The sequence below is a fragment of the Chiloscyllium punctatum genome, chromosome 37 (genome assembly GCF_047496795.1).
Source record: "Chiloscyllium punctatum isolate Juve2018m chromosome 37, sChiPun1.3, whole genome shotgun sequence".
Taxonomy (NCBI): Eukaryota; Metazoa; Chordata; class Chondrichthyes; order Orectolobiformes; family Hemiscylliidae; genus Chiloscyllium; species Chiloscyllium punctatum.
The window spans coordinates 68,120,159-68,259,093 of NC_092775.1; the positions used below are offsets into that span (position 1 = coordinate 68,120,159).

Sequence of the window (138,935 nt, forward strand, 5' to 3'; positions counted from 1 at the left end):
ATACGTTTTACAACAGAAATACATGACAGAAATATATAGCAGAAATACACAACAAGGAAAGTGAGTCAAGTATTGCTCACAGAGACAGTTGTTAAATCAAAAGAGGAAGGCTTATAACGTTGCCAAAAGGTAGAAAATCTGAGGATTAAGAGCATTTTAGAATTCAAAAAAGGAGGATAAAGTAATTGATAAAGTATGTTTCTGTGAATATAAATGCAAGGTGACAAGAAACATAAAACCAGGCTCTAAAAGCTTCTATAGGTATGTTAAAAAAAAGATGAGCAACAATGACCATGGATCCATTAAAGACAAGAAAGGAAGATCAATAACACAAAACGGCTAAATGATGCAGGAGCCAAACAATTACTTTATGTCTGAGTTTCTGGAGGAAAATACAATAACTTTTCCAGAAATTATAAAAGATTCAAGGAACTATTGAGAATGAGGAACTAAAAGAAATTAGTATGACATAAACTGTAGCTTTGGAGAAATTAACAGAATTAAAACTTTTCCATGAACTGTTGGTTTACATGGCAAAGTGTTGAACGAAATGGCTCTATAGATTATGGTGTATTGGTGATCATCTTTCAAAGCACTATGTATTCGGAATGGTGCCTGCTGATTGGGAGATTTCAAATGTTATCACATTATTTAGGAAAGGATAGAGAGACAAAACAACGAACCACAAATATGTAACCTGACAATTGTCATAGGAAAAACATATCTGTGAAAGAGAATGTGATCACTGGACACTTTAAAAATAATTGGACAAGGGTAACATGGTTTTATGAGGGTGAAACCATTTTTGGAAAACTGTTTGGAGTTTCCCATGGATATTACTAACAAAGTAAATGATGGGGGAATATGGATGTGGACTTAGAGTTTCAGAAGACTTTCACTTAGGCCTCACACAAGTGAACAAAATTAGAGCACGTGAGGTTCTGGGTAATATATTGGCATGAATTGACGAGTGGTCAAGGATGGATATTCTTGCCAGTGAAGGATTGAAACACAGGCTCACCAGACTAATTCCTAGAATAGTAGAACTGTCCTAAGGGGAGAGATGGAGGAGACTGGGCCTACATTCTCTAGACTTTATAAGAATGAGATGTGAACTCAATGAAATTTACAAACTTCTTCAAACGCCAGATGGAGTGGACACAATTTGAATGTTTCACTTGTGCCAGGAGGTCGAGAGCCAGGAGCACAGTCTCAAAGCGGGGAGTAATTCCTTCCTTCAGTGTGTTATGGGTTTTTGAAAGTCTGTACGGTAGACAGCTGAGGACGCTCAGTTATCGCGGATGTTTCATATAAAGACTGATAGATTTCTAGATACTAATGTCACAAAGGAATATGGAAATAATGCAGGAAAATGAAATCCAGGGTGGATGATCAGCCATGATTTAGAATAGAGCACGTTTGTAGGGCTGAATAGTCTACTGCCCGTATGTTCCTATGTTCATCGGCTCTGTTTTAGATTCAGTTGATGTTCAGTTGTTTGGTTTAATTTTCTTCATTCCTTCATGGCATGACTGGCAAGGGCGGCATTTTGTTGCCTATCCCTAGTTGCCCTTGCACTGGTTGGACTTCCGGACAATTTCAGAAGCAGTTGAGAACAAGGAATAGTGTTGTGGTTTTGGAGTCACATGTCAGCCAGACCATGGAGTATTTCCCTCCCTAATGGACATTACTGTTTCTGCTGATTTGCCATGCAACTTAGCCACAATTAACTTCATTTGAAATGTGTTGGCTATCACTGTTAGAGAAGGTACAGTACTTTGCAAACTTGTGCAGTTTTAAGTGTACCATTATGTATAAATTATGGTTAGGTGCCATACAATATTGTCATATGATTAATTTGCTTCCATCACCATTTGATATGAAATGGAATTAAAATAGCTACTGCTGTCAGAACAAGATACCTGAATTGCTTCATTGAGACTAAATATCAGGTACCGTGTATAACAAACAGCCAATATGATTCCCAATGTCAGGACCATGCACAACTCTTAAGCCCATGCTTACTGTTAAGGTGTCTGTCAGTGAAACTTTATATGAACCCCATTTCTAATCACTGTCCAATTGAAAATGATGGGCTTGTTCCCGAGATCCTCTCAGAGGGCTGGAAACACTGCACGTCCAGCAGTGCTAACAGGAGAGGTGGGCATTGCTGGGACAGAAGATAAGCACATGGTGGCTCAGTGGTTAGCACTGTTGTCTCACAGCGCCAAGGACCCAGACCTGATTCCTGCGTTAGGCGACTGTCTGTGTGGAGTTTGCACATTCTTCCTATGTCTGTGTGGGTTTCCTCTGAATGCTCTGGTCCATAGATGTGCAGGTTAAGTAGAGTAGTCATGTTAAAATTGTCCTGTAGTGTCCAAGAATTTGTTGTTTAGGTGGATTAGCAATGGGAAGTACACGGTTATGGGGATAGGGCAGGGGTTTGTGTCTGGCTAGGATGCTATTAAGAGATCAATGTGAACTCGAAGGGTCGAATGGCCTGCTTCCACACTGTAGGGATCTATGATCTAATGAAAACATCTCACTGTTGAGGAGCATTGGTTAGCTATTTAAAACAATTGCTGAAATGAGAGAAAGCAGGAAATTGTTAGAGTAAATATATCAAGGGATAGCTCCCACAGATGATTGGTTTTAGATGTGGCTTTGGCGTTTTTATCTTTGCAGTTCATTCCATCATTAGGTCATCCTGTGGTTGCTGTGCCAGATTTTGGACACAGCACAGGGCGACAATGATACCAGTAAATGACCAATAGTGTCTGAATATAGCCCTTAAGGTACAACCTTAATTGACCCATGACCTCCTTGGAGGAGATCAATGCCCATAACCTACCTGTGGGAACCTTAACCAGAGCTGGAGCTCCATTGAGGAGATATCCTGGCAGGGATACCTGCCAATTTCTCAGTCTTCCATCAAGTCTCTCAAAGCTCATCTCATCGGAGCCAGGAAACTCTATCCTAACCCTAATACATCCAAAGCTCCAACCATAGCAATCACTAGTTCTGTCTGTGAGGTTTTCTTGAGCTCAGCAAGGTAATGCATTTATTTTTTCTGCTGATACAAACTCTACACCTAATCTCCTGACCCTTCCACAAATGTTCCATGCCAGTGAGATTCATTATTTTGACTGATATTCAACATTCCAACGGCAGGGAATACAATTCCCCTTCTCATGGGGAAGGACAATGAATTTGGGCTTAATGGTAAAAATAGATTTACCCACCTGGATAGATCTCCTGTTCCTGACCAGATGTATCCAAGAACCCTGCAAGAGGCAAGAGAAGAAATTGCAGGGATCCTGGCTGATATATTTGCATCATTGTTAGCTACAGTGAAGTCCCAGAAGACTGGAGGATAGTGAATGTTGTGCCCTTATTCAAGAAGGGCTGCAAAGAAAAACCTGGGAACTATAGACCAGTAAGCCTACCATGAATGGTAGGTTAGTTATTTGAGAAGATTCTGAGGGATAAGATGTACAGGCATTTGGAAAGATTAGGAGGGCAGGGTGGTAGATGTAGTCTAAATGGATTTCAGTAAGGCCTTTGATAAGGTTCCATATGGTGGGCTGCTTTGGAAGGTTAGATCGCATGGAATCCAGGGTGAGCTGGCAAATTGGATATACAATTAGCTTGATGATAGGAAGCAGAGGGTAATAGTGGAACAATGCTTGTCAGACAGGAGGCCTGTGACTAGTGGTGTGCTTTAGGGGTCAGTGCTGGGGCCATTGCTGTTTGTTATAGAACATAGAACATAGAACAATACAGCACAGAACAGGCCCTTCGGCCCACGATGTTGTGCCGAACTTCTATCCTAGATTAAGCACCCATCCATGTACCTATCCAAATGCCGCTTAAAGGTCGCCAATGAATCTGACTCTACCACTCCCTCGGGCAGCGCATTCCATGCCCCCACCACTCTCTGGGTGAAGAACCCACCCCTGACATCTCCCCTATACCTTCCACCCTTCACCTTAAATTTATGTCCCCTTGTAACACTCTGTTGTACCCGGGGAAAAAGTTTCTGACTGTCTACTCTATCTATTCCTCTGATCATCTTATAAACCTCTATCAAGTCACCCCTCATCCTTCGCCGTTCCAACGAGAAAAGGCCGAGAACTCTCAACCTATCCTCGTACGACCTACTCTCCATTCCAGGCAACATCCTGGTAAATCTTCTCTGCACCCTCTCCAAAGCTTCCACATCTTTCCTAAAGTGAGGCGACCAGAACTGCACACAGTACTCCAAATGTGGCCTAACCAAAGTCCTGTACAGCTGCAACATCACCTCACGACTCTTGAATTCAATCCCTCTGCTAATGAACGATAATACTCCATAGGCCTTCTTACAAACTCTATCCACCTGAGTGGCAACCTTCAAAGATCTATGTACATAGACCCCAAGATCCCTCTGTTCCTCCACCTGACCAAGAACCCTACCATTAACCCTGTATTCCGCATTCTTATTTGTTCTTCCAAAATGGACAACTTCACACTTGGCAGGGTTGAACTCCATCTGCCACTCCTCAGCCCAGCTCTGCATCATATCTAAGTCCCTCTGCAGCCGACAACAGCCCTCCTCACTGTCCACAACTCCACCTATCTTTGTATCATCTGCAAATTTACTGACCCACCCTTCGACTCCCTCATCTAAGTCATTAATAAAAATTACAAACAGCAGAGGACCCAGAACTGATCCCTGCGGAACTCCACTTGTAACTGGACTCCATGCTGAATATTTACCATCTACTACCACTCTCTGACTTCGACCGGTTAGCCAGTTTTCTATCCAATTGGCCAAATTTCCCTCTATCCCATGCCTCCTGACTTTCCGCATAAGCCTACCATGGGGAACCTTATCAAATGCCTTACTAAAATCCATGTACACTACATCCACTGCTCTACCCTCATCCACATGCTTGGTCACCTCCTCGAAGAATTCAATAAGACTTGTAAGGCAAGACCTACCCTTCACAAATCCGTGCTGGCTGTCCCTAATCAAGCAGTGCCGTTCCAGATACTCGTAAATCCTATCCCTCAGTACCCTTTCCATTACTTTGCCTACCACAGAAGTAAGACTAACTGGCCTGTAATTCCCGGGGTTATCCCTATTCCCTTTTTTGAACAGGGGCACAACATTCGCTAGTCTCCAGTCCCCTGGTACCACCCCCGTTGCCAGTGAAGACGAGAAGATCATTGCCAACGGTACTGCAATTTCCTCTCTTGCTTCCCACATAATCCTAGGATATATCCCGTCAGGCCCGGGGGACTTGTCTATCCTCAAGTTGTTCAAAATGTCCAACACATCTTCCTTCCTAACAGATATCTCTTCTAGCTTATCAGTCCGTTTCACACTCTCCTCTTCAACAATACAGTCCCTCTCGTTCGTAAATACTGAAGAGAAGTACTTGTTCAAGACCTCTCCTATCTCTTCCGACTCAATACACAGTCTCCCACCACTGTCCTTGATCGGACCTACCCTCGTTCTCGTCATTCTCAGGTTTCTCACATACGCATAGAATGCCTTGGGGTTATCCTTGATCCTATCCGCCAGGGATTTTTCATGCCCTCTCTTAGCTCTCCTAATCCCTTTCTTCAGGTCCCTTCTGGCTATCCTGTATCCCTCCACTGCTCTGTCTGAACCTTGTTTCCTCAACCTTATGTAAGCCTCCTTCTTCCTCTTTACTAGACATTCAACCTCCCTCGTCAACCAAGGCTCCCTCACACGACCATTTCTTTCCTGCCTGATCGGTACATACATATCAAGGACACGTCGTATCTGCTCCTTGAAAAAGTCCCACATTTCCACCACATCCTTCCCTGACAGCCTATGCTCCCAACGTATGCTCCTCAAATCCTGTCTTACAGCATCGTAATTTCCCTTCCCCCAATTGTAGAAACTTCCTTGTTGTGCGCACCTATCTCTCTCCATAACCAAGGTGAAAGTCACAGAATTGTGGTTGCCATCACCAAAATGTTCACCCACTAACAAGCCCACCACTTGTCCCGGTTCGTTACCGAGTACCAAATCCAATATGGCCTCCCCTCTGGTTGGACAATCTACATACTGCGTTAGAAAAGCTTCCTGGACACACTGCACAAACACCGCCCCATCCAATCTACTTGATCTAAAGAGCTTCCAATCAATATTTGGGAAGTTGAAGTCGCCCATGACTACGACCCTGTGGCTTCTGCACCTTTCCAAAATCTGTTTCCCAATCTGTTTCTCCACATCTCTGCTGCTATTGGGGGGCCTATAATAAACACCCAACAAGGTGACTGCACCTTTCCTATTTCTGACTTCAGCCCATACTACCTCCAGAGGCAGATCCCCCTCAAACTTCCTTTCTGCAGCCGTTATACCATTTCTAATTAGCAATGCCACCCCCCCTCCTTTTTTACCACCCTCCCTAATCTTACTGAAACATCTGTACCCAGGAACCTCCAACAGCCATTCCTGTCCCTCATCTATCCATGTTTCCGTGATGGCTACAACATCGTAGTCCCAGGTACCGATCCATGCCTTAAGTTCACCCACCTTATTTCTGATACTCCTTGCATTGAAGTATACGCACTTGAGCCCATCTCTGTGTCTGTAAGTAGTCCCTGTCAGTGCTACCTTCTCCACAGCCTCCCTACAGTCTTGGACATCCTGACACACAGCTAGCTTACTTGCTGGACTACAAGTCCGGATCCCATCCCCCTGCCAAATTAGTTTAAACCCCCCCGAAGAGTGCTAGCAAACCTACCCCCCAGGATATTGGTGCCCTTCTGGTTCAGGTGCAACCCGTCCTGTTTATACAGGTCCCACCTTCCCCAGAATGCAGTCCAATTGTCCAAATATCTGAAGCCCTCCCTCCTACACCATCCTTGCAGCCACGTGTTCAACTGCACTCTCTCCCTATTCTTTGCCTCTCTGTCACGTGGCACCGGCAACAACCCAGAGATGACGACTCTGTCTGTCCTAGCTTTTAGCTTCCAGCCTAACTCCTTGAGCTCTTGAATGACCTCCCCGCCCCTCTTCCTACCTATGTCGTTGGTGCCAATGTGTACCACGACTTCTGGCTGCACACCCTCCCCCTTAAGGATTCTGAAGACACGGTCCGAGATGTCTCGGACCCTAGCACCCGGGAGGCAACAAACCATCCGAGAGTCTCGCCCATGTCCACAGAACCGCCTGTCCGTCCCTCTAACTAGAGAGTCCCCTATAACTAGCGCTCTCTTCTTCTCCCCCTTTCCCTTCTGAATCTCAGAGCCACAGACCCCTTCACTGCAGCTTACACCTGCAAGGCTGTCCCCCCCAACAGTTTCCAAAGCTGCATACTTATTTTTTAGGGGAATGACTACAGGGGAACCCTGCACTGCCTGTTTCTTCCCCTTCCCACCTCTAACTGTTACCTCTGTTCTCTGGCGTAACTATGTCCCTGTAGCTTCTATCGATCACCCTCTCAGCCTCTCGAATAATCCTCAGCTCATCCAGTTCCAGTTCCAGTTCCCTAACTCGTTCGGTGAGGATCAGGATCTGACTGCATTTCCTGCACACGAAGTCGGCAGGAGTATCGGTGGTCACCCCTACCTCAAACATCCTGCAGGAGGAACATTCCACCGCCTGTGCTGCCATGACTGTACACTGTCTCCAAAAACAAGAACACTGAGTCAATGACCTGGGGTCTAGAACACACCCACTCAAATACTAATCACTTGCCTTCCCGCCCAGCTATGCGCTCCAACCTCACTTCCGCTGCCCGCTACAGGTAAGTAATTTTGAAACAAACTGTCTTACCTTAGCTGTAGTCTCCCGGGTTCGTTTTTCCTCGGCCGCTGCTCCCACTCAAATTATCTATATCAATGTTTTGGATGAGAATGTACAAGGCATAATTAGTAAGTTTGCAGATAATTCTAAAATATCCGGCATCGTGAACAGTGAGGAATGTTGTCAGAAATTGCAGCAGGATCTTGATCAACTGGGGAAGTGGGCCAATTCATGGCAAATGGAGTTTAGTATAGATAAGTGTAAGGTATTGCATTTTGAAAAGTCAAATCAAGTTAGGTGTTTCACTGTGAATGGTAGGGCCTTAAGGAGTGTAATGGAACAGAGGGATCTTGGAGTTCAGGGGCACAGTTCTCTAAAAGCGGAGTCAAAGGTAGACAGGGCAGTGAAGGCAGCTTTTGGCACACTGGCCTTCATCAGTCAGGGCACTGAGTACAGAAGTTGGGAAGTTATGTTGCAGTTGTACAGGATGTTGGTGAGGCAACACTTGGAGTATTGTGTTCAGTTATGGTCATCTTGCTATAGGTAGAATTTTATTAAACTGTAAAGAGTGCAGAAGAAATTTACAAGGATGTTGACAGGACTCAATGGTCAGAGTTATAAGGAGAGGTTGGACAAGCTAGGATTTTTTCTTCATAGCATAGGAGACTGGGGGGGGGGAGGGGGGGAGGTATCTTACAGAAATGTATAAGACCATGAGAGGCATGGATAGGATGAATGCACTCAATCTGTTTTCCATTGTTGAGGAATCAAGGTCTGGAGGGCATTAGTTATAAGGTAAGAGGGAAAAGAATAAAAAGGAACCTGAGAGGCAACGTTTTTACACAGAGGGTGGTACGTAGATGGAATGAGCTGCCAGTGGAAGTAGTTGAGTTGGGTACATTAACAACATTTAAAAGGCATTTGGACAAACACATGGATAGCAAAGAGTTAGAAGGATATAGGCCAAGTGCAGGGAAATGGGGTTAGCGTGGATGGACATTTTGGTTGGCATGTCCAGTTTGGGCCAAAGGGCCTGTCTCCATGCTGTAGTACTCTATGACTTTATAACCTGATGAATGATAACTTTTCCAAACTTTGTAAAGGCATTACATCAAACATTGATTTCCTGGCACATTAACATATTCCAAAAAGTGCAGATCACTTTATTTATAAGTATTGTTGTTAATGATATGCCATTACCCATTTGTCTTCTCCACCTTGCTAGCTTTTTTGCCATTAAAGGTCTTATGGCAGTCATTATGCCCAATATCTTATATCATAGATTTTTCAGCCCTTCCATTTTTCCTGTGAAGACAGTCTCCCTTGGCCTGTAAACTGTTTGATTAGGGCTTAATCTCATGGAAAATACTGCATGCGGTTCCAAAAGTGATAATAAGCCGCCTGTAATAGGGCTGAAATTACATAGATAAATACGGATTTAACTGACAATTGTAATATTGTTTAATCTTTTCTAATTAAGCTATTAAATCTGAAGTGCTTGTAAATGCATGTATTGATTTCGAGGAACATCAAATGAACACCATGTAACAAATTCTTTGCAAAGTATCATAATTCGCACATGCACTTCCACTGGGGACCACATTGTGTGCCATTTTAGTGAAATCGTTGATGAGTGTTAGGAACGTGCATTGAAAATATGCAGAACATGCCATCAGTTAGCATTGAAGCTGATTAGAAGCTAACACTGTGACTGCATAGAGTTGACTCCACAAACACCAGCAGAATAAAGCTAGGTGTCCCAGAAGTTGAGTTCTTATTGAATGGCATTGCATTGGTACCTGTTGCACTGGAAGGTGAGGAGGAAAATCATAAAATAATCCATAGACTATTTTGATTGGAACAGTTCCTCAGTAAAGCAGGGAGTGAAGAGGAAGATGGATGTGGTGATAAATATGGAAATGGTAGCAGATGAATGTAATGCATGTTGGGATGGAAGGCGGGGTCAAAGGGGAATCTGGTCATAGTTGAGAGGTTGAGAAGGTGCCAACAGAAGCATAAGGAATGGGGTGGTCTAGTTTAAAGGTTTTATTGACTACCAATCAAGACCTAGGAAAAGTGAAGACAGTTCAGAATGTTTAGTTCAGAGGAAGTGGGAAATATGACAGAGATGGCGAAACTGTAAGGCAAAGATGAAGATGACAGCAAAGAGGCTGAGAGAGTTAATATGTTGATAAAAGGTGTCTGTAAAAAGAAATGGCAGAAATAGACAAAAGAAAATGCAAGCAAAATGCTGTGAATATTTTAAACCTTAAATAAAATAGGAAGTGCTTGACAAACATCATCTCTGGCAGATATAAGCAAAAGCTTTCAGGAGAGGAAGGGAAGACTCAGAATTGATCATATGAAGATATCAAATGAATGAACAGTGGAAACATAAACAATGACAAGAAAACACTATTCTGGAATCATCCTGAAAGTTAAGCACAAACCCAAAATTTCTTCTCAAAATTAAATTCTTCCTTTAGCCTTTTTCTCATCCGATCCACCCTTACATCTAATGGTAAGTGTGATGTGTTTATGGAGTTTTTATGTGTTTTTGATGCTATTCTTGCAGCTCCATGTCTTCCTGACTGATCCCTAATTGCCCTCAACTGCTATCACCTACTTATTTGCCATGATAGACTTTCGCAGTCCTTTTAAAACTTGCCTTTTCCATGAAGATCTAATCACTGCTCCTTCAATTGCTGTTTCTCATCTAACTTTATTCCATTTCCAACATTATAAAAAGTTCTATTTGCACTTCCCCATCAATGTCATTGATCTGTGTCTTTTTTGCCATTTTCCCTCCATTTAGTTATTATAATTTAGTCTCAATTACGTCATCATTATTAGCTAATTGCAAATTTTTTTTCTCAACTCTTGAAGAGCTAGTTACAGTCACAACTGTGTTCAATATATTGTCATGGTTTGAAAACAGTTTGGAAAGCTACCATCATCTCTGAGGAAGGGTCACTGAACCCAAAAGGTTAAATCTGATTTCTCTCCACAGATGTTGCCAAGCCTGTTGAGCTTTTCTAGCAATCTCTATCTTTGAATCTGATTTCCAGCATCTGCAGTTCTTTTGAAGTTTGTTTAGTATTTAACTCACTACCACATCTCATGCACACATGGCCACCTTGAAGGGGTTCTGCCCCTCTCTCCAACAGGATTTCCATTCCAATCATTAATTTTGTTGGCATTCCTGGTGTTTGACAAGGTATTTGTTAAATCTTGTTTCCACAGCCACTACACATTCCTCAGCGTTTGCCCCCAGCTCACTCTCATTTTATGTGGACTCCAACTAAGTATCATCTTGTGTGTTTTGAATCCACCCAGGATCACAGGTATCTCCATGCTGTTCAATGCTCCACAGACAGTTGCTCTCGCAATATCTTGAGGTCCACGTTCTGTGCTATTCGTTGCCGTATGCACACTCTTGACCTCTCTCTCCAACAGCATCACTCCACTCTGGCTCAGGACTCCACTACCCCCCAGTTCTACTTCATCCTCAGGCCCATTTGCCACACTAACAAGAAACCTTGTCTTTTTCTTTCAGGCATCAAGGAATACAAGATACAAAAACTCAGAGATACCCATCACCCACTGGAATCTTCCTCCCCTCCCCTTCCCTCTGACTCCATCCCCTCCTCCAACCCCACCTCCCGTCATGTATTTACTACCATCTGACCTTCTGCTCTCTGAGGCTGAATGTTCTGTCCACACCTTCCACCCCGACCTCAAATTCACCTGGACCGTCTCAGACTCCTCCCTCCCCTTCCTAGATCTTTCCATTTCTATCTCGGGCGACCGAATCAACACGGACATTTACTATAAACCGACCGACTCCCACAGCTACCTAGACTACACCTCCTCCCACCCTGCCTCCTGTAAAAACGCCATCCCATATTCCCAATTCCTTCGTCTCCGCCACATCTGCTCCCAGGAGGACCAGTTCCAAAACTGTACAACCCAGATGGCCTCCTTCTTCAAGGACCGCAATTTCCCCCCAGACGTGGTCGATGATGCCCTCCACCGCATCTCCTCCACTTCCCGCTCCTCTGCCCTTGAGCCCCGCCCCTCCAACCACCACCAGGACAGAACCCCACTGGTCCTCACCTACCACCCCACCAACCTCCATGTACAGCGTATCATCCGCCGTCATTTCCGCCACCTCCAAACGGACCCCACCACCAGGGATATATTTCCCTTCCCTCCCCTATCAGTGTTCCGAAAAGACCACTCCCTCCGTGACTTCCTCGTCAGGTCCACACCCTCCACCAACCCAACCCCCACTCCCAGCACCTTCCCCTGCAACCGCAAGAAATGCAAAACTTGCGCCCACACCTCCCCCCTTACTTCCCTCCAAGGCGCCAAGGGATACTTCCATATCTGCCACAAATTCACCTGCACCTCCACACACATCATCTATTGCATCCGCTGCACCCGATGTGGCTTCCTCTATATTGGGGATACAGGCCGCCTACTTGCGGAATGTTTCAGAGAACTTGGGACACCCAGACCAACCAACCCAACCACCCTGTAGCTCAACACTTCAACTCCCCCTCCCACTCCTTCAAGGATATGCAGGTCCTTGGACTCCTCCATCGCCAGACCATAGCAACACGATGGTTGGAGGAAGAGCGCCTCATCTTCCGCCTAGGAACCCTCCAACCACAAGGGATGAACTCAGCTTTCTCCAGTTTCCTCATTTCCCCTCCCCCCACCTTGTCTCAGTCAAATCCCTCGAACTCAGCACCTTCTTAACCTGCAATCTTCTTCCTGACCTCTCCGCCCCCACCCCACTCCGGCCTATCACCCTCACCTTGACCTCCTTCCACCTATCACATTTCCAACGCCCCTCCCCCAAGTCCCTCCTCCCTACCTTTTATTTTAGCCTGCTGGACACAATTTCCTCATTCCTGAAGAAAGGCTTATGCCCGAAACGTCGATTCTCCTGTTCCTTGGATGCTGCCTGACCTGCTGCGCTTTTCCAGCAACACATTTCTCAGAGTTGTATTTGGCTCCATGGGACTTAATTGGCCAGGACCTGCTGGAGGTGTAAAACAATATGCTTGTGTCAGGTAGAGTGAGTGAATCCATGAGGAAAGATATCATTGCCCTCATCTACAATTGAAATGGGGAGAGGGAGGAAATTAGGATTTGGCAACCAATCTAACTGCTGAATGCAGATTACAAAATCCTGTCTCACGCTCCTCAGGCATATAATCAACTACATGCTGGAAGTGGATGGATGACTGCCTCATCAGCCTGGATCAGGAGAAGGTCTTTGACACGATTTCGCACATGTAATTGGGCTCTGGGGAGGGAATTTGCAACTGGGTCCGACTGCTCTATACCAATATTGTTAGCGCAGTCTCAATCAATGGGTGGGAATCAGAGAACTTCCTGACCAGATGCAGAGTCAGGCGGGGCTGCTCACTCTCTCTTGCCCTGTTTGTGTGTTGCGCAGAGCCTTTTGCTGAATCCGTTAGGAAGGAGTTGAGCCTGATAGGGGTGACTGTGGAGGCCTCTCTGTACATGGATGACATTACTGTTTTCTGCGTGGACCCACTGTCAGTGTACTGACTAATGAGCATCTTTTTTTTAGATTAGATTAGATTAGATTAGATTACTTACAGTGTGGAAACAGGCCCTTCGGCCCAACAAGTCCTCACCGCCCCGCCGAAGCGTAACCCACCCATACCCCTACATCTACATCTACCTCTACCCCTTACCTAACACTACGGGCAATTTAGCATGGCCAATTCACCTGACCTGCACATCTTTGGACTGTGGGAGGAAACCGGAGCACCCAGAGGAAACCCACACACAGACACAGGGAGAACGTGCAAACTCCACACAGTCAGTCGCCTGAGGCGGGAATTGAACCCGGGTCTCTGGCGCTGTGAGGCAGCAGTGCTAACCACTGTGCCACCGTGCCACCCACAGTGACCAGTTCAAACTGACCTCGGGAGCCAAGGTAAATTGAGGCAAGAGTGTGGCCATGTTCTTTGGGAACTGGGCTGACTGATCTTTTATCCCCTTTATCATCAGGAAAGTATGCCTGAAGGTGCTGGGAATAGGGTTTGGAGGGCACACCGCGTGTCCTTTATGGAGAAGTTTGCAAAGAAAACCACATTTGACCACAAATCCATCAGGAAGTGGTCAGCATGTAGAGCTCTTGAGACTCACAGGAAAAGCAGAGGGTGGTTTCTATCGGGCTGCTCCCTGAGTAGACTGTAAAAGTCATTTGGCAGAATGTCTCATCACCAGAACTTTCTAATAAGCACCAAGATATCGCTTGGCTGGTGGCGAGAAGGGCACTGCCTGTGAGATCCTTCATGTATGCCTGATCTGACTGCGCCACCGCACGCTGCCCTCGAAGCAGCTGCAGGAGAGAGGAGACCGTCACACATCTCCTTCTGGAATGTGCCTTTGCAAGGAAGTCTGGAGAAAGATGCAGTGGTTTTTGTCGAGGTTTATCCCAAGCAGCTCCATGACACAGGACTCTGTGCTCTACAGTCTGTTCCCTGGGATACACTGGAAGAAAGTGAGGACTGCAGATGCTGGTGATCTGAGTCAAAAAGTGTTTGGCTGGAAAAGCACAGCTGGTCAGGCAGCATCCAAGGTGCAGAAGAGTCGATGTTTCAGGCCTAAGCTCGATGAAGGGCTTATGCTCGAAACATCAACTGTCCTGCTCCTTGGATGCTGCCTGACCGGCTGTGTTTTTCCAGCACCACACATTTTGACTCCCCGGGATACACACCGAGACAAGGATCAACTGTGCCTGGAGGACCATGAACCTGGTATATGTTGTTTGGTCTGCCCAAAATGTGTTGGTGTTCCAGAACAATGAGTTGACCTTGACTGGCAGAGACTGGCACATTCCAAGGTACAGCATTACGTGCTGAGGGACACACTAAAGCTTGGGGCAATTGCTGGAAGGCACAGTGGGGAAAGACCACTGTCTGAGGAAAGACCACTCTCAGGCCTTCCTGCTGAAGCTAAATGGGGGTTTGTTTAGTTATTGAACCTTCATAGTATCTCAAATGCATGTAAATACAGTCTGGTTCAAGTTAAAAAGGCCTTTGGTTTGTTTGGATAGGTTCAAACTCCAATGTTTGTGTATTTCAGAACTGTATAGAACTAAACTGTGTTTGTGACTACGTATAAATATAAAGATATTTTTTATCAATAAAGTTTTGAAACAAGAAAGTATCATTGCACATGTCTGCACTCTTACATTCAGTAAGGACATGATTGAAATGCAGAAGGAGAGAAGTTGTAATAAAAAAAAAGTGCACTCACATTTTGATTAAAGACAAATCTGGAAAACCACTTTACACTAAAACTGTTAAGATGTGCTTTTGGACTCTGGTATCTATCTCAGTAGTTTGGTTTGGCCATTCTTCTGAAGTGAAGATTTGACTAACTTATTTCAGCTAGAAGCTCATGTTTCAGTACGCTCATGCATATTTTCCTTCCAATTTGGTTTTGGGCGTTGTTTCTTATCAAACATATCTACAGAACACAATAGTCATACATCCTGTAAAACCAGACCTGCAACTTTATTAACAAGTAAATTATTCATATTAAAGTCTCAGAAAAAGGTGTTGGCTGAAACCAGCCTGATCCAAAAATATGCACATCACATTTTAGAATGTATAATGCTAATTTAGCAATGTCCCAAGGCTTCAGCTTATGTCAGCAGTAATATTTGTCAGTTTATTGATTTAAATACCATTCCTCATTTTCTTTTAAGTTTTCACATGAATTACGTTAGTTTATTTTTCTGTGAAAGGAATATCTACCTGTTTCGACCAACAAAGAATTCAACAAAGATTGAACCTATTCTTTTCATGTGTGTGAACATGCCAGCCTTGCCTTGGATATCTGGGAAATAAGATTGCTTTTGGAACATCTCTGTATTCATTAACTATCTGTTAAAGTAAGGTCTGGTCACCTGCATAGTGGACAGAGTATGTAGGTACCCAATGGATGAACTCAGCTCACCTCAAAAACACTGCATGGTAGCCTCTTCCTTCTTCCCAGCTACTTCTTCTTACCAGGGTTCCTATCAGAATATAGTAATATAGTTCTTCACAGAAGAAGAAAAACAACTAGGACAAAGTCTCTGCAGAAGCTAAGCACTACGAGAAGTTAAATAGCCACACGCTTGCCTCAATATGTCAGGTTTGATGGGCAGAAATTTAACTTACACCCTCATCTATGAGTGGTGAGCTATGTATCAGAACCTCAGGAGTTTCAGCAGCACAATTGCTGGTGGCATTTTATTCGAACTACTGCATCTACCTTCCAGATAGTCACACCATTAAGAGCACGTAAGTATGATGGTGATCGACATCCACCTGTTTTAGCTCAAATATTTAGCAGAACCCTGCAAGGTACAAATTTCCACAACGGTCAGAAATTTCACAGATGAAATGTCAAAGTGGACAAGTAATGTCCTTAATCTCAGATTATTCTGGACATTTTGTTGCAGAGTATACAGGCCTGCAATGTGAGCCTGATCCCTAAACATGGTAGGAGAAAGCCATCCATGGGAATAAGCAATCGCCTGGATCATGCAAGGATTTCTGCAGCTGAAGTGTGATGCCTTATTCCAGAATATAGTGGCGCCAGATGTTTAATCACCAAATCAGGACAGGAAAGGTAAATCACTACTTGCTGCAGAGGTCAAGTACCTACTTTTTGAATTTGTAGTCTGCTAGGAATAGACAGTGGGAGTGAGACCCGAGTTTGGCGATGAGCGGGTAAGGTCGTGCAATCAGTTCTTGGATTACTCTCTTTACTTGATACAATTCAAAATAGCAAGAGAATTCAGCTTTGTGGAACGCTCCTCCTGCAACATGTAGGAACTCAGAGACATTTCCAATGTCGACGGTGTCTATCTATGCAGGAAGTGTGTTCCACTGCTGTTCCTGATTTGCCTCATGGAACAGCTGAAGCTGCAGATGCACTCACTAGGGAGCATCCATGATGTTGAGAATGTTGTGGGCAGCACAGTTAGTGAGCTGGTCACACCAACAGGTAAGAGTTACACAGACAGATAAGACACGGGTGACTACCAGGAAGATGAGTAAGCATGGGCAGGCTGTCCACTGTGGTCATTCCCCTCTCAAACAGGTAAAACTGTGTGGATATTGTTGGGGGCTGGGAGTTAGAGTTAGCTCTCAGCAAAAAGCAGCAGCAGCAGTCAGGTCCTTGGCACCACGACAAGCACTGTCATACAGCAGGGAGGGTCAAAACACAGGCAAAAAGTGGTGACAGGGGACTCTATAGTTAAGGCCACAGATAGATTTTACTGTGGCTCTAGGATGATGTATTACTTCCCTGGTCTCTGAGTGGACACAGGATATTCTTAGGGGAGGTTGAGCGATCAGAGGTTGTGGTCCATATTGGTACTAATGACATAGGCAGAAAGCGAGACGAGGTCCTGCAAAGTGAGTTCAGGGAATTTAGGAAATTTGAAAAGCAGGACTTCTAGGATCGTCATCTCAGGATTACTTCCTTTGCCACATGCCAGTGCGGTTAAGAATAGGAAGATAGTACAGTTACATGCATGGCTAAAGAACAGGTGTGGGAGGGAGGGCTTCAGATATGCAGGTCATTCAGGTGTTTTCCTTAGCAGGTGGGATCTGTACAAAAGAGATGGGCTGCACCTAAACTGGAGGGGCATGAATAATCTGGCAGGGAGGTTTACCAGGGCCTTGGGAGGGTTTAAACTAGGGGGCCCAGGAACCAGAACAGTAGATCAACAAGTCACATGACTGAGGAGGAGTCAGACACTAAAGCCAGTGAGACTAAAAGAAAGAGCAGACAGAGAATGATTACTAAATGCAACAGGACTGATGATCTGAACTGTATATGTTTTAATGCAAGGTGTTTTTCAGGGAAGGTAGATAAATTTAACAGGTTGGATTATTACATATAGCTATGATGTTGTAGCTATTACATAAACTTGGTTGAGAGAGGGACAAAACTAGCATGTTAATGTTCCAGGATTTAGCTGTTTCAGGTTTGATAGAGAGGGATGTAAAAGAGGTGGGGGGTTGTATTACTGATTAGGAAGAATATCACAGCTGTCCTGAGAGAAGTTACCTTGGGGAACCCATTCAGTGAGGTCTTATGTGTACACCTCAGGAACAGGAAGCAAACAATCACTTTGATGGGATTGTACTACAAGCCAGCACATAATATAGAAGCAGATATGTGGATATATTATGGAAAATTATTTTAAAAACAGTGTTGTTGAAGGTAGGTGATTTTAATTTTCCCAATATTGACCGGGACTCGCTTAGTGCCAGGTACTTGGGTGGGGAAGAGTTGGTTGGGTGTATTTAGGATGATTTTTAAAACAATATATAAATAATCCAAGAGGCCAGATTAGACCTGGTCTTGGGGAATGAACCCAGTCAGTTGATCAAAGTTTCAGTGGGGGAGCATTTCGGGAACAGTGACCAAAAGTCTATAAGTTTTAAGTTATTTATGGATAAGGACAAGAATAGTCCTCAAGTGAAAGTATAAATTGGGAAAAGGCTAGAGAAGGTGGTGGAGATGGATCCAACAGCAACGTGATGTGGCACGGTGGCTCAGAAGTTAACACTGCTGCCTCACCGCACCAGGGACCCAGGTTTGATTCCAGCCTTGGGTGACTGTGTGGAGTTTGCACATTCTCCCATGCCTGTGCGGGTTTCCACTGAGTGCTCCGGTTTCCTCCCACAGTCCAAAGATGTACAGGTCAGGTGAATTGGCCATTCTAAATTGCCCACAATGTTAGGTGCTTTAGTCAGGGGGAAATGGGTTTCTCTTCGGAGGGTCAGTGTGGACTTGTTGGGCCAAAGGGCCTGTTTCCTCACTGTAGGGAATCTAATCTTGACAAATATCTGAATAAGCAGGGAATAGGGAGATATGGACAACATAGAGGCAAAAGTGTTTTAGTTTAGAGAGGCATCATGTGTCAGTGTAGTCTTGGTAGGCTAGAGGGCCTGTTCCTGTGCTATTCCAGGTTCATTGTTCTTTGTTCTATTCACTCAAATCAAATTGCAGGTAAGGGAAGAAACCTCCACCAACTGTTCTGCAAAACTTCCAACTTCTGATGATACTGATAGTTTGGTTTGGAAAACATACTATCATCAAAATCTAGATGTAGAAAAATAGAGTAGAATTAGTGAGTACATCTTTGTGAAAATACTGTCCCTCTTGTCATTTGTTGTTTTGAAAGGTTCCGATGCCAACTGAAGTTGTTTCATACAACGGTGTCAATAGTTTTTGTGACAATTTTGTATGAGTAACACTTGGTTTATTATTTCTAAACATTAGTTACTGTCTATAATTAGCCATAGTCATTTCTGTAATATGACTCAAGAATGAACTATGCAAATTTTGAAAACTACCCTTAATAACATATAACATGCATAACATGTTTAGCATATATTCATCAAGCCTTTAATGTTTTCTGCATTTTCACAGTGAAAAGGTTTGCATATTCTTTTGGAAAACATACTGGGAAAGACAAATGTGCATTAGCTTCAGAAAGGCTGGAAAAAGGCAGTTTGCAATATATCAAGGTCACTTAAGATCTATTTCTCCAGTAATGAAATCAAAACTGGCTGAGCATGTTCAATGGGATAATTACTTTTACACACCCAGATACTGGCAGGGATTTCATAGAACTGGGAATCTTGTGTATCTCTCAAAGAAAGACAGAGCATGCTGGAGAAAATCAGCAGATCGAGCTGCCTCTCTGGAAAGACAAAAACAGAATTAATATTTTGGGTCCTGGATGACCCTCACTGCTGTTCTTATTTGAACAGCAATGCAGACAGATATTTCAGGCATATATTCTTTTCCCCTTTCAAACTTTCCAGTGATTCAATCTTCATGATCTTATCTATATTGACCAGAATAAAAGACTCTGCTTCAAAAAGAGATCACTACCTCCCAAAGCACTATGCTTCACATTTTCATTTTCATCCAATAGTGAAATAAACTTTCCCTACCTATTCTATGTAATACTATAATACATGCACAATATAGCAACAGAGAATGATAGAGTGTAGATGGAGCCAAATTGTTTCATCAAATAAGTGCTGGATCTTTGGCAGATTAGTTTCACTATCTTGCTTTATCCTCCAAAGCCTGTAATATAATTTTTATCAGGTGAAGGAATTATCAAATTCTCTTTTGTTTGTTACTATTCAGTCTGCTTCTGCCAGTTTTTCCAGGCAATGCATTCAATAATGAATCACCTTGCTGAGAAAAGCCATGTTGGTTCATGTTGCATCTGGTACTGAGCCAGTCACCGAAAATATCAATCCCTGGCTACCAGTTATTCTGCCACTGGGAACAGTTAGGAGGGGGACACTTTGGGAGCAGTGATCATAATTCTATTAGTTAGATTCCTTACAGTGTGGAAACAGGCCCTTCAGCCCAACAAGTCCACACAGATCCTCTGCAAGAGTACCCCACCCAGACCCATTCCTCCTGAATGATGCACCTAACACTATGGGCAATTTAGCACAGCCAATTCACCTAACCTGCACATCTTTCAGAATGTGGGAGGAAACCTACACAGAGAGAATGTGCAAACTCCACACAGACAGTCACCCAAGGCGGAAATTGAACCTGGGTCCCTGATGTTGTGAGGCAGTGCTAACCACTACGCCATCGTGCCACCCTAGCTTTGTAACAGTTATGGAAAAGGATAACCCTTCCATAAAAGTTAAAGTTCTTAATTGGAGTAAGTCAAATTTTAGTGATATGAGACAAGAACTTTCAAAAGTTGATTGGAGTAGACTATTCACTGGAAAAGGGACAACTGACAAGTCAAAGGCTTTCAAAAGTGAGATAACTAAAGTTCAAAGGAATGATGCTTCTGTTAGAGTGAAAGGTAAAGCTGATGGGATTAGGGAACACAAACTGAATAAAGGTATTGGGGTTCTAATCAAGAAGAAAGAAGAATCATATATTAGATATATAGACAACTGGAATCAAATGAATTTCCTGAAGAATATAAATAATGTAGAGACATTCTTAAAAGGTAAATGAGGAGGGCAAGGTAGGGATATGAGATAGGTTGGCAGATAAAGTTAAGGATAATCCAAAAAGATTCTTCAAGTATTTTAAGAACAAAAGAGTAACTAGAGAGACAATAGGGCTCCTTAGTATCAATAAGATTGTCTATGTGTTGAACCCCAGGTGCTGGTTGAGATACTAAATAATATTTTGCATCAGTTTTTACTGTGGGAAAGAAGTGAAGGCTAGAGAACTCAGGGAAATGAAAACTGATGTTTTGAAAACATTTCACATAACAGAAGAGGAAGTGGTAAAGGTCTTAGAAAACTAAAGCTGGATAAATCTCCAGGACCTGATCAATTATCACAGCATGTTCAGAGAGGTTAGGGAAGAAAATATGAGGCCCCTAGCAGAACCGTTTGTCATCTATCACCATGGGGAAGGTCCAGAGGACTGGATGGTGTCTCATGTATTGCCTTTATTTAAGAAAGGCTGTAAGGAAAAGCCTGGGAACTAGAGATCTATGAGTCTGATATCAGTGGCAAGTAAATTGTTGGAGGCGATTCTGCAAGTTAAGATTTAAGCATTTAGAGAGGCAAGGACTGATTAAGGATACTCAGCACAATTTTGTGCATGGAAAATCATGTCTCACAAACTTAATTGAGTTTTTTAAGGAAATGATTAAAAGATTGATGAGGGCAGAGCAGTAGACATTGGTAACTTGGACTTTATTTAAGTCTTTGACAAGGTTTTGCACGGTAGACTAATTAGTAAAGTTAGGTTACATGGGATTCATGGTGAGTTTGCTAATTGGATATAATATTAGCTTTATGGTGTGAGACAGAGGTTGCTGGAGGAGGGTTGTTTTTTAGACTGGAGACATGTGACTAGGGATCGATACTGGGTCTAGTTTTGTTTGTCATTTATATAAACATTGTAGATGAAAATACAGGAGGCACCGTTAGTAAGTTTGCAGAAAATTGGTGGTATAGTGGACAGTGCAGAAAACTATCTTGATCAATTGGGTCAATAAGCTGAGGAGTAGCAGATGGAATTTAATTTAGATAAATAAGTAAAATAAACAAGGGCAGGACTAACATTATAAATAGTCACACCCTGGATAGTGTTGTAGAACAAAGAGACCTAAGAGCTTAGGTATGTAATACTTTGACATTTGCATCACAGGTAGACAGGGTAGTTAAGAAGATGTTTAACACACTTGCCTTCATTGCTCATGCCTTTGAGCAGAGGCATTGGAATGTCATGTTGAAGTTGCACAGGACATTGGTAAGGCTGCTTCTGGAGAACTGTATGCAGTTCTGGTAGCCCTGCTAGAGGAAGGATACTATTAAATTGGAGAGAGTTTAAAAACGATTTATCAGGATGTTGCTAGAAATGAAGGGTTTGAGTTATAAAAATAGGCTGGATAGGCTGAGACTTTTTTCACTTGAGTATTGGAGGTTGAAGGGTTTATAAAATTATGAAGGGCACAGGTAAGGTGACAAGCAAGAGCTTTTTTTCCCCTCGCACGGGGAGTTCAAAACTAGGAGGCATACTTTTAAGGTATGAGGAGAAAGTTTTAAAAAGGACGTGATGGGAAACTTTTTTACACAGAGTAGTTCATGTGTGAAATGGGCTGACAGAAGAAGTGGTGGATGCAGGTAAGGTTACAACATTTAAAAGACATTTGGTTAAGTACATGAATCGGAAAGGTTCGGTGGGATATCAGCCAAATGCAGGCAAGTGGGACCAACTTAGTTTGGGAACATGGTTGACATGGACTGTTGAACTGTTTCCATGCTGTTTGATTCTACAACTCCATGACAGCGTAACTATAAAAGCCATTCATGACTTTGAACAACTGTTTTAATTAGATGAGGAGTGTGTCTTTAATTTGCTCATTCAATGTAAGCATAGCTGACAAAATTAGCACTTATTTACCATTCATAATTGAAAAGGTGGTGATGAGTTCATTTCTGGAGCTCCTGCGCATTGCCAGGTGAAGGTAAGCTGCCCTCCTACCTATCTCCAGTGCTTTTAGAGAGGGATTTCTAGGCTTTTGATCTACATTTTCAGGCACTTGCCAGTGATGTAGCTATACTGGAATAGCTTGCCTAGAAACTTTGGAAAATTCAAAACTAGAAGTACTACAGATGCTGTAAATCAGAAACAAAAACAGAAATTTCTGGAAAAGTTCAGCAGGTCTGGCAGCTTCTGAGGAAGGGTGATTCAACTGAAAGATTAACTCTGATTCATCTCCGTAGATGCTGCCAGACCTGCAATGCTTTTCTAGCAATTTCTGTTTTGTGTCAGTTTTGGGCAATTTGAGGGATTCTTAAATTTCTTCTTAGGGGCTACCTCCGGATTTTCAGGAGCTCTTTTTTTCTCATTCTCATGAACTCCTTCATTATATGATGCAGCCATGTAGCATCATTAACTTCTATATTTGTGTTAACCTCTTGATAGAGTCTCATTTCAGGTGGTGGTGTTCCCTTGTATCTGCTCCCTTCATCCTTCTAGTTGGATTGTGACAGTGATGTCTCAGGAGCTTTAGTGGATTTCTGAACTGCATCTAATAGGTAGTAGACACTGCTGCTACTGAGTATCCTGATGAAGGGAGTGAATGCTTGTCAAAACCTATAAACATGACAGAAACTAAACTGTACAAAGAAGACATACAAGGAAATGAGAATCTATGTTTGTATGAATGTCAACCATGCAACTGCTGAGCTGTCAAATTTTCAACTCATCCCAGTGTACACACTTAAGTCTTTAGCCACTGCACGCTGATCTCCTGCCACATAAATCTGCACACTTGGTAGCTGCAAGTGTAAATTGGAAAATAGCCAGCTATACACTGAAGTAACCAGTTTGCACCCCATTGCTTTGTGTGTATTCATTGTATGCAAATGTAGTACAAGTAAGAATCATGCAAAATGGTGCGAGTTCTGACCCACAATGCTGTCTTCATATTTCATTCTGATCCCATAGTTGTAATTTGTATACTTTAGCTCGCGCCTGATTAATTCAGCCTCTTGCAGTTCAGAATCACACACCAACAGCATGGTGCAGTCCCTGTACTAGCTGAGGTTATCATGAAGATCCCAACTTCTCAACCCTACCCTTAGCCTAGGCATGGTGACCCTGATGTTCAGCGACCACCAGTCATGTCTCTCTCTCTCTCGCTCTCTAATGAGGGAGCAGGATAATGGTGACTTTATTTTTATACTTTCTTTATCTAATTAACTAATATATTGCTGCTTCTTAAGAAACTCAATAAATTATCAAAAATTTACTACAAATCATTGACTGTCTATATTACATGATCATGAACCTAAAAAATTAACACTGTCCCAAATGTTAACCCCTTCAAGCCCTTCTATTACAGGTCCTGCTGCAAGCTGCTGCAGGCACTTGTCAGTGAAATGGTGCATGTCAGTCCAAAGGACATGTGACATTTTTGTGTTTACTAGCTAGTATCTGATGTAATTGTTCATGGTTGGAACCTTAATATAACGCCTGTGAGCATGCTTGAAGTGGGGCCTTGGGAACCCGACTGGAAGAAGGTGCCAAACAAAGTGGGGGCTCAGATACAGCATTCTCAACTAAAAAGGGTTTTACACCATTTTGCACTCCAAAACTATCAGCGTGGAGCCATCAAACTGCACAACGTCAGTGAATGTTATCTTGAAAGGAGTGGATAACACAGAAGAGTTTGTTAGACAGACAATCTTTTCTTCCCCAAAATATTGGAAGGCTCTGCAATGCTGATGAGATTGAGGGCCTTAGCAACATCCATGAAATCACTGCAGTGGGGTTTTCTCCATTTCTCCACTTGTCGTGAAGCTGGTATATGGAGAAGGCCATGTACACAGGAGACCTGCTAACAGAGAAGTCACACCACATTTCTGGATACATTTAGTTTGCAAAGATAGAGATTTTTAAATGTAAATTCAGCAAAAGCTTTCCACGTGATACCAAGGACTGTAACAATCTCCCTAGTCATTTTTGTTGTTATATAATGTGATGATTTTGATCTGACACATTTCCTGTACAATGGAGCAGAGAAAGAAAAGGTAATAATGGTGTGGCTTTCTGTGGCTTAGGTCTGATTTCCTCCTTTTTTAGATATCCATGACCTCTACCATCAGAAGTATTTAATGCAGCAGAGAAATGGAAACGCTACTATTTGTAAGTTCCCATCCTGACTTGAGTCTGTATCAGCATTCCTTCACCGTTACTGGGGAAAAATCCTGGAATTCCATCCTGAAAAACACCTATGGATGTACTTCAGTTCAAGATGATTGTTCACCACCACCTTCCAAGGGCAATGGGAGACAAACAATGCTGGCCTAGCCAGTGATACCCACATCCTGTGAAAAATGAAAACAAAATTTATCTTGTCATCTTGCCAGGTCAACAAAAAGTCATCGTGCTAGTTCTATTGATGCAAAAGTAGCCAATACCAACAGCTCAATAGTGATATCCCAAATAGATTCAACTCAAAAAGTAAACTTTATATTAAACAGAAACGTTATTATACCCAGAAATCATTTATATTGTGAAATCCCTTATAATGTGGGAACTCATTTATATTGCAAGGATTTCTTGGCTCCCAAGAGAGGAAAATGTTTATTTAAAATTTTAATTGCTAATATAGAAAGGAATCTAATTTCCAACTTTAATGCAATTTCAGTTACTGTTATAGCAAACTTCTATGGTCATTACAAAGTTCGTACAAATTTGCAATTATTACTCAACTGCACTTTGCCTTCACCTTCTCCAATATTACATGAGGTATTGTGCATCCAATGCATAATATATATCATCAAATCTAATCTTTCAGCTCTTCATTTTGAATATTAATAAATGAATTACTTTGTTTACATGAACTTTAGCGCTTTACCATTCCTCTTCAACATTCTAAGTGAAGTATGCGCTTTCTTCATAGAATCATAGAGATGTACAGCATGAAAACAGACCCTTTGGTCCAACTCAGCCATGCTGACTAGATATGTCACTGTGTGCTGTACAGGACATTGGTTAGGCCATGTTTGGAAAACTGCATGCATTTCTGGTTTCCCTGCTATAGGAAGGATGTTGTTAAACTTTGAAAGGGTGCTGAAAAGATTTACAAGGATGTTACCAGGGTTGGAGGGTTTGAGTGAAAGGGAGAAGCTGAATAGACTGGGGCTGTTTTGCCCAGAACATCAGAGGTTGAGGGCTGACCTTATAGAAGTTTATAAAATCATGAGGGGCACGGATAGGGTAAATAGACAAGTTCTTTTCCCCAGCGTAGCTGAGCCCAAAACTCAAGGGCATAGATTTAAGGTGAGGGGAAAGTTATAAAGGGGACCTAAGTGGCAACTTTTTCACACCAAGGGTGGTGCATGTATGGAATGAGCTGCCAGAGGAAGTAGTGGAGGCTGGTACAATTATAACATTTAAAATAATTTGGATGAGTATATGAATAGAAAGGGTTTAGAAGGTTATGGGCCAAATGCTGGCAAATGGGACTAGATTTCTATAACATTTCTAGTCGGCATGGACGAGTTGGATTGAAGAGTCTGTTTCCAAGCTGCATATCTCTATGACTCTATGATTGTTTGGCTTTTCCTTACCACCTTTCTTAAATAATGGCACCATGTTTCCACTCTCCAGTCTTCCAACACCTCATCTGTCGCTCTCAATGATACAAATACCTGAGAAAGGGTCCCAGCAATCACTTCCCTAGCTTCCCAAAACGTTCTGTGATGCACCTGATAAGGTCCCTGAGGTTTATGCACCATTATGCACTTTAAGATGTCCAGTACCTCCTCCTTTGTAATATGGACACTTGTCAACATATCACTATTTCTCCAAGTTCTCGAGCTTTAATATCCTTCTCCACAGAAAATACTGAGGTGATATACTTATTTAGTATCTCACCCATCTTCAACACATCAACAGCCTTGTTGATCTTTAATGGGCAGTATTCTTTCCCTTGTTATTTCTTTGCCCTTAATATATTTGTAGAATCTCTGAATTCTCCTTAACCTTTCTTGCCAAAGCTGTCTCATATCCCCTTTTTGCCCTTCTGATTTCCCTCTTGTGTATACTGCTACAGCATTTAAACTCACCTAGGGATTCACTCAATCCCTGCTGTTTACACCTGACACATGTCTCCAATTTTTTTCTTGACCAGAGCCTCAATTTCTCTAGTCATCCAGCATTCCTACATCTAACAGTCTTGCCCTTCACACTAATAGGAATATACTGCCTCTGGACTCTCATTATCTCATTTTTAAAGGCCTCCCACTTTCCAACTGCCTCTTTACCTGCTAATAGCCTCCATTGATCAGTTTTTGAAAGTTCTTGCTAAAGACCATCAGAATTGACCGTCCTCCAATTTAGAACTCGAACTTTTCGATAAGGTCAATCTTTTCCCAAAACTATTTTAAAACTAATAGAATTATGATCTCTGGCCCCAAAGTCTTCCCCACTGACACCTCCGTCACTTGCACTGCCTTATTTCCCAAGAAAAGGTCAGGTTTTGCACCTTCTCTAGTATGTTCACCCACGTACAGAATAAGAACATTTTTCTTGTATACACTTAACATATTTCTCTCCATCCAAGTCCTTAACACTAAGGCAGTCCCAGTCTATGTTTGGAAAGTTAAATCCCCTACCATTACAATTCTATTATTTTTACAGATAACTGAGACCTCCTTACAGATTTGCTTCTCAATTTCCTGTTGACTGTTGGGGGGCCCTATTGCTCAATTCCAATAAGGTGATCATTCTTTTCTTATTCCTCTGTTCCACCCATATAAGTTGACTACTCCCAGGACTATCCTCCCTAAGTACATCCGTAATGTAATCCCAAACAAAAAAATGCCACTTTCCCTCCTTTCTTGCCCTCCCTTCTATCCTTCCTTTAGCATCTATAGCCTGCAGCATTAAGCTGCCAGACCTGCCCGACCCTGAAGCACATTTCTAAAATAGCTATGATATCCCAGTCCCATGTTCCTAACCATGCCTTGAGTCATCTGCCTTACCTGCCAGGCCTCCTGCATTGAAATAAATGCAGTTTGTCAGTCTTAACTTGTTCTCTGCCATGCTCTTGCCTGCCTTCACTGTTTGACTTACTCATCTTCTCAACTGTACCAACCTCAGACTTACCTGTTTGTTTACTATTACTTTGTGCGCCAGCCCATCCCAGTGCCTGCCCCCACCATCCCCCTTACTCATTGACAGCCTCACGAGTATCACTAGTAAATCTCTCCACCAGGAAATTGGTCCCCTTTCAATTCAGATGCAAACTGTCTATCTCATACAGGTCTCTTCTACCCCTGAAGAGATTCCAATGATCCAAAAATGCAAATCCCTGCCCCCTGCACTAGCTCCTCAGCCACACATTAATCTGTTCTATCCTCCTGTTCCTACTCTTACTTGGTCCTGGGCACTGGGAATAATCCAGATATTGCTGCCCTGAGGACCTGGTTTTTAACCTTCTGCCTAGTTTCCTGTATTCTCCATTCAGAGCCTTGTCCCTTTCTCTTTCTATATCATTGGTAGCAATGTGTACAATGACCATCTGCTGGTCAATCTCCCCTTTGAGAATATTCTGCACCGTCTCCAAACCATGTAAACAAGTTCAGGAGGATTAGACTAGACTACACTGGATCTTCATAGCTACTTGGATCTGCATGTTTATCATATTCTATGTAACAGAAGATACCATCAGCTTGAATTTCCTTCTCCAAAATATCAGCATGTACATGGTAATATCAACCCCATTGTGATCTAGAAATGATTTCCTGGGGTGTGAGGGGGGGAAAGGGGAGTGGAGGAGAATGGAAGGATTGGGGGTGCAGGGAGAGATTTCCCAGATTTTGTCTCACCCCTGATTTGATCAGGATTTGAAATTTGATTTTTTTTTCTCTGCTTTCCCCCTTCCTGCTGGAGCATGGAGTGCTTTTGCTGTTTGACACAAGGTATCACAATTCCATAGGATAGGAGAGAGGTTACTTGCTTGCTCGATCTTTCTTTTTGTAACAATTGTCAGGAAGAATTCTGTGTCTGCTCAAGGAGATATATAGAACTCTATAGTGCAGAACCTTCCACATTGAGGACTGGGTTTCGTCTCTTAATCAAAAAGGTGCTAAAAACAGATCAAAACTGAATCTTGAAAAGTCAACAAGCCCAGAAAACTGTTCCAGAAGACAGAACAAAAGGCTTTAGTGGAGTTAAAGCAACAAACCCTGGAAACACACTGCAGTTTGGCCCACTAGAGTTAACATGTGAGATCAAAATGACTTTCTGATGAACATGCAGCTTGACCTGACATGTTTATTCGATTTCTTCAATGGATGCTGCATGACTTACTGAGCATTTCCAACATTTCCTTTTTTGTTGTTTTTATTTCAGGTTTCTACAAGCACACTCTTTCTGCTTTTGAATATGTTATAATCTAATCATCAAGACTGAAACTTGCATTCACACAAATTTGTTTGTGACGGGAGCAGAGCCTGAGCAGAAGAATCAACAGAACAACAGGAAATTATGCTGATCATCCCAAAAAAATATTCAAATGATCTTTAGCCACTCTCCACCAGTGTTGCTGCTTCCTGAATGTGAGCAGATAATTTCCAAATCAATGTGGCACTACAATGAGAAGAGCAATAACCACAGGAAATTGGTTCAGCAGGCACCTAGCTCCAACAAAAGCCACAAGTTCTGCAATTTTAAGACTGACTTGAAACTAGTTCTCATATCAAACTGCAATTGTGCAAATACTGTAACTCATGTTCTTGTGGTTCTCTGCATGCCAGCACACATAATCTGTATGACAGACTGTTGAGTTTCTTCCAAAACAGATGTTGAAACTATTTATGTGCACCAATATGAGATCTCAGACTTACATTTCCAGTCTGGCTTATACGCTTACATCACTGACTGGCTGACTAACAGATTGACTAACTGTCTGTTTGTTCATAGGCCAACTGCTGACTGAATGGTCAGAAAGTAAGATATAGACCTTTTATACTACAGCATCACATATCATGTTAACATCTAGTTGTCTTAAACGCATTGTGTCTTTCTGTGATCTGTGCAATAATATAACAGTAAAGGCAAAGATGACCTTTCAAAATGTCCTTGCTCTCTGAGGACGAGATCAAAATGGGGGAAAATGTGACACTGAAAGGAGCATTTAGCATTAAGGGCCAAGTATATCTATGGTTTTTAGCACCTAACGATCAAGGCCACAATAATTTCTGAAGCATTGAGTGTGATCATGTCCAATAGTGTTCTACAGCTCTAAAGTTGCTGAAGTTTGCAACAAGAATGAGAGAATATTTGATTGCATGCTCAGGGAGGCATAACTAAACCATCAGCCACATCTTTGACACAAACCTGCAATATCATCCCAGAAATTAAAGTTATTTACTTCACAGAGGAAACCATTCATTCCTTCATTCTTATAATGGCTAACAAGGAGTCACCCAGTCTAATCCCACTTCCTAGCTTTTTTTGTCTTTAACCTTGTGGATTACAATATTTCAAATGTGTATCAAAATATTTCTAAAATGTTATAAGAGTTTCTACCTCTACTATACTTTCAGGCAATGAGTTCTGGATCCTCATCATCGCCTGGAGGAAAAATCTTCTTGAATGTTGACTAAACATCATGTCTCTTACCCTAAATCTATGCCCCTACGGTATGGCCTTCCCTTCTTAGTAACACTATCTGGACTTAACACAATATTATGCACTTCAGTTAGGTATCCTTTCTTTCTCCAGTCCTGCGGAAAGCCATTCCAGCCTGTTCAGTCTATTCTCATAACTGAAAGTTACCGTCAAAGGGGAATTCTCATTAGTTGTCTCTGTACCATTTTTAACACAAGCACATTTTCCTGTTGTACAGTAATCCAGAACTTCATGCAGTACTCCAGCTGTTGTATTTTATACAGTTGCAGCATAATCTTCCCTATCACAGCAATATATAGCCAAATATCCTTTATATCTTCTTGATCACCTTATCTACTTGTTCAGCCCCACACTTTCAAGGCTGAAGTCCAGGTCCCTGTTCTTGTGTACTTTTGAGAGTCCTAGCATTTATAGCATATTTCACTGTCTTGTTTGATCTCCCCATTTGCAATGCCTCACACTTCTTGGATTTGAACTTTGTTTGCCGCTGTTCAACTCACTCAGCCAGTCCATTAATATCTATGTGCAGTGTACACCTTTCTTCTTCATTACCAACCATGCTACCCATTTTTTAATCAAAATCCCACCGTTTCAGATCATTGATGCATATCACATAGTATTGAGCCCATTGTGGAACCCACTGGCAATAGTCTTCCCTTTACAAAATTACCCATCAATTATTACCTTTTGTTTCCTCTCGCTGAGCAAATTTTCAATTCGGCTTGCCAGTTTGTATTGCATTCCATGGGCCTTTATTTTCATGGCCTGTCTGCCATGCTGGATCTTATCGAAATCCCAGCTAAAATCCATCAATACCATATGAAATGCTGTACCCTCATCAATACCACTTGTTATCCCCTCATACACCATAATCATAATGGTGAGACACAACAAATCCATGTTGTTTGTCTCAGAATAATCTGTGTCATTCTAAATGACGATTTATCCTGTTCGTCAAAGTAATTTTCAATTGTTTCCTCCTTCTAACTCCCTCCTCAATGACTTTGTGTATCTGCCTGTATCAAATGAACTGTACAGTTCAAGGCCAACTAAGGATGAGCAATAAATGCTGACCCAATCCCATGGATGAATAAAAAACAATTTTGTGACCCTTGATCTGGAAAAAGTTAACATTTGAGAAATATGTGGCTATCAAATAAAGAAGCTCCTGCAATTAAAAAAAAAGGAGAGTTAAAACAGGGAGGACAATATAGAAGACATATTTACATATGCATATGTAATACAATTAAACAGGACAAAAAAGATAATGGTTGAAGCAGAAATTGTATATTTGACAATTTGCAGCTACGGTTTAGTTTTGCAGAGCCAACTAGACTGTTTAATGAGGTTTATTAAATAAGTCAAGTAAAGGAGTGTCTGGGGAATCTGCCATTAAGACTCTCTGGAACTGACCTGTTAATGTTGAACAAGGATGTGTTGTTTGCATGACAATTATCTCCTGTTGTTTCAGGTGGATTGGAGCAGGTGACTCAAGAGCCAATTCTATAGACTAAGAAAATGAGTTCCACATTTCAGCGACTGAGTTGGAACAAGTGTGAGATCATACATGATGCAACATTTGAGCACAGAGTGATTTCAATGCTTGCAATCTCAAAATAGCCTTTGTTGTATCTGCTATACCACATGTAATTTATAGCACATATTGACCATAATTTGCCTGTTAATACATATTCACTTAATGCAAATGTTGATTCGTGTTAAAGTAAAAGCTGCAAAAAGTGCAATCTTGTTGGTAATTTATTTTAGGGACCATCAATAAAGTTCATACTTCTGATGATGAATTCCAACTGGTCTATCTAGACCAACATTGTGGAAACACAGTGAATATGCCTGCACCACATGGATCACAGCAGTTCATAGAATTCCTACAGTGTGGAAACAGGCCCTTTGACACAATAAGTCCCCACCAGCCCTCCAAAGAGTAACCCACCCAGACCCATTCCCCCTACCCTATATTTACCCGGAATACTATGGGCAATTTAGTATAGCCAATTCACCTAAGCTGCACATCTTTGGACTGTGGGAGGAAACCGGAGCACCCGGAGGAAACCCTCGCAGACATGGGGAATATGTGCAAACTCCATAGTGTGAGGCAGCAGTGCTAACCACTGAGCCGCCCAGTTCAAGAAGGCAGTTCAATATCATGCTTTAATGGACAATTAGGTTTGGGCAATAAATGCTGGCTTTGTTAGCAATGTGCGAAATCCATTGAAGAATTTTTTAAAATCTTTTCATCGAGACTTAAGGTAAAATTATATAAATGCACTTCAGTAAGTTTTGTAAATTCTTGGCATACTCACTGTGATTCTTTAACATAAGCATTGTGTCACATTCATACCTGGTAATAATTCAAGAATTTCTTTTCAAAATTGAAAATCTTTTTCAATACCAGCTTCCAACTCATCTGAACTCCATCAATATTAATCAAATAAAAACAAAGTGATCACACCAAGAGGATCCAAAAATATAGACTAATATTCAAGTGGGTTGAACTAATGAGGTTGCTTAAATTCTTGAACGTGTTTTACGGAGTTGTGTCAATATCCTGCCTCAAGAGCTGAATCAACCAAATATTTAAATTCTCTAACAACCTCTAGTAATCCAAAAAAAATGCAGATAGAATTAGGCTGGATTTCATGATTCCAGATGAAGGGCTTATGCCCAAAGTGTCGATTCTCCTGCTCCTCGGATGCTGCCTGACCTGGTGTGCATTTCCAGCAACACATACTCAACTCTGATCTCCAGCATCTGCAGTCCTCACTTTATCTGAGGGGATTTCATGATTATAACTATCAGTGAGGCAAACAACACAATGTGTAAGTCAGAAAGCAGCTTTCAACAGTAAGACCACTGGTGGGACTGGCACAGTAGAGCAGTGGTAGGAGATTATATCCTTCTTAGAGAAGGCAACAGCTTTGTGCTTGTTGCAGCCCCTGTCACTCTAATAGGATTGTGCTTGAGCTACCTGTTGAAAGATAGATTGTTTGATTGGTGTGAGAACCTTCAAATGCTTTTGAGCTTCAACGTCCACAGCCATCATTATAGCAATCTGAGTGCTGGTGGTTGCAAGTTGAGTACACAAAATGATAGCTTGCACTGCAGCACTCTATAACCAGGCAATCATAATTCCATACAATACTCCAGAGCAGGCCTCATCAACGTCCTGTACAACCTCAACATGATGTACCAACTCCTATACTCAAAGTTCAGAACAATTAAAGCAAGAATGCTAAATGCCTTCTTAACCACTCTGTCTGTCAAGATGCAAAGTTCAAAGAATTATATGCCTGAACCCCAGGTCTCTTTGTTCTATAACACCATTCAGGGCCCTACCATTAATTGTATAAGTCCTGTTCAACACCTCACATACGATCTCATTGAATTATGGAGTAGTCTCAATGGGCTGAACTTTTGCTCCTTATGGTTTTATATTCCAGGTACCTGCCTAATTATTAATGGTTCCTGTATACCAATTTTTTTGCAATTTATGTGCAAGGACACTCCAGTGTCCCCAAATAAAACCTGCCAACCATTTCCAATTAAACTATATCCTGTTTCTTTTTAGTGTGGCTTCAAATGTAACAAGTTCCATAACTCTTCTGTAAAATGTTTTCAGAAAGATGCTTTGCAGCCTGACTCAAATGAATAAAATCTCCTGTTCCTGCTTCAAATCTTTTTTTATTCTCCATTAACATATCATCTTCATAATCAAACCGAATGCAGTGAATGCAGTCAGAAGATATTGTGATAGGCCATGAATAGGATGAAACAGTTAGCCCATTATCCCTTTAGGGATGGCAATATTTTTGATTTATTTTTAAAATAAGAGCTTCAATTGCCATAATGGCTTGCTCTGAGGATTGGAAGTGTGATATATAACATTGGTATGACGGAAACCTTCTTAAATGTTCCTGATCCTCTTTTAATCTGACACATGCTGTGCCAGCTACCTTCTGATAATGTCATAATTAGGAATGGTAGACTTCCTTTTGAGAACTACCCAGGTAAGGAATGAGGATGAAAATCTGCCATTGTCTGACACTGTCAGAAACAGTAAGGTGCAAGTCTAGTTGTGTGCAAGTAGTACAACAAAATATCACTGTTTAAAATGCTTCTCAGCTGCAGAAATTACTGATGAAGGTTTTCACATCTTCCAGTTCAAAAATTCCTCGGTCTTTCTCAATTTGATTCTGGTTGAGGTTGCATTGCTGACGATTTAAACTACCCACAATGCATTGTAAGCATAGGTGATGTGAGGCCTCATAATAATGAGAGCACTCAGGAGTTGGTGGGCAAACTGATTAAAGTCTAAAAATGCAAGGGAATTTAGTATCCCCCTCCAACACCAAAATATTCAATTCCTTCATCACCAAGGCTGCAGTACGTGCCATATATAAATTGTAGCAATCAAAAAGTCTTTGACATCACCAAAATTTACATTCTCTACCATTTAATAGGATAAGGGCAGCAAGGATATGACGTCCAGTTCCCGTTACAGGTAATCCTGACTTAATGTATCATTACAACTAGGTCAAAATCCTGGAACTCTCTTGCTAACAAGTCTGTAGGTGTATATTCATGACGTGGACTTTAGTGGTTCAAGAAAGCAGCTAGCCACAATATTCTCAAGAGATTGGCAAGAAACGCTGGCCACCAACTTCTGTTTCCCATTAATGGATCAAGGTAAATGCACTGGTGAAGATTACTCCTTCCATTGTTATGACCAAGATTTTGGAAGTATGAAAATTGGAGAGAGAAACTAAATGTGAAAGCTGATCTCTTGAGGTGGAAGATGTACCAGAGCTTTAATGTTACATGAAAGAGTTTTGAACCAATAACTGACAAACTAAACATTGAATTATAATATTTTGGGAAGAGCCCAATATTGCAACAGCTCCATTCCTCTCATTTGTAGAGTCATTGAGATATACTGCATGGAAACAGACCCTTTGGTCCAACCCGTCCATGCTGACCAGATATCCCAACCCAATCTAGTCCCACCTGCCAGCACCCTCCAAACCCTTCCTATTCATATACTCATCCAAATGCCTTTTAAATGTTGCAATTGTACCAGCCTCCACCACTTCCTCTGGCAACTCATTCCATACACGAACCAGCATCTGTGTGAAAAAGTTGCCTCTTAGGTCTCTTTTATATCTTTCCCCTCTCACCCTAAACCTATGCCATCTAGTTCTGGACTCCCCGACCCCAGGGAAAAGACTTTGTCTATTTATCCTATCCATGCCCCTCATACTTTTGTAAACCTCTATAAGGTCACCCCTCAGTCTCCGATGCTCCAGGGAAAACAGCCCCAGCCTGTTCAGCCTCGCCCTGTAGCTCAGATCCTTCAACCCTGGCAACATCCTTGTAAATCTTTTCTGAACCCTTTCAAGTTTCATAACATCTTTCCGATAGGAAGGAGACCAGAATTGCACGCAATATTCCAACAGTGGCCTAACCAATGTCCTGTACAGCTGCAACATGACCTCCCAACTCCTGTACTCAATACTCTGACCAATAAAGGAAAGCATACCAAACGCCTTCTTCACTATCCTATCTACCTGCGACTCCACTTTCAAGGAGCTATGAACCTGCACTCCAAGGTGTCTTTGTTCAGCAACACTCCCTAAGACCTTACCATTAAGTGTATATGTCCTGCTCAGATTTGCTTTCCCAAAATGCAGCGCCTCGCATTTATCTGAATTAAACTCTATCTGCCACTTCTCAGCCCATTGGCCCATCTGGTCCAGATCCTGTTGTAATCTGGGGTAACCCTCTTCGCTGTCCACTACACCTCCAATTTTGGTGTCATCTGCAAACTTACTAACTGTACCTCCTATGCTCGCATCCAAATCATTTATGTACATGACAAAAAGTAGACGGCCCAGCACCGATCCTTGTGGCACTCCACTGGTCACAGGCCTCCAGTCTGATAAACAACTCTCCACCACCACCCTCTGTCTTCCACCTTTGACCCTGTTCTGTAACCAAATGGCTAGTTCTCCCTGTATTCCTAATCGGTTCCCCCATGGAAACCTTGTCGAACACCTTACTGAAGACCATATAGATCACATCTACTGCTCTGCCCTCATTAATCTTCTTTGTTACTTCTTCAAAAAACTCAATCAAGTTTGTGAGACATGATTTCCCACACACAAAGCCATGTTGACTATCCCTAATCAGTCCTTGCCTTTCCAAATACATGTACATCCTGTCCCTCAGGATTCCCTCCAACAACTTGCCCACATCTGAGGTCAGGCTCACCGGTCTATAGTTCCCTGGCTTGTCTTTACCTCCCTTTTTAAACAGTGGCACGTTTGCCAACCTCCAGTCTTCGGGCACCTCACCTGTGACTATCGATGATACAAATATCTCAGCAAAAGGCCCAGCAATCACTTCTCTAGCTTCCCACAGAGTTCTCAGGTACACCTGATCAGGTCCTGGGGATTTATCCACCCTTAACCATTTAAAGACATCCAGCACTTCCTCCTCTGTAATCTGGACATTCTGCAAGATGTCACCATCTATTTCCCTACAGTCTATATCTTCCATATCCTTTTCCTCAGTAAATACTGATCCAAAATATTCATTTAGTATCTCCCCCATTTTCTGTGGCTCCACACCAAGGCAGCCTTGCTGGTCTTTGAGGGGCCCTATTCTCTCCCTAGTTACCCTTTTGTCCTTAATATATTTGTAAAAACCCTTTGGATTCTCCTTAATTCTATTTGCCAAAGCTATCTTATGTCCCCGTTTTGCCCTCCTGATTTCCCTCTTAAGTATACTCCTACTTTCTTTATACTCTTCACTCGATCTATCCTGTCTATACCTGGCATATGCTTCCTTCTTTTTCTTAACCAAGCCCTCAATTTCTTTAGTCATCCAGCATTCGCTATACCGACCAGCCTTCCCTTTCACCCTGACAGGAATATACTTTCTCTGGATTCTTGTTATCTCATTGCTGAAGACTTCCCATTTTCCAGCCGTCCCTTTACCTGCAAACATCTGCCTCCAATCAGCTTTCGAAAGTTCTTGCCTAATGTCGTCAAAATTGGTCTTTCTCCAATTTAGAACTTCAACTTTTAGATCTGGTCTATCCTTTTCCATCATTATTTTAAAACGAATAGAATTATGGTCGCTGGCCCCAAAGTGCTCCACCACTGACACCTCAGTCACCTGCCCTGCCTTATTTCCCAAGAGTAGGTCAAGTTTTGCACCTTCTCTAGTAGGTACATCCACATACTGAATCAGAAAGTTGTCTTGTACACACTTAAGAAATTCCTCTCCATCTAAACCTTTAACATTATGGCAGTCCCAGTCGATGTTTGGAAAATTAAAATCCCCTACCATAACAACCCATTATTCTTACAGATAGCTGAGATCTCCTTACAAGTTTGTTTCTCAATTTCCCTCTGACTATTGGGGGATCTGTAATACAATCCCAATAAGGTGTCATCCCTTTCTTATTTCTCAGTTCAACCCAAATAACTTCCCTGGATGTATTTCTGGGAATATCCTCCTGAAGTACAGCTGTAATGCTATCCCTTATCAAAAATGCCACTCCCCCTTCTTCTCTTGCCTCCCTTTCTATCCTTCCTGTAGCATTTCTATCCTGGAACATCAAGCTGCCAGTCCTGCCCATCCCTGAGCCATGTTTCCATAATTGCTAGGATATCCCAGTCCCATGTTCCTAATCATGCCCTGAGTTCATCCACCTTCCCTTTTAGGCCCCTTGCATTGAAATAAATGCAGTTTTCTTTATTAGTCCTACCTTGTCCCTGCCTGCCCTGACTGTTTGACTCACTTCTGTTCTCAGCTGTACCCATCTCTTTCCTCACTATCTCCCTGGGTCCCACCCACCACCCCCTCCCACGCAGTTCTAACAAATTTCCCTGCTAGTATATTAGTCCCTTTCCATTTTAGGTGCAATCTGTCCTTCTTGTACAGGTCACCTCTACCCCAAAAGAGATTCCATTGATCCAAAAATGTGAATCCTTCTCCCATACACCAGCTCCTCAGCCATGCATTCATCTGCTCTATCCTGCTATTCCTGCCCTCACTAGCTCGTAGCACTGGGAGTAATCTAGATATTACTACCCTTGAGGACCTCCTTTTTTAAATTTCTGCCTAACTCTCTGTAATCTCCCTTCAGAATCTCAACCTTTTCCCTTCCTATGTTGTTCATTCCAATGTGGACAATGACCTCCTGCTGGCCCCTCTCCCACATGAGTACATTCTGCACCATCTCTGAGACATCCTTGATCCTGGCACCAGGGAAACAACACACCATTCTGCTTTTTCTCTGCTGGCCACAGAAACATCTGCACCTCTGACTATAGAATCCCCTAACACAATTGATCTCTTGGAAGCCAACGTACCCCTTGTTGCATTAGAGCCAGTCTCAATACCAGAAACTTGGCTGTTCGTGCTACGTTCACCTGAGAATCCATCACCCCCTACATTTTCCAAAACAGCGTAGCTGTTTGAAATGGGTATATCCACAATAGACTCCTGCACTAGCTCCCTACCTCTATTACCCTTCCTGGAGTTAACCCATCTATGTGACTATATCTGAGACTTTCCCCCCTTCCTATAACTGCCATCCATCACATACTGTTGCTGTTGCAAATTCCTCATCACTTCTATCTGTCTCTCCAACCGATCCACTCGATCTGATAAAATTCGTATCCAACAGCATTTATGGCAGATATAATCCACAGTAACCCTTAAACTCTCTTTAAACTCCCACATCTGACAAGAAGTACATATCACTACAAAGGCTATTTTTGCTCCTTCACAATCTACAGACCCAGAAAATAACACCGTCTTATTCCTACAAATGCTGCCCCAGGTTAAATTAATCGCTATGTTTTATATTTTAAGTTTAATCAAGAGACTTATCTTCAAAAACATATAATCAAGAAAGAATCCACTATACTCACTACTGCAGCCTTTCTCTTGGACAGACTTAAAACAACAATTAACTTATCTGATTCTGTGCTGTGAACTTCGCCCAACAGTTCCTCCAAGATTAGTTGTGAATTTCACTGTTTATTAATTTTCCCAGATGCATTCCGATGTCCAGCGATACACGAACTCAAACAGCAAAGGTGGTAACTGTGCAGGTTCTCTCTCTCTCTCTCTCTCTCTCTCTCTCTCTCCTGCACTGTCCTCACCATGTGCTTCCTTTGTCTGCTCTTCTCCCTTTTAAACTGCTGTTGTTTTGACTTTTTTTTTCCCAAAGCTCCAGAACAATGCAACAGCATATAAAACAGTAATTGCTGCTCCTGGGATTCAAGGAAATTACCTCCAGCACCTAAAATACCTCAAAAAAGGGAGCAGCTCTTATAGCCAGAAATTTAGGTAACATAAAGATAATTCTTTCTCCAAATGCAAAGACTAAAGCAATTAAATATTCCTCAACAATGATATCTGTGAAGATTCTTCCAATCTTTCACCAAAACTTTAATGGACATCCAGCAAAACTGTGGAGAAATTATGTGAACAGCCAATTGTGCCGCTACCCTAGGGTTTCCAACTAACTTCCACTTGAATGGCCGAACTCCTCACACCTCATTCATTAATGCCACCCATCTCTATAAATACATGACCAGTTTGTTCATTTTAAAATTTGGAGGAAATGTTCCACAAAATTTAATGTGCAATTGATGAAATATTCAAATGAAGCATTCATGTTGCATTCACTCACAATCTGTTGCTGGACGGAATCCTCCAGGGGCCTGAATGATGTTGGTTATGGCAAAAAATGTGGCCGAATCATGCAGGATGTCCAGCAAAGCCTATCTTAACTTTGGGAACAACTCATTGCATCTTTTAACTAAGTTCCCGGCATTGAGGCAAGATTCGAGGCAATGGGTGAGTTGCCTATTAATGGGGACTTGTTCACAGCACATTTATCCTCATTGACATGCAGTTTCCAATCATGCCACCTGCCACAAGAAAGCTTAGCATCGAGAATTTAACATGGAGGTCAAAGCATGACCTGGCCTCTTCAGCAACCTCTCCCTCTTCCCCCCCCCCACCCCAACCCCTCACCCATCCCTGGCTGTGAAGGACCTCCATGATGGACATCACACACAGTGTTTCATGGCACATTCCCATGCACTCCACATCCATGGACATTGGCAACTGATGTGTGCCAGCTTCTAAAAGCCCTCATGGCACATCTTATATCCAGCTGCAGTATACTTCTGTACTTCAATGCTGCCTTGGGTACAACAGCAATCATCTTTGCAATGTTGTAGAATGGGCACTTAGGAACATGCGCTAGCTCATGGACTAGACCAGGGTGCACCTCTGAGCTGTTTGGTTGCTCTCTTAGCACTGTGCACCTACCTGGATGCTCACGGCATCCCTGCCTTGCTTTGCCTTACCTTTTTGCACCTTGCAAAGAACCTTCTCTATGGTTGTCAGCAGATCTCCGTAAAGTCAAAGTAAGTGGCTTTTAGCTATCTCAGCACAGTAAGTTAAGTGCAGCGTATGTTTCCAGGCCAAGGTTTTGGACATGGTCAATCAGCCACAGCAGGGAAGGGAGGTGGCGGTGAGGTGGTGGGGGAAGGGGGAGGGGGAAGGGGGTTCTGAGTCAGGAGCCTGTCCTCCAAATGAGTGAGGAGCCAAAAGTTAACAACTTCTTTCTATCCTTTTCTGTGCTGTTTTGCACCTGGAATGAGAGAAACGAAGGTATTATGGGACATGAGTGTGGGTGGCACAGCAATTATTGTTGGTGCAGTTGGGAAGGTGTCCTGAACAAATGAGTAGGCAGTGCAGAGGGCATTGCAGGATTCGTGTTGTCAGGTGTTGGGGTGGATGACGGTGAGTGGGAAAGATCTTCCATGCAATAGTGTGAGTGGCAGAATATGAGCCTTGGTGGGCAATGGTACAGTAGCAGAAATAAAATGAATCTGAGGCATCACAGAGAGGCTAATGCCACTGCTACTGGTGAAGTGGAGAAGAACACTGGCCTTCCTTCCACATGGCTCTGCAATTCTCCAGATGATTGAGACTGCACTGACTCAGGTGGCAATCTTGGACCACGTTGGCATGGTCTGATGATGTGGCTTTCTGTGGTGGTCCTTGGAGAAGATGACATTCGGTATCCACACTACCCTATCCAGCAGGTCCTCTGTGTACCTGCCTATTCAGTGATGCACCATTTTCCTTGTCTGGTATAACCAGACAAACCTGAAAATGTGTTGCTGGAAAAGCGCCGCAGGTCAGGCAGCATCCAAGGAACAGGAGAATCGACGTTTCAGGCATAAGCCCTTCTTCAGGAATGAGGAAAGCAGGCTAAGATAAAAGGTAGGGAGGAGGGACTTGGGGGAGGGGCGTTGGAAATGCGATAGGTGGAAGGAGGTCAAGGTGAGGGTGATAGGCCGGAGTGGGGTGGGGGCGGAGAGGTCAGGAAGAAGATTGCAGGTTAGGAAGGCGGCTAACCAGACAAACGTCAAAAATGGTGTCGGGCAGCCCCAGATTCCATGTGCTCCTCCTAGTGCACACCAGTCATTTGAAGATGGTTCTAGCACTAGGAATGTGGTCCACTCGGCATATATTGGCAGCAGAGAGTAGTGCTGGTTGTGGTGAGTGGTAGGATGGGTCTGGAATCAGATGAGAGGAGGGTCATGGGGTGGGAGAAGTGGGTAATGAGGCACATTTGGTAAGATGCATCAAGAGAACACGCAAGGCCTTGCAGAGAGAATCTCTACACAAAATTCAGTGAAACTGACACATCCAAAAAAGACTCAGTCCAATGAATGGAATCTAAGAATTACAGATAAACAGAGCTCAACCAATGTCTGGTTTAATTTTACAAAATCAATGTTAGCCAGAAACCAGAAGCATAGCAATCAAAAAGCCTTGGTGCATTTAACTAGCACTTCGAAATGATTTACAGTTTTATCATTAGGTCGATTTCATTATTTCTGCAAAGATGTTGCAAAACTAAAAGCAAAGTCACATTCAATATCGATATATATTCTACTTCTGATCCAGTGAAAGAAAAGCAATTGTCATAAATGCTTGAATTAAAATGCTATAATATTCTGCAATGATGAAAAATAGTTTTTTGAAGGATCAAGCTGGATAGGATGCTACTCAGCTCCCTGGTGAACCATGAACCATTACTAGCAAAAGAAGTCAGTGATATATAAGACCAATTAACTGGTAAAATATCAGTGCTGGATCTGGGCTCTGGATAAAGGTCAAAAGCACAGGAACAATTGTGCTCAACTTAACATTCAGATTCATGAAGTCTGCAGAGCGCATTAAAAACATCAAAAGAAAAAGATCCATTGAAAGAATAGACAACCAAGTGACTTCAGTCCACAATGTAGGAGCAAATTACTCTAGATTCAAAACATTAGTTTACTCTCTCTCCATGGATGCTGGCTGACCCATTGTGATCTCCAGCATTTGTTGTTTTCAGGACTTCACTCTGCACTGATATTTAGAACAATCTACTCAATTTAAAAATCAAGGACAGAAAACGCATTCACTAAACCGCTATCTAGTCCCTACACATTACTTTGCATCATACATTTTTAATCTAGAATCTAAATTGGATCAGCTGCCAGGTATGATGGAGTCTTTCTGTTGTCATTTGTGATACCTTGGCTGTCTAAAGAAAGAATCTGTAATAAAATCTTATCAACAATATAGGAAATAATTTTACCATGTGACTGCACCATACAATAAGAGAGTTAGTGAGAATGAAAAAGGACCTAAAAATCAAAAAGCAGCTCTAGATAACATCTCAGAATTAGCCATCAAAAAGAAAAGAACATTTTGATCTTTAAACTACAGAACTTGTCATGAATTGACAAAAAGAACAAAATTACAGATATGCAAAGTTATATAAGAGTGCATGCTAATAGATATGTTTTATAACTGGGGGTTCCAAGATCTTTTTGGATCATTTTTCTCTGTCTTGAACGTCAATGTTTGTGTATCCTTTCACATCCTTCAAATTATCACTGTCAAAATCCACAGTTAATTTCTTCAACCCGATTTTCTTGGGAATAATTGAAATCACCTTTGTAACCACTTCTCCAGGATTTAATGTCCCAATCCTACAGAAAAGAAAGAATTGCATCTAAATAGCATTGTTCATGATCTCAGGACATTTCCAAACACTTTCCTGTCAATGGGACAATAAGGAAGCATAGTCAGTGATGTACAAAAATAAACAAGGCAGATTGTTTGCACAAAGCAAATACCTTCAAACAATATCATCATGACCAGATATTCAGAATTAAAATAAAACAAAGAAGCAGCTGTACAGGACATTGGTTAGGCCACTTCTGGAATACTGCATACTATTCTGGTCACCCTCCTATAGCAAGCTTGTTGTGAAACTTGAAAGGGTTCAGAAAAGGTTTACAAAGCTGCTGTCAGGGTTGGAAGGTTTGAGCTATAGGGAGAGGCCGAATAGGCTGTGGCTATTTTCCCTGAAGCATCGGAGGCTGAGGGATGACTTTATAGAGGTTTATAAAATCATGAGGGGCATGGATAGGGTGAATAGCCAAGGTCTTTTCCCCTGGGTCGGGGAGTCCAAAACTTGAGACCACAGGTTTAGGGTGAAAGGAGGGATGATTTAAAAGGAAACCAAGGGGCAATTTTTTCATGCAGAGGATGGTGCATATGCATGGAATGAGCTGCCAAAGGAAGTGGTGGAGGCTGGTACAATAACAACATTTAAAAGGCATCTGGATGGGTATTTGAAGAGGAAGGGTTTAGAAGGATATGGGCCAAATGCTGGCAAATGGGATAAGAGTGACTTAGGATATCTGGTTGCATTGACGAGTGGGACAGAAGGGTCTGTTTCTCTGCTGTATAACTCAATGAGTCTATGAGTCTATAACTGCAGAAGGTGAAGGTGCAATCAGATTTGCAGATCTTAAATATTGTGATAAACATTAACCAGCCCACTGAAGATAACGCAATAGCTCATTTTCTGAACATTGTAGTGGCATGGGATCTTTTACATTCACCTGAGAGTGTGACTGATGCCTCGGTTTAACAGTTTAGCTCAAGAATGGTACCTTTGACAGTGCAGCACTTATACAGCTCTGGTGTGTCCTCTTTGATTTGTGAGCTCAAATCCCAAAGGGAATCTTGAACTCACAACTCTGTGACACATTGATATTATTTCTACCAACTCAGCCTAAGTTGACAGGTGATTAAATAAGAACAGAGTATTTACAGCACCTTTAAATAATACTAAAAGTTTCCAAATTTCTTTCTAATATTACTTTCGAAAGATTACTCCTGAAATCTTCATTACAGCACAATCATGATTTGGACCATACTCAGTCATTTGTTTTCTTAGTTTTAATCTGTGCACCATATCATTAATTGTATTATTGAATTGAACAGAAATTAGGACAACTGTATCTTTCTGGGCCCACAGATGGTAAATATTAAAGCTAATTAATTATTTGTCCCAATTTGCTCCATGTTTCAGAGTTTCTATAATATATCTAATTCAAACATTGTTATTATCCCAGCTTATCCTATTATTGGACCAAAATAAATGGTGGGATAGTAAATAGTGAGGGCCGTAGCCTTAAAATATGGGACGATTATAGGTAGGCTGGTCGGATGAGCTGATTAGTGGCATTCAATCTGAATAAATGTGGGGTAATTGAACTTGGTCATAATGAACAAGGCAAGGGAATACATAGAATCATAGAATCCCTACAGTGCAGAAGCAGGCCATTCAGTCCTATAATTCTGCACTGACCTTTCAAAGAGATCCCACCCAGACCAAACACTTACCCCATCCCTGTAACCTTACATTTCCATGGCTAGTTCACCTAATCTACACCATGGGCAATTTAACATGGCCAATAATCCAGTTTCCTTCCATATGTTTGGACTGTGGAAGTAAACTGGAGTATCTGGAAGAAACCCACACAAGCAAAGAGAGAATATGCAAAATCTACTCCAAAGTTGAAATCAAACCAGGATCCCTAGCAATGGACACCAGGACCCTGAGAAGTACTGAGGATCAAAGGGACTTTTGCATGCATGTACTCAAGTTCCTTAAGGCATCAGGACAGGTGGCTAACATGGTAAAGAAGGCATGTAGTATACTTATCTTTATTAGTTGAGGCATAGATGTTAAGAGGAGGGAGACAATGCAGAACCATAAGAGAGATTTACCAGGATGTTGTCGGGTTAGAGAGTTTCAGTTATGAAGAAAGATTGGACAGACTGGGGTTATCTCCCTTACAGCAAAATGAACAAAATTAAAATATATAAAACTTTATAGGGTATAAATAGGAAGAAGCTGTTTGCCTTGTTGAAGGAATAAATGACCAAGAGCACAGATTTAAGGTATGAGGCAGAAGGGTTTAGAGGAGATAGAGTCAAGGAGTCATAGAAATGTACAACAATGAAAGAGACCCAACTTATCCACAATGACCAGTTATCCTAAATTAATCTAGAATGTGAGGAAAAACCCTTTCACCCAGAGGCTGATGGGAATCTGGACCTCACTGCTTATAAAGGTGTTAGAGGCAGAAACCTTCATGACATTCAAGAAGTACTTAAATGTGAAATTGCAATGTCAAGGTTATAAGACAATGGGCCAATGGGAAAAATGAGATTAGAACAATTAAGTAGTTGCTTTTTTGAAAGCATGACTCACTGGGCCAAAGGGCCTTTTTCTATGTTGTAGACCTATGTGATTCTATGGCTAAATCAGACCCTAGATTAAAATCAGGCTTTTTCTTTAGATTCCTTCTGATTTATTTTAAAACCCACATGTCAGTAGTTCAAATTCCAAACTCGAAATGAAATGATATTTTTATAACACATCTTACATCATAATATGTTGGTCATAAAGGATAGACCACTATATATTTTTAGGGTTTTAACTTACCATTCTTCCAGCTGACCATCAATCAAACCTGCACCCTCAAGTGTGAAGACACAATTGGTCAGCCCCACAGGCAAGATATTCTCAAAACTGATTTCTATTATCACCTTTTGGGAGAGAACAGGAACATCTCGGACCTGAGAAAACAAGTCAATCATCCATATATTCAAAATGTTAGTTTGTTACCTAAAACTCTACATTCCTCAGGCACAGGAATGCCCATAGATCATTAGGGCTGTGATGTAGGGTTAAATGAATCAATTCTATAACAGTCATAACAACACGTGTCTAGTTATGAGGTGAGGTGATAGGAAGTCTCGAGTATGAAACTCATTCATCTCATCCATGAAGAAAATGTGTATTCCTGATTTTGGCTTCCTCTGTTTGCTACCCATGTAAACATACTTTGATTAGATATATTTTATTTTGCTATTACGTTCTCTATCTTTCACACATTCCCTTAATGATTTTTCCACACCTTATTTATTTGTTTATTCAAATTATTTTGTTTTATTGCATTTCTACTTCTTTCTCAAGTCATTCTAATGTGATTTTTTATCCTTGTCTCCACTTCCTGCTCCTGGTCCCTTCAGTGTTTATTTTTCATTGGAAATTCAAAAAGTAGTGTCCCAGCCTCTATCCCTGGGCGGTATTACATTTGCCTAGCCAATGTAACATAACATATCGAGTATTTGGATCGAGTGTTGCTAATGGAATTAAATATCAGATAGGATATCTAACAGGCAACCAATGTAATATCACCTATTTTGCATTTGCACCAGCTCCAATTTGGCTCCACTGAGATCTGCTTTCTTCTATATTTATTACATTTCCTCTCCTTTCAAATCAATCTCGTCAGTAAACAGAACAGTGAATGTCTCAAGAATTTAGGAAACAACTGGTGTATTAGTCAATTTATTTACTTCCTGTGTGATAGCTAGTCTCAAATAATGTTGCTCTTGCTAACGTTGATCTCTCTTGCATGCCTTGTGCAATGTTACTTGTATGCCTCTGCCTAGATCTTTTGTTGTGTATATCCTCGCTTATTATGACCTGCCTGTACTGCTCATAAGCAAAGCTTTTCATTGTACTTCGGTACATGTGACAATAAATAAGTCAATCAAATCAATCAAACCTAAGGGTGTAGTGACTGTAACAAAGTCAGCTAGGTGAATCTCATCTTACGAGTTCCGTGATTGGAGTCTTAACCTGGACTAATCAGGGACACCTCACTGACAGATATAAACAGGAGTGTCTTCAGGGAGAGGTGGGCACTGCAGGGAGTGGAGTGCATTATTTCCCTCTCTAACTCTAATTTGATTTAGTCCCTACCCTCCCCTTCACTGTTTGATCACACAGCATTGCCCTTTGATGTGAAGGGCACTGCTTGTCACTGGCCACTTGGGTGTTTTCCTATCTTCCTGGTGGTGGAAATTGAATAAAGATTCGTGCACCTCGTGTCTTTCACTGTGTCTCACACCTGCACACACACACCATGGGTGCTGGGGAAAAAATAAGCACTTCCGAAAAAAAAAGAAAAAAAAATAAACAGGAGTGTCAGAGGTTTTCTGTTCACTTGGAGAATAGGCTCTGAGGAAGCCAGACTAGTGTCAAGTACTATACACATATAAATAATAAGTGACTAGATGATAGGATATGAGTTTCCATGGAGTTATTTCAAAGGACTTGACATGGGGGTCACAATTCAATTATACCATGCTTAGTTGGGTTACACTGTAGCACATTTAAAAATTACTGGAAATATCCTCTCAAACCAAAGAGAAATCTAATGCTCTCCTAGCTTTCAACTGCAAAGGTTATAAAGAAGAGAAACAAAGTGCAGATATAATAGATATATCAAGAGAATTAATACTAACTTCCAAACAGGAGGTGTACATGTTCTTTTATTACCTGAATTGTGATATTAGGATTGATCAAAGCGATGTCCTTGAGTGTGAATGCACTTTCATTTGTCTCTGCATCAACTACAAATGCTGTCAACCTGATTAGATTATACTTGTCCAGGAGCTCACCATACTCATGATAAGACATTTCCATCTCTACTGTTTTATCTGGAATATTAATTCATACAAAAGAACAGGTAATCAGATTGACTTAGGTTTCTAAAAGAAATAGCCTTCAGCCATTGCACATTGCAGAAGCAAAGGATTAGTGAATTCCTACTAAATATTGAATAAAAAAACTACATAACAGATGGAAGCTTTCAATGTTCATTGTCAAGCCTATAACAATAGAATATAATACATTGTTTAATAATTTAAGCCACCCACACGTTGTCATTTTTCTGATAAAAAGGAATTGAAAGCCCTGTACAATATTTCCACAACTAAGTTGAGATAACTGATTCATAAGTACTGCAAAATTTTATTTCAACAGGTTATTTCATTACTTTATTTAGTATACCTATAAGCAAAATGGGATCACACTGATACACTGAGGATAGAATCTACTTAGCCCCTGAAGTATGTGGAAAAATATGGTGAGATCAGAAGAAATTAGATTCCCAATGTTGAAAAGTATGAAGTCCAATTCTGCAACCAGATTTTGAACATGGATGTGAGAATCTCACAAGTGAATGGTGAGAGGCCTATTTGCATGCCATTAGTGATTAGTCTAATTTCATTGGTACACATTTTTATATTCTCCTACATGATGAATAGAAACCAGATGGTGACATATCTCAACATGAAAGTCAGTGTGGGTACCTGGTGACTCCAGCTCACCACTTACTCATTCTGGCCTCCATCTTGAAATAATAATCTGCAGTATTTCAGATAATGCTCGATAGGGTGCCCACATTGCCCTTCCATGCAGGTTAATACCAATCAAATACCAGTCTCAGTGCCTCATGATGGCCCTTCTCCAATCCAGTTCTCCATCTTAATTCTGCACCTAAGATTGTAATGTGGTTGCCAGAACATTGTGAGATGGGACATGGATACCATTGTGTGGACCAGGGTACACCTCGGCTCCCTGCTTACTCTCCTTGTGCTCATTCACTTTGCACCTACTTGAATGGTCACATCAAGTCTGCCTTTCCTTGTCTTGTCTTGCCTTTTTACATTTTGCTGCCTCATCTCTGTGCTGCTTTGCCATTTAGTGCAGACACAAAACGAGGCAGCTTGTCAGTAGTGATCAGTTGGTGGGGGGTGAATATATTGCTGGATATCATTGCGTTACATCAATGGCAAGCTACCCCATGTGCCAGCAGCTTGCTGGGCACACGTACTGCATGTCCTTCTGATAAATGTCTCCAAACCTAAAGGTCAAGCCAGTTTGCTCAGTCATAAGCTGAGCCCCATGCAAATGTTCTTTGCTCCACCAATGAGGGGAGGCAGAGATAAAGCTTTGACCCCTGTTTCTGTTTTGTAAACAATATATCTCAAAAGCAAATGGACACATTTTGAGTACACAAGTTAGGAAATGGACTATGGAAGTTAGTTTTTATCAAATATGCTGATCTGGATGCAGATTGGAAATTGAAATTTTTAAAGGATCTGTTAACATTATGACATAAGGTAAAATTAAATTATTTTTAGAATGTGGTGGGTTATTTTATTTGGGTGTTATTGATTGTTTTAGAATGCTGTGTCTGCATTGGCTGCTGGGGTAAAATCTGTTACAGCTGTCAAAGTATGAGCAGAGTTTTCAATGTGGATTGGCCTGAGGCTTCCTTAATGAAATGCAGTCTCTTAATAGAAGATATTTCTTTTCTCAGCTTTGTAGTTAGAGCAACCAGTATCGAGAGTGTGTGTTGGTGGGGTGCACAGGGTCAGGTGTTGTCCAAGAGGCGGGAGAGTTGACATTTCGGGCATAAGCCCTTGATTCCTGACGGAGGGCTTGTGCTCGAGGTGTCGATTCTCCTGGTCCTCAGATGCTGCCTGGCCTGCTGTGCTTTTCCAGCACTACACTCTCGACTTTATCTCCAGCATCTGCAGTCCTCACCTCCTCCTAGTTAAAGCAACTAGCAGGGTAAAGTCTCAAGGAAGATTCAGACTCCTGCATAATTGTAATAACATTGTTTTATCCCAGTGTTGTGGAGGGATATGCTCTACAAAGTGCCTTCTCCACTTGTTGTAGATCTTATTCTCCAATAAGGCTGTTTTGTAGTTACAGAGCATATTTTATAATTTTGCCTTTTTCATGAATGAAGTGGGTTTTTAGAGATTTACTAATGAACAAATGAATTATGAGCTGTTGTAGGTTATTCGAGGAATGTTTAAATTCACAACTGATCTGGGAAGAACCTGTTTGGGAGAGGTCACAGCACAGAAACAGTTAAGTGAATAGTTTTAAGTATAGCCTTGCTGTAAATCTACAGTAGTGAGTCGAGTAGTTTCGTTCTTGATTATATGTTTTTTATTGGGATCTGTCTATTGATTAGATTTTAAAAATATAAGTATAAGTATTAAGTTAGTCTGGAGCAGTATTTTGTAGACCAATAACAAAGTGCTATTTTCTGGGTCTGTAGATTGGAAGGAGAAAAATGGCCTTTAGTAGAGTGATATGCTCTTCTTGTGAGATGTGTGAGTTTTGGGAGAGTTTAAAGGTTACTGGGGATTATATCTGCAATAAATGTTGTTGGTCGCAAATCCTGTCAGATCGAATGGACCAGTTGGAGCAACAGTTCGAGGCAATGAGGAATTTACAAGAGCTAGGGGGTGTGCTGGATGGCAGTTATAGGAAGGGAGAAAAGCCGCAGATACAGTCAAGTAGTCAACTTCAAGAAAGGTAGGAGAGGTAGACGGGTAGAACAGGCATCTTCCGTGGCTATCCCCATTTCAAACAAGTACGCTGTTTTGGAAAATGTAGAGGGTGAGGGACTTTCAGGGAAATGTAATACAAACAACTATGTTTCTGGTGTCAAGATTGGCTCTAATGTAATGAGGGGTTCATTGGGTTCCAAGCAATTGATTGGTTTAGGAGACTCTCTAGTCAGGGGCACAACAGACATATCTGTGGCCAGCAGCAAGAAATCAGAATGGTGTGTTGCCTCCTTGGTGTCAGTATTAAGTATGTCTCAGAGAGGGTGCTGAATGTTCTCAAAGTGGAGAGGGATCAGCAGGAGGTCATTGTACACATTGGAACCAATGAAATAGGAAGAGAAAAGGATGAGATTCTGAAGGGTGAATTATAGAAATTTAGACAGGAATTTAAAAAAGAGGTCCTCAAGAGTAGTAATATCTGGATTACTCCCAGTGCTACGAGCTAATGAGGGTAGGAACAGGAGGATAGAATGCGTGGATGAAGAGCTAATGTGTGGGAGAAGGATTCACGTTTTTGGATCATTGGAATCTCTTCTGGGGTAGAAGTGATCTGTACAGAAAGGGTGGATTGCACCTGAATTGGAAGGGGACTAAAATACTGGCAGGGAGATTTGCTAGAGCTGCTCAGGAGGATTTAAGGAGAGATATATATATATATATCTCAGGGAGATACTGAGGAAAGAGATCAATCTGAGACTGGTACAGTTGAGAAAAGAAGTGAGTCAGTCAGGGCAGGCAGGGACAAAGCAGAGGACAAAGTAGGACTGATAAACTGCATTTATTTCAATGCAAGAGGCATAACAGGGAAGGCAGATGAATGCAGGGCATGGTTAGGAATATGGGACTGGGATTTCATAGCAGTTACAGAAACATGGCTCCGGGATTGACAGCACTGGTAGCTTAATCTTCCAGGATACAAATGCTACAGGAAGGATAGAAAGTGAGGCAAGAGAGGAGGGGGAATAGCATTTTTGATAAGGGATAGCATTACAGCAGTACTTTGGGAGGATATTCCCAGAAATACATCCAGGGAAGTTATTTGGATGGAACTGAGAACTAAGAAAGGGATGATCACCTTCTTGGGATTGTACTATATACCCCCCAATAGTCAGCAGGAAATTGAGAAAAAAATTTGTAAGGAGATTTCAGTTATCTGTAAGAATAATAAGGTGTTATTTTTGGGGATTTTAATTTTCCAAACATCGACTGGGACTGCCATAGTGTTAAAGGTTTAGATGGAGAGGAATTTCTTAAGTGTGTACAAGAAAGCTTTCTGATTCAGTATGTGGATGTACCTACTAGAGAAGGTGCAAAACTTGACCTACTCTTGGGAAATAAGGCAGGGCAGGTGACTGAGGTGTCAGTGGGGGAGCACTTTGGGGCCAGCGACCATAATGCAATTGGCTTTAAAATAGTGATGGAAAAGGATAGACCAGGTCAAAAAGTTGAAGTTCTAAATTAGAGGAAGATGAATTTTGACAGTATTACAAGAACTTTCAAAAGTTGATGTTCGCAGATAAAGAGACAGCTAGAAAATGGGAAGCCTTCAGAAATGAGATAACAAGAATCCAGAGACAGTATATTCTGGTTGAGGTGAAAGGAAAGGCAGGTAGGTGTGGGGAATGCTGGATAACTGGAAAATTTGAGGGTTTGGTTAAGAAAAAAAAGGAAGCATATGTCAGGTATAGACAGAATAGATCGAGTGAATCCTTAGAAGAGTATAAAGGCAGTAGGAGTATACTTAAGAGGGAAATCAGGAGGGCAAAAAGGGGACATGAGATAGCTTTGGAAAATAGAGTTAAGGAGAATTCAAAGGCTTTTTACAAAAGCAATAAGGACAAAAGGGTAACTAGGGAGAAAATAGGGAGAAAAGATCGGCAAGGCGGCCTTTGTGTGGAGCCACAGAAAATGGGGGAGATACTAAACGAGTATTTTGCATCAGTGTTTACTGTGAAAAAGGATATGGAAGATATAAAATGTGGGGAAATAGATGGTGATACCTTGCAAAATGTCCAGATTACAGAGGAGGAAGTGAAGGATGTCTTGAAACGCATAAAAGTGGATAAATCCCCAAGACCTGATCAGGTGTACCCAAGAACTCTGTGGGAAGCTAGAGAAGTGATTGCTGGGCCTCTTGCTGAGATATTTGTATCACCGATAGTCACAGGTGAGGTGCCGGAAGACTGGAGGTTGGCTAACGTGGTGTCACTGTTTAAGAAGGGTGGTAAGGACAAGCCAGGGAATTATAGACCAGTGAGCCTGACGTCAGTGGTGGGCAAGTTGTTGGAGGGAATCCTGAGGGACAGGATGTACATGTATTTGGAAAGGCAAGGACTGCTTAGGGATAGTCAACATGGCTTTGTGTGTGAGAAATCATGTCTCACAAACTTGATTGAGTCTTTTTAAGAAGTAACAGTGAGGATTGTCGAGGGTAGAGCAGTGGACATGATCTATATGGACATCAGTAAGGCATTCAACAAGGTTCCCCATGGGAGACTGGTTAGCAAGGTTAGATCTCATGGAATACAAGGAGAACTAGCCATTTGGATTCAGAACTGGCAGGAAGGTAGTCGGTATTGGTGAAGGGTTGTTTTTCCAGACTGGAAGCCATGGACCAGTGGAATGAACATAGAAGGTATAGTTAGTAAGTTTGCAGATAACACCAAAATTGGAGGTGTACTGGACAGCAAAGTAGGTTATATCAGATTACAACGGGATTTTGATCAGATGGGCCAATGGGCTGAGGAGTGGCAGATGGAGTTTAATTTAGGTAAATGTGAGGTATTGCATTTTGGAAAAGCAAATCTTAGCAAGACTTATACGCTTAATGGTAAGATCCTAATGACCTTGAACATGGTCAGTACAACTTAGACTGGAGTTTCGCAGGATGTCATTTGGGAAGCTGCACACAGGTGTTTGATCACACAGTAGTCGGGTCAGCCCTTTCAATTCAGTCAGGGTGGGAGGAGGCGGACATAGTGGGCCACAGACATAGCTGGGGACTGCTCAAAGAAAATCATAAGGGGGCACTGCTGTGGTAGGAAAGCTGGAGAAGACATGCTGGGATGCAGCAGGGATAATAGGTATTCATGGAGACAACTCAACATATAAAGTTGGGGAATGGTACTGCACTGGAGGACACGGAGTATTATGGGAGTGATGTCTGGACAGTCACAACAAAACTGTTTTGATGGGGATGACAGTGTAGCATGATGATTGGTCAGGTCAGGTCTCAGTTGTAATGTTGCCGAGAGGAAAACATAAATCAAAGTGTTAAGTTAGAAAGTGTGAAACCTCAAAATGGATGTGTTGGAGAGGGACTGTCAGAAAGAAAGGAACATAGTGGATCAAGATGGGGGACCCTTGCTTTCCTGACTGAACCTGTGACTCACTCTGCTGAGCATGACCTGTACTTCCTTCTGAGTCCTCATGCAAATCATGAATGCACAATGGAAATGGAAAATAGCTATGACCACACCCAGAGTTGGGAGTTGTTTTTTGTCTCTGAGCTCACAGGATCTACCTGTCAGATGTGAAGCCCTTCAAAGGTAATTGTATTAATTAAGCATTTTAGCAGTACAGGTTGAAGACATTGGTAGTCACAGTACCTTATATATGAAACACATGCAGCATTCAACTATGTGGGAAACAAATCCTGGTCATGAAGCAATCTTATCCTTGACATTGCAGATTGGTCATAGTCATCTATGTGAGGCAGAAGTGCTCACCAGTGAAGTTGGAAGTCTCACCTGCTGGCCTTAATTCATTAACACAATCAAACATCCCATCAGTGTTACAAGGACAAGGAGCTGATATCCTCTCACTTTGCGCTGTAAATATTCATCAACATGCTGTTGTATACCATGCTGACCTTCTTGGCTGTTGCAGGATGTTGGGTTGGGAGAACAGGTTTGCAGTTATCCTTCTGTGCTTATAATCTCTTGTTTGTGTGGCATGATTTATGGTGCATACATCAAGAGTCTATGTAGTTGCCCTGCATAGACTTCCATGTCAGGTTCCTCCACGTTCCATTGCATCAAGGACAATGAGAAACTGCTGTTTGTGAGTGATGCTGGTTGCTCAAATTACTAAGCCCTGTTCTGATCTGGTATTTCCCACACATGACCCATGGATCCAGCCACAGCAGAGTTCATTGTCCATGGTGCAACAATCATTCATTGACTTCAAATTTGTCATAGCTTGAAAGGCAAGCAATCCCCATCCATTCACAACAGCAAAGGCCACTTTTGTTTTGTTTCTTTTTTTCATTTGTACTATTGTTCAATAAAACTGAACATTTTCAATCATTTGAAGGTGTTCCAGTATGTGATGTTCCACATTGCACAATGAGAAGGTTATGCGTTATACATGCTGGGGAAAGAATAGCAGTCTCTTCAACAAGGCTTAGAGATGGTAAGGGGCTAATAGCAGGTAACGTGTAGGTGGTAGCTTAGTTCTTGCAGCTATAGATATAATGACAATGGATCTAACAGGTAATGATGTAAAAAAGCAATCCATTTATAAATGTGAGCTTGTATTTACATTGAAGAGTCACCAATAGTCACTATGTGCCTTCAGCTGCTTTTCTTTTGCAATCCCATCCCATTCCATGCTGCTGGCTGGCAGCAATTGACTAGGCACATGGTTAGGATTTATAAGTAGTGCTGGTGTCAGGAATTTTGGGAGGTCCTGGTATCCATGTGTACCTCTGGCATTGCTAAGCGGAAGGTAGCATGAGCAGCATGCAACAGAAGCATGGTGCACAGCTAATGAGGGGAACTGCAGAAAATAATGCGAGGAAATGAAACCCTCCATGAAACTCACCAAAATTGACAGTTCCTGGTAAAAACAGGCTTTCAGTCTTAATGCAAATATAACCAAAGCTTAGAAATGATATCTCGCAATAGTAAGTCAAAACTGGCTCGATACAAAACTAACCTCTGCTCTCTTACCTTTACGGCCTGCAACATGTATCTCTTCCTGATACTTCTTTATACATTTCCCGTTTGATGAGCTATTGTATTTCTTCTTCATGGCATTAATTTTAATGGTGCAGTTTCTTTTTGTTGAATCCTTGTTTGAAATGACTGCAGACACTTTAACAGTGGTTCCATTATAAACTGGTTCATTGGTCTTCAAACTCAATTGAAGTTGTTTTTCTGGCTTCAACGGGACTTTTCTCTTTTCAGCCAACTGGAAAATTCTTCTCTCTTCTTCAGAGCCTTGAATATAAATGGATAAAAGCTGTTATAGTAGAAAAAAATGATTAATTTTCCTGGTAGATGGGGCACACATCAGGGTTCACCAGAAATCAGAGGCAATGATTTGTTTACTAGTGATTCATTGGAAAAGGAAAGGAATAAAAAAAGACTAGCACTTCAACACACACTATGGTAATTCACCAAAAGGCTTCAAGCATCAGACCGCAGCAAAACCTAAACAAAAAACGACAAATCAGCTGAAACTTATTGGGAATATTGAAGTAAATGCAAAGGGCTTGGGGCTCTATTGTGGTGCAGTGACAGTGTCCCTGCCCCTAGACCAGGAGGCCTGTGTCAAATTCCAGATATGTGTAATAATATGTCTAATAAGATTGATTAGAAAAATAGATTAAATTACCCCTTTTCTTAAAATTAAATGCCAAGGGCTTTTGGCTCTTGTGCAGAGGTAGTATCCTACCTGTGAACCAAGAGGCCTGAGTTCAAGTCTCACATGTTCCTCAATATCTAAATTCAAGTGTCTATATATTGAAATAATATAGGGACAAATTATATGTATAGTACTTGTCTTCTTTTTTTCTAGACTGTTCTGACTGGTTGGTGATTTAGTTTTTGGTGAAGCCTGGTACAGGTAGAGGCACATGATCTACATGAGGCTATCAATAATTGATGGCAGCTGTACCAGTGACAAAAACAGTAAAAGGTAAGGGTGACACCTGAGACAATTAATGATTCTCTATTACAATTTCAGGATATAGAATCCCTACAGTGTGGAAACAGGCCCTTCAGCCCAACAAGTCCACACTGACCCTCTGAATAGTATCCCACCCAGACCCATCCCTCTATCATATTACTTTACATTTCCCATGACTGATGTACCTAAGCTACACATGTCTGAACACTACGGATAATTTAGTTTGGCAAATTCACCTAACCTGCACATCTTTGGACTGTGGGAGGAAACCGGAGCACCCAGAGGAAACCTGATCAGGCATGGGAGAATGTGCAAACTCCACGCAGACAGTCACAGAGATTGGGATTGAACACAGGTCCCGGGCGCTGTGAGGCAGCAGTGCTAACCATTGAGCCACCATGTCCGTGGTATATTCTCTCTAGACCAATTCAACATGCTGTAAAAATGTAATATTGCATATGATACACAAAATGCAAAAGGTTTCAATACTGCTTTTTGATAGTTAAACCAATTTAAGCCACTCCATTACTTGTAGAATTAATGAGAGACCTATAAAAACGAGACAAATTGGCCTGAGGGTCACTGTACCTAAGGTGAGGAGAAAAATGAGAAGGACAGTTCTTCACAGTAACCTCAGCCGATGAAGGACTTAAATCCACACTGTTAGTGTCACTCCGCCTGGCACCCTCCAATCACACGACATCAACATTGGTTTCACCAGTTTACTCATCTCCTCAACTCCCACCCCAGCCCTGATCCAGTCCTCCAACTTGGCATTGCCCTCTTGAACTGCCCTACCTATCCATCTTCCTTCCCATCTATCCCCTCCACCCTCCCCACTGACCTATCACCATCACCCCCACCTGCATCTACCTAGAGCCTTCCCAGCTACCTTCCCTCCAACCCCACCCTCACACTCCTATTTATCTCTCAGCCTCCTTCCCCCACCTCCCCACATTTCTGATGAAGGCTTATGCCTGAAACTCGATTTTCCTGGTCCTCGAATGCTGCCTGACCAGCTTTACCAGTGCCACACTTTTCAACTCTGATCTCCAGCTTCTGCAATTCTCACTTTCTCCTTGTCACTTTGCGTGACAAACCTGCTGTCCGGCCAACTAAGCTAGCCAACCACCCTACATTCACCTGTAGCTTCGCCATATTTAACCAACATTTTGAGAGGACAAAACTTATAATTGTACTCTTGGCTTTCATTATTCAAGTGAATAATCCTTCAAATGTCAATTCTCAGCTGTGATGAATTATGATGACAAACACTTTGATGCTGTGGTATTGTGATATTGTATTCAAACTCATAGTCCAAAAGCCTGGGCTATTGCTGCAAGGACTTAGTTCAAATGTCACCATGGTGGCTGGTTGCATTTAAATTTAATTAATAGAGATTTAAAGTTAAGAGCTAGGTTAATAAAAGTTAACCAAATCAATTTTGTTCACTAGTGTTTATTCAGAAATCTGCAATCCTTATGACTACAGATTCACATTAATGGATTGATTCTTAACTATCCTTTGAAATGATACAGAAAGCCACTTAGGTCAAAGCCACTGAGCTGGACAACTAATACAGTCTTTGGTACCAGTGCCAAGCATCCATGCATGTATTTTTTTTTAAAACTTGCATGAAACATTATAGCCATCACATGTTTTGATTTGTGGTTATCCTGGCTGGAGGAGATGTAAAGTACTGGTTGGGAATTGTATTGGTAGGAGGGCATAGCATGGGAAAAATGACATTACAGGCGTGAACAAGATGATGAAATTTGTTAATGGGTCAAAATTGTGGGGACAAATAATAATGATCTACCCTGGATCCCGAGACAGTGTCAACTGGTTCTAGAGTCCCCAACCTGAGAAACCAGCCACCTGGTATCTATCTGTCTCGCCCTATTAAAATTTTAAATGTTTCATTCAGATTCTTTCTCAACCTATTAAACTCTAATGAATACAGGCTAATCTAACCAATCTCTCCTCATACAGTTGTCCTGTCATCCTTGATTTCAGCCCACTGCACTCCCTCCATAGAAAGTATATCCTTAGGTAAAGACTCCAAAACTGCGTACAATACTCCAGGTGTATTCTCACCAAGATCCTATATAACTGTAATAAAATGACACTATGCCTCACTGGTTAGCAAGGTGTCACAGTGGTTAGCACTGCTGCCTCACAGCACCAGGGACCTGGGCTCGATTCCAACCTCAGGTGACTACCTGTGTGGAGTTCATATGTTCTCCCAATGCATGGGTTTGCTCTGGTTTCCATTCACAGTCTCAATGATGTGCAGGCTAGATGGATTAGCCATGGAAAATACTGGGATAAAGTGTGATCCTCTTTGTGCGGTTGGTGTGGACTTGATGGGCTGAATGGCCAGCTTTCACACTGTAGAGATTCTATAATTCTCCACTTCCCAGCTCAAATCCTCTTGCAATGAAGACCAATACTCCATTTGTCTTTCTTGCTGCATTTGCCTGACTACTTTCATTGACTGGTGTACATCCATACTTCCCAGTGTATCACCACTTAAGTAATACCATCCCTTTATATTTTTCACACTGAAGTGTATAACTTCATATTTAGTACCACATATGCCATTTTTCTGCCCACTCACTTGACTTGTCTAAATCACCTTGAAGCTTCCCTGCACCCTCTTCACAACTCTCATTCCCATCCAGTTTTGTACTGTCAGTTAATGAAACACAGACTCGAAATGTTAGCTTGCTCTCTGTCCATGGATGTTGTCTGACCTGCTGTGATCTCCAGCATCTGTTGCTTTCAGTAACGTCCCGGTAGATCTTCTTTGCATCTTCTGCAATGCTATCATATCCTTCCTGTAATGTTGTGCAGAACTGCACACAATACTCCAGAGTGCAGCCTGACCAATGTTTTATACAGTTCCAGAATAACCTTCCTACTCTTAAACTCTATGCCTCAACTAATAAAGGCATAGACACAGAGGTGACCATTCACTGAGATTTGGATGTTTCCATGCCAATTGTTGGGTTGAATTTTTCTTTCTGATATTGGTAAAAGGACAATTATAAATCTGATATGCAATAACTCTTTTCAGGTTTTCATTTGTGTAATAAACTGTAATGCTCTTTTCTTAAAACTGTATTGCAGCCTTTTGCGACTAGGTTCAATGACTAACCTCCAGGTAAGCAAAAAGAGAAAAAAAATAAACACATGGTCTATCAAGCCAGGTCTCATTCGGACTTGTCCAGTAGAACCATCAGCTGGGTTCATAACAATTGTCTAATTCCAATGGACAGGTCACTGCCCAAACCCTAGACTGAAGGAAGAAACAGATATTATGTTACTATGAAACTTGAATCCTAACCAAAAAATTATTATGGAAGATATTGCTTAGTCCTTGGTTAATATTGATCTCTTCATATCCAAAACATGTCTTTTTAATTCAGGAGGACAAAGATACTAATTGTATTTCAATTCCTATGACTAATATTAAGATAAGATCAGATTTTTGACATTGTATTTATACTCCTAGCCCATGTGGACAACGCTATATAGATTTCTCTATATTGAGGTGGTTTGATTTTGTCAAAGATTTAATGAAAATAACTTACAAACTCTGGATTTAAAGAATAACTACTGCAGTAAAGAGATGAATTACACCACAAATGTTTTGCTTTTCTCTGCCAGAACTTACATAATGATTAGAATTGAACCAGGTGGAGGACAGGTTCAAACATATAGAGTCATAGAGACAATCCAACTTGCCCATACCAACCAAATGTCCTATAATAATCTAGTCCCATTTTTGCCAGCATTTGGCCCATTTCCCTCTCAACCTTTCCTATTCATGTATCCATCCAGATGCCTTTTAAATGTAGTTGTACCAACATCCACCAGTTCATTTGGCAGCTCATTCCATACATGCACTACCCTCTGGTAAAATAGTTGCTCCTTAGGTCCCTTTTATATATTTGTCCTCTAACCTTAAACCTAAGTCCTCTTGTTTTAGACTCCCCTGTTCTTGAAAAAAAGACCTTGACTATTCAACCTTTCCATGCCCTTCTTGATTTTATGAACCTCTATAAGGTCACCCCTCAGCCTCTGGTGTTCCAGAGAAAATAGCCTCAGCTCATTCAACCTCTCCCAAGAGCTCAAACCCTCCAAATCGAGCAACATCCTTTTAATCTCTTCTGCTCCTTTTCAAGTTTCAGAACTTCTTTCCCATGAGTGGTTGTAGGTTTATCCAAACTGTAATCAATCATTTAGGAGCAGCAAGTTACGAAGCAAACAAAATACAAAGCTATATTAGAACATAATGTAGTCCTCTCCTTCATCTGGTTCAATCGTAATAGTTATGTAACTTTGAGATGATCATCCTTAAAGATGGAGAGTACTCTGAACATTCTGCACATGGAATAATGCATTCAGTTCTCGTCATCAAGAGATAAGATAAAAGCCTTGGAAGCTTTGCCTAGAAGATAACAAGGTTGACCCAACACATCAGAGAAATTAATTATGAAGATTAATAAAATTAATGTTATTCAGCCTTATGAAATGTGACTGATGTGAAATATAAATGTAAAAGACACTTATACGGGAAGTATAAAGGATTGATTCTGAAGCCTTTTTAAGCTAAACCAGGATTACTGGAAAAAGGTTCAAATTGGCACACTGAGAAAAGATATGCTCAGAACAGTAAGGAGGTATATCTGGGAGGTATATCTTCACAAAATGCCAAAAACCAGAAATTGTTTATGAATAGACAAGTAAAAGCAATGTCACAAGTTGCTCACTGAGCAGTTAATTGCAGTATGGTAGGGAATAATTTGATGGTGGGGACTGGGGGGAAGATGAAAGCATAATTATAGGTTTATTTTTATTTCCTCATGTACACTGTGCAACATTTCTGATCAATGAAGGACTTTAACCAAGAATTATTGCAGTGACTCCTAACTTGCATGATATCAATTACACAGCAATGAAAATTCCACTAAGATGTTTTAAATTCAATTGACAGCCTTAGGATTTTCCCACACTTCAAAATGCCAAGCACAATCAGGGAGGCATGAGAGCATAGTTGAGTGGATCTTAGGGTCAAAACTAGATGATATAGGTTTAAGGTGAGAGGGGAACAATTTAAAAGGGATGTAAGGGGCAACTTTTTCACACAGAGGGTAACGTATGTATAGATTGAGTTGCCAGAGGAAGTGGTGGAGGCTGCTACAATTACAATATTAAAAAGGCATCTAGATGGGTATATGAATAGGAAGGGTTTAAAGGGATATGGCCAAATACTGGCAAATGGGACTAGATTTATTGAGGATATCTGGTCAGCATGGACGAGTTGAACTGAAGGGTCTGATTCTATGCTGCGCATCTCTATGACTCTAATTACATGCAGATTTCAACAAAACTTCTATTTCACTTATTTAACAATGAGCTTTATTTTATTACCTTCAGGGTATTTGTAATTTCCTGTGATATCCTCACGACCGTCACTGCCGACACACTTGGTGCTGATGCGCTGGCCAACAAATCTTGTGTTAGAATCAATTTTGAACTTTTTCCCCTTATCAGAATAGACCCAAGTCTCACAGTCTGCATTGACTTCAGCAAATATGAAAGGAACGTCATAGTATATGTCTGTCTCCCCCTCTTTGATGGCTTTCACTGGGGCTGGCCCACAGCAGTAGATACCTGGTGAACAAAAATGATCCTGAATAAATTTTACTATAATTAGGCGACTGGTATTGCTCTATTTCAATGTTACATTTTATCTGTAAACTGTTCTTATTCTAAATCGCACAGAAATTAATAGTGTGAATATAACTTTGCACTGAGGTTTTACTTCATGACAGTGTAACATGAATACTTCTTATGTTGTTAGAAATCTAAACACTTATTAGGGGACGCAATGGCCTCTTAGTCCAGACACCCAGGTAACGTTCTGGGGGCCCAGGTAACGTTCTGGGGGCCCAGGTAACGTTCTGGGGACCCAGGTAACGTTCTGGGGGCCCAGGTAACGTTCTGGGGGCCCAGGTTGAAATCTTGTCACGGCAGATGATGAAATTTAAATTCAATTTTTAAAAAACCTGGAATTAAGACCATAATGATGACAATATAACCATTGATGATTGTCAGAAAAATCCAGCTGCTTTACTCATGTCTGTTAGGGAGGGAAACTGCAATCTTTACTTGGTCTAGCTTACACGTGACTACGGACCCATAGCAATGTGGTTGACTCTTAACTGTCCCCTCGGCAATTAGGGATGGGCAATAAATGCTGCTTAACCAGCAACATCCACATCCCATGAATGATGAATAAAAAATTGACAACTATTGACAACACTTTTTTTCACAGTCCTAAAGTTAAAATTACCCATCACTTATTCAGCTATTATCTGTACCACACTATTTGTACTTATTTTCACTGTGTGTTTTTTAACTTTTTAACATTATGATACAACTGAGTGGCTTGATAGGCTAGTTCAAAGAGCAATTAAAAGTCAACCAAATTGTTGTGAGTGTGGACTCACATATAGTCCAGACCAGGTAAGGATGGCAGATTTCCTTCCCTTAAGAACCAGATGGATTTTTTTTACAACTGTGACAATGTTAAACCATAACCATTAGGCCAACATTTTTTTTATCATGCCATTAAGATTGTAATCATCTATTGGTTATTTGTATCTGGACCTTCACTTTTTTCCTGCGGCGTTGGGTCAAGTGCTTGCCATCCATCATTGCCAGGCCTCAAGTCGTACCTTGCCATCCAAGATTCTACCCAAACATGGAAATTCCTGAAATACAACAATATACAGCAAGCTTCAAGCAGAGAAGTCAAATTTCCACAGAAAAAAATAAACAATTGAACAATTAAGCTTCATATTGTTATTTGTTAAACAACTGGAAACCTGACTAATGATTTTCTTGCCAATTACAATTTCAGTTTGGATGAAATTTTCAGCCTGGAAAAATATTGTAACAAGAGTTGGTTCCTCAGAATCACAAAATTTTGAAGTTGTAATACAGTTACAGTTTTAACTCACCATATACTATCCTCTGATTCTTCCAATGCCATTCCTTCTTCATCATACTCACTCTCAATGATTAAGTTTCCATTGGTGTCATGAGCAGATTCAAAATTTGTAACAACACGGGTTGGAATTCCTAAGCACCTCAGAACTAAAGGAAGGAAAAGGGATTAATTTAATTTAGATGCTATTCCACTTTCACGACAGTGGCAGAATACGAATCTCATGAAATTCAATTTAGTCCATAATTTTTAAATTGTAATTTGAGATGCTGTTTGCTGTCGCATTTCCATGATTTAGGAATATGTTTTTCATGTTCAGAAACAGAGAGTGATCAAAATTTACTCTTGGAAAGCTGATTTCATTTACACAGAATGTCAGATGGAATTGACTGACACGGAGAGTTTGAAGCAAACAGAATTGACATCTTTTGAGGGAAACTTCAGACAAACATGTAGGGGAAGAGATATGAGATCAGGTGGGAAATAGTTGTTGGAGTGGGAGGATATGCTTTATAGACATGAATAGTCGAATCGTGGAAATATTGTGCTGCTAGTTCTATATAATTAAATAAAATGAGTCATTTTCAACCAAAAAAAACAAATTGCACAAGGCAGGGAGGGAAAGGTATTTAAGTGAAATACTCCTTGATTCTAATGACAATATTGTATTGATTTGTTCCATAATTATATGGGTGTATTTGAACCCTTTAACATAGAATCTATAAAAATGTAGATTGAAATTATTCACAGTTATATATATTTGCATGAAAATATACTTAACATGTACATGAGAATATTATATGCGCACTCTTTTTAGTTTCAATGTCATTCACATGTGAAAACCCAATTGTGCCTACCTGTGCAGGCTACTGCTGCAAACACCCAACATTGCCCATAGCAAACTGGCTGACAGCCACTGTGGTTCCACTGACGAAGAATGGCAACACTTCCATTCCATTTCCCTGGATATACTCCGTCAGAATATGGAGCATCCCATTTGCCAAATAGTATTCCATTATCATCATTACAATTTACCTGAAAGGGTAAGACAATATTTTGTTATGGAGTTGCAACATTATTGAAGAAGAAACATATATCAATGGATCAATGCGATTTTTTACAGCCATTTATTGAACTACCTAAACCATCTGTCTTTTGCTGGTTAACAAAATATTTTTAGCATTTTGCAATAAATTATAAGATCATCATTCCTCTCAGTATAACCTTAACAAAATGTCAAAGCTTGAGGTGACAATCAATGTAGTTCAAATTATTAAATAGAATCTGTGACATTGATAGCCATTGTGCATGATGATGAACTCCAAGGTGTAATCGTTCAGGTAATTCACAAATAGCAAATGAAAAACAAATGAAAAAGAATGTAACACTATTCAAAACATTGGGTGGAATCTATTAGAGGCCTGAATGATGTGGGCTATGGCATGAAATGTGGCAGAATCGCATGAGAAGTCCAGCAAGATCTATCTCAATGTCAAGAGCAACTCATTCAATCGAAATATCTAGGTAAAGATTCCACTACAGAGTGAAGAGTTGCCTATTTAAGGAGATTATTGCTTACGAATGACCTTATTAGCTTCACATCCCACTTCACATCCCACCTCAATAATATGTAGCTTCCCATTCTACCACCTACCACAAGCAAACTAGATGCTGAACCCCTTAAAATGGAACCTATGTTAAGTGGTTCAACATTGTTGAACATTCTCAACATGGAAGTCACAGTGGGTATCCAGTTCACCAGTTGTGTTTCTCAGGAAAAACAGCATATCAGGGTAATATCCATGGACACCAGCCAAATACATCCTTCATCCAAGGACAGTGGTACCTCTCCAAAGCACAGATGTGTCTTGCAAAATGGACAAGCAACTAGTATTGAAAAGCCACTTTGCCTCAGGTTCACAAGGACTGGCACCCAGTTCACAGATTGGATCATGCTGCAACTTAAGGCAGCTTGCTTTCTGGGCGGCACGGTGGCACAGTGGTTAGCACTGCTGCCTCACAGCGCCAGAGACTCGGGTTCAACTCCCCCCTCAGGCGACTGACTGTGTGGAGTTTGCACATTCTCCCCGTGTCTGCGTGGGCTTCCTCCAGGTGCTCCGGTTTCCTCCCACAGTCCAAAGATGTGCAGGTCAGGTGAATTGGCCATGTTAAATTGCCCGTAGTGTTAGGTGCATGGGTATTTGTAGGGGAGTGGGTCTGGGTCGGTGCACTTCAGCAGGTCAGTGGGGACTTGCTGGGCCAAGGGGCCTGTTTCCACACTGTAATCTAACCTATTAATTCAAAGTTTGTGAGAAGATTTGTAGCTCAGGTGCTCATTTTTGTGGTTCTGTTCGCCGAGCTGGGAATTTGTGATGGAGACGTTTCATCCCCTGTCTAGGTGACATCCTCAGTGCTTGGGAGCCTCCTGTGAAGCGCTTCTGTGATGTTTCCTCCAGCATTTATAGAAAGCAACCACCCCAAGACACACACAAAAGAAGTTGCATCAAGACACTATTCAAAAGGGTCACAACACACTGCAGTACACCAGAACTGCAAAAAGAGGAAGAAGAACACCTATACAATGTATTCGCCAAAAACGGATACCCGCGCAACTTCATCAACAGATGCCTAAGGGAAAGACAACGGAACGAGGACATGCCGCAACCCAAAGGACTAGCCACACTACCATACATCAAGAGCATTTCCAAACTGACAGCCAGACTACTGTGACCACTAGCACTCATAACAGCACACAAACCAACAGCCACTCTCAGACAACAACTCACCAGAATGAAGGACCTGATACCCAACATGAGCAAAACCAATGTAGTGTACAAAATCTCATGCAAGGACCGCACAAAATACTACATAGGACAAACAGGAAGACAGCTAACGATCCGCATCCATGAACACCAACTAGCCATGAAACGACACGACCAGCTATCCTTAGTAGCCACACACGCAGATGACAAGCAACATGAATTCGACTGGGACAACACTACCATTATAGGACAAGCCAAACAGAGAACAGCCAGGGAATTACTAGAGGCATGGTACTCATCCACAGATTCAATCAATAAACACATCGACCTGGACTCTATATACCGACCACTGCAACGGACAGCTGGAACTGACAACCGGAAGCGGCAGATTCAAACCACTATAAATGCCGGAGGAAACATCACAGAAGTGCTTCACAGGAGGCTCCCAAGCACTGAGGATGTCACCTAGACAGGGGATGAAACATCTGCAACCAGCTCGGTGAACTAACCTATTAATGCTTGCTCACAAAGTGCCTATCTGCATGCTTGTAGCGTGCATGCTTTGCCTTACCGCATCTTGCTATGCTGTGCCATGTCAGTTACCAGGTTGGCGCTTCAGCCAGAGCCTAAAGGCTATCTGTATTGCCTGTCACATGTCAGTGGGTGGGAAGTTGATGGGAGGGGCACACTGAGTTGTCAATCTAACACCTACAGCATGTGCCAGCTGCCTACACAGTAAACACATTGCACACTCATTCAACTAAATGGCCATGCTGGAAATTCCTAGACAGTCCAATCAATGGGGGAGAGTGTCTTCCATTACCACCTGACTCAATAAATATTTTCACAAATTCCTCCCTCTCTTTAGACTCTTGGTTCCCTAGCATTTCTGGGAAATTATGTGTGCCCTCTTTTGTGAAGGCAGAACTGAATATGTTCAATTCTTTTGCCAATTATTTGTTTCCTGATATAATTTCTCCACTGATTGCAAGGGACTTATGTTAATATGTAATGTCAGGGCTCAGAGGCAGAGATGATAGTTGGAGGCAAAATTCAATTGGCAAGCCTCCATATCACGGAAATGGGTGGAAATGGGTTTTCAGGGTAGTGAGAGTTAAACAGGAACATGTAGCTAAGGAAAGATAAATTGTATAGCCTGATGGTTAAACAGTAACTAAGGTGAGGGGGGTGGGGGGGGTGGTTGTGTGGTGTCAGAGCATTGAGGGGGAAGAATGTCAGCCATGCCTGATATATTTCACAAGCAACACAGCGTTATAGCTGTGATGCCATTATGTTGCTGGTCAGGGCAATGCCAGATTGCTAATATTGCCTGGCAGCACACTCCCTTTTAAAAATTATACCAAGGATGCTGGTCTTTCACCAAATACCCAGTAAGTAGCAAACGTTAGCGGGAACACAGCAAAGTAAGATGAATGATGGGCTAGAATCAGCAAGGGGTGGGGAGAGCGTGGTGCGCAACATAGGGGCAGGACAGGTCGTTAACATGATGAGTTTAGTAAGATACAGTGCGAATCTCACTGGGCACTATAGGAAGAAACCCTTCAAAAGACTCAACGAATCTGACTTGACCAAAAATTATAAGATTCAGTCCAAGTAATCTAAGCGCACAAAAACATGAGCAGTCAGCAATAACATACTTAGCCTTTTGGAATGCATTAGCAGATCATGATTTAAAACGTTATACTGTTGTTCATTAACACTACTAACATAACAGTCCTGTTCTTACCATAGCAGACACTATTCTACAGATGTAAACAGGTGAACTTCTGCGTGCGTAATCTTTTGCTGGATTTTTCAGATGTTTGCGACTGTTGTCTAGTAACTTAAGGCAGATGTCTAAAATATCTTCTTCGAACTAGAAAACAGATTAAAAATTTGTTTTGTGTCATGAACACTGCTTAAAAGAATTAGTTTTAATGATATGTAATAGTGATGAATAATTATTCGGAAAACAGTAGGGTGAGTAAACAACTAGGAGATAAGGAAATAGGAACAATTGGAGCTTCATTGGTAAAGACAACTTAATAATGAGTTTTCTCAGTTTTTACAAAGACCTGTCCATAGTTCCATGGCAAATCTTGAATGTATTCAGAGGAACCCGTGAAGATAATTCCTTGCTCATTTAGCACATACTCGTTTAGCTGCCCATCATCACTCATAAAGACTTCATCCTCTACAAGAAAAGGAGAGCACAAGCATTACAAAAGCTGTGATTTGTGAGCTGTAGAAAATTTGAGCAAGATCTCCCTAATGCTAGAGATCTTCATTGCTGGTTAAGTCCTTCCATTCATCATCCATCTTAAGGCTCAACAATTGAAGGAGCTTGCAAGTCATTGTTAATATTCAGATCAGTAAATCATTTTATGGATTCACTGCTTCTATGAAGAAAGTACTTGATTGTCTACTTCATATATGATTAACAAAAATAAAAGTCATGCTTTTCTCAAGTTGAAAATTATGTTCCAGAGTTGAAATCATAAGAGGCATAATGGTGCACTATGTGTGGAATTTACTTATTGTTTACAATGCCACATTCTTGGTGTTAAATGACTGGAGTGGGGCCTGAAATTGGTTAGTCCCTGCCCTTTCTCCCTGTTTGCAAGCAAATGAAAAAAAAAATAACAAGGGAAACCTTTGTATACTGAGTACAACTGGGGCAGTGAAGGCATTTAAACCTTAAAAATCTAGAGGTTGTGTAATGCTATCGATTGTATACGTATCTGTTGATATGTTAGAATTTGGAAAATGATTCACACAACAGCAATGATAATTATACAACATATATTGTAATCTCTGAAAGGCAAACTAATAATGAAATTCAAATCACCATGGCTGTGTAGGTTGTTTTTCATACAATAGTCTTCTAAAAGATTCACTACTTAGGAGAACAAGGGCAGCAGATAAAGGGAAACACAACCAACTGCAAGTTCAGTTTCAAGTCACGTATACTCCTGAGTTGAACCTATATTGTCCCTTCTTCCCTGTCACAGGATTACATTCCTGGAAGTCTCTCCCTAATGGCACTTTTGGCATACCTGCCCCATGTAGTACATCTATTCAAGGAGGCAGCTCACCATCACTTCCTCCAGAGCTATCAGTAATGAGCAGTAAATGCTGACCTCGACAATGCTGACCCAGACAATGCTGACCCAGACAATGCTGACCTAGACAATGCTGACCCAGACAATGCTGACCCAGACAATGCTGACCTAGACAATGCTGACCCAGACAATGCTGACCCAGACAATGCTGACCCAGACAATGCTGACCTAGACAATGCTGACCCAGACAATGCTGACCCAGACAATGCTGACCCAGACAATGCTGACCTAGACAATGCTGACCCAGACAATGCTGACCCAGACAATGCTGACCCAGACAATGCTGACCCAGACAATGCTGACCCAGACAATGCTGACCTCGACAATGCTGACCCAGACAATGCTGACCCAGACAATGCTGACCTAGACAATGCTGACCCAGACAATGCTGACCCAGACAATGCTGACCCAGACAATGCTGACCTAGACAATGCTGACCCAGACAATGCTGACCCAGACAATGCTGACCTAGACAATGCTGACCCAGACAATGCTGACCTAGACAATGCTGACCCAGACAATGCTGACCTAGACAATGCTGACCTAGACAATGCTGACCCAGACAATGCTGACCCAGACAATGCTGACCCAGACAATGCTGACCTAGACAATGCTGACCCAGACAATGCTGACCCAGACAATGCTGACCCAGACAATGCTGACCTAGACAATGCTGACCCAGACAATGCTGACCCAGACAATGCTGACCCAGACAATGCTGACCCAGACAATGCTGACCCAGACAATGCTGACCCAGACAATGCTGACTGGAGATGATGAGGACTGCAGATGCTTGAGATTGGAGTGCATAAAGAGTGGAGCTGGAAAAAGCACAGCAGGTCAAGCAGCAACAGAGGAGGAGGGGAGTTAATGTTTCAGGTCGGAACCTTTCATCAGGACTGAGGGAGATGAGGGGACTGTGAAAAAAATAGAGGAAGGGGAGTGGGGCTGGGATAAAGGTGGGTGAGATGGCGATAGCTGATACAGGTAGGAAGAGGCTGTGATTGGTCCGTGGGAAGGATGAAGGGAATAGGTGAGAAGGAAGATGAACAGGTTGGGTCAGGTCAAAGGGTCAGGGTGAGGAGGGAGGTCTGGGTCTGGGATGAGGTGGGGGAATGGGGAGATGTGAAAGTTGATGAATTCTACATTAAGGCCGTATGGTTGTAAACTCCCAAGGCGGAAGATGAGGTGTTCTTCCTCCAGATTGCATGTGGTCTTATGTTGACGAGGGAGGAGGCCCAGGATGGACATGTCTTCGGGGGAATGGGAGGGGGAATTAAAATGGATGGCGAGTTTGTGCTCAGTCTCTCTGATGTAGGGAAGAGCACATCAGGTGCAACAGATGCAATAAATCAGGTTAGAGGAAATGCACATGAATCTTTGCCAGATCTGGAATGATGCTTTGGGGCCTTGGACAGAGGCGAGGGAGGAGGTGTGGGGGGCACAGCTGCCCACATACCATGAATGAATTTTTAAATTCCTTTCAATGTCAATGGACCAGGTCTTGCAGTAAACACAATGTGTTGATGACACACACACACACACACCCCAATTAAGAAAATCATCAGTAAATTCAGGGTATTATGAGATAGGGTGTGAGTGCCAAATCTTCATAACTTGCTGGTGGCGCAATGCCACTTGCTTTGCACGAAAGACAGCTCACCTTTCACCTGTGTATGTTTTTAAAGAACATGCTGTATTCCCACATTAATTGCCCATTGTACAGCCTGTTGAAAGTTATGTTTGGTAAGTAAGTATCTTTTAACAGTGTATCACTGCCAATGCGCTGCCAATTAACCTCTTGAGTTTAGAAATTGGAAAAATGCAGAAGTCACATGACACCAGGTTATGGTTCAACAGATTTATTTGAAATCACAAACTTTCAGAGCACAGCTCCTTCATTAAGTTTGTACTTTACCTGACGAAGGAGCTACGCTCTGAAAGTTTGTGATTTCAAATTAACCTGTTGGACTGTAACTTGGTGCCTTGTGACTTCAGACTTTGTCTATCCCATTCCAATACCAGTATCTCCACGTGATGGAGTTTCCTTAACCTCAGGTGATAAATTGGTAGAAGCAATATTAAAAATGCAAATAAGACAATAAGTAGTTAAGATCCACGAGTAGAAGTTGGCCATTCAGTCCATTGAGTCTACTCTGCGACTCAGTGAAATCATTTAGCTCAGTTGGCTGGATTGTTGGTTTGCAGAGCAGTGTGATGCCAACAGCATAAGTTCAAGTCCAATTTCTGGTTTGAGGTTACCATGAAGGACTTTCCTTCTCAATATCTTCCCTTGCCTGAGGTCTGGTGGCCCTCAGGTTAAATCACCACCAGTTGCTTCTCTCTAATGAGAGAGCAGCCCCAATTGTCTGGTAAGACTATGGTGAAACAACAGCTGCCCTAATAATCCTCAACTCCACTTTCCTGCCATTTCCACACAACCCTTGATTCACTTATTGGTTAAAAATGTATCGGTCAACCTTCAAAACAATAAATAACCCAGCCTTACTAAACATCTCTGATAAAGAATTCCATATATCTACTACATTGAGAGAAAAATAATTCCCCTCGTCTCTGTCTTAAATAGCCAAACTTGTTCTGAAATTATGCCCTCTGGTCCTGGACTCTCCTGCAAGGGGGAAAAAACTGTCAAACCCCCTAAGAATCTTAAAAGTTTCAATAAGGTCCCCCCTCATTCTTCTAAATTCCAATGAATACAGGCCTAACTTACTCAACCTCTCCTCATAAGACAGTCCTTTCACATCTGGTTACAGCCTAGTGAACCTTTTCTGGACTGCCTCCAATGCCAAGGCATGTTTCCTGAGACAAGGAGACCAAATCTGTTCACAGAATTTCAGATTGACTAGTATCTTGTATAGTTTTAGCAAGACTCCACAATTGTTATACTCCTTTCCTATGAAATAAGTGCCAACATTCCATTTGCCCTCCCTATTGAACTTGGATGCTAGCTTTTTGTGATTCATTCAGAAGAACCTTCAAATCCCTCTCTTCTGCAGCTTTCTGCAATCTTCCTCCATTTAAATAATTTGCAGCTTTTCTACACTTCTGAATAAACTGCATAACCTCACATTCTCACACATTATACTCCATCTCCGAAGTTTCTGCCTATCCATTTCACCTGTGTCCTTCTGGAGAGTCCTTAGCAGAATCTTTTAGAGGCTTGAATGATGAGAGCAATTGCAAGAAATGTGGGAGAATTGCATGAGAACTTGGATGAGGTCTTCCTCTACACCAGGAGCAATTTGTTGCATTTTCCACCAGTTCTATGACTCTTTATGACTCTATTTCTAGGCATTGCAACAACATTCGCAAGAGTATTGCGATTCCTATTAACCCGCAGACACTCCTTGTTGTGTGCCTCAATAACTGAAATCTGCACAATTAATATGCAGCTTCCCACAAATTTTTGGAGTACTGCTCCTTCATCAGGTGACTTCACCTTCACATCATATCTTACCACCTGCATCAAAGAAACAAGATGTTGACAATTCCAGACTTCAAATTTAGAGCAGGTACCAGACAACTCCACCTTTTCTCTCGCTCCTCTGGGCTGCCATCTTGGACACCAGGCACCAACATCTCAGGGCATGTGCCAGGACAATTATCACACCCTCCCTCACCTCCACCTCCCCACCACCCCCACCCCACATCTACCTCCTATACCAATCCACATGATGACATCTGACACCCGTCAGCCTCTCAGGATCCTCATGGTACCTCTCCAATCAACCTACGGCACACTTCAGCTCTTTATAGCTGTACATTGGGTTACACTGGCAATTGGCATGACAGTGCTGCTGCAAGGTGATTTTCCACAAGGGGTAGATATCCAGCTCTTGGATTAGACCAGTCTACATCACAAGAATGCTTGTTTAATCTCTGCGTGCTAACTAACTGTGAATCTACCTTGAGACTACCTCAATGGTCATGCCATCCAAGCTATGCTTATTCTTGTCTTTTTGCATTTAGCAACACTCCCTCTCCAATCCCTGCATCACCACAGCCAGAAAGCACTACCATTCTCATATTATTTCTGCCTTGCTTTGTCTTGCTGTTTTGAGCACACACAAGGCCAGGATGCTTGTAATGATTGTCTGCAGTCCTCAGTCAAGTGTGAGAAGACAGTGGTCAATTAGGAGGCCCTGGCACAATAAGTCAAGGGCAATCTTTGATAATAATTCCGAGACTTGCACACAGTCAGTCCTTCACTTGGGACAGTCTGGGTCAGGATCCTCTCCCCACAGGGGGTGAGGAGCTGAATGTTGGGCAGCCCACCGCCCACTTTACCTCTTTCGGCCCTCTTGCTGCTGGAATGAGAGAAAGAATGAGAGATTGAGCCAGATGAAAGTGGCTAGCCAGGCTGTTTGTGCTGAAGGTGCAGGGGAACAGACACTGAGGTATTCTGAAGTGAGTGAGCAGGTAGCAGTGAGGCTATGTAGGATGAGGAGGCAGCTGGTTTTGGATGGGTGAGAGCAAGAGAGGGTAAACATTCCAAGTAATACTGAGAGGGATAGAACATGAGCCTTGGTGGGAGGTGGGTGCAGGAGCAGAGGTAGAGTGAGTGTGAGGTAGCAATGTGGTGGTGTTTAACCTTGCCAAATGGATGAGGTCATTAACCTTCTTCCTTTATTGCTGCACATTCCTCCAGACAGCTGAGATCTCAATAATTCAGATTGGAACCTCAGACCCAGCTGACAGTGTCTGATAGCAAGGCATCCTCTGCTGGCACTAAGGGGTGAGGTCATTCCTATCAGTGCATCCCTATCCACCAGGGCATTCATGTACCTATCTACAGAGTGGGGTGTGAATTTCCTCTCTTCTGCCACATCTAGACTAAATGTCAGAGCCATGCAGGACAGACAACGGTGTTTATTCAGGTACACAACAGCATATTAAAGCTGCACCAGAAATACCAGCCTATTCCCGGATATCCTTCTGGAGATGAACTCTTCTAGGTACAGCAAGGTGGTAGAATCCAGCTAGCATTGGGCAAGAGAGGCACTATAGAGGCATGGTAGATAGTGAGTGAGGTGGGCTTAGTATAATACAGGAAGAAATCTCATGAAAAACTTTATGTGAAACATGATGAAATTGACACTTAGCGAAGATATTGTAAGATTTAGGTGTTTGTGTCATCCTCACTACTGCCTTCCCCACAATTTTTGTATCTGCAAACTTGGCTATCATATATTAAATTCACTCATTCAAGTCATTAATATATATTATAAATAATGGTGGCCTTAGCAGTGATCCCTTTGGCACTCAACTAATTACAGGGTGTGATCCTGAAAATATCCCTTTTAACCCAACTGTCTGCCTTCCATTAGTTAAGCGATCCTCTATTCATGCTATTATACTAAGTCCAACAATTGAAAAAATGTTGTGAAACTTGAAAGGGTTCAGAAATGATTTACAAGGATATTACCAAATTTAGAGGATTTGAGCTATGGGGAGAGGCTGAAAAGGCTGGGGCTGTTTTCCTTGGAGCGTCGGAGGCTGAGGGGTCACCTTATAGAGGTTTACAAAAGTATGAGGGTATGGATAGGATAAAAAGACAAAGTATTTTCCTTGAGGTTGGGGAGTCCGGAGCTAGAGTGCATAGGTTTAGGGAGAGAGGGGAAAGATATAAAAGAGACCTAAGAGGCAACTTTTTCACACAGAGGGTGGTACGTGTATGGAATGAGCTGCCAGAGGAAGTGGTGGAGGCTGGTACAATTGCAACATTTAAACGGCATTTGGATGAGTATATGAATAGGAAGGGTTTGGAGGGATATGGGCCAGGTGCTGGCAGGTGGGACTAGATTTGGTGGGATATCTGGTTGGCATGGACGAGTTAGACCAAAGGGTCTATTTCCATGCTGTACGTCTCTATGACTCTAAGTAGCATTATGTGTGGTGTCTTAAGAAATGCCTTTTAGAAATCCAAGTATATTACATCTGCTGGTTCACCTTTATCTAATCTGCATGTTGCCTTCTCAAAGAAGTCTGGTAAATTTGTCAGGGATTATTTCCTCTTTATGAGGCCATTTTGTCTCTACTTCATTATATTATGTCTTTCTAAGTATTGTCCAATTACATCCTTTGTAGCAATATAACATTCTCCCCATAACAAATGACAAGCTAACCGGTCTATGGTTACCTTTCTTTCTCTATCTCTGCTCTTAAATAATGGTATTACATTGGCAGTTTTCTAAGCCTCTGAAACTTCTCCAGAATTGAATAATTCTTGAACATTCGCGACTAGGGTATTTGCTGTCTCCACAATAATTGCCTCTAATACTCTAGCTAAAAATCACACAACACCAGGTTATAGTCCAACAGGTTTAATTGGAAGCACTAACTTTCGGAACACTGTTCCTTCATCAGGTGGTTGAGGAGTACACAATTGCAAGGCACAGAATTTATAGCAAAAATTTATAATGTGATGTAATTGAAATTATACATTGAAAAAGACCTGGATTGTTTGTTAAGTCTCTCATCTGTTAAAATGGCCATGTTAGTTTCACTTCTTTCATATGTAAATCATAAAACTTTTTTTAAAAGTTACATTCTCAGGTTAACTTTTCAAAAAAAATTTTGTGATTTACATATGAAAGAAGTGAAACTAACATGGCCATTCTAACAGATGAGAGACTTAACAAACAATCCAGGTCTTAATCAATGTATAATTTCAGTTACATCACACTGTAAACTTTTGCTATAAATTCTGTGTCTTACAATTGTGTACTCCTCAACCACCTGATGAAGGAACAGTGTTCCGAAAGTTAGTGCTTCCAGTTAAACCTGTTGGACTATAACCTGGTGTTGTGTGATTTTTAACTTTGTCCACCCCAGTCCAACATCGGCATTTCCAAACCATGTCTAATATTCTAGGGTGTAATCTATCAGGTCCAATGGACTTATCGGCCTTCATCCCCATTATTTTCCCTCGTACGTTTTTCACTGGGGCCAGATATTATATCTACTTTCTTCCTAACTTTTTCCCCTCAATTTACCATTTATTAGTGTCCTCTACTGTGAAGACTGATGCAAAGTATTTATTCATCCTTTCTGCCATTTCCTGGTTCTCCATAACCATTTCTTCAGGCTCATTCTCTGATAGGCCTATATTCACTGTGTTCACTTTCTTCCTTCCAACACACTAAAAGAAGCTCTTGCCATCTGTTTTGATATTACTTGTTAGTTTTCCTTTATTATTTATTTTCTCCCTCTTTTTATCTCCCTCTTTCTCACAGTCCTCTGGCTTACTACTAATCTTTGTTACATTCTCTGTGTGTGTGTGTGTGTGTGTGTGTGTGTGTTTTCAATTTACTACTATCCTTAACTTTCTTGGTTGACCATAGCTGGTTTGTCCATTTCTAAAATCCATCTTGCTCAGCGGGCTATATCTTTATTGGGAGTCATGAACTATTTCCTGAAACATCTGTCATTGATCATCAACAGTATGTTTTGCTGAATTCCCTTCCCACGTAACTCTAGCTAACTTCCCTCATTTTCTTTTTTGTAATTGTCATTATTTAAGTTCAGCGCAGTTGTTTAGAAGATAGCGTTTTTCTTACTTTATCTTTCACTGTTTTTATCCCACAGTTCACCTAATCTTCCTTTACTTTACTTTGTTTGTCTTTCTGCACCAAATTTGGCTCTGATTTACATTCCTCAATGGTCATCTGTTTATTTCTTATCCTACAATATCATTGCTGAATATGATATAATATAATTAATCCCATTGGTTACTGAGATCTAAAATAGCCTGTTACCCTGCTCACTACTGGTAATTAAAGCCCAGACACTTTTTGAGTGAGGGATAAAGGAGAAGCTAACAAACTAGAAATGTCAGATGACATCCGCTTCAATAAGAATTGGACCCATGTATTTATCTTTTCAATGCAAGTAATGACAGTCTTTTTATTATATGAAATCCCACTCTCTGCAATACTGAATTAATCTAATTTAGCACAAACCAAGAGTAAATGTCATGGAGGAGATGATATAATGTTCCTTTCATGTGGTTTAAAAATCAAGACAGCAGTAAGGAAGTTAGGAAAGATCTAAATGGCCAACTGCACTGTGACCATGATCCCCAACTGTAATATAGTGTCACAGAGTCATAGAGTCATTGAGATATACAGCACAGAAATAGACCCATCGGTCAAACTCATCCACACCAACCTAATCTAGTCCAATTTGCCAGCACTTGGCCCATATCTCTCTGAACCCTTCCTATTCATGCCTTTTAAATGTGATAATTGTACCAGCCTCCACCACTTCCTCTGGCAGCTCATTCCATATACGCACCACCCTCTGCATGATAAAGTTGCCCTTAGGCCTCTTTTAAATCTTTCCCCTTTCACCCTAAACCTATGCCCTCTAGTTCTCTACTCCCCCCACCCCAAGGAAAAGACCTTGTCTATTTATCCTATCCATGCCCCTCATGATTTTTAAAATCTCTATAAGGTCACCCCTCAGCCTCTGACGCTCCAAGGAAAACAGCCTCAGCCTATTCAGCCTCTCCCTTTTGCTCAAATCCGCCAACCCTGGCAATATCCTTGTAAATCCTTTCTGAATCCTTTCAAGTTTCACAACATCCTTCTGATAAGAGCGAGACCAGAATTGCACACAGTATTCCAAAAGTGGCTGAATTTTGTAGTTTTTGCAACTTGCCTGTGTTGCTTTGTGACTCCAACATATATTTTAAAAATGCTTTATATTTAGGAGTATTCTACTAGCCCAGAGAAAATGGCCCCAATATCTATTGGAGCTGGCTTCCACATGAGGGATGCAGTTCAGCCAGAAAATCTGGCTAGCTAGCATTAAAACAGAAGGAAAGACAAGATCTGAGTTAAAACTAAAGTAAACAAAGAGCTGCAGATGTTGAAGATTTGAAACAATGAAAGAAATTGATGCAGGTCTGGCAGACATCTGTGGAGAGAAAGCAGAGTTAACATTTCGAGTCCAGTGATGCTGCTTCACAACTCAGTCATATAGCCTCATTAAAACATTTAAAGAAATGATAGGTTTCTTAGGAGCAAATGCAATACCCAGTAACTATACCCACTCCTTGTACAGTCTCACTTAAACCCTCCTGAATATCAAAGCTGATTTATTGCCAATCAGTGGTAACCAGCTCCAAGCTCTTCAACAGCATTAACTTGCCTGCATGTTATGATGGCATGGACTCTTTTCAGCCGGACTGTTCAGTGGAAACTGGACAATGTTAATGAGCATAGTTATTCCATCATAATCTCAGAAGGAAAGAACTAGGACAAGAAAACACGTAATACTTGGAAAAGAATGCAGTGGAGCTCCACATAAGTTAAGTCATAACAGTATGTGCCATGCACCAGATTTACTGGTTTTTCCTTCTGAAACATATTTACTGACAATCAGTCAAGTACAAGGTACAAAGGTGCCATATGGATTCATGGCATCATGATCACAAACTTATCAGACATCAATCTCAAATTTACATTTCTTTAGACTTCCATATCAAATTTTAAAAAGCAAGTTCAAATAAGAACTTCATGCACCAGTAAATTAACTGCCCTGAGAACATATAACATTTATCCTTGCATTTTCATATTGTACCTGTACAATCTAGAATCTAGAATATCCAGAATGAATTATTCTTGACTATTTTAAATAAAGCAACATTTCATTCAAGTTGTATTTCTGGAAGACAATGTCACAAAGCCCTATAACTATCTTCAAAGCTTTAAGGAGAGTACATTAAAAAGTAATAATCTTCTGTTTAATCTGTAGTATGGCTCTAACTGAGTAAATACAGGAAATCATTTTAACTAAATTTTAGAAGCAACAGTACCTGAGCACCATGGATTGAAAAGTACCACAAACTCCCCGAGTGGATAGATGAGAGTTTGGTCCACAGCTATTTTCTGTAGGGCTAAGTTGTGATGACCAATCTTAGCATTTGGTGCTGTGCTTATAATTAAGGACAAACTGCTCTTGGACGAGGAGACAGCAACTGTACTCCATCTCTTTTTGTTTATTGCGTCTGATGGAGGAAACAGGACTTTAGTTCCTGATGTTTCTGAAGGGTTAGTCCCTAAAGTAAAGGAACAGAAATTAAGTAATCAATTCTACAGCCATTTAAACTGATTTTTAAACAATAATAAAAATTAGTGACTTTAATGGAAACGGTATTTCTAAAGCAAACGTATATTACTTGACTATCTTTCTCTCAGAAAATCAATTAAAAATTAGCTATAAGGTGGAAATGATAGTTCCCTTACTTAGAATGAGCCAAAATGCGGCCGGGGAGAACTACAAAGAGGTATGGATGTTGAATATGTATTGTGCTTTTAAGGGACTTCACCTTTAAGGAAGCCATTTGCTATGTACATATAACGTTGTGACTCTGCTTGTCGATTGGTCTGCTTTGGATTTGCAAGTTGCATACACAGAAATCAGTTGTCTTGCTATAATATCTGGCTTATGACTCATGCATTTACTGATTTAAACATACTAAGTTACAGGTCAATCAATCAATGCCTTCTTAAATTATTATTATTAACATGAGATTGGCCCTTATATACATGATCACCATAAGGATCAGAACCTTTGAAAGTGTGCTTTCATTGTTTGGATTGGTCTATCACACTTAGGTGGAGCCTAGTCTTCACAACTGCAAGTGGAGTGGCATGGTGGCTTAGTCACTAGCATTGCGGCTTCACAACACCAGGGACCTGGGTTTGATTCCACCTTCAGATGACTGTCTGTGTAGAGTTTGCACGTTCTCCCTAAGAATCTCTGCTTATTGATCTTTGGATCTTCTGTGTGCTCAAATCCTATTTGGTACATTAATTATTTCCATCAGCACCATGCTCACCAAATTATATTTTCTTATTATGTGCCTGAGGAAATCCACCATGCATTAGTAGCAGTTTTTTTCATCCCTTACTGTGGTCTCTATGATATGTGGAGTTAGTGGCCACAATGAATGCATGTATAGTTGCATGGTCTGAATGGGTATATGATGAGGGGGATGGGGTAGTCTCGATGGTCCTTAATATATTTTTGCTATCTTCTTTTCTCATGTTTAGCTTTTAATTTGATGATAATGCCCTTTTGGAAAAGCTATTCTTTTCATTCCATAGTGTGCTTTTTTTCACCCTTGAAAGAGTAGTTTCAATTTACAAAAGAGGTCAGGTGACCCTTACATGGCCATCTTTTGAAACATTTCATATCCAGTTTTTAAAATATACAAGTTAAAATTCAGAATATACTGAAGCAGAGTACAGATTTTTGTTTGTTGGAAATTTTGTGTATTGGCTAAAAGAGTTAAAAACATTTGTTAACTGAGATTTTGAAAATTGCACTGATGTCCTGGTTCAGCTGAAACATAGAGAGAGAGAGAATGAATACATTTAAGAAGTTAGAGATGCCTGTGTTGAAGGCAATATTAGGGTGGTTGGAGGTGACATGAAGAGATAATATTGCCAGAAGTGTGCAGAGAGCTAAAGTTAACAGTTCTATGAATCTTTGAAGCAGGACTCAGACCAAACAATTAATATTCCAATGTTGACAAATATGTGACTTAAGTTTTGAGGTGTATATCTAATACATGTAGAAGCAAATGTGTATGAAAGACTTTGGCTTGGATTACAAGCAATGATTACAAGCAACTGAGTCCATGACACCTTTAATATCTTTAAGGTACCTAACAATTTAACACTGTGTGTAGTTAGTAGCATTCATGTTCCTTAATGTTCATGCGGTAAAAAAGCTTTGATTTCAGCTGTGAAACTCCAGGTTTCCTTCTTTTAGTAAATGTTTGGTTTTCAGATTCTAAAACGAAAGATGCTGCAGGTCTCTACTGAGATCATAACATAATATTCACTTGAATAGAAGATTAGCTAATTAAGGGGAAACAGACTCATGATAAACAGTTTCATGTTGACAATCTGTAACCAATGGAGTGCCATAGGGTGTCAATCATTCATGTCTATATTAATAATCTGCATGAAGGCATCATCAACACTGGAACCAGATTTGTTGATGACACAAAGATGGTAGGAAAGCAAGTTGTGAGGAGTGTAGAAACCACCGGCAAGTATTTCTAGACAGGTTTTCCAAATTAACACAAAAAGTTAGCATGGTTCTAAATGAAGTGACTAGGAAAGCAGGACAAATGTTTGTGTTTATTGCAAAGGCAACGTATCATAATGATAGAAAACTTGCTACAAGAATCCCATCATTGATGGGTTGTAGATATCACTAACCAGGCCAACATTTTATTGCCCATCTCTAATTGCCTAGAGATGAGTTAAGTGTCAACCACATTGTCATCGGTCTGGAGTTACATGTAGGCCAGAACAGGTAAGGACTGTAGTTTCCTTCCCTTAAAGGACATTAGTAAAGCAGATGGTTTTTCCCACAATGGTTCATAATCACCATTTGACTCCTAATTCTGGATATTTAATAGGGTGGTTACTGAATACATGTTCCTTCTCATGTGGCAAGGCAAGGGGCAGAGTGGGGGGGCGTAGTCTAAAAATATGGTCTCCCATTTAAGATGGAGATGAGGAGGAATTTCTTCTCTTACGTGTTGTTAAACTTTAGAATTTTTTTCTACCAAAAGCAATATAAGCAATATATTCAAGACTAAGTAAGATTTTTGATTGGCAAGGGAGCCAAGAATTAGGGACAACAGACAAAGAAGTGGAGATAAAGCCAAATCCAGATCAATCATGATCTTAATAAATTATGGAAGATATTCAATAGGCTGAATGGCCTACTCCTGTTCCTATTTCATACAATCCAGTGTCCAAATCATGAATAGAGTACATAGAACATAGGACATTACAGCGCAGTACAGCCCTTTGGCTGTTGATGTTGTGCTGACCTGTGGAACCAACCTGAAGCCTATCTATCCTACACTATTCCATTTTCATGCATATGTTTATCTAATGACCTTTTATATGCCCTTACATTTGGCGAGTCTACTACTGTTGCTGGCAGTGCATTCCACGTTCCTACTACTCTCTGAGTAAAGAAACTACCAATGATATATTTCTTATATCTATCACTCCTCAATGTAAAGCTATGCCCCCTCATACTAGCCTTCACCATCCGAGGAAAAAGGCTCTCACTGTCCACCCTATCTAACCCTCTGATTACCTCATATGTCTCAATTAAGTCACCTCTCAACCTTCTTCTCTCTAACGTCAACAGCCTCAAATCCCTCAGCCTTCCCTCATAAGACCTTCCCTCCATATCAGGCAGCATCCTAGTAAATCTCATCTGAGCCCTTTCCAAAGCTTTCACATCCTTCCTATAAAGGGCTATCCGGAACTGTGCACTATCCTCCAAGAGCAGCTGCACCACAGTTTTGTACAGCTGCAGTATGACCTTGTGGCTCCAAAACTTAATCCCTCAATCCCTCTTCAATAAAAGCTAACACACTGTATGCCTTCTTAACAACCCTATCAACTTGGGTGGCAACTTTCAGGGATCTATGTACATGGACACCAAGATCTCTCTGCTCATCTACATTACCAAGAATCTTACCATTAGCCCAGTACTCTTTATTCCTGTTGCTCCTTCCAAAGTGAATCACTTCACACTTTTGCACATTAACCCCTTTTGCCACCTCGCAGTCCAGCTTTGCAGCTTACCAAGTCCCTTTGTGACTTGCAATATCCTTCAGCACTCTCCACACTTCCACCAATCTTAGTATCATCTGCAAATTTAGTAACCTATCCTTCCACACCCTCATATATGTCATTTATAAAAATGACAAACAGAAGTAGCCCCAAAATAGATCCTTGCAGTAAACCACTAGTAACTGACTTCCAGGATGAACATTTCCCATCAAGCACTGGCCTCTGGCTTCTTTCAGCTAGCCAATTCCTGATCCACACAATGAAATCACTCTCAATCCCATGCTGCTGTATTTTGTGCAATAGCCTAATCAAACATCTTATTAAACACCTTACTGAAATCCATATACACCACAACAGCCATCTTATCCTCATCCACCTGCTTGGTCACTATCTCAAAGAACTCAATAAAGTTTGTGAGGCACAACCTACCCTTCACAAAACCATGATGACTAATCAACTCATTCATTTCTAGATGATTATAAATCCTATCTCTTATAACGTTTTCCAACTCTTTACCCACAACCAGAGTAAGGTTCACTGGTCTATAATTACCAGGGTTGTCTCTACTCCCCTTCTTGAACAAGGGGACAACATTTGCTATCCTCCAGTCTTCTGGCACTATTCCTGTTGACAATATGGCATAAAGTTCAAAGGCTCTGTAATTTCCTCCCTGGCTTTCCAAAGAATCCTAGGATAAATTCTATCCGGCCCCCTATTCTCACACTTTCCAGAATTGCTAACACCTCCTCCTTGTGAACCTCAATTCCGTCTAGTCAAGTTGCCTGTATCTCAGTATTCTCCTTTCCAGTGTGAATACTAATGAAAAAATATTCATTTAGCGCTTTCCCTATCTCCTCAGACTCAACGCACAACTTCCCACTACTGTCCTTGATTTGCCCTAATCTTCTCTAGCCATTCTTTTATTCCTGATATACCTATAGAAATCTTTAGTGTTTTCCTTGATCCGATCTACCAAAGACTTCTAATGTCCCCTCTTAGCTCTTCTTAGCTCTCTCTTTAGGTCCTCCTTGGCTAACTTGTAACTCTCAAGCGCCCTAAATGAGCCTTCACCTCTCATCCTTCTTCTTCCTCTTGACAAGAGATTCAACTTTAGTAAACCACTGTTCCCTCACTCCACAACTTCCTCCCTGCCTGACAGGTATATACTTATCAAGGACATGCAGTAGCTGTTCCCTGAATAAACTCTACATTTCAATTGTGCCCATCCCCTGCATCCTCATTCTATGCATCCTAAATCTGGCCTAATCACATCATAATTGCTTTTTCCCCAGCAACAATTCTTGACCAGTGGCACATACCTGTTCCTTTCCATCGCTAAAGTAAACATAACCGAATGGTGGTTATTATCACCACAGTGCTCACCGACCTCCAAATCTAACACCTGGCTGGGTTCATTACCCAGTACCAAATCTAATGTGGCATTAGCCTTTGACCTGTTTACATACTGTGTCAGGAAACTATCCTGCACACATTGGACAAAAACTGACCCATCTAAAGTACTTGAACAATGGTATTTCCAGTCAATATTTGGAAAGTTAAAGGCCTCATAACAACTACCTGGCTACTCTCACTCTACTCAGAATTATCTTTGCTATCCTTTCCCCTACATCTTTGGAACCATTTGGAGGGCTATAGAAAACTCTCAACAGGGTGACTGCTCCTGTTTCTAACCTCAGTCCATACTCCCTCAGTAGACGAGTCCTCAAATGTTCTTTCTGCCACCGTAATACCGTCCTTGGCTAATAATGCCACACCTTCCCCTCTTTTACCATCTTCTCTGTTCTTACTGAAACATCTAAATCCTGGAACCTCCAAGAACCATTTCTATCCCTGCTCTACCTTTGTTCTGAAATGGCCACACCATCGAAGTCCCAGGTACCAACCCATGCTGCAAGTTCACCCACCTTATTCCAGATGCTCCTGGCATTGAAGGAGACACACTTCAAACCATATTCCTGCTTGCCAGTAAACTCTTGTGACCCTGAAACCTCATTTCTGACCTCACTACTCTCAACCTCCTAGACACTGGAACTGCACTTTAGGTTCCCATCCCACTGCTGAGTTGCTTAAACTCTCCCAAAGAGCATTCGCAAGTAACTCCCCCGGGATATTGGTACCCCTCTGGTTCAGGTGTAGAGGTCTCACTTACCACAGAATGAGCCCCAATTATCCAGGTATCTGAACCCTCCCTCCTGCACCATCCCTGTAGCCACATATTCAATTCTTCTCTCTCCATATTCCTCACCTCGCTAACACAAGGCATAGGCAACAAACCAGAGATAACAACTCTGTTTGGTCTAGCACTAAGCTTCCACCCTGGCTTCCTGAATTTCTACCTTAAATCCCCATCCTTTTTCCTATTTATGTCATTAGTGCATATGACTTGGGGCTGCTCCCCTCTCCATAAACACTCTTGCTAATGTTTGCTTAAATGTCAATGCATTTGAATCAGAACACTCAACTGTCAGGAAATAATTGCAAGCAAGCAACTAAACCACAAAATCTGTAAACATTCTACTCAGACCAGATGTTGCAAAAGCGAATGGCCATAATGTTGAAAATAAGAGAAAAATACTTTTTTTTATCTCAATTTTGTGGCCACTTGCAACATCCTGCCTCCTATTTCCTGTGTGGGCCAATGGTGGTTGTGCAAACTTCAAAAAAGCATGTGAACCTTTCAAAATGAAAACCGCATACAGAATCACATCAACTTGTGTGATTCATTAATCACGCAAACCAATCAAAAAGATTGGCAGTACAAACACACACTAAAATCAGTTATTAATGAAGAAAAAGAACAATGTCATTTATAAAATACTTGGTAAAGTTCCCTACATCATTGCAAAGTGATTACCTGTTTGAGCAATCAGCTTAAATCTGTCATTGTCGGGATCGTATTGATTTCTGTTAAATTGCACTGTGATCTCAAAGGGCTGTCCGCGCCTGACTATCAGTCGTTTGGTGCTGATCTCAGCAGTTCGGTGATCTCGGTTATTCTTCGCATAATGCCAATCAACATAACTCACATGTTGCACGACACAGTCTGCAGCTTCGGTAAAGGGAAGATGTGTTAGGTTTTGAGATTTTGCATCAGTCAGGCCTCCCCCAGTGAGACAGTAACTAAATTTCTATCTTGTTAGAATAGCAAAGCAAACTCATTCAAACATATCATGTTTTTATTCAACAATATAATTTCACCCACAGGGGCTTTTATCTCATTTTGGTTTTATGCGAAATGATGGCTGATGTTAGTACATCTGAAGCTATCCTTCAGAATTGATGGCACATCATCAATTAAACACTGGACTTACAGAGTGACATTTCAATGCAAAATTACAGGGATTGTAACAAAGTCAGCCAGATGGACTTCAAAGGATAGCAGTTCCCTAATTGGGGCAGTTAACCTATCCAATCAGGGGCCCCTGGTTGACATGTAAAAAAAATGTCTGACATTCTGAGAGAGCTGGACCAGTATCAAGGAATTCCCATGTATAAGTAAAGGGTGCCTTGGTGACAGGATATTGGCCTCGAGAGTACAGCATGTTCTTGAAGAAACTCAATAACAACAGTCATCTTAGAATTAGAGTAGTCATTTCTGGCATCATGCCATTATTTGGGAAGCTTGGCTCGTTCGATCCTGCCATTGAGAGACTGGGGCCAGTATGTGGAACGAAGGTGCTTTTTTTTCAGGCCAGTGACATTGGGCCAGATGAAAAGCAATGAGTAATTCTTCTGATAGCTTGTGGACCGCAGCTTTTCAGTTATTGGGAGCCTAACTTTCCCTGAGGCACCAGATACTAAAACCTTGTAAGAGTTGACAGGTTTAGTTAAGGAATATTATGAGCCCAGGCTTCCTCTAATCCTGAGACGCTAGCGTTTTTACTTGGCAATTCAAGAAACAGGGGAATGTGCATCAGATTTTTTGGTGAGGTTAAGATGACTGGCAGAGGCATGTGAGTTTGGTTTAACCCTTAATGAGATGCAGAGAGACTAGTTGGTATGTGGGAATAATGATGCAACTATGCAAAAACATCTATTGCTGAAGCCCAACTAGAATTCAAACAGGCACTACAACTGGCTTTATCACTGGAAAATGTACAAATGGAACTTATGAGTTTCAGATGTTCCAAAAGACAATAAGACATAAGAGCAGACATGTGACCATTCAGCCCATCGAGTCTGCTCAACCATTTAATCATAGCTCATCTGTTTCGCATCTCCATTTTCTCACCTTTTTCCTGTAACCCTTGATCGACTTGACAATCAAGAACTATCTATCTCAGTCTTAAATACACTTAATGACCTGGCCTTCACAGTATTCTGTGGCAGTGAATTCTATAGATTCCCCATTCTCTGGCTGAAGAAGTTTCTCCTTATCTCCATTCTAAAAGGTCTTTCCTTTACTCTACGGCTGTGCCTTTGAGTTCTAGACTCTCGTACCTAGTCTCTTTGCACTTGAGACGTCTGAAGTTTCTTCCCATTTAGAAAATAGTCCATACCTCTATTCTTCCTACCAAAGTGCATGACCTCACACTTTCCCACATTGTACTCCATCTGCCACTTCTTTGCCAACTCTCCTAACCTGTCCAAATCCTTCTGCTGCCTCCCTGCCTTCGTAATGCTACCTGTCTCTCTACCTATCTTTGTATCATCTGCAAGTTTAGCCAGAATGCTCTCAGATCCTTCATCTAGATCGCTAATGTATAAAGTGAGAAGTTGTAATCCCAACACTGAGCCTTGTGGAACACCACTCGTCACCTGCTGCCACCCTGAGAAGGACCCTTTTATCCCCACTCTCTGCTGTCTGCCAGACAGCCAAACTTCTATCTATGCTCACACCTTGCCTCTAACACCATGGGCACCTATCATACTCAAGTAGCCTCCTGTGCAGTACCCTGTCAAAGGCCTTCTTGAAGTCCAGATAGATAGCATCCATTGCCTCTCCCTCATTACCTTCTCAAAGAATTCTAGCAGATTTGCCAGGCATAACTTCCCCTTGATGAAACCATGCCAATTTTGTCCTATTTGAGCATACACTTCTAAGTATTCAGAAATCTCATAATGGATGCTGGGATCTTATCCATGATCACCGTTAGGCTAATTGGTCTATAATTTTCTGTCTTCTGACTTACTCCCTTTTTAAACACGGATGTCACATTAGCGATTTCCAGTCCTCTGAGACTCTCCTTGATTCTAGTGATTCCTGAAAGATCATCACTAATGCCTCCACTATCTTTAGCTATTACCCTTAGAAATCTGGGGTGTAGTCCATTTGATCCAGGTTATTTATCAACCCTCAGGCCATTCAGTTTTTCCAGCAGCTTCTCTTTGGTGATGGTCACCATACTCAGCTTTGACCCTTCACTCTCTTGAAATTTTTGGGAAATTGCTCGTGGCTTCTACAGTGAAGACTGACACAAAGTATTTGTTTAGTTCCTCAGCCATTTCCTTGTTCCCCATTTCTATTTCTCCAGTGTCATTTTCCAATGGCCCAATGTCCACTTTTGCCTTTCTTTTGCCCTTTACACATCTCAAGAAACTCTTACAGTCTTCCTTTATATTATTGGCCAGCTTACCCACATATTTAATCTTCTTCCTTCTTATCTCTTTTATTGTTGTCCTCTGTCAGTCTTTGCAAGCTTCCTAACCTTCTGGTTTCCCACTGCCCTTCACCACATTATATGCTTTTTCTTTTGCTTTTAAGCTATCCCTGACTTCCCTGGTCAGCCATGGTTACAACATCCTCCCTGTATCATGCTTCTTTTACCTCGGGATAAATTTCTGCTACATCTCCTGAATTACTCCCAGAAACTCGTGCCATTGCTCTTCCACTGTCTTTCCTGCCAGGTTCCTCTCCTAGTCAATTCTACCCAGGTCCTCCTTCATGCCTCTGCAATTGCCTTTATTCAGCTGTAATACTGTTACTTCTGATTCTCTCCACTCCTTTTCAAATTGCAGAGTAAATTCAGTCATGTTGATGTTGAGTCATGTTCAGTCAGATCACTGTCTCCTCAGGGTTCCTTCACCTTCAGCTCCCTTATCATGTTTGCCTCATTACACAACACTAAATGCAGCATTGTCTGTTCACTAGTGAGCTCCACCACAAGCTACTCCAAAAAGCCATCCTGTAGACATTTCACAAATTCATTTTATAGAGTCATAGAGTCATAGAGATGTACAGCACGGAAACAGACCCTTCGGTCCAACCTGTCCATGCCGACCAGTTATCCAACCAACTCTAGTCCCACCTGCCAGCACCTGGCCCATATCCCTCCAAATCCTTCTTATTCATATATCCAATCAGATGCCTTTTAAATGTTGCAATTGTACTAGCCTCCACCACTTCCTCTGGCAGCTCATTCCATCCACGTACCACCCTCTGAGTGAAAAAGTTGCGCCTTTGGTCTCTTTTATATCTTTCCCCTCTCACCCTAAACCTCTAGTTCTGGACTCCCCAATCCCAGGAAAAAGACTTTGTCTATTTATCTAATCCATCCCCCTCATGATTTTATTAATCTCTATCAGGTCACCCCTCAGCCTCTGATGCTCCAGGGAAAACAGCCCCAGCCTATTCAGCCTCTCCCTATAGCTCAAATCCTCCAACCCTGGCAACATTCTTGTAAATCTTTTCTGAACCCTTTCAAGTTTCACAACATCTTTCTGATAGGAAGAAGACCAGAATTGCATGCAATATTCCAACTGTGGCCTAACCAATGTTCTGTACAGCTGCAACATGACCTCCCAACTCCTGTACTCAATACTCTGATGCATAAAGGAAAGCATACCAAACGCCTTCTTCACTATCCTATCTACCTGCGACTCTACTTTCAAGGAGCTATGAACCTGCACTCCAAGGTCTCTTTGTTCAGCAACACTCCCTAGGACCTTACCATTAAGTGTATAAGTCCTGCTAAGATTTGCTTTCCCAAAATCTTACAATCCACTACCAACCTGATTTTCCCAGTCCACCTACATATTGAAATCCCCCACAATCACTGTAAGTTTTCCTTTCCTACACACGTTTTGTATGTCATGGCATATCTTGAGTTCCAGTTCCTGACTACTGTTTGGAGGAGTGTACATGATTCCAACTATGGTTTTTTTACCTTTGCAGTTCCTCATTTCTACCGACACAGATTCTACACCATCTGACACTACTTCATTTCTTACTATTCATTTAGTTTCATTTCTTACTAATAAGGCAACCCACCCCCTCTGCCCACCTGCCCATCTTTTCAATAGGATGTATATCCTTGAAGATTCAGCTCCTAATCCTGATCCTCTTGCAGTCACATCTCCATAATGCCACCACGTCATACCTGCCAATTTCAATTTGTGCCACCAGCTAATTTACCTTCCTCCTTATACTGCCTGATTCAGATATAACCTTCAGTCCTGTATCAACCGTCTGTCTTCTCACTGTCATTCATTTGTCCAGTATGCTGGAAGTTTGAGTGCTAACCCTTTCATATACTCTATCCTATTTGTGTCGTGCTAGAGATCCTAATAACCTGTCCTGAGTTCTGCACACTTGCTTTAATTCCAATTTTTAAATTTTTCCTATAACTGAAGTCAGCCCACTGCTCCCGCCCCCATTTAGTTTAAAGCCCTGTCTACAGCCTTAGTTACGTGATTCACTAGGGACCTGTTCTGATGGGATGGTCTTCATCTGAACCGTGCTGGGACCAATGTCCCATGAATTCAAATCTATTTCTCCCACACCAATCCTTCAGCCACGCATTTACCTGCTTAATCTTATTAACTTGTGGCTCACATAGTAATCCTGAGATTATTACCTTTTTGGTTATGGTTCTTAATTCTTGTTCATACTCCTCTAAGCAGAATCACTGCCCTAGTTTTATCGATGTGGTTGGTACCTACGTGGACCACGACCACTGGATATTTACCCTCCCACTCCAAGTTCCTTTGTAGCCCAGAACCCAAGCACCAGGCAGGCAACACAGCCTTCGGGACTCTCAGTCTTGGTTACAAAGAACAGTGTCTATGCGTCTAACTATATTATCCCCAATTACAACAACATTTCTCTTCTCTCCCCCACTCTTGAATAGCTCCCTCCAGAATCTGGTTTCCAGCATTTACAGTCATTGTTTTTACCTAACAGCTCCCTGCAGCCCAGTGCTACAGACACTGGGATCATCCTCCCTGCAGTCCCCATTCCCATCCACACAGGGAGCACCTGTTGGATAAGGACAGGGGCTGAGGTTACTGTAACTCTCCCTCCTGGATGCCTCTATCTGCTTCACTTGCAACCACACCCTCCTGTCCCTGACCACTGGCCGAATTTAAGTTAATTAATCTAAGGGATGTCACTGTCTCCTGAAACACAACATCCAGGTAACTCTTCCCCTCCCTGATGCATCGCGACGTTTGAAGCTTAGACTCTAGCTCATTGATTTTGAGCCAGAGTTCCTCCAGCAACCAACACTCACTATACATGGTCACTTGGAACCACAGTGGGGTCCACCAGCTCCCAAATCATGCAAAAATAACATATCACCTGACCTCTGTCCTTATTTTATTTAACTAGTTTTGAATTTATATTTTTTAACTGATTTTGTTTCTGCTTATGCAAGTTGCACCCAATAAATAAGTTGTGTCCAATAACTTAACAAAATTCAATTTAACACAGATTCGAATTGAGCTTCTGAGGCTGCTACAGTTATAACATTTGAAAGGAATCTGGATGGGTACATGAATAGGAAGGGTTTAGAGGGATATGGGCCAAGTGCTGGAAAATGGGACCCAATTAATTTAGGGTATCTGGCCAGCATGGATGAGATGGATCAAAGAGTCTGTTTCTGTGCAGTACATCTCTATGACTTAATTCCTGAACAATGGAACTCTAGGTCATCCCACAGCAAAACCCCAAAGCAAAGTCAGGCCTTGGCCAAAATGCTAAAATTTTCTTCAGGGTTCAGGCTGGCAAGCCATTGTAGTTGCTGCCAATATGTGAACTAAAGACAACAAAAGAGTCCAACTGGACTTAAATTGAGTAAGAGGCTGGTATTCATGACAGTGCACACTCTGGAAGGTCCACCTACATCTGGTTTGGAACAGATAAGTTCCTTAGCAACAACCAAATCAGAACCAATCAAAATAAACATCTGGTTAAATGGTTATCAGATCTAATGGAGGTCAACACTAGCTTAGCTGTTTCAGTGATCACAGAACCAGTCTTTAATGAAATTCGCTCTGGACGCCAACCCTTAAGTTTGTGCAAGACCTCAGCTAGAATGAGAACCTCTGCTGGGGAACCTTTACAGATTGAGATTACACTTTGGTTCAGTTACCACTAACTGGTAGAAAAGGCTTGGGCCCAAGCTTGGTGGAGCAAAATTATTTTTGAGAATGATTCACATTGATTGGCTCATAATGTTTCAATTAGAAAGTGTCTGCCTGAGTAAAGTCCTAATTAAATATCCAGAAGTTCTTTAGCAAAGTCTAGGCACTATCAAAAGTATCAAGGCCATCTTGTATGTTGGCCAGGACATAATTCCATGAGCTGCAAGGCCTGCCCAATGCCATTTGTATTATTGACATAAGTCGAGGCAGAAATCAGAAAGCTGGAAAGTGAAGGAATCAATGCAGTTTATGGAATGAGAAGTGCCCTTCACACTGATTATGAAGTCCAATGGGTTGGTTCACCTTTGTGGGGAGTTTAAACAAATGGTAAAGCACTGTTCACAGCTGGATAATTACCCAATCCCCTGCATGGAAGAACTTTTGTGCAAGGCTGGCGGTGGAGGTGGGGGGCTGTCCTTCACAAAGCTGGGCAGCAGCCATGTGTACTCGCAGTCACAGTTAGATGATCATCCATAAATTTGTGCTACAATTAATAACCTTAACGGCTGATACCAATATAAGAGACTGCCATCTAGGGTTTCTTCAGCGGAGACCAATATAGCCCAGAGTGCCAATTAGGACAAAAATTAATGACAGCAGCTCTGCCACATTCGTGGAAATGGCTGGGTAAATCCTGAATTCGGTTACAAGTCAACTATGTAGGTCCTTTCATGGGCTCAATATTCCTCGGCATTGGAGACACCCACTCAAAGTATGTGCATAGAGGTCATTGACAAACACAGGAATAACAACTGAAAAACTGCACACATCTTTTGCAATACACAGAATCCTAGATGAGTTGGTCACAGATAATATCGTTTACCAGCAGGGGATTTGAGTATTTCCTAATGTCGAATGGGATTGAACACAAAAGGACAGTTCCATCCCATCCATCAACCTAGCAGACAAAACAGTCCAAATTTTGAAGGCAGGTTTGAAAAAAAACAGCCAACGGCTTCACTAAATATCAAACTGTCCCAGTTCCTGTTTGATTATAGGATCACTCCTCATGCAACCAAAGGGGCAGCTCCAGCAGAGTTACTCATGAGCGAAGATTCTGCATCAGGTTAAATCTGATCTTCTTAAACCTCGGGGGAGGTGGAGGGAAGGGTAAAACAGCACCAGGAACACCAATGCCAGACACAGTTTGGCATAGGAACCATGGAAATAGCTCTGCTTGATTAATTTGAGGTCAGGACCAGTGACATATAACGTGCAGGTTGGAGCGACAGTCCCGAATTAGCTCATGGGCCACACGAAACCCACAAATTAGCAAACAGTGAAGGAGCAAAATGTGCCTTGCTCCTCAGAACAGACAGAAAGATTGTCAGAAACCATGAGTTCTTCTTCTCCATCAAGCATTGAAGATACCTCAGAATTTGAGATGGACACTGCTGGTTTCACTGCATAAATACCTTTGACACCAGAAGAAGAGAGTGAATTTCTCCTGAGGAGCTCTGAGTGCAAGAGGCGAGCCCCTGTGCATTACACAGTGTCCGGATCCGACACAGGTTTGGAGGAACCTGACCCAGTGCTAAACACCCCAGGAGGAACTATAAGAAAATGGACTGGCCTATATCTTTGCTCTCAGAGGGGGAGGGATGTACTAATTGGAACAAGGTCAGCCAGGTGGATCTCATGAAATATGAGTTCCCTGTTTGGGGCTGTTATCCACATCTAATCAGGGAGCCCTGGCTGACAGTTATGAACAGGAGTGTCAGGCATCCTGTTCATTCTGAGAGCTGGCTGTGAGGGAGCTGGATTAGTGTCAAGGATCCTCCACATGCAAATATAGGGTGACCTGATGATGGGATACCCGCCTGTTTGAATTATTTCAAGGACATTGTAGGGAAGTGTTCCACAATGAGGGAAGAGAAACAACTTATAAACATCATTGGAAGGAAAGGAGAATGGAAAGGCCTGGGTAGGAAAGCAAAAGCACAGAAAAGAGAATTCCAAGGAAAGACATGGCATTATAAGGTACATGAGCTAGATAATTCTGAAAGGTAAGAACACAATGGCTGAACAAGCAACTATCAATGCTATATGGCATGGAATGAGATACAATCAGCAACCTGGAAGGGCAGGCAGTCTCAGTTGTATAACATCAAAAGACACCACTACATTGGGGAGAAGTGGGTTTCTTTAAAATTTTCAGAAAATGTTTAAGTTTTTGGAATAATCAGAAGTTTGTTTTTATTAGATATGATATGGTGCATCAATGAACAAGGCCGTTATTTATTTCTTGCCCTGACTTCTCGTAAACCAAATGGCTGACGTTTCAGATGAAATAAGTGTCACCATATAAATGTACATCTAGTATCACATGTAGGTCAGACTGGGTATGGATTGAGATGGATTGGTTCTTGAGTATCAAGGTGATCAAGGGTTATGGGGAGAAAGCAGTAATGGGGTTGAGAAACTTATTAGCCATGATTGAATGGTGGAGCAGATGTGATGGGCTGAATGGCCTAATGTCTGCTCCTATGTCTTATGGTCTTATGGAGGTTATATTCTCTGAAAAGGCCTACACTCTAAAAATTACAGCGGAGCATATGTTAACAGAAAAGGTTCAGCAAGTGAGAACACACAACTGAATGGAAATGAGGAATTCATTCTAATATATTTTGCACATATCACAGCTCCCAGCCAGTCTAAATGAAAATTGTTAAAATGCCTGTAGCAAACAGATTTAAATATATGAAGGAACAAATTACTGCAGAATCTGGAATCTGTACTGAAAAGAACAAATGTTGGAGATCCCAACGAGTCAGACAGCATCCATCTGACACTTCATCAAAGCGTGCCTCAGCTTCAGTGGTGACTTCAGCCTATGATTTCTTTTGATACTTTGCTTTTCTGCCCATCATGGAAATGGAGATACATTGGCCAATGTTGGGTCCATTATGTCAGAGATAGCACTTTTGAATTATTCTCCGTATAGAAAATTTTGTATTCCAAAATAGTTTAGAATTTGTGACACTGTGCTCTTGGAACTTTTATGTGCGCAACTGTTGGAACAAAACTATCTTTTCTCTGAACTCAGTTGCTAACACAAATATGGTAAATTTAAAACACCAGCAGTCCATTTAAATTCCAGAAATGCTTCCAGTGAATAACTTGCAGTGAACCCAGAATGGCAGGAAAATAGCTGCACCTCTAACATTTTTCAGCCTCGATTTCAAATCATTTCAGCAATATACATTGAAACATGAAGCCAGTTCCCAATGTGAAAGGCTAGGAATCAAACTAAACTTTAAAAAAAGTGAGAACTTCAACTTCACCTTTTGACTTCATAAAAGAAATGGTTATACTATCCTTTCACAAATTAGAAGAATATTAATCTTGAAAACCTACAGGGCCAACAGAACAGGGAGAGCTCATTTAATTTCACAATTAAATCTACTCATTCAATGAGATCCTGTTTGAACTGAAATGTAACACCAGATGTTTACCCTTGCCCTATCTCTCTTATTACCACCACTAACAAAAATCTATCAGAGTTTTTTAAATTAACAATTAATCAATCATCACTTGCCATTGTGTAGATGCGTTATTTTTAATTGACTGGAAGATCTAATTTTTAATTTGTGCTAAAGCTCACAATGGTATAAATGTAATTTTTCAGTTTTGCTTTTGCTTTTCGTCCTGGTCTAACTGTGTAGTATTTTAAACCTTTTGCCTTCTTACTTGTTTTTATGAGTTCCTAAGTTCAATGCATCAAAACAAACAGCAAACAAACAAAAGAACTCGATTCATAACAGGTTGACCACCGCCTAACACCACTCTTTAGCTTTGTTGAAATCTGAGTAAATTAGAAAGATTAAACACAGTTAATACATGAAAAAGGGAATCCAAACTAATAATCCTGCATGTTCACTTACTGTTCGCCATGGTTTGTGACTGTGAATATATTCTCTCTAGCTCTCTGTCTTTCTCTTTCGCACTCACTTCTCTGTGCAATTTTTTTTAATTTTCACAGCGTAATAACTGACGCACAGTAACGGGCTGCATATATTTACCACGATTTAAACTCTACATCACAATGCAGGCACAGAATGCATGCTATTAAAGGTGCACTGTCATTTTAGACAGCTCAGAAATTTATACTCACAAATGTACAAGGAAATTGTTACATTTTTGCCAGTGTAATTGTATTGTAACTTTTTAAATACTTTGTCATAATGATTAAAATGACAAATATTAATTTTGGTGCTACCGGAAGGGACAGATTTGTCACAACACATTTTCAGTGAAAAGCAATGCCACCTTAAGTACAGACCACCACTTCCTGTTCTGTGAGCTACTTTAAGAAAAACACACTACAGGATACCACATAAAACATTTGCAAACGTAGTACAGGGTACTCAAATTCAACAGCATTTCCATTATAGGTAGGTGTTTACAAAAAGACTCAGAAGTCTTCTTGCTAAAAACAACTTTAATGCAGTGAATTAACTTTTACTTGATTAGAACACAATTGCCAAAAGATAACATTTTGTAACATGTTATAACATGAAGATTCTGGAATAACATCGTCAGATTGTTGGCTTGAAGTTAAAAAATTTGAATGCCAGTTTGGTTCAGAACAGTTCTAACCTAATCTCTTACCCAGAATTATAGGAATAATCAAGCAAATATTAAACCCATATAAGTATTTGACCCTGTAATAGGAGTACATAGGTCTAATCATGTCCTTTCATTAAAAAAAGGCAATAAACTCTGCTAGTTGGTAAACTTTGAAGCTAAAATCACCTCCATTGAAATTGCATCCTTGAATATCAGTTTACTAACATTGAACATCTTGTTAAACAGGTTAAAATTGAAATGACCTAGAAACAAACGTTTAGCCTTCATACAGTAATAATGAAAGAGCTTTATTTCAAGATAAAATGTGAAGTGATTCATTTTGGAAGATCGAATTTGAATGCTGAATACAGGGTTAAAGACAGAATTCTTGGCAGTGTAGAGGAACAGTGTAATTTTGGGGTCCACGTGGATAGATCCCTCAAAGGTGCCACCCAAGTTGATAGGGTTGTTAAGATAGGGTGTATAGTGTTTTGGCTTTCATTAACAAGGGGATTGACTTTAAGAACCACAAGGCTTTGCTGCAGCTATATAAAATCCTGGTTAGACTGTAATTGGAATATTGTGTCCAGTTCTGGTTGCCTCATTATAAGAAGGATGTAGATGCTTGAGAGAGGGTTCAGAGGATATATACCAGGATGCTGCCTGGATTGGAGGGCTCGTTTTATGAAGAGAGGTTGAGTGAGCTAGGGCTTTACACACTGGAGAGAAGGAAGAGAGGTGACTTGATAGAAGTGTACAAGTTAATGAGAGACATGGATAGAGTAGATAGCCAGAGACTTTTCCCCAGGGCAGAAACGGCTCTCATGACATGTCACAATTTTAAGGTGATTGAAGGAAGGTATAAGGGAGATTTCAGAGAAAGGTTCTTTACATATAGAGTGGTGAGTGCATGAAAAGCAGAGTCAGAGACATGGGGATATTTAAGTAACTGCTGGACAAGCATATGGATGGCAGCAAATTGGGGGGGGGGGGTGGGAGTTGTAGGTTCGGTTGATCTTAGATTAAGATAAATGCTTGGCACAGCATTGTGGGTCAAAGGGCTTGTACTGTGCTGAACTGTTCTATGTTCTATGTCTATAAAGGACATGAATGCATTTGAGCATTATTGCACAATAGATGTTGTTCAGGAATGGTTTCCACATTTGAATAAAGTCAGTCATGTGGAAACAGATATGAAAATCATCCCACATGTTCTTTCAGGTGCTGTTTGCAAGAATTAGGAACCCAGCACATTACAGTGTTTTTTTTTGTTCGCTTGTGGGATGTGGGTGTTGCTGGCTGGGCCAGCATTTATTGCCTATCCTTAGTTACCCTTGAGAAGGTGATGGTGAGCTGACCTTTGAATCGCTGCAGTCCGCGATTTACCTGTACCCATGACAACGTGCATGAGTTTATTTCTTTGGCAAACGCAAATCACTATAGACAGGCAATAGTTGCTGAGCTCAGTGTGATTAATTTGCTATTTAGTCTGGAGAGTGGATTCTCCTCTTAATGGACAGCATTGGTTGTGTCTCTCCATAAGTGTCTAATGGGCTTGTACAGAAGACGAGTGATGGAGATTAATTGTGTAGGGCCCTGGCCTGTCTTGGATATGCATAGCAAGGATAATGGCAATCCAAAGACTGCTATCCAACAGTTAGGGATTTGTCATTAGGAATCTTCTGTGAACCATTTTGTGCTTTTCTTCCTTGATCCATAAAGGAAGTGGCAATAACACATTCCTGTTGACCAGAATCTCCTTTCTATAAAGGTCTGAACTCAAGCACAAATTCCTGTATGAATGCATTGCCAGTGCTTTGGACAATTTGTCCTCCAATCTCCAGAGGGGATTTGTTAATTAGCTGCATGGGAAAGTACTTAACCTATCCACTGTGACCTGGAGGTGTTTTGAGTAAGGAGGAGTTATATGGTAAAAAATGCATGAATCCCTCACCCCCCAACCCCACCCCCTACTGATCTGCTAGGAACGTTTCAATGCTGGCATTTTCTATGGTTTCTGAGTAACCAATTGTGAGGACCCAAGTCTGACATTATAATATTTAATTGATGCTTCTTTCATGAGATTTTAGCAGCAATTTGAAATTAATACCAAAGTCTACCAGGGCACTTGGAAAACATCTCATGAAAGGGAAGGGAGATTGAGTTGCATTTAAGATCAGGGCAGAGCTTTCCAAGACCATTGAAGATCTGGAATTAGCAAGGAGGCAACATCCAAGAAATCAATGTTAGGTCAGGACTTCAATGTTGAAGCACAATCTTCCAGCTTACTCTGAGAAGCACCATTCAAACTTACCAGGAAACATCCTTGAATTTGTTTGATAGGTAATTTTTGAAGTTGTGAAGAAAATAAAAATAAGCTGCTTCAATCCTGAATCCTGTATTTCCCAGCCAACTTTTCAGAAACTCACCACTGTCGCCAAGGGCACAATGGGAAGTGTTTCTTCAATGAAACTGACAAGGTGGAAAGGCTTTCATTCTCTACACTGAAGAGCTCCTCAGCCCTGACCATTGAAAATCTGTTGTTTAAAGCTGCTCTTTCACCGATCACTATCACTGATGGTTAGGGGATTGATAACTTCCGTTGGAAAGCACTTCACCAGTGCAGCATTTCATTTGTCTATTCCATCTCTGCTGAGGGGCAAGAGCAGAGGCAACAACCATCACCACCAGCAGCTCCAGCAGCAACAGGGCTAACTTCAGCAGCAATTCCAGCAGGCTTCTTTTCAACCTTGTGCCCCCTCCATCAGGAAAAGGGAATGGACATGGAAACTCAGCTCGTACGATATGAAAACCACAAACCAGAGTCGACAGGAAGAGGATCAGCTCTTTCAATCAGAGCCTGAGGATGCTCAGGATTTCCGAGCAGCTCGTTGCTGACATATTCTACAAGCAGCTTCCTCCCAATGGAGCAGGTAGACATGCTTTGCCCAAGGTGGTCTATGTGTCTGACCCTGGAAGACCTCCCTCAGAATCCCTGCCTCTTGCCAAGTCATGTTCTCTCTTCTCCCGCAGAGAAAAGTCATAAGGTGAGAGTGTTGGTAATCTTTGATGTATGAAGGGGGGGAAGGAACAGCATTTGTGGAGGGTGCCAGTGAGACCAATAGGCTAAGTATGAGAGTTGAATGCTCAAGTGGGGATGTGAGATGCCTACAGAGGGAGGAATGAGTAGAGCAGCTATGTGTATTGTTCTTTTTTTCTGCAGGATACTGTGCTAGAGAATGCTGAGCAAATCAGTCTAGAGACTGAAAGTGTTCCTCACACTAAAGTCTTGCATCCTGTTGCCATACTGTCCATAATATGGAGGGATCACACTCCTACTGCTGACTTCCTGGACCTTCTCAACTCTCCAGTGGAGAAGAGTATGAGGAAGAGGAGGTAGATGAAGATACATAAGCTAGATGAACCAAACACATTACTGCCCTAGATGATACCTTATCTGAAAGATTCAGTTAGTCACCCACACTGAGCTAAAGTAATTGTCAAGCCCCAGATTCCACTGTTTGCCACGCCATACTGGAACAAAGCAGTCCTGGAGTTAACCAAGCCCCATTGCAGTTAGAGAAATTGGTCTCAGACAATTTATATCTGATTTGAAAATTTGAGTAGTCTCTTGACAGGTGAGACTGGTGAGAAAGTGATGCAGTTTAATACAATGGAATTGGTATAATCCTAATTTTCTGATACTTTGACTACTGCTGGAGGCCAGGCATCTGCTCAACACCATACAGGAGACATGCCCTTGTATGAGTCCATAACAACATGGTCATCCTGCAGGGCAGACAGGTGAGCATCAGGCATCAGTCATCAGTGTCAGGGGACCTCGGTAGACTGGAGTGAAATGTGGAGCAGGCCGTCCATCTTCTTCTTAGTACTGTGCCTCTGGATGTGAATGCTTGGCCACCTCCAGGGAAACCTTGGTGGCAGCCTTGGAGAGTGAAGTCCAGCAAGACTCCCAGAAGCTTCCGGATATGTATTCAGACCTACACTCTATTGCTCTAATTACGGGTGCTCAGCATCAATGATAAAGTAAGAGGGAGTCAAAACAGACAGACTCTCATGGGCACAGAGTGATTTCAGCTGGCATCTACAAATTTAATCCACCTAACCTGCACATCTTTGGACTGTGGGAGGAAACCAAAGCATTGGGTGGAAACCCACGCAGACAAAGGGATTAGTAACATAAAGGCACCCAGGAACTTCATCTCCAGACACTCCAGAGGTGTCCAACACTTCCAACCTCCCTCAGCTATTGCCTGCAGCAGCTGAGGCCAAAAAGGATGCATCTACAACAGTGTAGGAAACTTGCAGCAGGCCCAGATAGTAGATGCTAAAGTCTTCAAAGTCATCAAGGTATCCCAGTCAGCAGAATCCATCCAGGCCAGCTGGGGACGATGAGGCAGCACTTAGACATGGTGGGGTGGAGAGGAAAAAAATCACTCAGGGCACTGTGGCACAGGCTTCCACTCAATATATAAACTCTGCATTTCTGTAAACATATACTCACCTGCACTGTTCTGTCTTGTTGTATTCTTGTTGTACTACTGGGAGCTGAAGCTATGAAGTTAAAGTGTGGAATATCTAAAACACCCAAAATGCTTTTAATTGCCTTGGTACCTATGTCATAATCAGTAAAGTGAGCAATGGGAGATGCCTCGTCTTTCAAAAAAGCACACCTATTGGTTGTGGATTACAATACCCACACTCCAAATTACTCCCAGGGGCACTGATGGTCATATTAAGGGGAGAAACCATGACCAGGGATGTCCAGCTGTTGTATCCTGCACATGAACATTCTGGCCATGATGGGAAGACTGTCCTGAATTTACAGTTTCTAAGAAGGGAAGAATTCTGTCTCAAATGTATTGTCAAATGGAAAGGTAAACTGATGTTCTCAAAACCATGCGAGATAAATCAAACACCATGAAGGTGGCAATGGTCAAATCACGTCAGTCTCTCACAACTATGGAGCTGAATGGCAGGAACAGCTCTAAACTTCATAATACTAATAGTGGAAGTATCATCATTGAAGATGGTCAGGAATTGCAAGGCCACTGTGAAGGCTCATTGCATTCTGCAGAGGTAATAAAGGAATAAGGCACATAAGGAGCAGTCTCAGGATGTGGAACAACTCAGTAACATTCAGGCCTGGAGTAGAATTTCTAATGTGACTCATATGTCTTTGATGTAAGACCATTTTAGAGCAAACATTCAGGAGCATGAGATCACTGAAGGGCTCACTGTGTTACAGCTGATAAAGCTCTATGGTCACAGAGTTGATCTCACACCTGGTCAAGACCCCTGTCAGCATGCTGGAGGACAGCCATTTGACACCAAGATCAAAGGAGCTTGGAGCCATCCAATCCAACTGGTTTACCTTTCCATTTGACAATACCTACTTCTGTAAAGGAAGTGAGCAACTTAATGAGGACATCCAAGTGTTAATAGTAAAACACTAAAACTAAAATGTACTCCATATGCAGCATTTGAATGGGTGCCAAGAAACTGGAAACAAAACATTATAGAGAAGTGTGGGACTTCCAGGAAACTTGGTAGCATAGCGTGTGGAATATAGCCATACATCTGTAGGGTAAATTGCAAAACACAAGTATTCATAAAAGAGTTAATTCTAAAGAAACAGTAAGATTGTTTTTGAGGATATGCAATCAGTAGTGAATGCCTCTCTCTCTCAATCTTCTCTCTGCCACAAAGGCAAACTGCAGCTCTTAAAACACAATGTAATTAGATACACAAAAAAAGAAGCCAAATGAGTTCTAAGATGCTTCCCCTTTTGAAGGTTGAGCCAAGAACATTCTAAAGAAATTATTCTGGATTATAAGTAAAGCTTTATTTACTTTTTTTTGAGTATCTAAGGTGGATTGAAAGTACAGGTATATGTGTAACTTTACTGTGGAATAGTCATTTTATAACTACCTTGGATTCTCTATGATTAAGGATTCATTCCTCTAACATTATTTAAAATTAATTCTCACAATGGATATTCATAAGCAATTATAAAAATATTGTAATCTCATTAAACCAGATCTAGACAACAATTCTAAGTTTTGATTCGAAGGGCTCATATTGATAAACTTTAAGAGTTATTTCTGCTACAAAATACCTGAAGATATATTCTATCCTGAGATAATTTTGCTGTTTTGAAAACTCCTAGATCCATTACCAGACCCAGTCTACAGTTGATAAAGTTGACTAAGTTCCTTTACTGGTCTGAAATTTCTCTTAGTTGAGGTTTTCAGATGACCATAAGTCTAATTGATTGGTTTACCATGTCAGGGGGATAAAGAAAGTAAAATCACTAATCATGCAGAAGAATCAGCTTCGAGAGTGTGGTGCTGGAAAAGCCCAGCAGGTCAGGCAGCATCCGAGGAGCAGGAGAATTGATGTTTGGGGTATAAGCCCTTCATCATGAAATGAGCCCTGATGAAGGGCTCATGCCCGAAACATCAATCCTCCTGTTCCTCGGATGCTGCCCACCTACTGTGCTTTTCCAGCTTCACACTCTCGACTCTGATCTCCAGCATCTTCAGTCCTCACTTTCTCCTCCATAATAATCAGCTTGACTTAATTTAATTTGTCTCAAAAATTGTCATTGCTGCCTTGGAATGAAGCATTTGTAACGAATCCTCCATCCCTACTTCAAACCTCTAACCTTGCAATAACAAACCTTGCTTAATACCTTTCAGCTTGTGAGTGAGCCAGAATGTCATAACATGCAGTCTTATTGTATGTCATCATCAGTGAGGTAGATGAGATGTTGAATGAATGTATCTTCCTGTATTGATTCTTGAAGACCTGAAATGTCACAAAATGTCAATCAGGCCACAACATTCTTTCACGCAATACTTCATGAGTTCAGATCACAACCGGATGACGTGATCTATTTTTTTCTTAAACTATTGAACACAATCAAACAAAACTGAATAAAACTAAAGAGGTGCTAGCATAATAAAAAATAAATTAAAATGACATTTCAAGTAGAGGTGACAAACTGCAACTCGTGCCAAGCCCTTGGTTGAAATGCACCAGTGGACACTGCCTGATCCCCTTCAAAGACATCCAGGCACACATGTAACTACAAAAAAGGAACATCATGTCAGATGTAAAAAAAACCCCTCAACTGCCTGATGCCTGGCTCTGTTTATAGTAACTCCAAGCAACTCCAGCAGTTACCAATGTGAGTTTCTTTCTCTCTCTCTCTCTCTCTCCTGCACTGATCTCACAATGTACTGCCTTTGTCTGTTCCTCTCCCTTTTAAATTTGCCATTGTTTTGACTTTTGTTTTCTCCCAAGTTCCTAAACAATGCAACAGCATGTAAAACAGTAATTGTTGCTCCTGGAATTCTAAGAAATCACCTCCTACACCTAAAACACTTCAAAAAAGGAGCAGCCTGTTACAGCCAGAAGGTTTTCCCGTTTTCCATCTTGGATTACCCAGATTGTAACAGTCCCGAACCTTTTCAGTGTGGTAGTGAATGGACATGTAACTAAATGTGCAAGTAACTGGATCAACGTATAAGTAGGTAAGGGTGGCAGCCCATGGGAATGATTTGATTGGTCTGGATTGGATCATGAAGGGGAGTTGGTTTGGTTTTGGAGGCATTGCCAGGTCAAGAGTTAGTCACACTAAGTAGGTTGGGGAGAAGGTTGGGAGCAGGTGTGGAGGGGAGTGGGGGATACAGTAGACAGAATGACAGAGGGTAGCTGGATGGTGGATGCCAGTAACAGAGGGTTGAGTGTGGAGTCATTCGAGACTGTGGACTTATCTATCATTTCAGAACCAATCAATCAACAGAGGAAGCAAGGCATTTGCAAACATAAGAGATTCCTTGTAAGAAGTAAGAAGAGTTTTAAAGATATTTAATGCTCTCACCATGGAACTTTGAAGTTTCTGTCTTTCAATTTCCACTGTTCTGAGGTGCTGATATATCACTTAAGCCTTGTTTCCTGTGGTTTGAGCTGTCTCCATGGTTTGAGGTGCTGCCTCTAAGGTTCTGCCCTCATGAATTTGGTCGACCATGAAGTGTACGCCTATGCTCTGTACTGCACTCCATGCGGCTGCTGTAATTAACCAAACTGTCTCTACTCTGATTCAACTACATTTATGGATCTATCTTATCTAATGGTGTCTATAGATTAGATTGGATTCCCTACAGTGTGGAAACAGGCCTCACTTCAGCCCAACAGGTCCACACCGACCCTCTGAAGAGTAACCCCTCCAGACCCATTTCCCTCTGACTAATGCACCTAACATTATGGGCAATTTAGCATGGGCAATTCACCTGGCCTGCACATCTTTGGACTGTGGGAGGAAACCGGAGCACCTGGAGGAAGCCCACGCAGACACAGGGAGAATGCGCAAACTCCACACAGACACTTACCCGAGGTTGGAATGGAATCTGGGCCCCTGGTGCTGTGAGGCAGCAGTGCTAACCACTGAGTCACCCTACTAGGTAACATCTTCAGTGGGCCTCTGGGTGAATCACTGCTGATAATTCCTGTTTTCTATGTTTGGGTTTCTTTAGGTTGGTGATGTCATTTCCTGTGGTAATGTTATTTCCTGTGGTGATGTCATTGCCTGTTCTTTTTCTCAGGGGTAGTAGTTGGGGTCTAACCCGATGTGTTCATTGATAGAGTTCCAGTTGGAATGCCATGCTTCTAGGAAGCCAAAGACCAAACAGAGACACACACAAGAGCAGGAATTATCAGCAGTGCTTCACCTGGAGGCCCACTGAAGATGTTCCCTAGTAGAGTGACGAAACGTCTGGAAATGAACCCTCCAGCTCAGCGAGCAAACATACATCCATTAACATGCGATTACGATCAATTTGGGTAAAGTTTTCCTTCATCTTCCTTTTTGTATCTGTATGATCCTGCACCTTGTTGGGGTATTATTTCGCTCGCCTTCACTATGATCAATGAATAGCAGCAAATTATTGACTTTCTGGTCTCCTGGAACAGAGGAGATCTGTTCTCATCCAGAGCAGAACCTAATTCTATTATATCAACTAACTGATGGATAGAAACAGAAGCAGTGGGAACACAGACCTATTGGTCCTCAAGGCAGTCATGGGCACCTCTATGTCCAATTTGAAATGCTTATGTGATGAAATTATGAAAGGCAAGAAGACTAGAAAAGGTCTCATTTAACCACAGAATCTTACAGCACAGAAAGAGCAAATTTCTGTCGTTTGAAAGAGCAAATTCTATTCTGCAGCTCTTTCCCCATTGCCCAGCAGTATTTTTTTCTTTTAAGTATAAATACAACTCTTTTTGCTTTAGGACCCGAACAGTCTGTTCAACAAATATTCTCACAGTGCAAATAATTTGTAGCATTACTTTGCTGATGCCCTGTCCTTTTTAGTGATGTTATTAACCTGACGGACATGATTATCCTGAAGAACATTGGTTGGCTCTATCATTGGCATGAGTTTCATTCCTCAAGAGGTCAAACGTAGCTAAATTTTAAAGTAATGTTGTTGTGGTAATTTCCAGCATACCTGGGCGTTGCCCAGTGTTGCCAGTGTATATTGCCAGTGTTTATGTTCCTTTCGGTAAATTGAATGCGTTATAAAAGTTACAGGAATTCAGTGGTTTGGAAAGAAAACAATTTAAGATGCATTTAAGTAGAATTATTTCAGGCGTGTTGGAGTTAGTCAGAATTTTAGTGAGCAAGTTAAGAAATCATGTTCCAATTATTCTCCAACCACAGAAGAGAGGTGTGCCATCTGCTCAGCCAGTAAGTGTTAGCAGTTAACCAGCAGGGAGGGAATAGCAGGAAAGTACAATCGGTCTGTTCCCAAAGGGCATCACCATATGGTAACTGGAAACAAAATCTTTTTTTTTAATTTCCCTCCTCCCAATTAAAGAAAAGCTACATAGTAAACTGATGTGGGATTTAGCTTTGTGAAATTCACCTGTACACTCCTTTGAGAACTGAAGGCAGACGTGATGGTTGGGAAAAGAGAAATATTTCAAACAGGGCATACTTTTATCTCAATGTCTATTTCAATGAATCACAGAAACTTTACAGCAAGTCCCAGAAGATATTTTCCTAGGGGAAATTATCATGACACAGATGAAACAAGAATCTCCCAGTCACATTTGGCTTCTCATCAGTTATTTATCGCATTCACCTGGAGAGAATTCTCCATTTAAAATAAGGATTGGAGAATATTTTTTACAATTTTGAGATTGTTTTAATACTTAAATGTAATGGTATTTTCTGAATGATTAAAGTCATAAAGTCATAGAGATATACAGCACGGAAACAGACTCTTCAGTCCAACTCGTCCATTCTGACCAGATATCCTCAATTAATCTAATCCCCTCCTATTCATACACCTATCCAGATGCCTTTTAAATGCTGTAATTGTACCAGCCTCTACCACTTCCTCTGGCAGCTCATTTCATATATGCACCACCCTCTGCGTGAAACAATTGCCCCTTCGGTCCCTTTTATATCTTTCCCCTTTCACCCTAAACCTATGCCCTCTAGTTCAGGACACCCCCCCACCCCAGGGAAGAGACTTTGTCTATTTATCCTATCCATGCCCTTCATGACTCTATAAAGACTTATAGATAAGGTCACCCCTCAGCCTCCAACACTGCAGGGAAAGCAGGCCCAGCCTATTCAACCTCTCCCTGTAGCTCAAGTCCTTCAACCTGGCAATATCCTTGTAAATCCTTTTTGAATCCTTTCAGGTTTCACAACATCCTTCCAATAGAAGGGATACTAGAATTGCACACAATATTCCAAAAGTGGCCCAACTAATGCCCTGTACGAGTGCAACTGTGCTCAATGCTCTGACTAATAAAGGAAAGCATACTAAATGCTGAAAGTGGAGTCGCAGGTAGAAAGGATAATGAAGAAGGCATTTGCTATGCTTTCCTTTATTGGTCAAGAGTATTGAGTACAGGAGTTGGGAGATCATGTTGTGGCTGTACAGGACATTGGTTAGGCCACTGTTGGAATATTGTGTGAAATTCTGGTCTCCTTCCTATCGGAAAGATGTTGTGAAACTTGAAAGAGTTCAGAAAAGATTTACAAGGATGTTGCCAGGGTTGGAGGATCTGAGCTATAGGAAGAGGCAGAACAGACTGGGGCTGTTTTCCCTGGAGCGTTGGAGGCTGAGGGGTGACCTTATAGAGGTTTACAAAATTATGAGGGGCATGGATAGGATAAATAGACAAAGTCTTTTCCCTGGGTTCGGGGAGTCCAGAACTAGAGGGCATAGGTTTAGGGTGAGAGGGGGAAAATATAAAAGGGATAAGGGACAACTTTTTCACGCAGAGGGTGGTACGTGTATGGAATGAGCTGCCAGAGGATGTGGTGGAGGCTGGTAAGAGGCATTTGGATGGGTATATGAATTGGAAGGATTTGGAGGGATATGGGCCAGGTGCTGGCAAGTGGGACTAGATTGGGTTGGGATATCTGGTCGGCATGGACGGGTTGGACCGAAGGGTCTGTTTCCATGCTGTACATCTCTATGACTCTATGAAATGCCTTCTTTGCAATCCTATCTATCTGCGACTCCACTTTCAAGGAACCCTGAACTACACTCCAGGGTCTCTTTGGTCAGCAACAATTCCCAGGACTTTCCCATTAAGTGTATATCCTGCTTGATTTGCCATTCCAAAATGCAGCACTTCTTATTTACTTAAATTAAACTTCATCTGCAAGTTCTCAGCCTATTGCCCTATCTAATCAAGATCCCGTTGTACTCTGAGGTAACATTCTTCACGGTCCATTATACCTTCAATTTTGGTGTCACCCAGAAACCATACCTTCTTTAGTGTTGAAAACTATAAGAGAATAGGCAGACAGCAAGTGTATAAAGGCATGGCCACATATTAAGAATGGATGTACTGTCCAGATTTAACCAGCTTTGATCCTGATAGAAATCAATGCACTAAAGATGCACATATTTGCAATCTTCTCTCAGGTTCGAATGCCTCATTCAGGGGAGCATTCAGTGGTATATCATTGATGCTGTGACCCCATATATAAACACATGATTTTTTAGTGCATATTGAAATTATATGCCAGCCTACTTATATTTATTTCCCACTGTGCTTTTCAGTGTCTTTTACAAAATGCACGTGGTAGTTGGACATAAGATTATAGCCCTCATCGGTGCAGGAGAATGATGTATGCACAATAACATCTCCTGGAGTACAAGGAGAGCATGTTATATCCTGTGCTCCCCCTACTCTTCCTTGATACTGCGTGCTGCCTCTGACCACATTCCTCATTCCTGTCAAGTCTGACTGCTACTTATCCAGCATGACCCTCCACCTTCTAATGATTCCCCGGTCCACTCCCACCCTCTCAACCTTCCTGATTGTATTCCTCTTGAGTGTGGTCTCATTTCCTGGGCATTTGTTTCTTATGAGCTCAGTACCATGTGGTTTCAAGCGCTCTCCTGTACCTCTACGGTTGTGAGTCACAGTGCTAGGTCCTCAAGGGCCACCAGAATGACTGCAGATTCCATTTCAACATTGTCACATTCACTGACTGTCAGCAATGTGCTCGTGTGTCTTGGAATGGCAGATGGGGATGACGATGACTCATAGTCATAGAGTCATAGTGGTATACATAAATTTATCTCGCTTTCTGAGTCACAGCCAAGAGAAAGTAGCCCTGCAGCCATTATCAAATGGGCTTGTCACCCAACAGCAATCAGAACCCATTAGACATGCGGAGAATCCACATCTGGCTATGAGGCATATATACACACAACTCTTCCTTGGGGATGTCCTAGCAAACACATGCTGTCAAGGCACAGCTTCCACAGATTGGAAGAGACTTTCCCCCCAGGGACTATTCTGACTGTTATGTGTGAGTGTATACATTAAACAGTAATGAGATATATAACAAGTGTATCATGTATACCTCTCAAGGAGTGCTCTAGCCAAATGGTGAAGGAAGGCTCAAACCAAACCTGATTCCAGCAGGTCAATAATATTGTTATTTTGCCCTGATTCATGAAGCTGCACTATCCCAGAAGTGGAGTCCGGATGTCGACTGAGGCTGAGCTCAATTGGAGCATCACTAATTGCTGCACATGTGCAAGATGTGTGGTGCTGGAAAGACACAGTAGGACAGGCAGCATCCGAGAAGCAGGAGACTCTACGTTTCTGGCATAAGCCCTTCATCAGGAATCCCAGAACATCAATTCTCCTGCTCCTCGGACGCTGCCTGACCCACTGTGTCTTTCTAGCACCACACTCTCAACTCTGATCTCCAGAATCTGCAGTCCTCACTTTCTCCTAGCACATATGCAAGATATCCAACTAACAGGGGCCCAGACAAAATGGGACAGTGATTGAGGCAACATGCCACTGCATGTTGGAAATTTTTGATGGTTGGAAATTTTTGGTGATTAAAACTCAGTCACCTTAATAATTATTTTCCTTACACTTTTATTCAATGCATTGGATTACTGTATGGTGTGATTTTTTCCAGTGTAAATATGGAAGTTAACTGCATTAATTCACATTGGGAGTCCAGGACTAATTCCTATCTGATAAATATATTTCAAGAGTTTCAAGTCCTTTAGATCCTCTTATATTTGAGGCACTATCAGGAAACTAAGGATAGTCAAGACACTTCCTAACTAGAACTTTCTTTCTGACTTTGTCAATTACAGTGGCCCAAAATCTTCAACATAATTGTTGGGATTGCCACGTGCACTCTCTATGGAGTGTATTGCTGGGTGAGACTGAAACAGACTCCATTTTGAGCTCCAGCAGTATTTTTCAAAGTGGATTCTCTTTCACGTGAAATTATAATGAAAAATACTGCGATGTATCAGTTTACACAACAGTACATTTTAATCCTACATAATTGCTTGGTTTCAGTGAAGCGTAACTGAAAACCTGTTTCCAAGATTCAGACCTGCAAAGTTCAGATTTCACAGCTACTCACAATAAAACTGGAATATGTAAAACGTAAAGAAAGATATCCATTAGACATATGGTTATTCTTCTGGCATTTTGAAAATAAATTCACGGAAGCATGCCATAAAATGTTTGCAACATGTCTGCAACATGGCTCTCTGCGAGAACTTTATCTGTTCCTGCTCCCTTGCCTTTTTCCCATAACACGGCAAATGTTTCTGCTTCAGATAATACCCTAACTCTCTCTTGAAAACCAAATTTATCAACTTGTGCAATATTATACAGATGAAAATGTGGACAATTGAAATGTTAAAGATTGTGTCTCCTTTCATTTTAATGTGTGTGATTGTTTGTTTCTATTTTAAGCAAGTTCTCAGTTGAACTCAACCAATCCGAACTGTGGTATTAAGCACGACTTGCTTAGCAACAATCTTTTAGAACAATGTACAGAATCTTCTGCATTAAATTTGATGGTTGAAATTTCAACTAGAGAGTGCAACTGAAGGAGTTAATTTTTATACAATTAACAACATCAACACTAACCATGAAATGTGGATAATGGAAGGCATTAACACATACAGCGGAAAGCTGCTGGAAAAGAAAAGGAATCGAATTTGCTTTTGTGAAGTGCTCAAACACTGTGCCCTAACTTATTTTTTTGGAAAAGGTGTAACAAGCCTGTAAACAAAATTATAGAAAAGGGCATGGGAGAGGATAATTGTGCCAATAGAAGTGATGGAAAATAAATGAGTCATAATGCACCTGTGACAATAGTCTCAACATGCTTCAGGGGAACTAATGATAAATGCATGTTATTTCAATACCTGGGAGTTTTGTGATTACTGCAGCAGGTACAGTCTGCTTGTTCCAAATTGTTAATTACTATCCAGTGGCAATGGTTTGTGCTATGGTGTGAGGTGTTGCTCAGGTTATGTTAGGTGTTGGACTTGCATTTTAAGAGAGGAAATTGACCAAGTTGATTATTGTATTCTGTCTGAGCACTGCGCTATTGATACATATGCTTGTGGACAAACAAAACATATGAACAAAGTAATGTTAAGGACTGTGTTAATCAGAGCTGCTGTATATTTTAGGAGTTTTCGATGTGCAATGCATTCTTTTCCAATCTCAATTGACTTGTGGCCTTTCAAAGATACTCTTTGAACAGATCTTCAACACTGATTGGATGTTGGTTAATGGAATCACCACGTTGTACATACATGGAAGTGTCTGAAAGGGTTAATACTTGATTGAGTGCAGTAAAAGCATCAGTCGCATTGATGACATCTTAGGGATTTGGTCAGAATAAAGAAGTTTGGAGGAGACAGACCAAGAGGTAGTGTGACCCTCACAGAATCTGTAGTAATGTAAATCATAATCATGTCATCTGAAAATTGTTGCAATAATGGAATACACTTCATATTGTTTACTTTTTAAAGATTCATTCATTCGATTTGGGTGTCGCTGGCTGACTATCTGGTATTGTCCATCTCTAGCTGTCCTTGAGAATGTGTTGCTGAACTGCTTTCTTGAGCTATTGATGTCCATTGTGTGCAGGTAGACCCACAATGCCAGTAGGGAAGGAGTTCCAGGTTTTGGACTAGTGATACAGAGAGAACGCTGATGTATTTTTAACTCATGATGATGTCCTTGGCCTCCGAGGTGGTGGTGATGATGGGTTTGAAAGGTACTGTCAAAGGACCGATGGTGAGTTTCTGCAGAGCATCTTGACAATGGGCACATAATGCGCTATCAAGCATCAATAGTGGAGAGAGTAAATGTGTGGATGTGATGCCAATTAAGTGAGTTTGTCCTGAATGGTGTCAAGCTTCTTAAGAGTTGTTGGAGCTGCACTCATCCAGACAATTGTGGAGTATTAAATCACACTCCTTACTTGTGCCTTACAGACAATGAACCGATCTTAGGGAGTCAGAGTCTGCAGTACTCCTAATCTCTGATTTGTTCTTGTAGCTACAGTATTTATGTGGCTGATTCTGTCCATTACAGTCCAATTCAGTTTCTGGTCAATGTTAACCCTCAGAGTGTTGATATTAGGGGATTCAGTAAGAAGTTCTGGAGCTGAGGTAACTCATATCCAACAACCACAACCATTTTCCTTTGTGCCGGGTATGACAAGAGGGTTTCCACCTGATTCACATTAACTTTAGTTTTGTGAGAGATCCTTGATGTGACACTGAGTCAAATGCATCTTTGGTATCAAGGGCAATGACCCTCACTCCTCCACTGGAATTCAGCTGTTTTGTCCAAGTTTGAACCCCCAGTGTTGTAATAAGGCCAGGAACTGAGTGGCCCTGGCAGAATCAGACTGGGCATCAATGAGCAGTTTATTGCTAAGCAAGTTGTACTTAACATCAGTGTTGATAAAATTTTCCATTGCTTTACTGATGATCAAAAGTAGACTGATCGGGCAATAATTGGCCATGTTGGATTTGTTCTGCTTTGAGTACCCAGGACATAGCTGGGCAATATTATATGGCTCTATGACTTTAGTTAGACTAAAAATGTGGATATCCCAAACCACCCTAGATCACTTCAGGCTTGAAGGAACCTACACTGCTATAACACGAGGTAAACCCTCCTGCTTAATATAAACCAACAACTGAGAAACGATTTATCCCGAGGGGTAAACTGAAAATTTGAGGCCAAGAATTATTTAAAGTTAAAAATTAACAACTTTATTTCTTAAAGTATAACAGAGAATAATTATTTACAGAGAACAACTATTTACACCTCCTTTCTCTAACTATCTTTGCCTTCCCTTCTATAATACGAGTCCGATAAAACTCCCAATTAAGATTTACAGGAAAATTCAAATTTTTAAAACCAGCCAGCGGCCGAATCTTCTCTTTATCTTTGTCGGTATATAGGCTCCCCAGGTCAGTGTTGAGGTTTTTTACTTTGAGCAAACCCCTTCTCTGGACAGGTACCTCTCAGAGAGTTCTGACTAGCAGTCTGTTGGCAGTTCTCCTCCCAACTGTTCAATTTTCCCCGGTCTTATACCTCAAAGCATCAGATTGTGTCATTGGCTTTTAAGATTGTCAATATACTCAATTCAAACTTGATTGGAATTTGGTATTATTTAGGGGTATACTTTAAACTGATTGGCTGAATTTGAATTTGTCATTTCTAGGCAACTAGCTCCCCCAGTAGCTGGAGCACGTTACATTGTGTCTTACTGAGAACACTTGGTGCTGTCATTGCTAGCTTTTACTCTCTTAAAGGTACAGAACACCCATATTTTCATAAGAAAAAATGAACTATCATAATGAAAGGATGGCTTCATTTTTTCTCTACTTTTTAAACACATTACCCTAAGATACAGATAGCTTTAATATAAGTTCACCTTAACTTCTTCCCATATACCTATATATATAAAACATTAAATAAAGACAAACCTCATCTAAACTCTATCAGTTAAATCCACAATAAAGCATCTGCTATTACATTCTTCCAACCTGCAATGTGTACAATTTTTAAATTAAAAGACTGTACCATAAGGCTCCAACAAAATAGTCTCATATTCTTGTCTTTAAAGAATGTGAGTAGATTGTGATCAGTGTACACAACATCTCCAACACATTGCTCGTGACATACATATTTGCTTTCACAAATTCAGTTTTATTTATGTTTATCACCAGTTTTGCTTCTCGTAGTCATTCAAAAAGCTTTGCCAATTCTACCATGTGATCTTTCCAGGACTTACTAAAGATCACTTCATCGTCCAAACAGACTGCACCCAGCCACAACTCTGTTCATGAGTCTTTGAAATGTGGCGGGTGTGTTTTTCATTCCAAAGGGCATCACTTTAAACTGATATAGTCCATTTGGGGTTAAAAATGCAGATATTTATTTCGCCATCTCTGATAAAGGTACCTGCCAGTAACTATGCATTAAATCCAACTTGGTGATGTAACTGGCTTGTCTGACTCTCTTGAAACAGCCCTCCAATCTAGGAATTGGATGTGAATCTGATTTTGTAATGGCATTGACCTTCCAATAAGCCACACAGAATCGTTGAATCCTGTCAGTTTTGGGAGCTAAGATGATCGGCAAACTCCACTTGCTCTGGCTTGTTTCGATGATGTCCATGTCAAGCATAGCCTCCACTTCCATCTGGACCTGCCTGGCTTTAAAAATGTGTTGCTGGAAAAGCGCAGCAGGTCAGGCAGCATCAAAGGAGCAGGAGAATCGACGTTTCGGGCGTAAGCCCTTCTTCCTGAAGAAGGGCTTATGCCTGAAACATCATTTTTCCTGCTCCTTTGATGCTGCCTGATCTGCTGCGCTTTTCCAGCAACACATTTTTAAACTCTGATCTCCAGCATCTGCAGTCCTCACTTTCTCCTGTCTGGCTTTGCAAGGATTAAGCCGATATGGGTGTTGTTTTATCAGAACAGTATTTCCTATATCTACTTCATGTACAATAGCATTAGTCCTCCCCATTTGATTCTTACCTATGTCCTTATAGTACAGTAACAAATCTTTCAACTGCGTTCTATGCTCCTGAGACAGAGAGTTTACTAACCTATCCCACTCCTCAAGGACTTCTTCATTTTTTAAATCTATTTTGAGGTGCATCAAAAACCACATCTGGATTTGATTCCTCACTCTGAGGGGCATAACTAACACCTGTTTCTCCAGTTCTTTCTCTCTAGTATAATACGATTTCAACATACTCACATGACATACTCGATACTTTTTTTTCTATCTGGCATAAGAAGTTTACTAAATAGTTCACTTAACTCAACTTTTTCTTAATTTGATAGGGACCGCTAAACCTAGCTTTGAAGGGATCTCCTATCACTGGTAACAAAACTAACACGTCATCCCCTCAAGAAAACGTTCGAGTCTCAGAGCTTTTATCTGCCACCTGTTTCATTCTACACTGTGCCCTCTTTAGGTGCTGTTTAGCTAACTCACCTACTCAATTTAATCCCTCCCTCACCTCTGAAACAAAATCTAAATGTGAGATCTCCGACTTTCATCTGTCAATTTTTCTTTCAGTAATTTCAAAGGGCCTCTCACTTCATGACTGAATATTAACTCAATGGGAGCAAACTGAGTAGATTAATTTGGGGCATCTCTAATGGCAGAAAATACGAATTATCCCAATCATTCGTGTAGTCCTGACAGTATACTCTCAACATACCATATTCAAGGTCAGATGCCACCTTTCTCAAGCTCCATGGGATTCAGGATGATAAGCACTGGATTTCAAATGCTGTATACTTAAGTTATCCATAACCTCCTTAAACAGCTTAGCAGTAAAATTTAGACCAACTGAATCTCTCTGGGTAGCCCATACCGTGTGAAGAAAGCTACAAACTCATCTACTACCCTTTTTGCCTTGAAATTTCGTAATGGAATTGTTTCTGGAAATCTGGGAGACACATCCATTTTCGTTGACAAGTACTGGTTCCCACTTTTAGTTCTAGGGAGGGGACCTACACAATCAGTTATAACCCGTGTGAAAGGTTCTTCAAATGTGGGAATTGGCAACAAAGTTCTGGTTTTATTACTGCCTGTGGCTTACTTACCATTCGACATGTACCACACGTATGGCAAAAATTAACCACATCCTTGTGCATTCCAACCCAATAAAAATGTTTTTGTACCTTAGCCTGAGTCTTTTGTACTCCTAGGTAACCTCCTACAGGTAGTTCATGTGCTACCTGTAACACTTCCTGTCTGTATGCTACCGGCAACACAATCTGGTGCACTTCAGCCCATTTCTCCTCTGCACTAACCTGCCGTGGTCTCCATTTCTGTCTGAGGATTCTATCTTTCAGATAATAACCCTCCGGAATATTCTCTGCCTCCTTTCAGAGTACGTATCAACATATATATCTTTTATTGTGTTGTCTTGCTGTTGCAAGTCTCTTAGCCTTTCAGGACTAAACACTTCTGTCTGACCCTCTGCCTGTTCAGGTTTTTCCTGCACCATTACGTCAAACAGGGTTTCCGCTAACTGAACCTCAACTCTTTCAGCTTTTTACTCTTTGTTTTGAGCTGTGACTTATGACAGTGGGATCTAGTTACCACACAGTCTGGGAAAATGCCAGGATATTTTCAGTTTCTTGGTCTTCCTTGAGGTTCTCCACAACAAGGGGTGTGACTCCCACCTTGGATGCTGCCAAATCATTCCCAAGAACAAATTAGAACTGACACTCTGTCAATCACTCCCACTGTAAATTCCCCAGTCTTGAGTTGGCACTCCAACCTGATCTTACATAGGGGAATGTTAAATTTTTATCCACTTATCGCACAAATTACCACACTCTCGGGTAACAGATCAGAAAGAGTGAATATTCGCTCATCCCTTACTATCAGCGACTCTTTAGATTCTGGATCTCTCAAAATTATAACTTCTTGTCCTTCTCCCCCTATTGTCTCTGTGTAAACTTTACCCACACAAGCAAATTCTTTATAGAAATCAGGTACTAACTCCATACCCAGCCCCTGCTTAGGCTGTGCACTCTCCTGAAGCTCCTTGTTTCTTCTTGGGTTTTCCTTTACAACTTGCACGAATGCATTGGCTTATCTTCTTTTACCACATCTTTTCCCACAGTGCCTTTCTTTAACGACTAGCACTGTGTCTTTACATGTCTCACCTTCTGGCAGTGAAAACATCTTTTTCCAGTGTCCTTCTGAAACCACTAGCACTGTAATTTTCTGTGTCCCACTTCATTACAGTGGAAACACCTGAGGCCTTTCACCTCCTGTCCACCCCCTTGGGCTTCTTTAACTTGTGGTAAAATCTTACCAGTGCTCTGTACTCTTGGGTTAGTCATGTAGGATCTCCCATTCTCCCAACTTCTATCCCTCACAGGACAAAATTCTGGCCAGAAGCTTGTCTTATGCACCAACATGCACTCATCTGCTAATTCTGCTGCCTGTCTCGCTTCCTGTTTCTCCACGTGAATCCTTACCATCTCTGGAAGTGAGTTTTTAGCAGAATCATCTCTCTTAGAGCCTCAAACATCTTATCTATTTTCAAAGCACGTACCCTTCGATGAAAATTGCTATGTTTGATTCTTTCAAACTTCCTTCTTTTTGTTTCTGAACTGCTGTCTATATGCTTCTGATACCAATTCAGAAGCACTTAAAATAGCCTGTTTAACCTCTTCATAATCTCTTAACCCCTCATCTGACAGTGTGATAAATACCTCACTAGCTCTGTCTACCAGTTTAGTCTGAACTAGCGTTAGCCAGAAATCCTCTGACCACTCCATCTACCTAGCCAACTTTTCAATATATATAATACCTTTTCTTTTAATTTCTATCTTGTTAACTTGACTTTGCTGAGTTGCAACTTCTTAAGTTCAAATTCTCTCTCTCTTTCTCTCTCCCTTACTTCTCTCTCTCTTTGCTCAGCCAAGAACCTTCTCTCTCTCTCTTTGTCTGTCTTCTAACTCAATTTTCCTCAATTATAATTTAAGTTTTTCTACCTCTACTGCATCTTGGATCATCTGTTTCTTGGATCACCTAAGTATTTGAGTAACTCCCTTACCATTTCAGCTTTACTCTTGTCCTTGGTTAAACCCAAATCTAACTTATTTGCTAATTCTAAAATTATGGCCTTATTCTTTCCTTCTAAACTTTCTTGGCAAATTTGAGAAACATCTTCAAATCCCAGAAACTCCTTAACAATTTTAAGAGTCATTTCTCTCACCTTTAATTTAATCAATCACAAGTCAACGAAATTAAACAAGTTGTCTCATCTATTGTGAGAGGTAATTTCGGTTTAAACTTTAAGATGTGCCTGGACCACAGACTGATCTATAATAAAAGACAAAACTTTTGTTTCTTTTCTAAAACATTTTGTATACTCAAAAGTAGAATAGTTTAAATTGTGCAGAATGCTGACAATTTGTGAGCAGAGTAAAAACAAACAGGCCCTTGATTGATGAAACCATTAACACAGGCAGGGAAGGATGAGTCCTTGACTGATAATACTGCAGGGTGAGAGAAACAACTTTGGAGACTCTGAAGACTTTGTGATAAGGGTGCAAATCAAAGAATAATGATGTTTTTAAGAATGTGAACCTCATGGCTCGTTAGAGCCAGGGAGGGGAGGGTCTGGAGGCATTTGTTGCAGACTTTGTGATAAGGGTGTAAATCGAAGAATAATGATGTTTTTAAGAATGTGAACCTCATGGCTTGTTAGAGCCAAGGAGGGGAGGGATTTGTACTGTATATAATGAGAAACTTTGTAAGCCTCAGCGCGCCTTTTACTCAGAAGGCTGCCCGACTCTGCAGACTTGCTAATAAAACTTTGTTTTCCTGAATTTGTCTAGAGCGATTATTAAGAAGCGATTTTCGTTTCTAACAACTTGGGGGCTCGTTGTCCGGGATCAACACTCCGGCCGCGGGAGGAGCTGAGGAAGGACATCGGAGAAGGTGCACCCTGCTGATTTCAGCAGTCCCTGATTCCTTGCTTGTCGCCCCGCGCGGCTTGAGCGAGTGATATCCGGGAGGCTCAGGAAAACAAAGGAGGGGTGTGGCCGAGGCAGTGGGGACGGTTAACGATCGAGTAATTTCGGTGCACCGAACCCAGGTAAGAAAAACTTGCGGGGACCGTGTTTCCGGACGCCTGGGGACCTACGGGGTGCCTGTGGATTTTTCTACAGAGACGTAGGACTCAGGTATCTAGAGACCGGGGCTGGCCTGTGAGGGATTTTGCAGAGACCGTGTTTGCGGAGGAACGTGTACCTACGGGGTGCCTGTGATCTGTGTCACAGAGACGTAGGACACAGGAATCCAAAGACCGGGGGTGCCTGCAAAGGAACCTGGGCGATCACGGGACTGAAGGTCCGGGAATTGGCTACATTGTGATAGATTATCACGGGAGAAATACGAAGTCCTCTGAAATGGGAAATAAGGGATCTAAGGCGATTAAGGGATGGGCTGGGGTATGTTTTGTTATTTGTAGATAGAATAAGTATAAGTAGCAGGAAATGATCTTGGAAACATATGTTGTAAAATCCATATAAGTGGGAGCTTATAAAAATAATGGGTAAAGATGGCGCTGGGAGTTGTCCACAGACCCATCAACAGTAGCTTTCTTTGGGACAGAATAGTTCAGGGAGAAAATAAGGTGTGTAAAAAACAGGCAGTATATTTATCACTGGTGATTTTAATTTTCATGTAGATTGGGAAAATCAAGTTGCCTAAGGAAGTCAGAAGGACACTTTTCTAGAATCATATGTTCTACATCCAAATGGGAATCAAGCTATTTTGCGTCTGATAATATATACTGAGGAAGGTTTAATACATGATCACAAAGTAAAAATAAACTCTAAAGGTTACAGTGACCATAATATGATAGAAGTTAGCATTCATGTTAAGAGTAAGAAACTTGGGTTGAAAACAACTGTGCTATAAACTCGAAGAAGGTAGGCATTGTGCAGAGTTAACTGGAGTGGACTCAGAAAGAAGTTTAATAGAAAAGACAACTAATGAACAACTGCACACTTTTATGAAAATAGTTCATGACTCCCAGTTTCCTCAGTGAGGAAAAATGATTCCAGGAAGGGAATATCAAAGAATGATTAACCAAGGAAAAAAAAACAGACAGAGTTGAAAGAAAAGTCATAAAAATGGAAAAGATTGTGAGAGAATCAATGTCTGGAAGGTATCAAAAAAAAACTTAAATTTTGCTGCAAACAAAAAAACATTTATGACAGCAACAGACACACAATGCATGAAAATTGGTCCTATCCACTTAATGATTCAAATGGTTAAACAAGCTTTTGGAGAACACAAAGGACATCATCTGAAAATTGGTTGTGCACGGAGAGAAATTGTATTATTGATAGCCACTGCTCGGATGTTATGCATTTTCCACCAAAGATATTTAATTGTGATTACTTTCCCCAATAATTGCATACAAATTAAGTCTGCAAAGGCTGCCAATTGTTATAACACCACCTTCTTGTGGTCTGTATGAAAATAGAATCTCTGTTGTATACTATTTATTATAAGGGAACACTGTTCCAACTACATGACAGAAAGGGTAGCTGGCTTGCTTAACTGTAAGTATAACCTGTCTAAACAATAACTTCTCAGGATTAGTGACAACTGACTGAATTTCTGAATCATACGGTGCATTCTTGTAGTGTGCAGAAAACTGAGAAAGAACTCCATTAGCAGCTAAAAGGGTGTAAACTACTCAATGTATAAAACATACAGGAAACAGTTTGCAGAAAAATTCACCATTGACACGTTTAATTGCTACCATTCAAACACCCAAACTTCAGAAATGTAGGCCATCATTTACCTAACTGTGCAAATGTCCAAATCAACTGGGTTTACAGAAGCCCCGAGAAATTCTAAAGGACTGTTGCAATTTCAGGGAGGTGGGGGGATGGAATGGTGGAGAAGAGAGACCAACTGAAAATGATATTACTTTGAAGAGAGTTAAAGTTTCAATCAACCTCTTCAATTGTTGGTCCACCAGAAGGGTCCTTTCTGACTTGTTCTGAGAATGGCCCTTCGGGCATACCTCCCTGGTAAAGTTTGGCAATGATGGGCTTGCATATTTTTTTTTCAAATCTTTCAACTGCTGCTCAAAGTCCTCCTTCTCTGCTGTTTGGTTTGCCTCCAGCCAGGAGATGGCCTGGTTACACTTTTCGATGACTTTGTTCTTATCTTCCTCACTGATCTTGCCTTTCGTTTTCTCTTCCTCCACTGAACTCTTCATGTTAAATGCGTACGACTCCAGGGAATTCTTGGCTGTAATTTTCTCACGCTGCATATCATCCTGACCTTTGTACCTCTCCGCTTCCTGCACTATCCTCTCGATCTCCTCCTTACTCAACCTGCCCTTGTTATTGGTGATGGTGATTTTGCTCTCTTTGCCAGTGCTCTTGTCCACAGCAGAGACATTCAAGATGCCATTTGCGTCAATATCAAAGGTGACCTCAATCTGTGGTACACCACGTGGCGCAGGAGGGATCCCACTGAGGTCAAATTTGCCCAAGAGAACTCCGGAGGAAAGGTCTCCTGGCTCACACTCCGCCGCTCGACTTCCTCTTGCATAAGGTGGAGCCCGGAGACTGGGTACTTGTTAAGACCTGGAAGGCCGAAAAGCTCCAGCCGCGGTGGGAAGGACCGTTCCTGGTTCTGTTAGCAACTGAAGCAGCTGTTCGGACGAAAGAAAAAGGGTGGGTCCACGCATCGAGGATAAAGGGGCCTGTTCCATCTGAAGAAGAAAGCACTTGGAAATGCGAGCAAGGGGACAAGCCGTTGGTGGTCAAACTGAAAAGACAGCGATAATGAACTCTACTTGGACTGTATTGGTGGGGATATTGATCAATTTACTCCTGTATGTGGGGGAGAGTGAGGGGAGATGTGACAAATGTCGAACTACAGTAAGACTTGGGATTCGAATCTACTCGGGATCATTTGTGTCCCATTCCTATGTGGACGATAGGTGTTACGATGTGAGTGCACGCCATGAATGTTGGGAGGATGGGAGACCCTATTATCAGGTATATAATAAAGGATACGGTGGCAAAATCCGTGGATGCCCTATAAATGACCGCTGGGTGTCTATTAGCAAAACTGGGAGGTGGGACCTATCCTCCGTGTTGCTCAGGGAGCAGGTTGACAGAGTCAAGGAGACCAAGATACAGATCACTGATCGGGGGTTGGGGAAGGAGCAAGACCGTTAGGGAACGGTCGTGCTCCCTAAAGTGCCATCCGTATACGAAGAGGTAGAAGGAAAAATTGAACTCCCTGATGTTACTCAAAACCTGTTTATTGATCTCACCTCTAGAATAGCCACTGTTTTAAAGTTAGCAATTGCTGGGTTTGTGGGGGGCCGCATATGTCGGAACAATGGCCGTGGACTGGTCAAAGCTTAGACATAGGGGAATTGCAGCAAACCACTTGGACTCATGTCAACGACAGAAAAAGCCAGGGGTGGAGACTGACAAACAGCCCTGAGGGCCAGTTCTGTATTGAAGGCAAGGGGACCGTGGAGGTAGGGATTAGTCCCTGTCAGAATATATTGGATGCAACCACGCGAGTATGGTGGCCTGAGGATATTACTTGGTACATTGCAAACCGAGGTCATAAAAATTGCGTTCCATTACGTACTGATTCCTCCTCTGACGAACTAGGTTCTGATTCTTCCGATGGCATGATGAGAGTCTGGAGTGGTGGTTGTCGGGGGAATCGATGCTGGGATACTCCTGTCCAGACTCTGGGTCAGGAGTCCGAATACTGGAATTGCAGTGGTCCTGGTCCTTATGAGGGCGTCCCCGGGGTAAAGGAGCTGTGGGATGACGTTGTGAGGCAGGGAGGGCCTGCTCCAGATGGCCTATTTTGGATATGCGGTAATCGGGCATACTCCAAACTGCCCATGGGATGGGCTGGGGTATGCTTCCTGGGTCTAATACGACCTGCGTTCTTCCTATTACCCCGGGAGGAAGGCGATGATTTGGGGATTAAACTCTTTGACTCCCTCCGTAGGTCACCAAGGGATATCCAAGTCAGTGATTGGGGGGATGAGTGGCCACCGGCCCGGATTATTGAATACTACGGGCCAGCTACATGGGCACAGGACGGATCATGGGGATATCGTACTCCTATCTATATGTTAAATCGAATTATCAGGCTCCAAGCAGTCGTAGAGGTTATTACTAACCGGACTGCCCTGGCCCTGGAGCTGCTGGCTAAGCAGCAGGATCAGATGAGGGCTGCTATATATCAAAACCGACTTGCCTTGGATTATCTGTTGGCCTCGGAGGGGGGTGTGTACGGGAAGTTTAACCTGACTAACTGCTGTCTAGAAATTGACGATAATGGTAAAGCGGTTTTGAAAATTTCCGATGAAATTCGGAAATTGGCCCATGTGCCAGTACAATCTTGGCGTCCTCTTAGTGGCATCGGATGGTGGGATGGTCTCCTAGGTGGTAGCTGGTGGCGCACGGCGTTGCTGATGGTTGGGGGGGGGCATGATTCTTCTTCTCGTATTACCCTGCCTAACTCCCTGTATTCAGTTTTTAATTCAGAAAAATATTTCCCGACTCCAGGCAGTGGTGGTTCCACAACATGGGACGCGTGAACTTAAAGTGATGTTGCTGCGAAAGACCAAGGATTTCCCGGGCCCTTGAGGAGGGGGGGCTATCTTGGTCAGGCACATCTTAAAGAAAGAAAAGGGTGGAATTGTGAGAGGTAATTTCGGTTTAAACTTTAAGATGTGCCTGGACCACAGACTGATCTATAATAAAAGACAAAACTTTTGTTTCTTTTCTAAAACATTTTGTATACTCAAAAGTAGAATAGTTTAAATTGTGCAGAATGCTGACAATTTGTGAGCAGAGTAAAAACAAACAGGCCCTTGATTGATGAAACCATTAACACAGGCAGGGAAGGATGAGTCCTTGACTGATAATACTGCAGGGTGAGAGAAACAACTTTGGAGACTCTGAAGACTTTGTGATAAGGGTGCAAATCAAAGAATAATGATGTTTTTAAGAATGTGAACCTCATGGCTCGTTAGAGCCAGGGAGGGGAGGGTCTGGAGGCATTTGTTGCAGACTTTGTGATAAGGGTGTAAATCGAAGAATAATGATGTTTTTAAGAATGTGAACCTCATGGCTTGTTAGAGCCAAGGAGGGGAGGGATTTGTACTGTATATAATGAGAAACTTTGTAAGCCTCAGCGCGCCTTTTACTCAGAAGGCTGCCCGACTCTGCAGACTTGCTAATAAAACTTTGTTTTCCTGAATTTGTCTAGAGCGATTATTAAGAAGCGATTTTCGTTTCTAACATCTATGTTTTAGTTAAAGATCTAGGACACTAACCTGCAAGTGTTTACATTGGCTGGGATTTTTCCTACCCCCAAATCTATTCAAATCTGTGTAAACCAGTTCAAATCCTGGACCCGAGCCCCAAAATCTGTTACGACACAGGATAAACCCTCCTGCTTAATTTAAACCAGAAACCCAGAAAAGATTTATGGAGAGACAAAGAACTATGTAAATTAAAAATTAACAACTTTATTTCTTAAAGTATAACAGAGAATAACTAACTCACAATTATACACCTCCTTTCTCTAACCCATCTTTACTTTTCCTTCCCTTCTCTAATACTAGTCCGATAAAACTCCCAACTAAGATTTACAGGAAAATTCAAATTTTTAACACCAGCCAGCCACCGAAACTTCCCTTTATCTTTGTAGGTAGATTTACACCCCAGGTCAGTGTTGAGGTTTTTCTCTGTGCAAACTCCTTCTCTAGACAGGTACCTATCAGGACAGTTCTGACTAGCAGTCTACAGATGTTGGTCTGGTGGCAGTTCTCCTCCCAACTGTTCAATTTTCCCCAGTCTTATACTTCAAAGCATCAGATTGTGTCATTGGCTTTTAAGATTGTCAATAAACTCAATTCAAACTTGATTGGAATTTGGTTTTTTTGGGGGGTATAATTTAAACTGATTGGCCAAATTCAAATCTGTTTTGTCGTTTCCAGGCAACTTGCTACCCCAGTAGCTGGAGCACATGTTACATTGTGTCTTATTGAGAACACTTGGTGCTGTCACTGCTAGCTTTTACTCTCTTAAAGGTATAGTACATGCACATCTTCATAACAATACACATATTTGTTGTTTGTTCCATGTTGTTATTTCTGATTATTTGTTAATAAGGGTGTGATGCAAGTTTGAATATGACCATAAAAGACTTCAGACAGGAACAGGGCAGTGCAGAAGTTAATACTAATACTTTAATTCCACTGGTTGCTCCACCTTCCTTGGTGAGGCCAATATTTTTAACCTGCCAGCACATTCCTAAAACTAAAATAAATTCAATTTCAGAGTAGGCTGTCTGGTAAAACTTTTTCAATTCAGAATCTGTTTGTTGCATTTAAAGAATCAGAGTTATACAGAATGGAAACAGACCCTTCAGTCCAACTCATCCATGCTGAACATAATCCTAAATTAAACTAGTCCTACCTGCCTGCTCCTGGCCCATATCCCTCCAAAACATTCCTATTCATGTACTTAACCAAATGTCTTTTAGATGTTATAATTGTACCCACATCTACCACTTCCTCAGGAAGTTCATTCCATGTTAAAATGGCCCTCTGTGTCTAACATTTGCCTGTCGTATCTTGTTTAAATCTTTCTTCTTTCATCTTAAAAATGTGCCCTCTTGTCTTGAAATCCCCCATCCTCGGGAAAAGACAACTACCATTAACTCTATCTATAGCCTTCATTATTTTATAAACTTCTATAAGGTCACCTCTCAACCTCGTATGCTCCAGTGAAAAACGTCCCAGCCTATCGAGCTTTGCTTCATAACTCAAACTTTCCATATCCGACAATATCCTGGTCAATCCCTTCTGAGTCCTCTCCAGCTTGATAATGGCCTTCCTATAACTGGGTGACCAGAACTAGACACAGTATTCTAAAAGATGCCTCACCAATGCCCTGTACAACCTCAACATGAATTCCCAAGTCCCATACTCAAAGGACTGAGCCTATGGGATATACGTATCAGCCTCTTGTCTTTTCTTTTATTCATTTCAGTTTATATTCTTGAACATGTCAGGTCATCACACCAAAATAAATAAATACTACTTTTCCATTTACCAAGTCAATTTTTTAATCCAATTCTGATTTAAGACTGGTTTATAACCTCCAAATATACTTCTAATTAATATTTTCTCCTTCATTAACCCCTATGGAAAAAAATGGTTTTGTGGTACTGCTTTGAGAGCCATTACTTTAAGAGTTTGATATGTTAATGAGCCAAGAATACAGTTGTAAACCATTTAACCAACATTTCTGCACAGTCCAGGAAGAAGCAAGCTAACAGGAGATTGCATGCACAGCAATCTGGAACTGCTATTTGTCATCTAAGTCCTTAATAAATCTTTTTTAGTTTTTCAATTGAATTGAATTCACACTACTCACTTTTTTCTAACTTTAATGCATTACCTATTATCATTTGAGCTCAAACTCTGTAAGCCTCTAAGGTAAGCACATCTCCTGACTGGCAGTGAACTGAGACCAGCACGGATCTGCTGGGCACTGTTTTCACACTAACAGTAACCCAAAATTACCACAATGTCAGAATAGCAATGCATGTTGTGTAGCTTTGTATGTTTAAAAAGAACCAGGTCAGCACGGCAATGTTTTATCTAGAACAAATATCAGGCTATAGAGACCAGGAAGGATAAGGCATAGAGACTTGCATATGACCCAATTTCATTTCTCTCTTTTTCAGAAAAGTGCACTTTTAAATCTTGTTAAAATAGCTACAGTAATATAGAAAATGAATCAAACATTTATCATGCCAAGGAACACTGCAAATTTCAAAGTGTCTTCAGAAAATTGGCCAAGACCTGATCCCAAATTCACATTCTAACTCTCAGAACTATGTCTTACAAACTATAGCAGAATAAAGTGTGTGGCATTCTAATCTCAAACTTTCTTGTGGCTGTGCCATGTGTCAAACTGAAACTGTGAACATTTCCCTGCTGAGGACAGAGATTTGCAAAATCTAACCAACTAACATTTACAATCATTATGGAGACCAGCAACATTAAAGAACCAAGCTCCCAACTCATCACAATTGACAAGAATTCACTTTTTTAAGTGTCACAGTTGTAGGTATCTAATTAATCTCAACAGATATTGTACATGAACTATCAGATAAGTTCTATTCATTAGAAACAATGAATTCTACTTTGGATCATTGATTTTGTGGCAACCTTCAGCCTTATAGAATAATGAATCTTAGAATTACACAATAGTGTGCTCCAGTAGTTAACTTTGTATTGAGCATTGACTGATGCAGCTCAGGAGCCCCACTCAGACATTTTAGTCTCTGCCATATTAACAGAAATTCTTGTCTATTAGGATGAGTTGGAAGCTTGGTTCTTTAATGTTGGTGGTCTGAACAATTATTCTAGAGATTAGTTGGTACGACATAGCAATTCTTTGTCCACAACAGGGAAGTTTTCACAGTTTCAGTTTGACACATGGCATGGCCACAAGAAAACTCAAGATTAGAATGTTACACATTTTATTCCACCACGTTTTGCAAGAAATAGCTCTGAGTTTCAGCATGTGAATCTGGGATCAGATTCTTGGCCAGTTTTCTGAAGAAAAGGTTTATGAAAGTTGCAATGTTACTTGACATGGTTCTTGATATTACTCCAAGATGGCAGCGGATTAAAAGGCTTCTGACGGAGCTCGTCCGCTCCACCCATAACTTTTTTTTCTTCTTTTTTTTTCTCTTTTGTCATTCATTTCTTACCTTCTCTCTGCCCAGCCTTTGACCTCATGGCCTTGGTGTCTCATGGTGTCTGACCAACTGGCATCCAACCTCCCAGCCATGGAAATCCTGGCCTCCAGTTTCCTGGCTCCATCTGACCTCATGGTTTAAGAACATCCGGCCTTGGAACTCCTGGCCTCAGCACAAACCCAAAAAGTTGTCCTCTCAGCCTGGCATAGTGGCCTGGTCAGGCGTAGCAGTCTGCCATTGCAGCCTCCCAAATGGGCTAGTCTTTCAGGCCATGGCAGTGTCTCAGCCTGGCATAGAATTTCTCAGCCTGGCATGGCAGTGTCCCAGTGGTTCAGTGTGGTAGTTCCTCAGCCCAGAGTGGTGGTCTTCTGGTGGTACTTGGCAGTCTCTCAGCGCCCAGCACAGCAGTCTACTGGCAATACATAGTGGTCTCTTGGCCTGGCATGGCCTTAGTGTGGACATCTGGTCTTTAAATGATTCCGGAAGTGATTTCCCAGCCTTGTAAACTCTGAGGTGAAGCCGTTGGGGTGTGGAGTCAAGGCCCGTTGCAGATTGGAGGCTGGGTTCCAGCATGGACTGGGTTGGAAGATGGTTGTTCTGAACTTTCTTTCCTCCATTTTATAATTTATTCATAAATCTGCAATGTTGGGCTTTTTACTTCTCTATTTTCCTAAGAACTGTAACTGGAGAAACTGCATCTAAAGACCATTGTATCTAAGATGGTGCCATAAGTGTTGGCTTCCACACTTTTCACTGTGCTCATTTGACAATAAAGCTCATTCTAATTCTAATTCTGAATCAGAAGACAGTAGACTGTGAAGGTGCATAATCCATTGGTCCCTGATATTTCTCACCTTCCTCTCAATTAACTGAACTTATTGTTTCTGCTTGCCTCTTCAAATGCCTTTTCAAATAATTAGCATTCAGACTTCACAGACACGAGCAACTGTCCCCCACAGTTGTCAGTGTCAATAATTACCATGCTCATATCTCACTTGCAGGTATCCTTGTTGAAGAATGATGGAAGACCAGGAAGTTGTAACCCAGGTGTCAATTCATCGTACAGCATTTCTTTGGAAAGACAGATGTCTTTCAAAGGCATTATCGTTTTCTATCATAATCTTCTTATTGTTATTTCTATTTTATTTACACAGATTTTAGGCTGTAGCAATAACAATAATTCAGCATCAAAAAGGACAAGGACTTCTCATAAGAATCATATTCTATATATGAGTCGAAGAATGTGGTGCTGGAAAAGCACAGTCAGCCAGGCAGCATCTGAGGAGCAGGATAGTTGACTTTTCAGGCATTTCTGATGAAGGGCTTTTGCCCGAAACGTTGACACTCCTGTTCCTCGGATGTTGCCTGACCGGCTGTGCTTTTCCAGCGCCACACTCTTTGACTTTGATCTCCAGCATCTGCATGTTTCTCCTCACATTCTATATAAATAATTTTTGATCATGACAGCTGTTTTCCACCCTACATGCTCTTGATCTGCTTTGATATTGCCTCTTTGAACCACAACTGATGTGATTTAAATTCCAACTGTCTTGAATTTTGGTGTTTCATTTCTGGCCAGTAGAGGTGATGGTCTCTGCAGATTTGTTGGATAAATAAATTTCAAAATGGAGTGAAACTAATACCAAACTTAAAGTCTCTTTGATCACAATTGGGTATTTCTACTGACAGGAATTCAGCTTTGAGAGATGTAACTGATGGGCTATTCTAACCCTATCTCATCCTCTGTAATAAAGCTATAAATGTTGCTAACACTTAGAGGCAGTTTGGCAAAATTCAGTCCTGCAGAAAGCAATGCAGTTGTCAATGCAACTTCCAAACTGTCAAAGGCATTATAATACAACTCAATCTATTCTTTTTTAAATCTTTAACAAACTTATCAAGAAAGTCACCGTAGTGCTGAAATCTGCAATAAACTTCTGACAGATCCGCTTATGCCCATAGCCATAAAATCACTCCTTCTGTCTTTGATATTGGAAAATTCAAGGTAGGTGTTATTTTTGCTTCTCTAAGGGCTATTTGGATTTGTCTCACAGTATGACCCAAATAAAGTACACCTGTGTTTTGGTAAATTCACTTTCTGCTAAACTTATAATGAATTAATTAATTTTAAATGATTGAACAACTTGTTTAAGTGTGCTCCACCAAATATTCCAACTAGCCAAGCTGTAACCAAAAAACTTCCAAGGTAGAAAAACGTGGAACTATTCTCACATCCTTATAGGTAATGCTATAAATTTATACAGAAACAAGCATTGTTTTTTTTGAAATAACATCCAGAATACACAACTGCATTGTAACAAATTAGAATCAAGAGATCCACATGATTTTCCCCTTTACTGAAAAAGACAAATGACACTGCCCAAAGTTATAAATATTCTACAGCTTGATCAGGGCATGAAAATGTAAACAAACGTTTTGTAACATTCAATTGAGAAGGTAATGACAATGCAACAGATCTCTGCTGTGGAGATGTAGGCTATCATTGTCAACATAGCTGCAGAAATTGGCACACCTCTTTTAACTCATTCAAGGGATGTGAGTGCCAATAGTGGGCCAACATTTATTTCCAATCACTAACTGCTGTTGAGAAGGTGGGAGTCAATTGCCTTCTTGAACTGATGGAGTCTTTTTGGTGTAGGTCCACCCATAATGACGGAGGTCAACCCAGCGACACTGAACAAATGGTGATATATTTCTAAGTCTGTATGATGAGTGCATGGAGGACAGTGTGTAGGTGATAGTCTTCCTGTGTTTTACTTATGAATGGTACTACATTGGATGCTGCAGTCTGAGGCTCCTTGGTTTATTTTTGTAGTTTATCTTATTGTTGATAATAAGCACGCTGTTGATACTAAGCACAGCAATAAATGGAGTCAATGTTTGTCATGTGTGCCAATTGAACAAGCTGCTTTTCCATGGATAGTGTCAAGATTCTTGAAAGTTCTTAAACTTCTTGATACTATTAGAACTGCACTCATCTAGTGTTCTATCACACTCCTGACTTGTGTCTTTCAGCTGGAGGACGGGCTTAGGGAATTAGACAGTGAGTCATTCTCTCCAGGCTTCCCAGCCTCTGATTTGAATGAATAGCCATTGCATTTACATAACTAGTCCAGTTTAGTTTCTGGTCAACAGTGACACCCAAGATATTGATAGTGGGGGATATTGTGATGATAATGCCATTGAATGTCTTGTGGGAGATGGATGGGCTCTCCCTTTTAGAGATGGTCATTGCTTAGCATTTGTGTAGCACAAATGTTACTTGTCACATATCAACCCAAACCTGAACATTGTCACCTGGACATGGATTGCTACAGCATCTGTGAACTTGTGAATAGTGCTGAAAATTTTACCTCATTTTAAGCTTGAAATTTTAGAATACAGATCATATCTATGTTGTTGCATGTTTGTTTCAGTCAGCTTTATTTGTAATAAACTACCTACTCTTTTTTGATTAAAGAAATCTGAGTGAATTGTTTCTGACACAAAATCAGATATAATGTAAAATCTATGAATTTAGTCAAGTTATTACATTTGTTCAATTTATAATTTGTTATGATAAGTGGAAGAGATAAGATTTGATCATCAGACAGTGTTTGGATGGCTAGATGGCTTCATTCTCAAACATAATAAATCCTTAGGGGTGGCATGGTGGCTCAGTGGTTAGCACTGCTGCCTCACTGCACTAGGATCCCACGTTCAATCCCAGCCTTGGGTGAATGCCTGTGTGGAGTTTGCATGTCCTCCCCATGTCTGCATGGGTTTCCTCCAGGTGCTCTAGTTTCCTCCCACAGTCCAAAGATGTGTAGCTCAGGTGAATTGTCCATAATGTTACGTGTATCAGTCAGAGGGAAATGGGCCTGGGTGGGTGACTCTTCGGAGGATCGGTGTGAACTTGTTGGGGTGAAGGGCCTGTTTCCACACTGTAGGGAATCTAACCTAATCTTAGCTCTGCCCAAGAGCAGATTTACTGCATAGATGATGTTGGTGACCAGCATTTCACTGAAGCAAAAACTATTCCATTTTTCTTAGAATTCAGTTTTTTACATTTTTATTGGAACTTCATTGCAAACTCTATTCACTAACTACATAATGCATTGCTCCAAAACAGTGATGTCAATTTCCTTACAAAGGAACCTCGATTATCCAAACAAGATGGGTGGGCACTATTTCATTTGGATAATTGATTACTCTGTTAATTGATTCAATGCCTTTCCTCTGAGGCGCGGAGTTTTCTGTTAAGTCCGCTCCCCATTAAGGAGACGAGGCAGCAGCACACAGCGCACGAGCATCCCCCCCCCACCGTCCCCCAATCCAATACAGCCCCCTTGTCCGCCCCCAACCCATCAAACACTGCCCCCAGTCTGCCCTCAAACACTTCCAATACTGCTCCTCATCCACCCCAACCCCGCTCCCCCATACCTGTCCCACATTGCCCCACCCCACCCTCCCCAAACCTGTCCAACATCACTCCCTGTCTGCCCCCATTCTGCTCCCCCAAATCTGTCTGCCCCCTGCCCTCCCCCCACACCAATTTAACACCACCTCCTTTCCCCCAAAGCTCTGCACCCCCACCTCTCTCCGGGGCAGCCAGACTGGACACCAACAACAGGACTGCTGCTGTTGCCTTTTGGGAGGGGGTGGGGGGGGTGGGGGGGGAAGAGTTTCCAAATAGCGCGCACGGACATAAATACAAACCTTTTTACTGCAACTTTTTGAAAATTTCCACCTTTGCCCTGTAACAAGACAATGTTGGAGAGATTATCTGGGGAAGGGGGGTTTAAGAGTACACGCCTGTGTAGAACTCCAGGGAATGTGTGTGGGGTGAGAGGGAGGGCGGGAGATCAGCCATTTGGAGACTATACCTAGGCTCCCATCAGTCCAGGTCTGTTCTTGGCAGCATTTCAGTAAGCTGAGTTCACTTTTAATCACTGTAAACAAAAGACACAATCAGTGTTGGAAACACGTCTGTGATGTAATGTTTCTAACGGGACCCCGAGATCTCCTTCGGATAATCTGATATTCGGATAATTGGTATTCAGATAATCGAGATTCCTCTGTATTTCAATTGAAACCAGTTGAATGTCAAAGGGCTGTCATAATGTGCCACCCAATGCAAATAAAAATTTTCTAAATTTTAATTAATTGTCATTTTGTTATCAGTTATTGTACCTTAGTTAGAAAATATCCAGTAATTTCTTTATCTTCAACGTACGTAACAGCTACTAAAGTTTTGCTCGGCCTTACTTTAACTTACCAGTTTGCATTGATATCAATAGCTCAATGTCCATTCCATTACCTCTCCTATTATACTTCTGACAACTGTACTTAGAGTCTGCGACCTTCTTAAGCAAATTTTTCTAGTTTAAAACATGCTATTGCAAGTTATAGAAGAAATATAGCTCTATGTCAAAAATTGAAGAAAATTCCATTACACGCTCTCTACTTATTATCTTTCAATTTAATCACATTTAGTTTTCATAAATACAAATACAATAAAGGCAAGATGTTCTGTAGTGCTCCTAGTACAAGCATCATTCTTCATTCTCTTTTGCAAACCATTTCATGAATATATGTAATTTAAAGATTAGGGTTTCTAAAATCACAATGTAGTTTACTAATTGTCAAATAATTGGGATAATTTCTTTCCACTTTTAGGCAAAGTTGTTAAAGGCAGATCATAGGATTTCATCATAGAGAAATATATTTACATTGTATAAAAAAATGCACATGAGAATTTATCAATGTTCACTTCACCAAGTATTATTATTAACAATTTTTTGTCTTAATGCATATTTCAAATGAGGTGTATAATTAGTTAGAGCCCAATCTGGTTTTCATCTATATGGCTGAATTATTAGCACACACCCTACTTCTATAAAAACTGTTGCATTTCTGTTTGGTATTTTAAAAATGTAAATATTCCACATGTGCTTTTTTTAATGAATAAAATGTCTGCTTTCATATAGGGTTTCATACAATGCAAAATGAATGCTTGGGAGGAGCACAATTAATGGAAGACAAATGATATACTATTTTGGGATCACAACATTTGACACACAACTTTCCCCATTTAGCTGAGAAACAGAAATCAAGATTGTTTACAGATCTTAAAACTGCCAGCAGTGGGAAATAGACTGAAGTTAATATTTCCACATGGGTGAGCCATTAATTGATATGGAGATGGAGACAGGCTCTCCATCAACAACATTTCTGCTTCAGAGACGATCCCTTTGGCAGTACACAATAAATAACTTAGAGTGACTCAACATGTTGTCCACTCATTTATTTTTAGTAGGGCTTTTAAAAAGTGATGAAAAGAGCACAGCAGGTCAGGTGGCATCCAAGGAGCAGGAAAATCAACGTTTCAGGCAGGATTCCTTCAACAAGAATGTCGATTTTTCTGCTCCTCGGATGCTGCCTGACCTGCTGTGCATTTCCAGCACCACTCTAATCTTAACTCTAATCTCCAGCAGCCGCAGTCCTCACTTTCACCTAATGAAAAGAGCAGCCGGCCTTCACTGGGACGGTGGCAACAAGCCTTGCTCAGTCATCTCATGTTCAGGTCATCTTTGCAGCAGTTCCTCAGTCTAGCGTCACAAGCTCAGATGTCTTCAGATTCTTCATCAATGACTTACACTTCAACATAAGGTCAGAGGTGGAGACATTTGCTAATGATTAGCACCATTCATAACCTCTCTGACACTGAAGCAGTCCTTTCAAGTCTATGGACAATCAGATTAGACTAGTTAGGCATTTGTTCTTGAACATCGCAGATTCAATCTGCTAAAGAGCCTTTTTCTGTGCTGGAGCTCTCTCTCACATCATGTCCTAATGTAGGAAAACCTGGATGATATTCAGGCCTGGACTGACAAATAGCAAGTAACACACGCCACACAAGTAAGACACAATACACATCTCCAAATATCCAACCATCACAATGTATATCATCACTATCTTCCACTTCAACATTCTGGAGGCCACCATTGATCTGAAACCAAACTGGACTAGTCATATAAATACTTTGGGTACCAAAACAGATCAGAACTAAGAATGTTTCTGTGAATAACTGACCTCCTGACTCCCCAAAGCCTGTCCACCAGGCACAAGTTAGGAGTGTGATGGAATAATCCTCACTTGCCAGGATAAGTGCAGCTCTGAAGAACACTCAAGACACTTGACACCATCCAGGACAAAGCACATTGATTGATTGGCATCACAAACAATTGTGCCTTTCACCAGCAATGTTCAGTAGCAATATTGTGTATCATCCACAGAATGCACTGCAGACATTCCCCAAGACTCCTTAAACAGCACTTTCCAAACCTATGATCACTTCCATCTAGAAGGGCAAAGGCAGTGGTTACATAGGAACACCAACATGGTTAAGTTCCTTGACAAGCCAGTCACCATTCTTACTTGGAAATAGGTTGCCGCTTCTTCAGTGTCGTTAAGTCAAAATCCCAGAACTCAGTCCCTAAGAAAATTGTGTGTTTACTTGCTACAAACTGCAGTGGTTCAAGAATGCAGCTATCACCAATATTCCCTCTAATAATGTTTTTTTCTGTTGAACTCTGAGGTCTGTGCTTGGCAATGCTTCCTACAAGAGGAAACCAGTACGTCAGCACACCAATCAACATCTGCAGAGGTTGCGTGGCCATGTGATCATTCAGTTTAAGGGGATATTGGCTACCATCCTCTCAAGGGCAACTCAGGACATGAAATAAATGTGCACCTATCAATGCCTACATCCCATGAATGAATTTTTAAAAAATCTTCATTGCAGGATTATGCTACCATCATGCTAAAAATTTAAAATAGGTGACACATGATTTGTTGTTAAAACTTAGCTTGATATAAGTAACTTTGAAAGTTGAATTCTGAAGGATTTGGTAAAAGAGCTAACTGCCGATAATCATCTGCCACATTCTTCAGACACTTATTTGATGTTGCGGCATGATATACTAAAATGAAACTTCAAATTATCTGCTGGTTGTTGACATTCCAGTCCACAACATAATAAGAAGATAGCTTGTTCTTCATGGGAGTGGTTGAGAATTTATTCCCAGGTGAAGTAATTATCTACAAATATTTGCACAGCATACAGAAAGGCATCTTTACATCGGAAAAGACATTCGGGTTACTAGTCTCGACAAATCCCCGAGAGTTTGTATTCATTTTGTTCTTTGTCATGCTAGATTGTGCAATGCAAAAGGCTTGCATGACATAAAACCAAACTGGACTAGTCATATAAATACTGTGGGTACCAAAACAGATCAGAACTAAGAATGTTTCTGTGAATAACTGACCTCCTGACTCCCCAAAGCCTGTCCACCAGGCACAAGTTAGGAGTTAGAAGGATATGGGCCAACTGCAGGGAAATAGGGTTAGTGTGGATGGACGTTTTGGTCAGCATGGACCAGTTTGGGCAAAAGGGCCTGTTTTCATGCTGTAGGACTCTATGACTCATGTCATTTGAAAAATTAGCGAGACAAAGGAATTGGGAAAAGACGACTGGACATTGCTCATGCAGAATAAGTTGACAAGTAAAGCACAGGAGTTCCATTCTTCACAGTCAGAAAAAGTTTCACAGGATTGTGACTCTGTAAAGACAAGTTAGTGGCTAAGGCATATAGGCAAAGCTTCCTGAATCCTCACTTGCCAGGATAAGTGCAGCTCTTGCATGACATAAAAAAAATTCTAAGTCTTCAGATCAATTCAGTAAAAATCTGCATTTGAAATATAGGGACTGAATCAAACCATATTTGGGAAAAATATCATTTTTGTCCAGTTTCACAAAAGGTTTCGTTCCATGAGGCTAGCAAGTTTGCTCACGTTATCATGTCAAACTTGTATTATTAACTTCTTACCTGGCTCCTATTGTACTCCATTTGTCTAATGGAGGGCGACACGGTGGCTCGCACTGCATTCTCACAGCACCAGGGACCTGGGTTCAATTCCCACCTCGGGTGACTGTCTGTGTGGAGTTTGCACATTCTCCCTGTGTCTGCGTGGGTTTTCTCCGGGTGCTCCGGTTTCCTCCCACAATCCAAAGATATGCAGGTCAGGTGATTTGGCCATGCTAAATTGCCCAAAGTGTTAGGTGCATTCGTAAATTTAGGGTGGGGGAGTGGGTCTGGGTGGGTTGCTCTTCAGAGGGTCGGCGTGGACTTGTTGCGCCGAAGGGCCTGTTTCCATACTCTAGGCAATCTAATGCGAGCCCAGTTCTCCTACTCACTGTAACTTGAGATTGGCATCACTGGAGTATCCCAGGATCCCTGGTGCTGGCAACATCCTTGAAAGGTTATTGTGCATACAAACACTGTCAGTCCAGAACTGTACTGCACATTTGCCCCAGATATGGAAGATAAGGGAAAACTAGTGGTTTGTTTTGCAGACAGGGACCTGGACCAGACTGATGCAGAGAAGGCTTACTCACTCCCTTCCATAAGACAGATGTAGGAGACCACAAAACGCCCAGATCAGTACAGTCTACCTGCCAATCTTAAGAACTTCCAAAGATCCAGGTTGATTGACTTGGTGTAGCATTGCCTGATAAAGCCAAGAAAACTGGGATAATTGATATACTAGCAAGGCACTTGGATTTAAAGAAAATACGAGAGGTCAGTAACTCTGGATGATGAAACATTGGAATCAGATGTTATTCAGTTATGGTTAAAATAGCTAGAGCATAAGAGAAAATGAAGGAACTACAGATAGCAGAAAAAGACAAAGGAAATGCAGAGAAAGATAAGGAAAGGGAAATGGAATTAAGAAGACAAGAAATGGATTTGAAAAAGCAGGAAATAGAAATGAGAAACTAGAATTAAAATTGCCAAAAGAAGAGAAAGTCAGGGAAAACTAATACAGGCTTAAATTATGCTGATGAAACAGGAGACATCAGATGCTGGTGTTTGCCTTGGTGTGGAGAATATAAATCATAATGTGAAGTTCAGAAATGTTTAAGGCTGCACAGAACCTATCACAATTTGAGGAAAAGAATGTGGCAATCTTCATGTTTGCCGAGAAATGACAAATGGTGTTTAATGTAGATAAGTATGAGATGTTGCATTTTGAAAAGTCAAA

The 138,935-nt window shown here is 41.3% G+C and overlaps 1 protein-coding gene across 1 annotated transcript; it reads right to left on the minus strand.

Annotated features, from left to right (window-relative positions):
• Positions 1 to 42,316: 42,316 nt before the first annotated feature.
• LOC140463185 (protein-glutamine gamma-glutamyltransferase 2-like) lies at positions 42,317 to 97,030 on the minus strand. The gene is made up of 13 exons (XM_072556970.1): positions 96,929 to 97,030; positions 86,536 to 86,730; positions 79,859 to 80,101; positions 68,971 to 69,089; positions 68,643 to 68,771; positions 64,991 to 65,168; positions 64,147 to 64,282; positions 63,794 to 63,897; positions 62,552 to 62,794; positions 56,152 to 56,421; positions 48,324 to 48,484; positions 46,416 to 46,549; positions 42,317 to 43,599 (listed from the first exon to the last, which is right to left on the minus strand). The coding sequence occupies exons 1-13, from the start codon at positions 96,936 to 96,938 to the stop codon at positions 43,443 to 43,445; spliced, it is 2,079 nt and encodes a 692-aa protein (XP_072413071.1). The 5' UTR covers positions 96,939 to 97,030; the 3' UTR covers positions 42,317 to 43,442.
• Positions 97,031 to 138,935: the final 41,905 nt, after the last annotated feature.

What these genes read in the sequence shown, in the direction of transcription:
- LOC140463185 (XM_072556970.1), bottom strand. An exon ending in TTTCAATCCATGGTGCTCAG is followed by an intron (nt 69,090 to 79,858) that starts GTACTGTTGCTT and finishes CTTTTCTTGTAG; the next exon opens with AGGATGAAGTCTTTATGAGT. An exon ending in GAATCAGAGGATAGTATATG is followed by an intron (nt 63,898 to 64,146) that starts GTGAGTTAAAAC and finishes GTTGTATTTCAG; the next exon opens with GAATTTCCATGTTTGGGTAG.